Raw genomic sequence first — 144,179 nt, 5'->3', positions numbered from 1 at the left:
AGAAAAAACGGGTGCCTTATTATATGAACTAATATGGGTATATGATTATAAGATGGAATAAAAATGAGATTATATTCAAGTTTCAAATAAAAACTTTAAGGACAATTTACTTTGTAAACTCACCTCTTTTGATAAGTTTATAACATCTTAGCATTTATATACGATGAGCAATTGCTATTGATGCTAATGTTTGTTACCCAATCTTAATCTTGTTGATTAGTTATCTATTAAAAAAATTATATATACTAATCGATTAGCCATGGAATTTTCCTAACTCTATTATTTGCATTAATTTATTATTTTTTCTCACCTACTTTATCCAAAATCAAACATGTATTAACACCCCTAAATCATATTCAACCAATATTATATAAGGGAAAAGATCAAATAGGAAGTTAATTTTCGCTAGGAAGGATAGGAAGCCATAGGATTATGACATGTGGCAAATTTTAAAATAAAGAGAAAGGGTATTTTAGTCAATCCAACTCCTTCTTCTTCCTTTTTCAAAACCCAGTAAATTCAAAAACCCACCATTTTCAAAACCCACCATCTTCAACTATTTCTTCACTTTCTATCTCAATAATCACTACATTATAGTGCGATTTTCATCACCAATCAATGATTCAGAACCCGATCAACGTGTTCTTTAGCTTTTTTTGAAGAAAACCCAGTTTAATTTCATAAAAAAATCTCGTTTTTTCCGGTGATTTTGGAGATAATCACTCGATTCGTTCGATTCGAGCGTTGATAAGTGTTTCTATCATTCAAAATTTGTCAATTGATGAAGAAATCGGCTTCGATCCATGTAAGAAATTCTTTAATTTCATTTTCATGATCTGGGTTTTTGATTTAGTCATTGCGTTTTACAATCTTTGCGGGGGTCCGGGGGCGGCAGCCCCCGGTAGCGGGGTCCCAGGGGCGGCAGCCCCTGGCGGGGTCCAAGGGGCAGAGCCCCTGGCTGGGGTTGAATTGCTGTACTAAAAACGCATCAGAAAAATTAATTTTCCATAAATTGGCTCATTTCGAAGACAGTAATTCGTAGACAATTCAGACAGTTCACAGTGACACATTTTTTAGGTGTTTTCAGTCCATTGCGTTTTAGAATGAGTCATTTTTAAGTGTTTTCTGGCCATTGCGTTTTACATATAAGACATTTCTTTGTGTTTTTGGTGCATTGCGTTTTAGGTAAAACACATTTTTATGTGTTTTCTGGCCATTGCGTTTTACAAATAAGACATTTCTGTGTGTTTTCTGGCCATTGCGTTTTACAAATAAGTCATTTCTTTGTGTTTTTGGTGCATTGCGTTTTAGGTAGAACACATTTTTATGTGTTTTCTGGCCATTGCGTTTTACAAATAAGACATTTCTGTGTGTTTTCTGGCCATTGCGTTTTACAAATAAGTCATTTCTTTGTGTTTTTGGTGCATTGCGTTTTAGGTAGAACACATTTTTATGTGTTTTCTGGCCATTGCGTTTTACAAATAAGACATTTCTGTGTGTTTTCTGGCCATTGCGTTTTACAAATAAGTCATTTCTTTGTGTTTTTGGTGCATTGCGTTTTAGAAAAATGTCATTTTTTAGGTTTTTTTTTTCATTGCGTTTTACGTAACTGGTGGTTTTTCTATTGCGTTTTACGCAACTGGGTTTTAATTTTTTTTTTTTAAAATATAGCAATAGTATACTCGTTTTAAAGAAAAAAAAACGCTCGTTTTTTTGGTGCAATTTTTATAAAAAAATAATGTCGTATGAAAGAGTTATTAACGTTTAAAAAATGGGGGGGAATTGGAGGAGAGAGAAACTATTGGCTTGGATTGACTAGAATGCCCTTGAACAAACTCACGCGCCTCTTTTATTCTTTTCAATTTCCCTGATTTAATCTTAGCCCTTGATTAACTTAATGAATGGTCAAAATCACTTCCTATCCTTCCTAGCCAAATAAACTTCCTATTGTATCTCCACCCTATTATATAATTTCATACATAACAAAAGTTAACAATAGGTCTACTACTTAATTGCAGGCTCGTTGACTAAAAGCAAGGTGTCTACGTTAATACGTTATGGTCGTTTTGGGTATGCAATATCTAATTGCTCGATTCTAAAAAAACATGTTTTATAATTATAATATATAGTCATTGGAAATTTAATACACTAACGGTTTGAACGGGCCGGGAATACCGGTTGAAACAACTACCGTTTATTGTCCCGGTACGATTGAGCCCGGTATAAATTGGGTTCGGTATAGTCTTCAAACCGCCAATATATCTGGTAATCCAATGTTAAAATTTTGAGTTTAAATTAGCGATGATGGTGAATTTAATCTTTTATGCGATCATGAACTTTATGCATTTAAAACTCTAATGCCATAAACCTATTGTAGTCTTTTAGTTGATAAAACTGTGTTGAAATAATTGATTTTTGATTAAGGCATCATGTAGTTTTAGATTTTTTTTAGTTGAAATTTTATTTTTATGGACTTATAGGGTTAATTAGTCAACCGGTTGAACCGTTAGGTATAACCGAATTGTTAGGTACAACCGAATAAACTGTTTCTAAGCCTCACCCAGTACGATTAAAAAATCGATTTTAAAACATTGGTTTTGAGTACTTAAATTTTTTTAACAAGAACAATTCAAAGTGAAGCACATTTTACAAATTAAAAACATGAATAATACATAAATGTACGATAATTTTGAGAATGCACATGATTATTATATTATATTATTGTAAAATGACAAAGGATGATACAGTTACAAGGTTTGTGACATGTTTCTTTTTGTCTAGTGGTTTGACTGTTAAGAAAGTACATAAATTAGAGCATTAGCCATGTTCATATAACAAAAGAAAATATGTACAACTACGTTCTACAAAATGTGGATATAAATGATATTAGGCCTGCTGTTAGATACCCCCCCTCTTCCGGTGATGCGTTTAGAAACAACAAATTCCGTATTCACACAATCACGCTCATATTCGATATATATGTTGAATATGTTCTTTTACGAAAGAAAAAAAAAACATTTGTTCATATTTTGTATATCTTCATTTTATAAACGCTATATACAGATCTAAGATTAAGATTAGAATCTTCTCAAAGGTTTTCAGAGTTGAGTCAGCGTGAGAGGTTATGTCTCATATAAACTACTTATTGTATAAAACGAATTGAAGTACCCCTGTTATTAGCTAGAATAAAAAGATAAAACATTATTTTGAAACAACAAATTCCGCATTCACACAATCACGCTCATATTCAATGTATATGTTTTGAATATGTTCTTTTACGGAAAAAAAAATCGTTCATTATTTCTTTATTTTATGAACACTATATACAAATCTAAGATTAAGATTAGAATCCTCTCAGAGGTTTTCATAGTCGAGTTCGCATTAGAGGTTATGTCTCATATAAACTACTTATTGTATAAAAAGAAATGAAGCATCCCTGTTTTTAGCTAGAATAAAAAGATATATAAACGTGAACTTAAATATTGGTATTGACACGATATGGTTGTTCTCTTATATAAGCTCACTGACAACATTTTCAATGAATGTTTTAAAAAACAGATTCGTGAGACAGTCATTTAATATAAGTTTTATAAGAGTATCTTCATCGGATCCTTTTAAAAATAGATCCACGTCACTCAATGCAAGAGGTGCCACTCTCACAACCAAAAACACGTCCAAGAGTCTTCGTTCACACACGAAAGCCTCTCCACCTCTCATCCACATTAACCGTCATCTCTTTTTCTCTTTTTCACGTGAGCTAAAAAACGCCTTAAAAATAAACGTTGGATATGATTTGGCTTTAGGATGTTGACATGAATTTTTAAATTAACAAAGTCTAAAACGTTGATACTAGTGACAAAAAGGTTTGGCTAGGGTTGGAACTCTCCTCCCATTGGAAGAATAATTCTATCATTTTGTACAAGTCAATTATTTGTTTTCTAATAACTTGTTTGCATTATGCATATAGCTTAAAATTGTCTTACGTAGTTAAGAAACCTATTTGGCTTCATTAATTTTCTAAACCGCATTTGTTTTCTAGTTAAAGTTTATACAGTATTATTAAAATATACTAGGGGGAATACCCGTGCGATGCACGACATGCATAATAGTTATTGTTTTTTCCTGGAACGACGACTGATATAGATAGTGCGTGACACGGTACGAAAGTGCGAATATAGTATAGATTTTTAAAACAAAAACCGGGTTTTTTTAAAGTTAGCCGTTTGACCATGGTTATTTTGACCAAAGTCCACTCCTCATTTGGCGCTTTGTGGTAGCACCACCAGTCAAAAAAGGCCCAAAACACCCGAGGGTACAATGTTCCCCCACGTTTTTAAGACGCTTTGAGAGAGGTTTGCGCCCCACCACATGTGGTCTCACAAAACTTCAAATCTATAGACGTGTGGTTTCTCAATCCTCTTCAAAAGACGTCACAGTTTTCAAATTTTTTTATTTTTTCTTTTTCATTGTGTTTTAAATGGTGTAAAATAGATGTTATATATATATATATATATATATATATACATATATATATATATATATATACACATATTATACTACATACACATATACATATAAATTTAGTTTTAACATCTAAAAGTCAAATTGCAGGTTTTGTTCCCTTTTATAGATCAGAAAGCAGTTTATAAACCAACAAAATTAACAGATTCTAACAGTTCTTCAAGTATTTAGTTATATAATCTATATATTTATTTACTAAAATTTATTACAATTAACCCAATACTTAATAAATAGGGTATGCAGGACTTAAAAAGTGTTATCTGGACACGTATGTCACTCCAGCTTGCCAATCTTGTGTACCGACTCCAGGGTAACATTTTCAGATGCCTGCAACTTATCTGGTTATAAAAGTAAAAATAAACAAAAATGATGTTTTAGATTTTTACCCTGGTCTCAAATTAATGTAGTTGTTTAGTCCATTTAATTAAATTTTATTTTTAGTTGACGAATAGGTACAATGTAGTCCTCTATTTGTGACAATTGTCATTGTGCTTATAGTCATGTGATGTTGTTTTAATACCCGTTAACCAACTCGTTTCGCCTCTATTTCTCAGTTATTTAAAGAAGCAACATATACATCAGAAGTAAATTTCTAAAGATAATGGTGAACCGTCAATGGTACAATAAACTTACCTCAAGACTACCATTTGCTAAACTGGTAGTGTATCTCAGAGTCCAGAAATCCCGTGCTAGAGCTATTTCAATTAATATATGGAGAAAAGGAAGAGCCGCATTGATTAAACATGGTCATAAAGGCTCGTACTATTTCATTAAAGTTAATTGTAATATTAAGTATTAGTTATCTAATAACCAATCAATCCTTTAAGGTGAATTGTTATGAAAAGTCTATAAACCCTAACTTAAACATTAATATATGGAGAAAAGGAAGAGGCTCATTGATTAAACATGGTCATAACGGTTGGTACTATTTCATTAAAGTTAATTGTAATGCATTTAAAGCAACTATAAATTTTGATTTTAAATATAAGATATAGCTAAACTTAGAAATTGTTTACTGAAAGTTGAAGTTGAAATAAATCATATTCAGATAATTATTTTTTATATGCAAATTCAAACAGACCTATCAAAATATGTAGGAAAACTCCATGCAAGTCTAACTCCGTCACGCTTAAATTCATGTAACCTGAATGCGGTTCATTACTTATTTAACCCATTTATTTAAATAGGCAGGCGAGTAGTAATTGGGTTGGTGGGTTGTAAAACTGTGTTAATTTTACCAGCATGGTGGAAGTCAATATTCTACCAGCATCATTACATCCAACTTTTTAAAAGTAAACAAATGGTTTGATAATATGAAAACTATTTCAAATGAATATTAGTAATGTATAAATTTAAACGAACATTCAAATGAAAATAAAGAATGGTTACAAACGAACGCAAATAAGAGAGAGGACAGACATAAACGAAAGTCAATCATCGAACATAAATGAACGAAAATAAACGAACATAACATTGAACCTCCAATTCGTTTACGGGTTACACCTACTTCTGTTTAAAGCAAGATGTATAGATTATGCAACGTACCTTAACCACGCGCGTGTGTGTGTGTATGTGAATATATGTTTTTAACTTGATCCGCATAAATAGTTTTGAGCCAATAGAAAGCGAACCGGGGACTAAATAAAAAATGGAACCCAACTAAAAGCGAAAACCAAGGAAACTGAAACCAAACCTAAACGAACCAAAAAACAAAACCAGACCGAAATGAACCTATACAAACTGAATAATTTTATCGAAACAAATAAGCTGAGACAAATAATGTTGCTGAAATGAAAACCGAACCTGAACCAAAAACAAATAAAGCGAATCTAACCGGAAAGGAAACTAAATATACACAAAACTAAAAAAAACTGAAAACGGAACAAAAAAACGTAAAAGATCTTACCGAAACGAACTCAAAAAACTTAGATTGAAACAAAACAATTGCTGGGAAAAATCAAAACCAAAACGATGCAAAAAAAATAAAACAACCTAAAACCAAACCGAAACCAAAAACTGATAAAAGTAAACAAAATTGATTCAAAATCGACCCGACAATAAAAACGGTCACGTTAATAAAGTATTCACCTTCACACCTGGCAGGGGTGATTAGTATGTGGTAGCAAAACAATCAAATAGTTAACGAACAACAAAAAAAAAAAATGCAAGGAGTTCTTAGAGAAAAAATCCATGATCGCACATCACTAAAATGGCTTTTCTCTGGCTTCAAGGCGATTTCGGCGATTCTCTTTGAAACCCTAGTTCTTGTTCTTCAGTCCTAATTTTGATCAATCTGGGTTAGGTATTGGGGTGTTGTCGATCCTTCTGAGTAAGGTTCTAGACTTCAATCCTGGTTTCTAATCTTTTGCAGTCAGAGTTAGGGTTCTTTCGTTTCGTGTTTTAGCTAGGGTTTTTTTGCCGTATTGCCGTGTGTCTACGTTGCATGTTTCTGTTGTAGGGTTTTTTTCAGTTTCCTGTTACGTTGCATGGTTATTGCGTTGGGGTGTTATGGAGTATAGACAATCTAAGACATCTGATTTGGATCCAAAACATTCAAAGCCGCCGGATATAGGGAATATTTCATTAAACCCTAATATGGGTTCTGCTGTGGTTAATGAAAATGCTGATGCAACTCCTGTTTCAACCCCAGGTACTGCTCCGATCCGTGGTATTGGGTTACGGGTAACAAACATTGAAGGTAACACTTTGATGCCAAGGAGGGGGCTATATTCCACGAATAATTCATCGATCCTTGATGGGTTGGAGGCCATCTCTATACCTGTGGATAATTTGTTTGCTGCTGGAGGTTCGTCGTCAATGGCTACTACGGGTAAACCTGATGTTGTGCATGATGAGCCTTTCTCGGATACGTATAAGGCGGAAAAACCAGTTTCTTATGCTGAAAAAGTGCAGTCTAATCGGAGGAAAACAGAGGTAAATTTCAGACTTATGGAACCAGTTGAGACAAGAGAGGGTGCGGACGTTGTCATTCCTAAAGAAGTTGTCAAGCAGGTTCAAGATAAGTTTGAGAATGTGTTATATGGTTACTTTCTTGGAAATAGGTTACCGTTTCCTGTTGTTGAATACTATGCAAAGAATGTCTGGGCAAAGTACGGTTTTGTTAAACTTATGATGAACTCAGATGGATTCTTTTTCTTCAAATTTGATTCGAAAGATGGTATGATGAAAGTTTTGGAAGGAGGGCCATGGCTTATACGTAAAGTTCCTTTATTTTTGAATGTGTGGTCGCCTAAGGTTAGTCTTAAGAAAGATGGGATTAAATCTGTTCCTGTGTGGGTGAAATTGCACAATGTTCCAATTACAGTGTACACGGGAGATGGTTTGAGTCTGCTAGCATCCAAACTAGGGGTTCCAAAAAGATTGGATTCTTACACGGCTGATATGTGTGCTGAGAATTGGGGTAGGAGTAGTTATGCTCGAGCTATGATTGAAGTCAGTGCGGACAAAGAACTTAAAGACCATGTTGTGCTTGCTATTCCAAAGATGGATGAGGAGGGGTATATAACTGAACGTGTAAAGGTTGAATACGAATGGAAACCCCTTCGGTGTGCGACATGTTGTTTGTTTGGGCATGATGAGAATACGTGCAGTAAGGTGGATAGGGGTAAATCCAAGCAGGTAGTCGTTGATGATGAAGGTTTTGTTACGGATAGGAGGAGGGTAGCGAAGCATTCTTTCCCGCAAAAGAAACAAAAACCTAAAGTGATTTATCGACCGAAGCTGAATAAGAATGGGGCAAGTACTTCCGGAACAAAAAAAGATGACAGAAATGAGCCGCAAACGGTTAAGCTGGTGAATTCGTTTGAAGCGTTAGCAGATGAAGGTGATGGTAACGGGGTAAAGAGTGACAATACTCAACTTCCAGAGAATATTTATGATCATTTGGATGAGGTTTTAGAAGCCAACCCAACTGAGATGGCTGATTTCATGGGTAGAAATGTCACTAATGGTCGGTCTGAGGGGGCAAGCACTCCCGGTGATGCGGTTTTCAATGGATAGTGTGGCATCATGGAATATTAGGGGTTTGAATCGTCCCCTGAAACAAAATGAGGTCCGTGTTCTTATGTCTGAAAATCATTTGAAGGTTTGTGCCATTTTAGAGACGCATGTGAATATCAATAAGTTGGATAAAGTGTGTAAAAGTGTCTTCCGTAGCTGGAATTGGACGTCGAATGGGAACCTATGCCAGCGGGGTACCAGAATCATCTTGGGTTGGGACGCGGATGCGGTTAATCTTATGGTGTTAGCCCAATCGGATCAGGTAATCCATACGCAGATCCAATTAAAGGATAATTCTAAGACTTTTTTCTGCTCTTTTGTTTATGCTGAGAATAAATATCAAGACCGTAGAAGTCTGTGGGATGATCTTTGCAAGCATAAAACATTTGTTCATGATAAGTCGTGGGTAGTTTTGGGGGATTTTAATTCTGCGTTGAACATGGAGGATTGTTGTTATGGCCCTTCAAGTCATACCATTAGCATGAGAGAATTTTTTGACTGTGTTCAAGTTACGGAGCTATTGGATTTAAAAAGTCATGGGCTTCATTATACTTGGAGCCAGAAACCGCGAGAAGGTATTGGAGTAGTGAAGAAGATCGATCGGGTTATGGGTAATGTCAGGTTCTTGGACCTATTTCCGGATGCTTATGTGGAGTTCAAGCCAGCTAGAGTGTCAGACCACACTCCTTGTATTCTTAAGTTATCCATGGCTGCTCGATCCAAGCATAAGCCGTTTAAGTTCACGAATTTTTTGACGTCTAAAGAAGAGTTCAGGCAGGTTGTTGCGTTGGAGTGGGCCAAAAAGATTCAAGGTTTTACTATGTTCTCGGTTGTTCAGAAGATGAAAAATCTGAAACCGAGTTTTCGAAAGTTATTGCATCAACAAGGGAATCTCCATGAAAAAGTGTCTCGGTTACGTAAGGAACTAGATGAGGTTCAAAAACTTGTCGATTCTGAACCGTTAAACGTGGATATCCGAGAAAAAGCCGCAAAGTGCCTTCAGGAATTTCAGGTTGCAGCTTACGATGAGGAATGCTTTTTAAAGCAAAAATCCAAAGTTGAGTGGCTTTGTGCGGGTGATTCTAACACGTCCTATTTTCATAAATGTGTGAAAAGTAGGAATGCGAGGAGCAAAATTAGATGCATTCTTGATGTGCATGGTAATCGGTTTGAAGGTGAAAATGTTCCTCATGCCCTTGTTGATCATTATACGTCTTTCTTGGGCTCGGATCATACGAGGCCTGCTAGTGTTGATGGTGATTTGTTTCTGAATACACTTAGTCAGCAGTCGGCGGATCATATGGTTAGAAAGGTCACTCGTGAAGAGGTTAAGCAAGCTATGTTTAGTATTGGTGATAATAAGGCTCCAGGTCCAGATGGGTTCACATCGGCGTTCTTTAAAAAGGCTTGGGATATAGTGGGGGATGAGGTTACTAATGCTGTGCTAGATTTCTTTGAGAATGGTAAACTCTTAAAGCAGCTCAATCATACTATTCTTGCTTTAATTCCTAAGGTGGATACCCCTAACTCTGTGCTTGATTACCGGCCTATTTCTTGTTGTAATGTGCTGTATAAGTGCATTAGCAAGATTATCACGGATAGAATAAAAGGAAGTCTTGATAAGTTGGTTAGCATTAATCAGTCGGCGTTTGTTCCAGGCAGGAAAATAACTGATAATATTCTGCTTACCCGGGAGTTAATGCACAATTATCATCTTAATAGAGGTCAGCCAAGATGTGCTTTTAAGATTGATATTCAAAAGGCGTATGATACGGTTAGTTGGACTTTCCTGGAGTCAGTCTTGCATCAGTTTGGGTTTCATGTTAAAATGGTCAATTGGATTATGACATGTGTTTCTACGGTGTCATATTCGTTGAGCATCAATGGTGAGTTACATGGTTTTTTCCAAGGAAAACGGGTGCTTAGACAAGGGGATCCGATGTCCCCTTATCTTTTTACTTTAGTTATGGAGGTCTTAACTCTTATTCTTCAGCAAACTGCTTCCAACTCTTCGTTTAAGTTTCATGTCAATTGTGCTAAACAGAAGATAATTAATATTTCGTTTGCGGATGACTTGTTCTTGTTTTCTCATGGGGATTGTGTTTCGGTTAAAAAAATGAAAGAGGCTCTGGAGAAATTTACGGATTTATCGGGTCTTGTTCCAAGTGTCCCAAAAAGTACAGTTTTCTTCAGTAATGTTTCGGGTTCTTTGAAGGATCAGATTCTGCACATTATGCCCTTTCAAGAGGGCTCATTGCCGGTCCGTTACCTTGGAGTCCCGTTGATCTCAACGAGGTTGGCGGCTAGAGACTGTAAAATTTTGATGGAAAGCATGGAGAGAAGGATAAATAATTGGATGACAAAATCCCTTTCGTTTGCAGGGAGACTTCAATTAATCAACTCGGTCCTAGCTGCCATGTATGCTTACTGGGCCTCGGTGTTTATGCTTCCCACGAGTGTTATAAAGGATTTGGAGAAAAAGCTTCGTAGGTTTTTATGGAATGGTGGTAGCCAGGGGCCTGTTCGTGCTAAGGTCGCCTGGAAGGAGGTGTGTATGCCCAAGGAGGAGGGGGGTTTGGGCATTCGAAGAATCGTGGATGTCAATAAAACACGTTTGACATCGCATATCTGGAGTATTATTACTAAACGTCCGTCTCTTTGGGTTCAGTGGGTTCACGCTTACAAGTTGAAGGGTAAAAGCTTTTGGGAGGTTCAATGCCGGAACAGTATTACTTGGGGTTGGCGTAAGCTTCTCGCCATACGTCCTATAGTTCGTCCTTTTATATGGAAGTTTATCCAGAGCGGCCGCCAGACAAACGCTTGGAGTGATAACTGGTGTACATGCAGCCCCTTACGATCATTTATCACCCCGCGGTCTATAGCTAGAGCAGGTTTCTCAGTAAATGATTCGGTAGCGGATCTTCTTGATAACGATGGCCAATGGCGTTGGCCTCAGGAGTGGTATGACCTGTTTCCGGTTCTTATTACTATTGATTCTGTCCATATAGTGCCTGAGGTGGAGGATCGGTTTCGTTGGAAAGACTTAGAGGGTAACCTACGGGGCTTTGGTTCCTGGGAGGTTTGGGACACCCTGAGACATAGAGATAGTAAAGTTGAGTGGGCAAAGTCGGTTTGGTTCAGCCAGTGCATACCGAGGCATGCTTTCCATCTTTGGTTGGTCATAAAAAATAAATTGAAAACGCAAGATCGGATGGCAGTTTGGGAGGCGGGTAGTGCTACCAATCTTCGGCTCATGTGTTGCCCATTATGCAGCTACGACCGTGACTCCAGGGATCATTTATTTTTTAGTTGCACTTATTCATCGGAGGTATGGGGTTTGGTTAGGGATATGGCTGATATGGGTAATGTTGATAACTCTTGGTCCTCGATTATTCAGTGGATAGAAGGTCATGCTCAATCTAGATCTCTAGAAAGCATACTTTCCAACCTTCTGGTGGCGGCTTCAACGTATTTTTTATGGCAAGAAAGAAACTCCCGTTTGTTTTCTCGTGAACGGCGGAATGCTAGTGTGCTCTCGAAGATCATTATTGAGACAATTCGACTCAAGCTTATGGGATTCCGTTTTGGTGGTGACTTGAAGCAAAAGAGGTTGTTGGATAAATGGCTTGGCTGGAAGCAGAACGTGGATATAGACCCAGGCTAGAGAGTTTGTAGTATTCTAGTTTTCTGTTCGTTTTGGGTCGTGATGTTTTGATTTCTCGGGTTGTTTTTGTTGTTTTTTGGTTGTGTTTTGTTTGGGTTGTGTCTGGTTGTTTGGATTCCTAGCCTTGATATGCCAAGGCTTTTAGTGTGTATCAATGTCTTGATACGCCCTGTTTTTATTTGGTTGATATATAAAATTTACCGGGGTAACCCTTTACCCAAAAAAAAAAAAAAAACAAAAACAAAAATGCAGGTACCTTAACAACGGTAGTGACTCGGTTAGTGACTATCAATTGTTCGGAGATTACTTTGAATCAAGAGTTAGTATGCTAATGGGCTATTAAGCAGTTAGTAATAAATAACTGAGTCACTAACAGCTCTATTAACCAAAAATGTTGCACCAGTTCTACTAAAATTGTTAAATAACAATTGATAGTCCTTATTATTAACTCTAACAACATTAGCATACTAAAATTATTATTGACTATCAGCTAATTATTTATTACTAAAATGTTGTATTAACTTTATTCTGCAACATATTCTTTATAAACTATGCTTACCTTGACATAACCTAATAGCTATATTTCCTTCTTAGAAGTCAATGATAATTGAAAATTAGTACATATTATTACTTTGCTGGTGGACACATTTACTCTATGTTTAGGGCACAATTTGATTAGGTTGCTGATACTGAATTGAATATCACACCAAATTACAATAGCAGTTTATATTGCTACTATTCACCCAAATCAAGCACCTTAAATAAGTCAGTGTTTCTCTATATTCAAAAAACGAACTATAACTGACGATCATTAAATTGCAACAGTCAATTCAATCCAAATACTGCAATAGAAACATAAAATCTACCACAATTCGTTGGTTAATCACGTATAGTTCTTAATCGATTAGAATCAGAAAAAGGAAATTGACTCACTGTAACTTAAAATCAGGAAGAAGGCGAACAAAGAGGCGGAGTTTTTCGAAATCAATGACCCCTGTCTTTCATTGTTATTCCTTGAATGAGGTAAGCAAGACCCCATACTACACACTGCATACACATACATAAAAATTGGGTTCAATATTATTTGTATAAACACCGATTGGAAACCCTCACATTGCATTTGATGAAACCCTAATCAATATAATCACACACACTAACACTCACGAATCGAATTTATAAAAGGAAAAATTCGGGCTGTTTTTACCTCTTGCTGCTCCAAATCTTCATTACCATACCTTATCTTCATCTTAGAAATATATATATTGCACTTAAAGGTTGCTGGAGAGTCGGAGGATGATGTGTAATTAAAGGAGCAAGTAAATGACCCATTTTGATTCCATCTGAAGTTGCCGACTGATGGAGAGCCTGATGGAGAGCCTGTGCAGGAGATCAATCGAATATGTATGTCTGAGAATTGTGTGCCAAATCTATGAAGATCTTCAATTGGGGAGAAGTTAATTACGATTCCAATTGAGTTACCGACTGATGGAGATCCTGATGGCGAGCCTGTGCAGGAGATCAATCGAAGATATATGTCTGAGAGTTGTGTGCCTAATCGATGAAGATCTTCAATTAGGGAGAAGTTAATTATGGATTGGAGAGCATATATTGAGAGGCGAAGGATGAGTATCACGGACTCTAAAGTCCCCACAAATGCCAGTTAAACAACCCTTTCACTTCCGGAAGTCCTCTTCTCGCCGTTGCATCCGTCTCCGGCGACTCCTCCACTACCTCATGTTCTTCCTTTGCACATTCTTCAACTAATGAGATGTCGTACGGAGGCGAAACCGAAACCTCTGGCGGAGGATTTAAAGCTTTTCCGGCGAACCTCCGATGACTCGCGTTCTCTTTCTTCTGGTTAGGTTTACGGCCGCGACAGTTAACCTGTTCACTACTTGTAAAGTTTTCTTCAATAGCTTCAATTACTTGATGAATTAGCTCTCGGTTAACAGACGTGTCCCACCGGAACCAGTAGTTCGTGTAATAATCGAAGCAATCTCAGTCGAATACCGGAGATTTGTGTGCGGCCGGAGCTTTCTTCTTATTGTTATTATCAGATGATCTAGGGTTTGTGGAATTATTTTTATGGAATTATTTTTGACACAAATGATTAAAGTAATGTAACTTGTGATTATTAAACTGGAATTGTTTTTGACCCAAATGATTAAAGTAATGTAACTTGTGATTATTAAGTAAATTAAATGAAATTAATAGGATTCTTATAGGTTGGTGCATTTAAAAGGAATTTTTACATATATCCCCTTATTATAAGCCCTTATTACATATTTGTCCAATCTTTAAAATCAATTACATATTTCCCCCTTTCTTTATGAAATTACCCTTTTACCCTTTTTCTTAATTTCTTATCTCTTAACTTCAAAATCAATCTAGTCAATACTCTATATGTTGTGATAAAATCTTTAAAATATTTCTTTGAAAAAAAAAACGGTCATACCCATTTTATAAAAAAAGTGACCTTTTTACATATCTAGTTACTGGTTAAGTTTTAGATTACATATTTTTTACAACCGACCAATTATACATTTAAATTTTAGTTAACTACACTAACAATTTACGTTAAAATATTGATTATCTAAAATATCTTATATAAAAAACATATTGTTATACAATATACGTTTGTTTTTTTTTCAAGTCGTAATCAATTTTTCTTTAGCCTAAATCTTAGTTCGATCATCAACATTTTAATTGTTTTGAAGCAGGAGCTAAATTTCCATTTTTTTTTGTGTAATGCTATTTCAGAAATCTAATTGTCATGTTTTAAACATTCAAAATCATATTGAAGAAACTGTTTTACAACAAAAGTAAATTTTTAAACCATGGTCGCATGACTGTTTTCTTTAAAAAAAAATAATGCTTAAGAGCTATGACGTATTATATATAAGCAAAACTTTCAATTTTCACATAACAGAGGCAGAAGCTTATAAAAAAATAGGCAGGGCTTATAAAAAAATGAATTCATATCATTAGGTTAATATCTTATTTGCAAACAATTGTATTACACATTAAATCATAAAATATGTAAGTAATGGTGTTAGAAAGGGGGAAAATGTAATAATCATTTAATAAGTTCATTAAGGGTAAAATAGTAATTCAATAGGAGTGATTTTAATAAAATGGGTAAATATGTAATATGTATGGTTTAAAAGGGGGGAAATATGTAATTGATTTTATGGGTTGGGTATATATGTAATAAATGATCTTAGGAGGGGGATATATGTAAATGACCTCATTTAAAACAACCATAAATTTTGGTTTTAAAATATAACATATAACTAAACTTTAGAAAAGGGGGAAATATGTAATTGATTTTATGGGTTGGGTATATATGTAATAAATGATCTTAGGAGGGGGATATATGTAAATGACCTCATTTAAAACAACCATAAATTTTGGTTTTAAAATAGAACATATAACTAAACTTTAGAATATATATAGATATAAATTATGAATTACAGTTTATAATTAATTATCATATACAAGTTACAATACTTTATATATATATATATATATATATATATATATATAGGGGAAGGTTCATTTGAGAAGAAAAATTAATTGAGAAGAAAAAGAACAAAGGGTAATTTTGTAAAACATTAAATAGTTTTTCACTTATCTGATTTATTATCATTTTTGACTAATTAATTAGTCATAAAGACTATTATCCTCCACACTAATTTTTTTTGCCTACACACATCAAAAAGTTGTCCTACATATTTCGAAATTCATCCTACACGTTGAAATTTATCTTACACAACTCGTAATTTATCCTACACAACTTCTAATTTATCCTACATTTTAAATTATTTTATTTTATTTTTTAAAAAAAATATGTATTTTGAAGATAAGTTACAAAAAAATTAATGTATTAGCTATTAAAGAGGAAGACTACAAATTAATGACCTATGTAGATTTACCAATGTACCCTTATAGTAACATTAAATACTTATATTAAATGAAGTAAAATAAAGCATTCTTATTGGTTGAAATTTGTTCTTTTTTCTTCTTACAAAAAATTTCTTCTCATTTGAACTCTCCACTATATATATATATATATATATATATATATATATATATATATATATATATATATATGGTAATGCTAGACAAAAAACCCTTAAATTTTTAGAAAACTTTGGAAACTCAAATCTCCCCCCATTTTTACCCAACCTCCCGACATTTTTTTTTTGAAAAAAATAACACATGTAATATACATGTTTTAAAGTGTTTTGGGCAAAAAAAACAAAAAAGCACCGAAGGGATTTAAAAAAAAAAAAAAACAAATTTCAGCAATGTCCGGTTGCCTAACATGTGTTAGGCACAAAAGACAGAAATTGCTGAATTTTTTTTTTAAATCATCCTTTCGGCGCTTTTTTGATTTTTTTGGCCCCAAACTCTTAAAAACATGTACATTAAATGTGTTATTTTTTTCAAAAAAAATGTCGGGAGGTTGGGTTTTCTAGGGTTTTTTTTATATATATAGGGTTTTCTATATAGCCCTATCCTATATATATATATATCACCATCAATACTTTTTTTAACTGCCAACGAATATTTCAAATGTGCTACTGATGAAATTCACTACATTGGGATACACTCGCCTTCGAACTAGGGAAAACCCTCACCTAGGGCTGAAGCCCGTGAACACTTGCCCGAAGGCACGACAGCGCGGTGAGGTAAAATCCGCTCAGTTCAAGGATCGAACTAGCGATCTCCACCTATTCGCCTAGTCTCTCATCACCATCAATACTAACATTCTTTTATTATTATTATTACATCATCATCATCATACTCAGTAAATCCCACCAATAGCAAAGCTAAGGTAGGGTCTGAGATGGGTAAGATGTAGACAGCCTTACCTCTATCCGTTAAGAATAGAGAGACTGCTTCCAGTGTGACCGCTGGCTCGATTGTTATTATTATTACATGATACTGTTAAAAAAACCTTGCTATTATTACATAATATATGAAAGTAGAAGATATATTATCTAAAATGACTATTAGTTTAGAGTAAATTACTTTTATAAACAAGTAATAAAATGTATTTAATATTTGAGCTCATGTAAACCAGGAGGTCACACTACTTTTTAGAGTAAATTGCAATTTAAGTCCCTGAAAATGTTGGTGATGTCAAGTCGAGTCCCTAAGATGAAAATGATGTTGCCAGGGTCCTCAGTGTCGTAAAAGAGCTACATGTTGAGCCCCCCCCCCCCCCCAGTTTTCTATTTAACCTTAAACCGGGTTATGGGGGGACTCAACATGTAGCGCTTTTACAATACGTCTAAAATACGTTGTTGATGTTATTTAAGGTGTAACATTTTTTATGTCCTAATATCTTTCACGTGGATGAAGTGAAACGATACCATAAATGCTTAAGGTGTCAAAAACTAGTAAAAAAACACATGCTATTCTTTAAATTATTTTGCATTTAAGAAACAACTTTAAAAAAAATAAAAAAAAAAACACATCTCAAACTTGTTTGTCTAAAGATAATTTATTTTTCTCTAGAAAAATACAGACAGTATTCTTTAAATTATTTATCAAACATTATTTTTTAATCATTGACGTTTTACAAACATTATAGTCAAATAATGTTTCTTGATTTCCAATCTCAATCACCCTCTTCGAGATATCGCTGAATATCATTAAATTATTAGTATGTAAAATGACGTATTTTATTTTATTATATTATAAGTATATAAATATAAATATATCAACTGGAGCATGTATTTGCTTCACATGTAGGCAAATTTATTCATGAATGTAGGTCCCACGGTTCCCATATCCTGGCATGCCAAGTGTCCTTTCTTCTAAATTTATCAGGTGTGTTTTATGTGAACCAAGTAAAAATCAAAATCACAATACTCATATAGATACCATGACAAAATGAATGAATAAATAAAATAAATAAGTAGAGTGATATATATGATAGATGGACAATTGGACAGAGTATAAAATAAAAGGAAGAAACTTAGAAAAATATAGGAAAAATCTAAACTCTTAATCAAGTCAAAACAATCATAAGATGTTGTGACAAATTTATAACTATATGTGTTAGTGCCTAAATCCGCACCGGGAAGTGGCGAACTAGAGAAGCGCCAAGATCCGGTTCAGGTTCCTCCTCTTATTGCTATAATGTTGGTTCCTCTTGTTGGATCACGTATTGAAGGCTCCATCCACAAGAAAAGCTCGTTAAGGGCTCCCGGGGGATTTCCCTAAGGATCACGTATTGAAGGTTCCATCCACAAGAAAAGCTCGTTAAACACAATTATTGATTTTTTATATAGTTATCAATTTATAAACTCGAATGATTTTTATATATTTTAGAGCTAATTGCCCGGATGATCCCTATGGTTTTACGTTTTTTCACGTTTAGTCCCCACCTTTCGGAAATAGCAGGTATGCTCCATATGGTTTGTCATTTTGTTACTCGGATAGTCCCCTGACATTTACTTAGGGGACTATCCGAGTAACAAAATGACAAACCATAGGGAGCATACATGCTATTTCCAAACTAACTGACATCTACTCGGGGGACTATCCGAGTAACAAAATAACAAACCATAGGGAGTATACCTGCTATTTTCAAAAGGCGGGGACTAAACGTGAAAAAATGTGAAACCACAGGGACCATCCGGGCAATTAACTCTATATTTTATTATTTAAAAAACATACCAATAAATCGAAAAATATATTTTCTTTAGTTGAGTATAGTATTATTAAAAAAAGGATTTAAAAAGGGTTGACACGTATCATACAACGGTGTGTCTAACACAAGCATCCTTCTAGTATCCAGTGCGTCTAACATATGTGCCTTGGTCGTCAGAATTTTACGTTTTGTGTCGAACGCACTTATCGTTCCACCTGTGGTACACATGTCACGTCCAGATGACTCCTCATACGGCTTTAGATAATTTTATTCTTTTTAAAAACATACAATGACATCAACTCTTACTCTTATTTGTATGACATACAAAATGGAATAAAGTAAATAAAAATGCAAAGTTTTCGGAACAAATAGTACCATCACTTTAGTGGCATGGATATAAAACAATAGGGAAAATTTCAAAGGATTGGTTGAGTGTTGGCTTGGCCATGTGCAATAATACCACATGAATTCTCAGATCTGTTGATAGTCTTGACAAAATGGCTACAGAACACAGCATAAATGGGTCCAGAAAACTGAACCCATCTAATATAGTTCATGAACCATGGGTCCCATTTGAATCACTAGAATAGACCTGCCAGGCTACCCTAACCCAAACCATCACCCTGACCCATTCTAACCAACTGACCCATTTGTGTTTCTCATCTATATATGAATATTTCATGAATGGTCAGGACCAAAACACAACCTTTGGACCGGTCTAGTCAAAACCCAGCCCATAAAAGTACAAGTTGTGTGTCGGTATTTGAATTATTCATATTCATGGTGTGATCATTACAAAAACCAATTTAGTAAGGAATTGCTCTTAACAAGTATACGCACTTGTACGTTGTTGATCGGATGTAGTGGACGAGATAAAAGAGTGTTTGTTAAGCGGTTAGATAACCGTCTAATGTATCACATTTAAAGTAGGGATATTGGATTTAAATAACCCCAACTTTCACCAATTGGCCGATAACACTCCAAACTTTCGATTTGTACACCAGCACTTCCAACTTTCAATTTATTGGCCGATAACACACCTTAACTAGCTGAACCCTAACCCAATTAGTTTTTGATGATATGGCATCTGACGTGGCACGTGACATGGCAGTTGGTGTGGCATTTTTTGATGATGTAGCAACTGACATGACAGCTGACGTGGCATTTTTTTGATGATGTGGCAACTGATGTGCCAGCTACATGGCACTTTTGATGACGTGGCAACTGACATCAGCTAACTATGTTAGGGTTCAATTAGTTAGGAAGTGTTATCGGCCAATAAGTTGGAAGTTGGGAGTGCTGGTGTACAAATCGAAAGTTGGGAGTGTTATTGGCCAATTGATAAAAGTTGGGGTTATTTAAATCCAATATCCCTTTAAAGTATTAGGTACCAGTGCAACTTTCTATCTAAAATTGGTTATGCATTGATCGTCACTTTATATATATTCAGGGGCGAAGGATAAGAGGGGCGGGGAGGCCCCCCCCCCCCCCCCCCCCGAATTTTTCGCTCAGTAGTGTTATATATGTAGTTTTCGTATAGAAATTTGTGGGTATATACATTTTCGTCCCCCCGGTTCTATAGAATTTTTTGGGTATATACGTTTTCGCCCCCCGGCCGAAAAATTCAAGCTTCGCCACTGTATATGTTGGTGAGGGGGAATGAAATTTACAAACCAAAATACTAATTGTCCCCAAGGGGACATCCTGATGGTAAAGTGGTATGAGTTCAAATTCCGTAGAATGCAAGTTGTTGTGTATATATCGTATAAAATCTAGAAACTGTAGTTTAAAAATACTTAAAAAAGCACTTTAAGTAGAGAACCACAAGAAACGCATAATGCGTTTAGGATAATTAGTAGAGAGAGGAGACAGTTTTGCATAACTGTTTTGTGTATCGTATTCAAAGCAATAGTTACAACTGCATTGTCGGTTCTCATATTTCTATATGCAAAATTGGTTTTGTATCGAGTCAATTTATTTGCGTTTCAGCTGCATTAGTGGAATAGGCTACTTCTGATTAGAATCGTATGTATCAGGTACGAGGTCTAACCGAAGTTGAACACAACGGAGATTATCAGTGACGAAACGCATGAGAAATGGACCCGGAAAATAGTTCAGGCGTTGGTTAACGCCAAACCACTCAGACACCTTGTTTTCGAGCTTAGAATGAGCGTCAACCAACCAATTGCACCCAGTTGGGCGCTAATTAACGTTCGAATAGAGAAAAGTTCATTCTCTTACCGTTTAAACAAACATGTCAATCTTGTTTAAAGCAGAAAATGTAAAGAAACTCTCAATGTATTTCCACGGTGTTTAAATACACTATAATTATTATCATAATTATGGTTTAGCTAGCCGAAAACGCTAAAAACGAGAGGTTCAGATCACCGTAAAACGACATCCAATCAATCGGATAAGCGAGTTGTTTTCATTAGTACTTAACAACCTTGAAATCAACAGTCCCTAAACATAAATGGTTCGCTCTATTTTCTACAGATTAAAATTCAAACAAATCTTAAAAATCAGAAACCCTAATCCTCATACTCAGTCTCTTCATCATCTTCATAGTTATTAATATTTCCATAACCCCATTGAGCTTCACCATCATCGCGATCTTCTTCAGTTTCTTCACTATCTTCTTCCTCACGCAAATCTTTACCCACGGCCCACGGTTGCTTGTTAACCACGCTCGTTGAAACACGATTAACAAACGGGGTCTTTTGTTTTATAACTTTAGCTTGTGGTAGTTTATAATCCGGGTTGGGTCGGTTATGTTTATGTGATTTAACGTTGGCTCGTTTTACCACATGTACGTCATGATCACTACCTGCATCCATTTCGTTTTCGTGGGCATTTTTGGTATTTTCTTCTGGAAAATGGCCCGGATGTTCTCTTTTTAAATGAAGATTTAGTTTGTATTCATGAATGTAAGCTTTCTCACATCCTTCATATGGACAAGCGTATGGACGAACGGATGATGCAGAGGCGTACGATGTGGTCAAAGCTTTTGTTGACTTTTGGGGCTGTTTTTCTATGGGTTGAACGTGGTTATACTTGACGGGTGCCTCTACCATCGTGCTATTGTTGTACTGCTGAAATTTTTAAAGAGATATAGATCATGAATGTATACCATATCATATCATGACAAATATATGTATACATACTATGCAGTTAATGCGGTAAAATATCGGATATCGGTCAAGGACCGATATTTGAAATATAGGTTATCTTGGTGAGATATCGGTAATTTTAATATAATGCAGAATTTATATATATATATATAGAAAAAGTATATTGTAAATTATGGCTTAACGTACTTCACGTACAACAACGTGCGTGATTTGTTCTATAACATGCGTGATTAATGTTTTCAATATGCGTGATTATTGTGTTTCAACATGCGTGATTCTGGATTTTTGAATTATAACGTGCGTGATTTTAAAATGAACGTGCGTAATTACCTGTCGTACGTGATGTATGTTAAGCCGTAATGTACGTTAACCTTCCTCTCTCTCTCTCTCTCTCTATATATATATATATATATAAGTATATCGTACATTACGGCTTAACGTACTTCACGTACGAAATATGCGTGATTAATGTTTTCAATATGCGTGATTATTGTGTTTCAACATGCGTGATTTTGGATTTTTGAGTTATAACGTGCGTGATTTTAAAATGAACGTGCGTAATTACCTGTCGTACGTGATGTACGTTAAGCCGTAATGCACGTTAACCTTCCTCTCTCTCTCTCTCTCTATATATATATATAGCAATTTAACACCAATAATTCAGTGATATATCCGTTATATCGGTCAATATCGCCGATAATATCGATACCGATATTTTGACCGATATTTGACACTAATATATTACTAAGGGACCGATATATCACCGATATTAACTGCATAGTATATATATATATATGGTTTGACTAGTGGTGGTAAAAGAGTCGAAACATTGACCGACAGTCAAAATGCGGTGCTTGCTATAGAACATAGGGGACGCGCTGACCTTTTCATGGTGAGACGTCATGTGATTCTTTAGCTTGTATTCATGAGCATATCTCTTTCCACATCCAGGGTACGGACACATATGATAATTTTCTTGCGAATGAGTTTTCATGTGTGACCGTAAATTGAAATCCAGCGAGAATGCCTGAAAAAAAGCGTTAATTATAGTAATCAAAACGCCCAATCTAAAAATAGAAAAAAACGTTGCTAATGAGTGAGAGTTATCACCTTACCACAACCTTCATGAGGACAAACAAAATCTCGCTCACCCGTATGAATAAGAAAATGTCTCTTTAACTTTGAGCTATCCAAGAATTTCTACAACATAAGCAAATGAATATTGATGGTATCAATTTTCTATAACCAAAAGACAATATATAACTAAGAGTAAAATGTCATTTTCGTCCCTTAGGTTTGGTCCGTTTGGCGACTTTCGTCCAAAGGTTTGTTTTTCCGCATCTGGATCCAAAAGGTTTGAAATCTTGTCATTTTCATCCAGCTCGTTAACTCCATCCATTTTTCTCCGTTAAGTCAAGGGTATTTCCGTCTTTTTTGTTCACTTAAAGGGCAATTCAGTCTTTTTCACTTTATGTAAAAAGACCGAATACCCCTGAAAAAGATTGAATTACCCTTTAAGTTAACAAAAAGACAGAAATACCCCTGATTTAATAGAGAAAAATGGATGGAGATAATGAGCCATATGAAAATGGCAAGATTTCAAACCTTTTGGATCCAGATGCGGAAAAGCAAACCTTTGGACGAAAGTCGCAAAACTGGCCAAACCTCAGGGACGAAAATGGCATTTTACTCGAAACTCAATAACTAATAAAATATGAATGTATCCATTTTATTAGATAAATGAGTTACCTTTCCACAATTCTCATAATGACACACGTATTGTCTATCTCCATGAATGTGAGAATGCTTTCTTAGAGCCCCAGCATCAATAAACGTTTTTCCACACCCTTCATAGCTACACAAGAAAAGAACTTCGGTTGTTGGTTCGGGTTCGGATGATACAAAGTCGACCTCTACCTCTTTTGACTTTTCTTTCATGGCCTTCAGTTGACTCTCTATGGTTGTAAAAGACAAAAACCCTAATCTTAGAGAGGATAAATCATACAATAATAGCATAGACGTGCTAGACTAGATTGAATATACTGTTGGGATTGCTTATTTAAACAATTGATGGTTAAGAAGATAACACCTTCTTGAAAACAAATTATTTTACACCAACGATAAATCATACAATAATAGCATAGACGTGCTAAACTAGATTGAATAATATCAAAGTAAAAGCTTAACTTGCCGTAAATAACAACTAACCTGTGACCCATTTCAAAACCAAGCACTTGCCGCCTGTTGTCACTACATCTTGCGGCACCCTGAAGAAACAAAGATAATGTTAGCACCAAAGCTTTACAATATTTAAGATCTTTCTAAATTTTCAAGGATAAATACACCACAACATGCACCATGCAAGATTTGAACTCCCACTTAACCACCCGAATGTCCCCTTGAGAACATAAATTATATTCATTATGTACTTCATAGAGTGCTTGTTGTTGATTAAAAATTACCTTGGCATTTAAAGAAACACTTAGGTAGTGTTCGTTTCATAGAATGAAATGGAATCCGGATGAAATTGGATTTTAGATTTCATTCCTTGTGTTGTTCGTTTCAACAAAGGAAGGAATTGGAATCTCAATTCCATTCTTGATCGTGTTCGGTTAGCAAAGGAATTGGAATTGGAATTGGAATTGGAAATGAATTCCTTTAAATTCCTTAAAATAAAGGAATTCAAATTCCTTCCAAATTTTGAAGGAATTCAAGTAAAGTCATTGGAATATTTGACCGGTTACCAATGTGTATAATGTCTCAACCCAAACTCGTATGTCACCAACGCGCAATGCCTCGCCCAGACCTGACCCGCCGCCTACCCTCAAAAATTCGACCTGATCAGCCTGTTAACGACCCAAAACGTCTTGACCCGACCCGCCCGTTAACGACCCAAAACGTCTTGACCCAGTCTCGACCAAAGCCGTTAATGACCCAAAACGTATCGAACCGACCCCGCCGGTTAACGACTCGAAACGTCTCGACTCGACTTGGCCCCCGTTAACGACCCGAAACATCTCGACACAATCTGGCTCATTACCGATCTGAAACGTCTCGACCCAACCCGACCCATTATAGACCTGAATCGGCCCGTTGACTACCCAAACTGGCTCACCCCATTGGCGAGAAGAGATCGGTAGATTCCAATTCATTTGCCAAACACACACATCAAGAACGGAATGGAATTGAGATTCGAATTCCATCTCAGAAACCCTAGATACACAATCCAACCCGATAACAAGACCATACAGGCTCGAAAACGCAGCAACACCCTAATTCTACTGATCAAGGTACTCACAAGCATCAGATTATCTTTAATTCTTTATCAATAAATCAAACACTAACTTGGTAATTTCCAAAACCTAAAACTGTCATTACTATCAAAATTTATCGATTAGGGCTTGCGAAATCACTATGACACATACATACATATTATAGATACATTACATAGCTAAAGTTGTAAATAAGAAGAATGTTGTTACACTTACCATTCTTTGAACCACTTAACCGAAAGGGTTTTAGGGTTGGTGAATGTTCGTCGTTCGAAGGGGTTGGAGAATGAGTGATGATGATGGTCCATAACTGCACAAGACACTTGGTGGGTTTGGTTCTGCTAACTGAAGTTAACAGAATGGTTTAATTTGTGTATGAGACTAGAAATTAGGGTTTCAACACGTTAATGGTTATTAAGATTAGAGAAGATATCGGGAATTTGTCGGTGATTTGTGAGTGAAGGTTAACATGAGAGATGCGAGACTGAAGAGAAACAAGAAGACATTGCGTCATGTATTCGAATTAGGGCTGTATGTAAACGAATCGAATGAACATGGAAAGGTCGTGTTTGTCTGTTAATAAAATAAATATACGTGTTTATGAACGCTTACTGAACGAGATTTTATGTTCGTGTTTGTTTGTTTGTTAAGGAAATGAATCTGTTCGTGTTAGTTTGTGTTTGTTTGTTAATTTTAGATAATGAACGAAAACGAACGTTGATGAACACAATGAGCACAAACTAATGTTTATGAACATAAAATGATAACAAACAAACGTTCATAAACATAATATATAAAACACTGAGACTTGTTAAATATTTTATTTGTTGGAATTTTGTTGTATTTAAATAAGATATAAAAACTAAAAACACTAATAGACTATTGAACGCAAATGAACATGTTACCGAACGTTCACGAACATAAATGAATGAACACAATCTCTGTTATGTTCGTTCATTTAACTAAACGAACGAAATTTCTTGATTGTGTTCTTTTGTTTAATAAATGAACGAACACAAATGAATTTCACACCGAACGGTTCACAAATTGTTCGCCGGACGTCTGGGTCATTTGCAACCCTAATTCGGATCCATGTTCAAGTTTGTTGACCTCAATACTTCATAATAATCTTACGCTTACAAGAATTTCAACTCACGCCAAGGTGTATATCTACCAAACTTTTCATGTGTTGACAGTATCCATAACATTGGACCTGGTCTAATAGGCCTAGCTGCTTATTAGTCGACTCGTTTAGTTTAGCCTAACAACTTCCTTATAAACGAGATTTAACACATAATACCAGCCTAATGGGTGCCAATTTGGGTTTAACACGCCGGCACACCGCCCCCCGGGGCGTTTTTTTTTGAATTTTTTTTTTTGTTGAGCGTTTTGATTAAAACACCGGATTGTTCAAAAGTTTCAAACTTTGACCAATAACAAATTTCCAACTCATTTATTTGTTTTATTTTTCTAAAAAAAAATAATAATTTGGTAATCATTGTTGGGTAATTATACCACTACACCCCTTTTTAACAATTGCCCCTTTGCTGACTAGGCGACCATGTGTTGCTTCATGCCCAAGGGTGAAACATTTGTTTCACTCACCACTACACATGTCTAATAAAAGGTTTCTAATGGTTTATCCATATTTCATTTACATATACTTACTTAGCTCGTCCTTTCTTGAATACGTATACTAACTTCACCAAGTATTCACGCGGACTTCAGTCATTTGAACTTTCTAATAGAGTAAGGGCTTGTTTCGTTAGATTACAACTAGATATGCTTGTAGCTCGAGAAGACGAGAAATGGTCCAACACCACCACCACTAAGATGACTATAAACTAGATAAGCCTTTTCATATGCATTGTTGCTCATGTCATGGCATTAGATTCGCAGGTTTTTATAACAACAACATGAGCTTTAAGGTGTTAACTATTGAGGAGGCTATATAGGTAACTTTTGTTATATAATCTCTATTAGTGACGCTGACTATAACTGCATTAAATTTTACATATTTAAATATAAATTTATACCATCTTATATAACCAAAAAAAACTGCATATCATTATACACTTCGAATATTACTTCATCAAATATTGACTTCAGTAAAAAGTCATTTTAAAGAAGCTCACACAATCGTGTATATTACTACGTGTATACATGGGCGTAGCTTAGAAGGTGGCCGGGGGGCGCCCGACCCCCCGAACTTTTCGTTCGTTAGTTTTATATATGTAGCTTTTGTATAAATTTTTTTGGATATATACGTTTTCGACCCCCCGGTTCTATAGAACTCTTTTGGTATATACGTTTTCGGCCCCCCCGTTATTCGGGTCAAGCTTCGCCACTGCGTGTATACAGGAAAAATTAAGTGTAATTATTATTTTTTTCTTTCTTATATGTTGTTTTTTTTATAGCAACTCTTCTTACATGATCAGATTTTCATATACATTGTCAAAAACGTCAAAACTGGGCTTTGAACAGTCCAACCCGCTTCTCAACATGCCTTAAACTTCTCATTCGGTCCGTGTTGGGTCAAGCCCATTCATTCATTGTATTGTATAACTATAAAAAGAAGTAGAAATTTTACTTGCTCGTAATCAAGAAATTGGTAAGGGCATCGTCACTCCATTCTTCGCTAGGTACGTCTCTCTCAATCGTTCATTCTATCGGTTTCAACAATCGAATCGTAATCTAGTTATTACATGTATTTGAACAATCAATGTCCATTGACATAATAACATCTCCCTAAAATTCGAGCCTACTTCTTACATAAAACAGTTATTTCATCCACACTCATAACAATCTGTATATCTCATCCGTACGATCATGTAAACATTGTATAACTTTTGGTTACATATAATAGATTTTTTTTATCTCATACCTTCCTACACACAGGGCTCTAACCCTGACCAGACTATGTTGTCTTAATAATAGATATATGTAACATGTTAAACCCTAGTACCAGAAAAGACTAAAATAATAGATATATGTAACATGTTGTAAACCCTAGTACCAGAAAAGACTAAAATGTTTTATTTTAAGGTATTATCTAGTACCACACAAAACAATTAAGATAATTTGGAAAGTCGAATGATACACATAAAACCCCATATTCACTTCCATAAATAACATTTTTATTGTCACAACGTCTATTAATAGCTTAATAGTTAATTATTAATACTAACACAACCTCTTGTCATAAATCAGTTATGAAGACATTCATGGGATCCAAATCCAAGTCCAAAAAGATTGAATACCCTGCATTCACGGTTCTACAATACAGTGGCGGATCTAAGAACTTTTGGCGGATCTAAGAACTTTTTTCAGTGGGTTCCTTTTGGTAGATTCTCACTATTTTTTTTTTCCAAATCATACGAGGTTCTCACTAACTTTTCCCATTTTTTCTAAACCGAATGGATTCCTGGGAACCCACAAAAGTGGCCTAGATCCGCCCATGGTACAATAAGCTTAACATAAATTACCTATTTGTAGAATCATATGTTCTAATATGTTTTGTTTTTGTTGTTGTTTCAGAATTTTACCATTAAGGTGAATGTTAAAAAGTCATGGCAAGATACAGTGAAAAGTGTGTTAAAAAGTGTTAAAGGTATGTTTCTATTTAAGTTTTAAAGTTGTAAATAATATTATTTCTTTCTCAAGATATGATACTTTTGTTGGTTGTTAGGGGTAACTACTTTCAGAATGGGAGATGACGGGTCGGTTAATATTTCGGGTTACATTGATCCAACCCAATTGTTGAAATGTCTTAAGGAAGCTGGAAAAAGCGTAGAGATGGTGCATTGGCAATATGGAGAATGTTCAAACAATTTGTTTGCAAACGCTGAACCACCTGCGGTTGACAATGAGAACGGTCCAAACGGAGCGGGGGGCTATTACTTATATCCAGGTTTTGATGGGCTTGGAAATGGTTATGGGTATGGGAATGGGAATGGGAATGCGTATGGGTATGACTATGGTTATTCGAGACATGCAAGTAACCATGGCTACAAGCATCTAGAATGTTCTGGAATTGCCCAGGATTGTAGTGGACATCACGTAAAACAACCAATGGATTCGGAGAAACCGTCTACAGAACAGCCAAAGAATTCGGATAAATCCTCTTTTAGTATTCCGAAAAGGATTAGTAGTTCTGGGAAAGATCTAATACTAGGTGAAAATGCTCCAAAATGTTGCAGGATAATGTGATTAAATTTGTAGGACATAATGTCTTCAACAACTATTGATTGGTGTTTCTCGTATTTTCTCTTTTAAATACTACTAAACAAGGACACGGTTATATTTCTATGATCGAGTTAGGAGTTGATATGATCACTTTTGAAATACAAACATTTCTCTTTGATGTCTAATTTTGTGAACCATTTGTATCTTCCGTTATTATACGAATCTCTATTAGTCTATACTCTATAGCTTGAAATGTTGAAGTGGGTTTCATTCCCTACGTAGGGTCACTTGGTAGCCCAACAACCCTATGGGCCTTGGGCTTGATGGTTCACATAAGATATAGGTTTAGAGGAGAGGGCTTTTTTTTTTTTTTTTTTTTTTTTGTGAAGTAATAGGGCATTCACATCCCATCCCGATCCCCTTATCATATTATCTACTATAACAAAATACAGTGCCGGCAATAGTTATTCCATTGGATTGGTGGAGGTGGGCGGCCACCTGCCACCATTTGATTTTTTTTTCTAAATTACGATTTTTTCCCGTTATTATTTATAGTCATGCATGTCACTTCCCTATTGGCCCAACAAATTTACGTTTTTATCCCGTTTTAAAATTACGATTTTACCATCAGTTCAAAATTATGCTTTTACTCTCACTTAAAAATAAATTTACGATTTTGTTCCCAGCTAAAAATTTTCAATCTTTCCCTCGGTTCAACATTATGATTTTGCTCCGTTTAAATTTACAGTTTTGCCATTAGGTTTTTTTCCTTATAATAACGATTTTGCCATCTGTTCAAAATTATGTTTTTACCCCTATTTTAAAATAAATTTACGCTTTTTTCCCAGCGAAAAATTTCAATTTTGCCCTCGGTTCAAAATTACGATTTTGCCCCGTTTAAATTTACAGTTTTGCCATTAGTTTTTTCCTCACATAGCCAAGTTACGATTTTGCCCTCAACCCCATTGGTCCATTTGATTTACGATTTTATCCCTGAAACAAAATTATGACTTCCCCCTCAGTTCAAAGTTACGTTTTCCCCATCATTTTAATTTTTCTAGCAAAACTATAAAAGTTCTTTTTTTAATTGGTTGACTCGATTTAAATTTTTTTCGTCTAAAGGAGCTGCCTAACACTCGCTCATTAGTCCTGAAAAATTACAGTTTTGCCCTGAGCCCAAAATTACAGTCTTATCATCGTTTTAGTTTTTTTCCTAGCAAAATTATAGTAGTGTTTTTTTAATTGATTGATAACTATTCGGCCATCGCCCCGCAACGCGGGCGGGGCCTCAACTAGTTATTTACATATACTTAATTGTTCGTTCTTTCTTGAGAATATATATTAACTTGACCAAGTATTCATAGGGGCTTTAGTCTTCCGAACTTTCTAACGGGTAGTTTCGTTATATTACAACTATGCTATGGGACAGCCCAACCATTTTAGAGGCCTAGGCTAAAACACAATTTTGAGTCCCATTTCCACATGTCACTGTTTAAACTGTACTCCTTTATCCAGGCTTGAGTTATGCACACCTTGATGTTTTCATTTCATATTAGATTTATTATCATAACCTTCTCCTACAATACCATCTATATCAACCTCTTTTTATGTGATCCGTTTAAGGTTTCTAGTTTACTTTTTTTCCTTTCTATAAACAACATGATCCGTACTTTCGATTTGATATAAAACTTAATCATATTTCCACCAAGGGAAGAGCAATTGAATAGAACTATAGGAATACATATTACGATATTACATAACTAATTGATTTTAGGCCGATTAAACAATAGTGGTGGCTCTAGTGAGTCTAGTTCCTAGTAATCTTGTTAAATTAAAGTTTTATATTATTAAACTTCAAGTTTATAAACCCAAAAATGAAGTTGTAAACAAAAAAAACTACAAAGTTCATGTTTATACCCATCCGGGTTTTTTTTCATACCCGAACCTGAAAATATGGTATTTTAATACCCAGGTATAGAAAATCCAAACCCAAACCTAAACCAGGGTACACAGAGTATGAATTTTCTGGCCAATACCCGGAACCGAATCCGACCTTGGTTTTTGCCCCGCTTCAAAACGGCCTTAAATTTGCATATGGGCCAAGTTGGGTCAAGCCCACATTCGTTCTTCGCAACTATAAAGAAGCAGATATATTATACATTCGTCATCAACAAGTTGGTGCGAACAGCTGATCCACCATCGTCACTCATTTCGCTACCACCTGCACATCCGCTCGGTACGTCTCTCTCACTCGTTCATTCTACCGATTTCATCAATCGAATCGTAATCTCGTTATTATTACATGTATACGAACAATCGACGTTCATTATTCATTAACATATATCCATAATTCGAGTCTATTTCTTACGTGAAACAGTTATTTCATCCACACTCATAACAAGCCGTATATCTAACCTGTACGATCGTGTAAACATTTGAGAACGCTTGGTAACATAATAGTTCTATGTTGTAAACCCTAGGTTAGCGAAACAGGATCTGAGGATGTTGATATAGTTTTCTTAAATGTTAAATCCATACATGTAATGGTAAGTGCTCGTAATTTCATCGTCATCATACTCCGTAAATCCCATCAATAGCAAAGCTAAGGGAGGGTCTAAGGAGGGTAAGATGTAGACAACCTTACCTCTACCCCGTAGGAATAGAGAGGCTGTTTCCAGTGAGACCCTCGGCTTGATAGTAGTTTTGCATCAAGCCTTGGACATAAGGCACATAACACTCAGCAATCAGGACAAAGGCCAATTAGTGCATGGACCCTTTTGTCTTTCGGTTATCAACGCCACACATGATGCATGATTAACAGTCCGCCGCTTTTAACGTTATTTTCACAAAATTTAGTAAGATAACGTTTAAATTAGTGCACTTTCACTTTTGCCCCCCGAGGGCCCACACATATATACATTATATGCGCATGCCGTTACCGAACGTTCATGAACATAAATGAACGAACACAACCTTTGTTCATGTTCGTTTATTTAATAAACGAACGAACACAAACGAACTTCCTACCGAACGATTCACGGACTGTTCGCGAATGTTTGGTTCGTTTCACCCCTAATTAATACTCTAACTAGATTGAATAGATGTATTTCTGTGACCGTTTGTTTTGTTTGAAGTGTTCAGTATTTTTAATTTCGCATAGAAGTACTTATATTGGGCTGTAAACGAACCAAACCGTCCAGCGAGCCGTTTGTGGATTGTTTGGCGGGACGTTCGTTTATGTTCAGTCGTTTAATATATGAAAGAACATGAACAAGGAATATCGTTCGATTGCGTTTGTGAATGTTCGATAAAATGTTCGCTTACGTCCGTTCATGGTCGCTTGTTTTGTTTTGTTTAGCTTATGTTCATTCATTAGAAACTTAAATCTTTGAAGCATTATTTTGGGATAGTTACATTTATGCTTATTATGTCTAAATTGTGCCTTTATAATGGGATAAATATTTTATGATTATTATATCAAGTGCTTAACAAGGTGATTATGTCTAATGTTTGGTATTGTTATTTTTGGTTAAATGGTATATGGTCATTTGTGTTCGTAAATAAGTTCAATTCCTTAATGAATGAACACGAACAAGAATTATATTTTGATATGTGTTCATGAACAAGTTTAATAACGAACGGACATGAACAAGGCTCGGTTCAGTTACAATCTTACGTATGTGATTTGTATGATCGTACATATAGTTGTTTAAACTTTGATCACATGGATCTAATATATACTCTTAACTAGATTAAATAGTTTCATTGTTTTTATCTGTAATTGTTTAAGTGTTCTTAAATTCACATACACGTAATTATGTGAAATTTGTGTGATCTTACTGATTTTTTTTTTTTTTTTGATGATTCTTTGTTTCGTAAAACAGTAATTTTGTTAAACACTAATTAGGTGAAGAGACCATACGAGGATGGCATTATCAGAAGAAGAAATCAGGCGCTTATTTAGGATCAGGAGAACCGTTATGCAGATGCTGAGAGACAGAGGCTATTTGGTTGGTGAGTTTGAAATCAATATGGACATGAATGAACTGTTAAGGAAATATGGAGAGAACATGAAAAGAGAAGATCTCCTTATCAGCAAGGCCAAGACAAATGATAGCTCTGATCAGGTGAATAATAATATTATTTATTTATGGGAAAATCACCAAAATGACCTTTGACCAACCTACTTTACGAAAATAAACATGGATTGCGTTTGGGGTAGATGCAATCCCTGAAATCAATGCAACTTTCGCGCCTAAGGTAGAGTTTGCGTATGAGACTCAAAGTTTGCGTCTGAGACTTAAACCATGCATCTGAGGCTCAATGTTTGTGTCCGAGATTGTGCCATGGGTTTCCGCGCCAACTTTTTCTCCCTTTTCACCATGATTTTTAAACGAGCATAACTTTTTCATACGATAATATTTTTTTTATATAAAAAATACATCATTAAAGATAATAAAGTTCTCTCTAATTTGGTGTAAACTTTTTAAAAAATAACATATGAAAAAGTTATGCTCGTTTAAAAATCGTGGTGGAAAAGTAAATAGAAAACTAAGGATGATGATGACACGTGTCAACTCTCTATTGGCTTAAGAGTTTGAGTCTGACTAAGACGCGAAAATTGCATTGATTTTAGGGATTGCGTCTACCCAGACGCAATCCATGTTTATTTTCATAAAGCAAGTTGGTCAAAGCTCATTTTGGTGATTTTCCCTTTATTTATTAAGGTCAGTTCATTGGTGAATTTGACGATTATTTATGCTGTTTTGTGGATCAGATCTATGTCTTCTTCCCTGAGGAACCAAAGGTTGGTGTTAAAACCTTGAAGACTTACACTGAACGTATGAAATCAGAAAATGTTTTTCGAGCAGTTCTGGTTGTTCGAGAAAATTTGACGCCTTTTGCTCGAACCTGCATGAGTGAGATTGCTACAAAGTTCCATTTGGAAGTGTTTCAGGTAATCACTGTTCTCGCTATGTTTGGCTTGCATATTTTGTTCTCTAATAGTCATGGGCGCAGCTTCCTTGGGGCGGGACCCCCCCCCCCCCGAACTTTTCGACGCGTAGTGTTATGAACAGTAATATACCTTCGTATAGAAATTTTAGGTGGAATTGGGAAAAATCGACCACCCAAGCTTCGGCAATGCTAATAGTGATTAAGTAATATATAATCTGGTATAATAATAAGCGAATATGGGGGTGTTTTGGATTGCTTATTCTAAACAGCTTTAGCCAAACAGGCAAACACTCAAAAGTGCTTATCTGCACTTAGAACACACAAAGAAAATAAGCCAAACACCCTGTAAGATGGTTGTTTTTTAATCTTATATAATAAAGTTTTATTAAAATTGCATCTCTTTTGAATTCTGTTGCATCCTTTTTTGTTAAATCCTTGCTTATTTATTTTTACATAGACCCTGTGATATGTTTTTTTTTTTCTAATATATGGGCTTTTAAATTTTAGTTACTCCATAGGCCCTCATTTGCTGTAGGGCTTGTTTATATGGACCTTTTGTTAATAATGGGCCTCTGATCATTTCAGCCATTTTGCTCGATAATTAAGTTCATGTAAAGCTCTTAGTTTAGATAATCTGTATGCCAACACAAAAGAGGCATGATCCAAAACATGTAAAATGTAGTAATTAATAAAAATTAGGGTTATTGGATTTTATCAACCTTAACTATTGGCTATTAGCCGCTGTCACCCCCAACTATCACTTTGACGCCCGCCACCCCCAACTTAACACTTACTCTGTTCTGTCACCACGTCGTTAACTGATCACTAACTTTTGAGCTTGTTACTATACTTTTCGGGGTGTCCAAAGATCTCTAAAACCTTCCTAAAATCCCTATGACACCCCCAAATGTATAAAAACAACATCAAAATTTAGTGATCAGTTAACGACGTGGTAACAGAACACACTAAGTGTTAAGTTGGGGGTGACGGACGTCAAAATGATAGTTGAGGGTGACAGTGGCCAATAGCCAATAGTTGGGGGCGATTAAATCCAATAACCCTAAAAATTAAACCACAATTAACAATGTCACGTTCGTTATAACAGAACAAAAAAGGCAAAAGGTTCAAGATGTGTGTATTTTTAAAAAGTTTAACGACTTCAATAATCAAAATCCAGTCGAGGGACTTTTTCGTGAAAGAAAGTAAACGTATGTCAGTTTCTAATATCTCTTATATAATTTCCCTTAGAGAAATTATTTCATTTCCATAATAATCTGTTTTTTATAGTAAAATGATTAAGATGTTTCATGCTTTAAAATACACATCGCGTGACTCTTGACCCATTGGACTTGAGAAGTCTTAAGCAAGTATTTTTCCTACTTACTTGTTCGAGATAAAACATAAGCCGAATAAACCTGTTTATCAATAAATAAGTTGATATTGCCACTTTTTTAGCGATATTAGAGTTAAATGCCATTTTAGTCCCTGTGGTTTGGGCCATTTTGCCAATTTAGTCCAAAGGTTTCATTTTTAACCTGTGGGTCCAAAAAGGTTTCACAGTTGCCATTTTAGTCCACTTGGTTAACTTCATCCATTTTTTCTGTTAACGAGAAGGCCAAATTGGTCATTTTGTATGTAATTCTGTTAACTAAAAGGGCAATTCAGCCATATAAAATGACCGAATTGGCCTTCTCGTTAACAGAAAAAATGGATGAAGTTAACCCAGTGGACTAAAATGGCAACTGTGAAACCTTTTTGGACCCACAGGTTAAAAATGAAACTTTTGGACTAAACTGGCAAAATGGCCCAAACCACAGGGACTAAAATGGCATTTAACTCGCGATATTAATATAAGTTTAAGTACAGGAAGCTGAGCTGTTGGTGAATGTTAAAGATCATGTTTTAGTTCCTGAGCACCAAGTGCTTACAACCGAAGAAAAGAAAACTTTGCTCGAAAGATACACTGTCAAAGAAACACAGGTTTGTTTTCCATATGATAGTACCTGTTTGGCTTTTAGTCAAATATCTATAGTTCACATATTCTCATTTCCTGATATTTTATAATTGGATAGCTACCCGGTTTGACTCAAACCAAACTATACTTTTTAAACGACTTGTTTTGACCCGCACCCAGTTTGACTTGAACCCAATTTGACATGTTACCTGACTCACTAGCTAATTTACCACTTGTGGTCTAGTGGTAGGGAGGCTTGGGTTCTTCAATGGAGACTCAAGTTCAATCCTCACTTGTGTCACTTTGGTGGATTAGGCAATGATGGATAGAGCCTAGCCTCCCCCCAGAGGTTCTATCCTGAGCCCACTCGGGTTTTCGTCCCACCGTGTGTTACGCCAGAGAGTGTTGAGCTCTTGTGGTGGCACAACGTCTGTTAAGTGGCAGTTGGTGGTATGGTTTCCCAGGGGGAACGCCCAAACCAAACTGTTTGATATGTAATCAAGTATTTATGATTTGTTAGTTGTATATCAATGTGTGCTATGGCTAGGGCTGCAAAGGAACCGAACGTTCAGCGAACAACTCGTGAATCATTTGGTGGGAAGTTCGTGTGTGTTCGTTCGTTTATTCGTTTAGTAAACGAACGAACACGAACAAGAAATTTCATTCGTTTAGTTAAGTGAAAGGACATGTATAGAGACCTCGTTCCTTCATTTACATCCGTGAACGTTCGGTAACGTGTTTGTTTATGTTCGATAGTTCATCAGTGTGTTTAATTTTTATATTTTATTTAAATACCTCCAAATTCCGACAAATAAATTTTTTAATAAGTATTACTATAATATATATTATGTTTATGAACACTTGTCTGTGTTTGCTTGTTTTCATTTGTGTTCATGAACATTACTTTGTGTTAAGTTTTTCTGTGTTCATGAACATTACTTTGTGTTTGTCTGTATTCATGAACGTTCGTTTGCGTATGTTACCTAAAATTAACGAACGAACACGAATACGTTCATTTCCTTAACGAACGGACACGAAAACAAGATGTCGTTTGGTAAGTGTTCATGAACACATATATATTTCCTTAACAAACGAACACGAACAAGGTCTTGTTCGTATTCATTTGGTTCGTTTGCAGCCCTAGGCCTATTGGAATGGCATTAAGGTATTTACCCACTCATGTTACATGATATACATATTCTTATATCTTCGTATTTTTATGATTGAATGACAGCTACCTAGGATTCAGGTGTGTGATCCGATCGCGCGTTACTATGGGCTAAAGCGCGGCCAGGTTATGAAAATTATCAGACCAAGTGAGACAGCCGGCCGTTATGTCACCTATCGATATGTAGTTTGAGGTTTATCTGTTAATTACAGTTATTAAGCTCCTACCTGAAGAGTAAGAATATGATATATATATCTTACCATGTTTTTGTTGTTCCTAATGTTTAAAAAGACGCCAAATAGAATAGCTATGCTATGGGTGAGACTCCTAACGGGTACTTTTATTTCTTTGTATATGTAAAGAGGTAAAACCCAATTTTTTTTGTGGATTTCATTATAACTTTAGGTTATTTTCACTAATCTATATGTTGTACTTCCATAACAACAAGTTACAACTTGTGGTTAGGAGTTAAAAGACATGAATATGTTACTGTACAATAAACATAACCACGTCAGAATGGTTGGTGATTCATATTTTCACTAACTGATTATGATTAATGACGCATGTCGTTAGCTTTTGGTCATATCTATGAGTGTTTTATTTATTCATTCGGTTAAACCGAAACGAACTGATCCGTTTACACCCCTAGTTAATTAATCATTATGACTTATGAGAGATCTATAAAAATTCGATAATGATCGGTCATGAGGTAAGTTTTGTGTTAATCTCGGACAATTGGCGAACAAAATTATATATTAGACTTTATTTTACCTAAAATGTAGAATAGTGCAATTACTTCCGGTTTTAGATTTAGGGTGGGGATACAATAGAAAGTTTATTTGGCTAGCAAGGCTAGGAAGTGATCTTGACCATCCATTTAGTTAATCAAGAGCTAAGATTAAATCAGGGAAATTGAAGGGAAGAAAAGAGGCTTGAGTTTGTTTAGGGGCATTCGAGTCAATCGAAGCCAATAGTTTCTCTCTCCTCCAATTCCCCCCCCCCATTTTTTAAACGTTAATAACTTTTTCATACGACATTATTTTTTTATAAAAATTGCACCAAAAAACGAGCGTTTTTTTATCTTTAAAACAAGTATACTATTGCTATATTTATAAAAAAAATTTAAACTCAGTTGGGTAAAACGCAATAGAAAAAAACCCCAGTTACGTAAAACGCAATGAAAAAAAAATCTAAAAAATGACATTTTTCTAAAACGCAATGCACCAAAAACACAAAAAAATGACTTATTTGTAAAACGCAATGGCCAGAAAACACAAAGAAATGTCTTATTTGTAAAACGCAATAGCCTAAAAACACAAAAGAAAGTGTGCTTTCTAAAACGCAATGGACTGAAAACACATAAAAATGTGTTTTACCTAAAACGCAATGCACCAAAAACACAAAGAAATGTCTTATTTCTAAAACGCAATGGTTAGAAAACACTTAAAATGACTGTTTTCTAAAACGCAATAGACTGAAAAAGCATAAAAATGTCTTTTACCTAAAACGCAATAACTAAGAACACTTCAAAAATGTGTTTTACCCATGGTTGCAAAAATCGCAACTAGTCGGCGATTAATCGCTGACTAGTCGCTAGTCGCCCATCAACTGAGTAATTTTCAGCTAATCAGTAAAAAATCGCTAGTCGGCCTAGTCGGCCCTAATCGGCCCTAGTCGGGCCTAATCGCGACTAGTCGGTCGGGAAAAATCGGAAAAAATCAGAAAAAATCGGAAAAAATCAGAAAAATTCGGAAAAAAACACATATTCCAGCCAAAACCTCCCAGATTCCGGTCAAAACTTGTCAACTTAAAAAAATTACGTATAAAAATATATGTATATATGTATAAAAACTTAAAATTATATGTAAAAAGTCCGATCCGATTAATCCCGAGTAATCCCGAGTAGTCGCTAGTCCCTATCTCACCGACCCGCTAGCGACTAGCGAGTTCTCCAACCTTGGTTTTACCTAAAACGCAATAACTAAAAACACTTCAAAAATGTGTTTATCTAAAATGCAATAGCCAAAAAACACAAAAAAAATGTCTTATTTCTAAAACGCAATGGCCTAAAAACACAAAAGAAAGTGTATTTTTTAAAACGCAATGGACTGAAAACAGATAAAAATGTGTTTACCTAAAACGCAATGAACTAAAAACACTTCAAAAATGTGTTTTTTCTAAAACGCAATGGCCAGAAAACACATAAAACTCTCTTATTTCTATAACGCAATGGACACAAGCCGACCTGTCTGTGAATCTGTCTGAACCAGAGAGCAGCTCAACCCCAGCCAGGGGCTCTGCCCTTTGGACCGCCCCTGGGACCCTGCTACCAGGGGCTGCCGCCCCCCGGACCCCCACCAAGATCGTAAAACGCAATGACTAAATCAAAAACCCAGATAATAAAAATCAAATTAAAGAATTTCTTACATGGATCGAAGTCGGGTTCTTCAACGATTGATGAAATTTGAATGATTGAAACACTTATCAGAGATCGAATCGAACAAATCGAGTGATTATCTTCAAAATCACCAGAAAAAACGAGATTTTTATGAAATTAAACTGGGTTTTCTTCAAAAAAGCTGAAGAACACGTTGATCGGGTGTTTGAATCATTGATTGGTGACGAAAATCGCAGTATAATGTAGTGATTATTGAGATAGAAAGTGAAGAAATGGTTGAAGATGGTGGGTTTTGATGTTACTGGGAAGAAGAAGGAAGCAGAAAAGGATGGATATGATTGACTAAAATACCCTTCCTCTTTATTTTAAATTTTGCCACATGTCATAATTCTATTACTTCCTACACTTCCTAGCTAAAATAAACTTCTTATTTTATCTTTTCCCTTTAGATTTAATCACTGTATGAGATACAAATGTTTACTATGAGATAACTTGTAACGATTCAATGATCTATGCAAAACTACACTCATCATTTTATTTTTAACTAAGCTAGCTCCGTAGCTAGCACAATCTGGTAATCTACTATAGTCCATCTTTCAATTAACAGAAGAATCACACAAGACCACTCCAACTACATTCATATGCTTATGATCACAATCGTTCAAAGTTTATACAAACAAACGGATCCTAGTCACTTCACAAATATTTGTATCTTTCTACGCCTAACTTACCACATAAAACAAACACCCCTCCTACTAGGTTGTAAGAATCGCTAGGCGCTAGTCGGCTGGTGAGGTACCGACGATTGGGATTTTATATTTAATTTTCATTTTATATGTATATACACACATTTTTATATGTATTTTTTGAGTAGACATATTTTATCACTTTTTTTGACCCATATATTCATGTAGATATGATTTATTACCGGAATTTACAAGTTTTGATCAAGAATCTAGCAAGAATCACTAGACTGCCACTGAGTTTTGGCCAATTAGGACTGGATTTGACCAATGTTGACCGTCTACTGATTAATTTCCCGATTAGATAAAAATTACTCGGTGAACCTGGGACTAGCAATTAGCCAGTGGCTGGTGAGAATTTTTACAACCATGCAGTCCTACCTACCACATAGCAAAACAACTCAAAGCAACAAGTTCAAGTGTTTAGTTAATGTGTCTATGCACGACTATAAACCAATGTTTTAAAAACCGGTTTTTAAATTAAACCGGATTAGGCTAAAAAATGGTTCAACCGGTTGAACCAGGTTGTACCGAGCGGTTTAATCGGATTGATTAGTTATGTCACACCCCAACCAATGGCGGAAACATCGGGATGAGACGAAGTGTGAAGATTGCTAGAGACATCATAACGCTATTTGTGACAATATTTAGAAAATCCAAATTTCATTTCATTTCATAACTTCAAATAGTCAACATTACAAGAAATTCAAATACAACAAGTTTAACATAACAACATGATAACATAACAAAATTTGATACAACATATTAAACCCTAACGTCTATATGTGTATCTAGGCATCAACGCTACTTCTTTTCTTAGCATCATCCTCATCAACCTGTAACATGTTTAAAATAATTCAATGCAAAAGCAAAGGCGAGTATACAAGTTTGGTACGTACATAGCATAAGATAAAAATGTCAACAATCCCTCATAGCAAGCATGCGATTCAAGATAAACATTAAATATGGCATGTGTCTAACATATCAAACCAAGAAAACGCAACTTGCTCATGACATAACCAAAGTTTCAGTAGAGGCGGGTCGTTAATCCTATAGCGCTACATATGTCAAGGTTTGGCTCGTACGAAGTTAATGATAAGTTCTACACATAAGAATCACCCAAATTTAAAGTATCAAGCCATCACATATACAAGCATGTTATAGGAATGTTCATGTGTAAGTTTCAATAGGTAAACATGTTACACCCCAAAAGTGATAAAAGTAAAAAGGGGGAATACGAGTATACTCACAAAGTTTGCATATGTTTTCCGATTATCCAATTGTTGACGAGTAGAGATTTAGAGTCCGAATGTATAAGGGTTAAAGTTCAAGTATGTTTAGAGTCGAGATTCGGTGTTTAAAACAACGTAAAAATAAGATATGAGAATAACATGGAAAATAATCATTTAGTACATATGATGCTTGTTCTTGACACTAGGAAACTCGAAGGAGTTTAGATGTTTTCATGGAACAAGGTTCCATTAGAATCGTGACAAGTTATCATAGTCTAGGATGATGTAATCTAGTACCCCGACATATGAACACTAGTTCATCATCAAAGATTCGATTATTCGAATAATATATTTAGGTTATATAATATATGTCCAATAGTTCAAGCATGAGGTAGAAGATTAAAATCTTCATTTTGGTACCTCTAAATGTCATAGAAGTCATGTAGGAGGTAGGAAGATCAAGTCTTCCATTTAGGCACCTCTATGTGTTCACCACTACACTTGATGTAAAAAAAACAACCAAGGAGGGTCATGAACATACAATAAAGAATAAGAAATATACACACTAACTAAGAGAAATCATCAAATCATGTGAGGATTGTATGTTTGGACAACCCAAGTTGTTCCATAATCACTCATGTATCAAAGACAAAGTTTGACATGACTTGTGGGTTAAAAACCCTAAACAAAACACCAAGTTTATGAGGTTTAATCCTCTGATTTTAAATGTCTCAACCTTGTTTTTAAGCTTAACCAACCATGGGATAAGTTGTAAGCATTAGGACATAGGTATGAGATGTGTTGGACACAAGTTGCATAGGTTTAAACAAGTTTTTGATGAACATAAAAACAAACAGAAAGTTTATGGACTATTTCGGGGCATTTCCAGGTCTGATTTCTCCAAGGAGGAGTCTAGGAATCGAACCCCATGATTATACAAGCAAGTAGGAAAAAGAATCGAGTGAATCGGATAAGAATTGAGTGAGTTATGCTCATTTTCGTGAAGGGGTGTCAATCTACTCGAACCCTTGCTTTCAGCTACGGTTTGGTGGATGTTTTGTGAGTTTTTAGGGTTGCAAAAGTGGTAGGGAGGCTGGTTATAAGTGGTATTTATAGGGGGAAGGATTAGGGTTTCAATGGGTTGGGCTTTGGAAGTGTTTAGAAGGGGTTACACCTTGAAACTAGCCCACAAAACCCAACTATATGGGCTGAATTTTGCTGAATTGGGGCTGCCATATTTCTTTATTTTTTTATTTTTTTAAAACATTATAATGAGTAATTTTGTTAGTTAAGTTGTGTAATAATGTGCAACAATGTTTCCCCTAACTTGTAACAAGGTGAAATATGAAATAAAACATGATTTAACTAGGTAAAAAGTGTAATGTACAAGTTTTATTTACGAAGCAAGTTCCGTATTTTACAACGATTACAATGAAAGAATGGTTATAAGAACACAAGATTTCCAAAGTTAGAATTTCACGTAAGGTTTCTAAATGTAGGAAGTTTGAAAACGCAGGGCGTTACAAGTTAACTCTATAATTTCATAAATTAGAACATCAACTCAAAAGTTAATCCAAAAATGCATGATTACATATTAAAAAATAATCCAAAAGCTAACCATAATAAAAAAATAATCCAAAAGATAATTGAAAATCATTTAATTTTCCAACAAGATCTTTTAAATGAAAGTGTACAATATGTTTAAGCCATCTGAGTCGAATACATCAAGTTCATGATCACATAAAAGATAAAATTCACTATTATCGTTATCCTCATCAACTACAGGATAACTTTTTGGTGTCATACAATATTAAATAAGAAGTTTTAGTTACGAATAATTATAATATATAAAAATTACGTAAAATAAGTAACATATATAATAAATAAGGAACAACCCAAACTAAAATAACCTTGGGCCGGTACCGGTATGACTTTTCAAACCGGTATACCGGATTTTACCGCCGGTACAAACCTTATGCCGTTTCACTTATTTACCAGGGTGTTTCGTACCGGATTTACATCTGGAAACGGTAATACCGGTATAACCGGCCGGTATTTACCGGTTTTTAAAACGCTGCTATAAACCATCCCTAAGAAGTCAAGAACATGTATTTTAGCACATTTACAATTAAATGTGTATTGTAAGATATTGTTTTTAGTTTTTATGGCATAAATAGTTGACGTAGTTTTAAATTTGGTGGGTTAATTATGGAAAGAATCATAAGGCTATGGGGTGTGGGGGTCATGAATTGAAACATTATTTCCACATAGGATTATTAATTAAATGGTATACCATCCCTCACATTGATTGATGGTGGTTTCCATGGATTAAACCACGATTACCACGACCCTCCCATTTGATAATTTTAAGACAAAAACAAATTAACAAAAATAAAGGGGATAGTGGTTTGGGTCATGACCACACCCTTAGGGTAGTGGTTTTGAATAATGGATTAAAGATAGATGATGTGGTGCCTATATGGAGGGTCATGGTGGTCATGAGGGTCATGACCACACCCTATAGCCTAAGAAATGATAATGGATTTTAATTAGGAAATAAGTAAAACAAACAAGTAAACTAGACTTTGGAAAGTGAAAATCAAATCCTTTCTTATTAGCCAAAATGAATCCCGTAAGATCCGGATTTGATTTCAATCCAATCCAATCAAAGCCTCTTTTACAAACAAACCAACTTCATTTTTAAACCCTCAATCCTCCTGCCCGGTTTCATTCCGTTCCGCACACGAGTTCAAGCTGCATTTACTCGCATACCAGGTACACATGGTTTTTTGATATTCTTATGATATGTGAGCGTGTGTTTGTGCGTGCTGGGTGTAAATTATGTTTATGTGAGTGAGTGTGTGTTTGTGCGTGAAGGTACACGAACATTAAAAGTTTGGTTATATAATGATTGGGTTAAAACTCTTCATGTGATATCAGTGTTTTTGCAACTGACCATTTAATACTTAGAATTGTAAATTATGTTTGTATAAACTATAAAGATTAGATTTTGCTCGCCGAGAAACTTTAACGAACAAATCAATTAGTGTGATTAATCTATCATAAAACTAAGAGTAAAATGCACGGATAGTCCTTGTGGTTTGGTGAAATTTCACCTTTAGTCCCCAACTTTTCAAAATTACAATTTTAGTCCCTATGGTTTGACAAGTTGTTACTCGGATAGTCCCCAAAGCAGATGAAGGTTAGTTTTTCTGTTTAAATGGGTGTGAAATGACAAGGACTATCCGAGTAACAACTTGTCAAACCACAGGGACTATCCGAGTAATAACTTGTCAAACCACAGGGACTATCCGAGTAACAACTTGTCAAACCACAGGGACTATCCGAGTAACCTTCATCTGCTTTAGGGACTATTCGAGTAACCTTCATCTGCTTTAGGGACTATTCGAGTAACAACTTGTCAAACCACAGGGACGAAGAGTGTAATTCTGAAAAGTTAGGGACTAAAGGTGAAATTTCACCAAACCACAGGGACTATCCGTGCATTTTACTCTAAAACTAATTTGAAAAATAGCGGAATACTAACACAACCTCTTGTCATAAATCAGTTATGAAGACATTCATGGGATCCAAATCCAAATCCAAGTCCAAAAAGATTGAATACCCTGCATTCACGGTTCTACAATAAGTTTAACATAAACTTTAACTACCTATTTATTATGTTTCTACTATGTTTTGTTCTTCTTGTTGTTGTTGTTTCAGAATTTTACAATCAAGGTGAATGTTAAAAAATCATGGCAGGATACAGTGAAAAGTGTGTTGAAAAGTGTTCAAGGTATGTTTCTATTTAAACTTTAACTAGTAATAAGATCCGCGCGGGTACTTCGCAAATATCGAACGGATTAGTCCAAGCGTTATGTATGTGTTAACTATATGAAAACGCACGTTTTGACGTATTCGATTGAACTCAATGTATCCTATAGTTGCATTGCGATTGGATAAAAAACGTAACATAAATTGAACTTATATCGTACAATCATAATGTATTATACGCGACCCGACTAACTCCAATTTATATCGTCAAGCCAAAAACTCCCGAGGGGTCAAAGTGGCATTTACAAAGTTCATAAAAGGTTAAGTAGTTAAAAATTGCATTTCCTAAATTTAAGGGCTAAGAAAGGGTAAAAATAAAATTTGATAAAGTTTTGGGGTAAGAAGGAAACTATAACAAACTTGGGGTTGAAAAGGAAACTACCACAAAGTTGGGGTGTCAAAAGCAAACTATGTGTAAAATGGAGTAGTAGTATAGGGACTAAATTTGTCATTTATGAAACTTTGAAGATACCAAAGTCAAGGGGCTAAAATTGCAATATCGTGAAAGTATAGGGGGAGGGGGAGCCAAAGTCGGTGGGGTTTCCACCGACTTTGCCTTTTAAGTTATAGTATAATATAATATAATATAATGTTATAAATAATATCATCTTTCCCAAGATTTGATAAGCTTGTTGGTTGTTAGGAGTAACTACCTTCAGAATGGGGGACGACGGATCGGTTAATATTTCGGGTTACATTGATCCGACCCAACTATTGAAATGTCTAAAGAAAGCTGGAAAAGACGTAGAGATGGTGCACTGGCAATATGGAGAATGTTCAAACAACTTGTTTGAAAACACGGAACCACCTACGATTGACAATGGGAACGGTCCAAACGGAGTGGGGGACTATTACTTACATCCAAGTTATGATGTGTATGGAAACGGGTATGGGTATGGGTTTGGCTATGGCTATGGTTATCCAAGCTTTGCAAGGAACTATGGCTACAAGCATCTAGAATGTTCGGGGAATGCCGAAGATTGTAGTGGACATCACGCAGAACAACCAACGAATTCGGAGAAAGCGTCTACGGAACAGCCAAAGAATTCGGATAAATCCTCTTTCAGTATTCCGAAAAGGATTAGTGGTCATGGGGAAGACCTAATCCTAGGTGAAAATGCTCCAAAATATTGCAGGATAATGTAATTAAATTTGTAGGACATAATGTCCTCGATATAAAGTTTTGTAGGATTTACAACTAATGGACTGGTGTATCCTGTATTTTCACTTTTAAATAAAATATAAGGAGACAGTTATATTCCTATGATTGAGTCTAAGAATTGATATGATCACTTCTGATATAAAAGAATTTTTCTTTGAAGTCTGATTTTGTGAACCATTTGTATCTTCCATTATTATAGGAATGTCTATGTGTCTATACTCTATAACTTGAAATGTTGAAGTGTCGCGTTGTCCAAGTGATAATTTGATACACAAAAAGCTACAGGGTTACTTGGTAGCCCAACAACCCTAGAATTTGTTTTAACATCATGTAAGGCAATCTGTAAACATAAATCTCTTTGTGGGGCGTTATGCGACAAGTGACGTAACGCGTAAGAGAGGGACTTTATAGGGTTTTATATAACTTGAGTGTGTAGTAGGGATATATATGTAGGGTAAAGTTCTTGTACAAATAATCTTAACATACTAAACATACAAATTGAAGGAAAACTCAAAAAGACAAGGTGGCATTTTTGTAATTATCAATAACTATCAAAGTTACTCTACAAATATACCTAAAAAAACCTAACCACTCCCCCCACCCCCAAAAAAAACCTAAACCCCCCACCCCCCAAAAACCTAAAAAAACCTAACCCCCCCCCCCCCAAAAAAAAAACCTAAAAAAAACCTAACCCCCCCCCCCACACACCCCCAAAAACCTAAAAAAACCTAACCCCCCACCCCCCAAAAAACCTAAAAAAATAAAAAAAAACACACAAATTATTTTATTTTATTTTTTATTAAAAAATCGCTACTTTTAGTAGCAGCAAAAAAAAAAAAAAAATTTTTTTTTTTTTTTGCTAACGAAATGTAGCGATTTTTTAATAAAAAAATGTTAAAAAAAAATTTGTGTTTTTTTAGGTATTTTTGGTTGTAACTTTGATAGTTGGTGGTAATTACAAAAATGCCACCTTGTCTTTTTGGGTTTTCCTTCAATTTGTATGTTTAGTATGTTAAGATTATTTGTATTTGATCTTTTGCCTATATATGTATGGGGCTGTGTGTGTGAGTGGGGAAGAATGGGCAACGCCATGAGAATTTTCGCGAGGAGAGATTTTCAGCACATGGTGTCCCCCGTAATGGTGTTCAGGGGCGCCATGGGGCGGTATACTTGAGTAATTGTAAAAGTCGCTAGGCGCTCCCTAGTTGGTCGTCCGGGGAGTTGAGAGTACTCGGCCTAGGCGGAGAGTACACGGGGAGTACTCGGACATGCCAAATTATAAAGAAATTAGTTTTTGGAAATTAAATATGTGTCAAATAACATAAATTTACTAATATTTATAACAAAATACGTGAAATTGATATTCATTCCTTAATATGATAGTAATAGAAATTATGTTTTATTTTATTTTAAGTCAAACTCGGCCCAAGTTGACCTATTAGATCCGATTTTGGCCGATGCTGACCGCATTTGATCGATTCCGAGTAATTAGTCGGAGTTGAAGAAAGTCGCCTCGGCAGCCTACCTTGTAGCGACTACTCGGGGAGTAATCGACCTTGGAGGCCTTGTTTTACAACCAAGTTGAGTTTGGCGTGATGTAGCGCTGCACTACAGGTGGGCTAAGAACATGAATCTTTAGATCAGATACTTTTATAGGCTTCTTCACTTATATCCGTGTTTAACATGAATTAATACGAACACGCTTATTTTCTTAATAAACAATAGTTACAAGAAATAACAAAATTGCGTGTGTTTTTTTTTTTTCGTTCATTCAAGCTAAAACGAACATTCGTATACAAAATGAATAGTCGTTTACTTATAAAGAAGAATGCAATCACTTTCGGTTTTAGATTTGATCACTTAGATGCAAAACTTGGTATCTGATACAAATGTTCAATACAAAACAACTTTTATGGATAAAATGATCTATGCAAAACCACACTGGTCATCGTATCTTTAACTGAGATTGCGGCATAGCTAAAACAATCGAGTAATCTAACAGAGTAAATTACTCTATGTTTTAGTGGTTTTAGCCATTTGAGTCCAAAATCAAAAAATTTAACGACCTAAGTCCCTAACCACTCATTTTATAACATTTTGAGTCCAATTTTTAACACTTGTACTTTTGATTTTGGACTCAAGTGGTTAAAATCACTAAAACACAGGGACTCAAAACGTTATAAAATGAACGGTTAAGGACTCGGGGCGTTAAACGTTTTGATTTTGGACTCAAGTGGTTAAAACCACTAAAACGCAGAGACTCAAAAAGTAATTTACTCAATCCAATATAATCCATTTTTCAATTAATCAATCACACAAGACCAGTACAACCACATTCATACGCTACCCTAAATATAGGGTCGGTTCCAGTCCATAGGTCGAAGTCGGGTTTCACCATGAAAAGAACCGAGAACCGACCCGACCCTATTTTATATAAAAAATTGGAACCGATCTAAATACCTAGGTACTTGGGTTCGGGTCGGGTATATTTTCGGTTTGGTTCTCGGTTATTTTCGGTCCGGATCTAAACTTGCTCACCCTTAGTCACATCAAAGTTTACACAAACAAACGGATCCTTGTCACTTTACAATTTTCTTGATATTTTTGTATCTTTTTAGTTCTACGTCTAACCTAACGTGAGTAAAGTACATGGATGGTCCCTCTGGTTAATCAAATTTTGGATTTAGTTCCTAGCTTTACAAAAGTACATAGATGGTCACTGTGGTTTGTACTTTGTAACACATTTAGTCCCCAACCTTTGCCAAAAGTACATGGATGGTCCATGTGGTTTACACTATGTAACACATTAAGTCTCTAGCAATTGGGGACTAAATACATTACAAAGTGCAAACCATAAGGACCGCCCATGTACTTTTGGGTGTTATAAAGTGCATATAATGGGAACCATCTGTATACATTTGAAAAGCTAGAGAATACATCCACAATTTTGGTTAACCACAGGGACCATCATTTGTAAAGAAAAAGAGAAAAAAAAAAAAAAAAAAACTCAAAGCAACAACTTCAAGAGTTCAGTTCCTACTAACATCAATACAAAAGTTATACTACCCATGAGAGGCTTTGATGGTGTGCGGGGAGGCCCTCCGCACAAGGCCCACAATTTCGAGGGGCATGCGATTTAAAAAAATCCGATACGTATATGTTATTTTTTAAATAGTAAACACATACCACTTTCAATATAGGCCAATTTACAAATTATTTTTTATGGCTTACTCTTTAGCCCACTTGGAATTAGATTTATTAAACCCAATACTGATTTGGTCTTTTTTAAATAATAACAAAACATAACAGAAGGGCACATTTTTCAATCTCGAACAGGGTACGTGAATTCTAAGAGACGCTGTCAAAATAGTATGATCGATCGATATAAAAACACAAAGAACAACATAAAACACACGAGAAGCGACAAATCGTGACGTAAAACTTTATTATTTAACCCAAACCAAAAACACCCCCCAAACCCTCGATCTTACATGAACTAAGATCTGATGAACACAAGTTTAGATCGACTGATTTAATAAATCAGTTGATCTATGAATACAAAGATAGAAAGATAACAAGAACGAATACAACCTGACCTATACAGGATCAAGATCTCACAGGTGAGACTAACAACAAGCTGAACCGATAAATATCAACAGTATGAATAGCAAATCACAGCGGATCTCCACAGACAGATTATACTGAGAGCCTGAGAGCTGCGATGATTAAAGAAGGGTCTTGAAACCCTAATCGTCGATGTACTTGAGAGAAAATTGCCTGTGCACTTGATATAAACTGTGAGAGTGTCTTTTGGGGAGAATAATCAAATGAACCCTAGCAGCTATACTTCTCTTTTATACTAGAAATATCCCATGTTACACTAAGCCCCTGGAACTAACTCCAAAACCACAAATCAGCCAAAGTTGCAAATAGGCCCCTCAATTAGTTGCAACCTGATATAAAGACTAACAACTTAAACAAAAGAAAAGATCAGAATAATAAAAAATAACATATATGAAATATTTGAATGAATTTTATACTTATTCTTTTAACATTCCCCCTTCATTCAAATATGAAACCAGCTTAACAAATCCCACTTAAACAACCTGTTTGTTAACAACTGTAACAACTTAAAACCAACTCAGAAATCTCCCAAACCGCCCAAGATCTTACTAACTGTAAGATCAAAAATCAACCAATACAGAGTACTTAATCAACTGATAACGAACAGTTGACTAATCGAAATAACAACAACTAGAATGAAACGACACAACCTGAACAAAGACGATCTGCAAGATCTGGAACACAGCTGAAAACGAACAGTCTTCGATCTTCAACATCAGCTGAAGACGTCTCAGAACTGATCTACATCAGATCAGAACTTGAACGAGGATTGAAACAGGCTGATTGAAACAGGCTGATTTACAACTGGAACGAAGAAGATGAAAGAGTGCGAAACAATACATCTGAAGGTTCTAGAACCCTTACAAAAAATACTCTTATATCCTGCAAAAGTCTAAGTTACACTTCAAACCCACAAGAAATAGCACTTATGATCGCACCCCCTGAGAAGTTACAATTCCAACCCTTACAAATATAACAGCTGAACATATTTGTCTCAATCCAGTTACTACTGACTGAACAAACAAGTCCAACCCATTCAAGAGCCCAATCACAATATATGTATATGTATCACAGTTTATTATAAAGTCCCAGTAATAAGTTCAGCCATGTTGAATAACAAGTCCACTTGACATGTTTGTGTTTTGATCACTATTATTTTTAACATCCCCCCTTGATTTAAACAGCAAACATGTCAACTAGATCTAACTCAAAACAAACCAGACCATGCTGAACATAACTCAACCTTTTTTTTGTAACCAAGTCTGCCATTTTTCCAGGATTCATACAAACTGATCATATGGCATTTTTACAAGCTTTAACAAGATAAACAGTAGTAACGCCAAATATTTATACAACACAGACAAAATGTTACGATAAAAAATATCAGACAACAATGATAGCCAATACAGACTCTGGCTAAATATACAATCAAAACACATCTCTTACATAAGAGAAAAAACATACATGACTAACATCACAACAGGCAAGAATCACACGATTCATACAACACTGATATATGAGAAGTATACACTCCTATAACAGACAACAATTCTAGCCTCAACAAAAAAAACACAAAATCATATGATTTAATGTCCACACACAAGGCTAAGAATAAAGAGACATACGCAAGACAATAAGATGCAGCCAAACAAATCCTGATTAACCACAAAATTACACAATTTGTAACCAGAACAATATATCTCACACGAGACAATATACTAAGCTGTCACACATATACAAAATAGTCTTCACAAAAAAACATCGGTTAAACATGAACCACACAGTTCAGCTAACCATACAAATAAGACTATAGACAAACAGACATAGACATCAAGGACAACCTTGGCGAAACAATTGATTAGAGAACACTCAAACCACACAGTTTGACTAATCATACAGCAAAAGACATTAAGACATACGGACTACAACCAGAAGACACTTCTACAGTCCAAAAACAGAGTTGAATCACATGACCCAAGACAAAGATTCACACTACACAAATCAACAACATTTTTCAGGTCTAAACTTAACGAAAGCACAAGACTATATATCCACAAAATTAGAATATTACATGTGAATCAAACAATGAACATACATACTACACAGACAGTCTTTTACAAAGAAGATAAAAAACAAAAGCAATCTTCTAGACAAAGACGCTAGTTAGATAACAAGTCGATACACATACCAGAATACAACTTTTGAACAACTCAACCAAAATACAGAATCACAAGATTCAATGATCAAATACTTATTATCATAAAAGCATATGAAAACATAACATTATTAGACCACACATCTGATAAACATAGCATCATACGACTTCTAAGACAAGACAAGACTTGTAATCATGTGTATCAAACAACAACAACCCACTTTAAACTTCAAGAAACAAGAACCGATACTCAAATACAACAAATATCTAATCAAAATACAACATGAAACACCCACAAGACAACCCTATAGATTACCACACGATAATCAATACATAATCTACAAGAAACAAGCCCATTAGTACACAAACATTTCAAACTTCGTAAGAATAACAAGATTTTATTATACTAGTCTAATACCATACAATCACACTCAAGAAAGTACTAGAACAGACGGAAATATCACAGATTAGACCAACAAAAGAAGCAGATAAACAACCCTAATACAAACAGAAAACAACCCTAAGGCGAAGCTGAGTCAGGGACAAGATTCCAGGTTCATCACTCTAAGGTGCCTGGACATGCCTTTACTCAGGAGCCACAATCTAAGACACAGAACCAATACAACAACTGCGAACACAACCAAAAAACCACAGAAATAATACAGATGACAGACAGACACGAACATAGAACAAATGACCAACCAAGGAGATTCTGGTCCTCACTACCCAGACTTCAACTAATATAATCAACAAAAATAAAACGATACAAAATAGAAAGACCTTACAGAGAGTGCATAAAACTCTTAGAGAGACCAAATTTGTAGTTTTCAAGAACTACACAATCTGGCCACGTCACAATCAAGCACACCCGGTTAGTTTACCCTGAACCTTCTGGGGTTACAGAGACTAACACAGGTCTTCAAAAAAGAAGTCAGCAATCTCCCACCAAATTCCATCAAGCTCTACTTTAGGTTTGTGCCACATCAGAATTAAACAGATTTCACAAGATCTGACCTGTATGCTCTTCAACAAAAGATCAAAGCAGTACAGACACTAACAAAGTAACAAAAAATATGCAAAGACCAAAGAACCTAGTTAAAATAACATATTGGCAAAGACAATCAAACAAACCATAGTTGGCATAAATTGTCTAAAAAATTCCACTAGTCGTTCTATCAGGAATTGTAACATAGCTATGTGGTAATCATTAACACAAGCAACAGGTAATTTATCAAGGGAAACAATGCAAAGACAATGACCAGAACACTATACCACAATGATGACAATAACCAACAATCTTGCAAGCCAAATGATAAGTTGATAACCATACAAAACTTATACAGTTAAATCAATAATATCACATAGCACATTACAGATTCAAGAACACAATACCCAATCATATGAGATCGAACAATCATGTGACAGAATGAAGAAATACTCAAAACATCATACTAATGCGATATACAACAAGCAAATTATCACACAACAAAGCAATACACACTGATCCATCTAACTCAGTACAAAATAATGCCTAAACAACGATTTATGTGTGACAATAAAAATGAACAAAACTAGGGTATCTTCTTGACACACCAATCCTCCATCAATAACAACATCGAGATCATGTTAGTTAACCATGATAGCACTGAACTACCACACTAAGCAACCCACTAAACATACAGAACAATCAAAACAAGAATATGCTAGTTAACCATTCAAATGATGTTCTCTGGGAAAACCTTAACTGAACATCTAGACATAGGTTGTGTTTTTTTTTTTTTTTTTTTATATTTATGAAACTATATGTGTTTTCCAACAACATGATAATAGACTCCTAAAACAGAAGCAATTAATCAAGACATTATCTACGGTGAACAAAGCAAGCGCAAGAACAAAACAAAGTGCAGAGTATAAATCACCAATACTCCTAACCTGGTCATAGAAAGCCTAACAGAACCAATAATCGCGTAATAAAAAATACAAAATTAAGACAGAAAGACTTACAGCCTTTATAGACGCAAGAATACCAATCCATGGTTACAAATCCTATTCCTGATGTAAAGACTTCTACAAACATGTATGCAGAAAGACTGCCGTTCAAGAACAAAGACAGTTAGGGTTTTAATCAAAACCCTAACACCTTAAATCATGCCAGATATGTGATGAACCAAACACGCCCAAATCTCTGGCTTTCAAAACAAAAAAACCAAGTAGAAAAACGTACCAAAGCAGCGGAAGAACAATAATCTATTAATTGATGATAATCGATCAGAGCCTATTGCTCTGATACCATGTCAAAATAGTATGATCGATCGATATAAAAACACAAAGAACAACATAAAACACACGAGAAGCGACAAATCGTGACGTAAAACTTTATTATTTAACCCAAACCAAAAACACCCCCCAAACCCTCGATCTTACATGAACTAAGATCTGATGAACACAAGTTTAGATCGACTGATTTAATAAATCAGTTGATCTATGAATACAAAGATAGAAAGATAACAAGAACGAATACAACCTGACCTATACAGGATCAAGATCTCACAGGTGAGACTAACAACAAGCTGAACCGATAAATATCAACAGTATGAATAGCAAATCACAGCGGATCTCCACAGACAGATTATACTGAGAGCCTGAGAGCTGCGATGATTAAAGAAGGGTCTTGAAACCCTAATCGTCGATGTACTTGAGAGAAAATTGCCTGTGCACTTGATATAAACTGTGAGAGTGTCTTTTGGGGAGAATAATCAAATGAACCCTAGCAGCTATACTTCTCTTTTATACTAGAAATATCCCATGTTACACTAAGCCCCTGGAACTAACTCCAAAACCACAAATCAGCCAAAGTTGCAAATAGGCCCCTCAATTAGTTGCAACCTGATATAAAGACTAACAACTTAAACAAAAGAAAAGATCAGAATAATAAAAAATAACATATATGAAATATTTGAATGAATTTTATACTTATTCTTTTAACAGACGCCTCTGATACTACCTGTCTATGCACAACTATAAACCATCCCCAAGAACAAATATCTTTAGGAAATTTACAATTATACCCCCATGCCATCTAACTACTAGAGGATCAACCCGCCATCCGGCATCACATATTGCACCCGCAGTTGTTCAGGACGATTAAAAAACGCATCAATCCTGTTTCTCTCTATGGCAAACATATCTGCCGCCTTATTTGCCTTAAACACATCATCACTCAAAAGATTAAATAAATTTCATGATCTCAATAATCACATCTTTCAGTTTCTCCAATGCGCGTTTTCTGGCTGATGTCCGCAAAATTACAACTATACCCCCATGTCATCTAATTGCTCGAGGATTGACCTGTTAACCGCATCACATACTGCACACGCAGTTGCTCTGGAAGATTAAAAAACACATCAATCTTGTTTTTTTCTGTAGCAAATATATCGGCAGCCTTGAACACGTCATCACTCGAAAGATTAAGTTTCGTAATCTCAATAAGCACATCTTTCAGTTTCCTTAACGCGCGTTTTTCGCTGATGTCATCGTCTATCTTAGCGTTTTCCATATTTACAAATTTGGAATTAAAATTTCTAATCACATACGACACTCGCAGTTGTTCAGGAAGACTGAAAAACACATCAATCTTGTTTTTGTTCGCAGCAAATATTTCAGTGGCCTTGAACACATCATCACTCGAAAGGTTAAACTTCATGATCTCGTTAATCGCATTCTTTAGCTTTTCTGACGCGGTTTTTTGGCGAATGTTATCGTCTGTCACAATGCTCGTCACGAGATTTGCCATAGTTGCAAAACTAGCGTTAAATCCTTCTACAAAAGCCCGAAAACTACTATCGAATTCATCTAAACGGGCCACAATATCATCATGTGATGATGTTGTTTTTGTTTTCTTCGTAATCCCATCTTCGATATTTGGCGTTGTTTTTCGTTTTACAGACATTTTTCTTGCAGGCGTCGGTGTTGCTTGTGACGACGTTTTATTATCATTATTCGCGTCATCATCTTCTTCTTCTTCGCTTAGAGAATCATCCGATTCATTATGATTTTCATCTTCACTTTCGCTATTAACTAACTTACCGGTTGCTTCAACAACTGTAACTTCCAGTTTGGGGATGACATCATCATTCGCTTCAACAACTGCACCATTGGGTCTATCTCTTCCATATACTAATTCAAGTTGGTTGAAAAATGGGAATTTAAATTCCCATAATCCTTTTGCTTCTTTGTGACTCTTTCAAATATAAAAGATAACACAAAATCAGAAAATACAAAAATAAGACGCGTAAATATATAAATGAAAACTGCATGAAAAAGAAACGACCTTTTAACTTAAAAAAAAATATTAGTAACCACGGGAATCATAGAAACCTAACTTTTTTTTTTCGAATGGCCAACGAATCCTCCAAATGGGCTACTGGCGAAATTCACCACATCGGAATACACTCACCTCCGAACCGGGGAAAACCCTCACCTAGGCCCGAAGCCCGTGAACACTCGCCCGAAGGCACGACAGTGCGGTGAGGTAAAACCCGCTCAGTTCAAGGATCGAACTGGCGATCTCCACCTATTCGCCTAGTCTCCCATCATCACCAGGTGCCGCAAAATATAGTGGGGAGGGCAGGAATCGAACCTGAGTCCCTTAGAGCACCAAGTCTCTCCCTTACCACTCCACCACCACCTACTGATTTAACCACCATGCTAAATTTAATTGCCTATTGTAGCAACAAACGACCTGCAAATCATCTTTTGCAGAACTTACAAAGATTAATGACATGGCGTCTTATTTGTCATTTTAGTCATAGTTGTTGATAGCAAATAGCGGACGCTAACGACATACAACCTATACGCTACGTAGCAATAGCGATGAAATAGTGGGCGCTATTTCATGTTTAGCAATACAATAGAAAAAAAAATTAGAAATATTTTATATGTATATTTTACCCAAAAAATATAAAAAATTACAAAAATCTCGCTGTTTCCGCTATTTGTCGCTACCAACTATATAGCGACGCATGAGCACTACGCTACGCTATTCGCTATAGCGGGCGCTATGCTCGCTATTAACAACTATGATTTTAGTGTATATGCATAGCCACATGGCATGTGATTTGGCAATAAGAAAACATGTAATTTATGGTTCTTTTATTTTTTGAGTAGAATGACATTTCTATCCCTGAGGTTTGGCCACTTTTGCGACTTTCGTCCCTGAGGGCCAAATTTCGAGGGACGAAAGTTGCAATAAATTGTCAACCTCAAGGATGAAAATGGCAAAAAACCAAAGGTGAAGGACTCAAATGCACAAAAAAAGTCATTTTGGATAAAACTGACAAATACGCCCAAATCTCTTTTTTTTTGTAGATAAGCATTTTTGTATATGTGGCGGCTAGCTTGGCATTAACAGCGCCACGTCAGCAATTTACACGTGATATAAAATGTAAGTTAGTTTCTGTTCTACGCCTAATCTTATTTCATGCAGTTCGCTAATATATGAACACATAATAACATAGTTTACCTGGCAATAACTTTTGTACCATTGTTTTTCGCACGCTATCTTTTCTTCCACTTCATTCCATCGACACCCGTTTTGTTTGACCATGTCATTAATAACATGAAACTTTGACTTTAGCCATTTGACTTTTGACTCGATATGAGGTGAAACTCGTTTCGAAAAATGTGGCATTTTGGTAATGATCCTTCTATGCACCTCAACCATGTAATTGCTTCTAAACCCGCCATTTGCTTTCCACGATGGATCAGAAGCCATATCTTGAAGAACTTCGATTAATAACCGTGTCTCGTCTTCTTTCCAGTAGCATTTATTTTTTCCTCGACCTCGTAATTTCTCCATCCTAACATACAACATGATCCATCATGAAATTATTATATAAGGTTTCATACTCATTATGATACAGATGATACTGATGGGAATCAACTATGAGAGGGAAGTGACTTGTAGGTATTCTTAAGGGGCTAAAGTGTAATATAGGGGGTATTATAAGTAATAGGGAATAAGGCGTGTTAGGATAGGGATTGAGTCTGTTAGTTCGTTAGGGCTCCTGCATTTGTGCGTGGAGAGAGGGCGTAGCCCTGGATTATCTTTGTAATTGTTCCTTTACGTATTCAGCAATACAATCGGTTCTGTCCTTTGTTTCTATTATCTTCTCTATATTCAATTTATCACAATTATTTCATAACCGATCTCTATCATTGGTCCGACCTGCCTGTGACCTGCCGCTTTCTTCTGTTTATCATGGAAACCCTAGTTCATAATTTTCGATTAGATGCTCAGGAACAACGGATTAAACAACTTCAAGGTGATGTTGCTGAAATCAAAACCACTTTGAAGGCATTAGAAGAGCATCGGGCTGAATCCCGTGAGTTTAGAAAGGTGTTTCTCGCTTGGATTCAACATCAGGAGACGAGGTCTGATGATAGTTTGTCAGGATCTGGATCTCCGTCGTTTTTTCCAAATCCGTCTTCAGATCTGCAACTTGAGTATGTGGTGGATCGTCACTCTGATTCTCCTCCTAATCCTCCACCTTCATCTCTCTTAGAGCAATTGGAGTCTATCATCGCCAGGTCTGAAGAACGCCTGGGGAAATCGTTACTGCATACTGGATGTGGCTCCAAATCTAGGCCAGAGAGTGTTAATTGGGCCTTCTCAACTGCTGAAAACACGTTTGTTCATGACCAATTTGAAGAAGCTTCCGACGACCATGGCCATTTGCTGAGGAATATTCATTCGGATTCAAGTTTTTCAGGCGGTTCTGCAGATCCTTTGTTCAGATCTCCGTCTCTTCCTTCTTCTCCGTCATTATGCATTCAATTGAAGAATATAATGTCCCGATGTGAAGAAAACTTATGTAGCCATGGCCGTTTGATGTCGCATAGCGTGAATGGACTCCTATTGGACAACCTACAAGGGATGTTGGGCTCAGAACCACTGGTGGGCCACAATGGGGAGCTGAAAACAGTTGTGGATTTGGATTATCCAGATCCGGGCCAAGGTGTGGAGCAACAAATGGTTGTGAGCCTGATTTTTTCTGATTTGGACTTGTGTGAGAAGGGGAAAGCTCCATTTGACAGGGGAAAGCATTCATTGTCTCACCGTCCTCTCATTGGAACGCGATTGACATTTTCGGCTACATCGCATTTATGGGTCGTGCATGGGCAGCCTCGGCCACCGGACGTCGCAGTCGATCCCAGTCTTGAGGACAAGACTGTTTCGAAGGGGGGAGTAATGATGGGAATCAACTATGAGAGGGAAGTGACTTGTAGGTATTCTTAAGGGGCTAAAGTGTAATATAGGGGGTATTATAAGTAATAGGGAATAAGGCGTGTTAGGATAGGGATTGAGTCTGTTAGTTCGTTAGGGCTCCTGCATTTGTGCGTGGAGAGAGGGCGTAGCCCTGGATTATCTTTGTAATTGTTCCTTTACGTATTCAGCAATACAATCGGTTCTGTCCTTTGTTTCTATTATCTTCTCTATATTCAATTTATCACAATTATTTCATAACCGATCTCTATCAGATACATATATACAACAATAAGTGGTACCTAAGTGATAATTGCTATATTTGAATCAATGAAGTCAAGATCTGAGCAATTTGAGGTATCAATTGCTTCTACATAAAAGAAAGAAAAAAACTAAAAGAGTAAACAGCCAAAATGGTCCCTAAGGTTTGATCACTTTTACCATTTTAGTCCAAAACTCAAACCTTTTGAATCTCGGTCCTTGTGGTTTCAATTTTGTTGCCATTTTCATCCAAAAATAAAATCTGGTCAGATTTTTCAGTTAACATCCAGTTTTTTTTGTCTTTTTCCTCCCTTTTAATGAAGGGCAAAATGGTCATATTTTTTTAATAATAAAACGTTAAAAGGCCATTTTGCCCTTCATTAAAAGGGAAGAAAAAGACAAAAAACTGGATGTTAACTGAAAAATCTAACCAGATTTTGATTTTGGATGAAAATGGCAACAAAATTGAAACCACAGGGGTCCAGATTCAAAAGATTTGAGTTTTGGACTAAAGTGGCAAAAATGACATTTGACCGATATAACTGATATATCACCGTTATTTGACCGATATAACCGATATATCACTAAACTGTTAGTGTTAAATTGCTATATATATAAATTCTGTATGATACTAAAATTACCGAGATCCCACCGATATCTCACCGATATAACCTATATCTCAAATATCGGTCCTTGACCAATATCCGATATTTTACCGCATTAACTGCATAGGTTGTGATATCTAACCTGGTTAATAACGGGTCATGTTCGAGTTGACTCGTTTAACTTATCTAATTACACAGCTCGGGCCACCAACTCGTTTAACCAACTTATTAAAACTCTCCAACCCGTTTAACATGTTCACAACTTGATTAGTGATTTAGTGGCGGATCCAGCCCTGTTTTGTGGGTTCACATGAACCCACTCGGTTTGGAAAAAATTAGTAAGACCTTTGTATGATTTAGAAAAAATAGTGAGAATCTCTGAAAGAAGTTCCTGAATCCGCCACTGCTTGATTACAACATGGCAACCCATTTTACTCGTTTAGTTTGTTTGGGTTATACGGGTCGTGTTCAGGTTACACAACTTTAATAAATTCCGCGTTATGGTTGATATCTATGACACAAACGGATATACGGGTCCTTTTCGGGGTTCGCCAACTCAACCCACCAGCCCGACACTATCGACACCCCTAGGAATGATCTCGCGGGACCACGGCATGGTATGTATTAACTGCTGCTAACAGGGCTACCTTATACAAACAAAATTCGTAAAAATTAAATAGTTAACTAATCAAATTAATGAACTTTTTTTTAGTTTTACAGAACCCTAATTTCCCTAAGGCATAATTTCGATCAAAACCCATATATATTAACAATTATTGAAATAGTATATATGAAAATAATTAACTTACGATACCGAATTCTTGTGGAGGGTTTGCAGGAATCAAAGAATGATAGAAAAAGCGTTTTGCAGGCAATTTGGGAATGGGTTTTCTATTCCCAAACACAGACTGGTATCAAAGTATTTGGGCTTAAAGGTGTCTTATTTATTCTTAATAGCCCAATAAGTATTGTTGATGGGACCCGTTTTCGGGTTACCAGGATTAACGAACCAAACGTTCAGCGAATAGTTCCTGAACTGTTCGGCGGGAAGTTCGTTTATGTTTGTTTGTTTAGTAAATGAACCAGAAATTTTGTTCAATAAATTAAACAAACATGAACAGAGGCTTCGTTCGTTTATGTTCGTGAACGTTGGGTAACATATTCATTTATGTTCATTTATATGTTGTTTTATATTATATTTTTAGTTCTCATTTGTTTTAGTTTTTTTTTTTAATAATTTATGGTCGTGAACGTTTGTTTGTGTTCGTTTACGCTCTGTAAGTGTTGATAAATAATTTATGAACATGTTCATTTCCTTAATGAACGAACACGAACAAGAAATCACGTTTGGTAAGCATTCAGTAACCGTTCGTGAACATGTTCATTTCTTGATAAACGAACACGAACAAGGCCATGTTCTTGTTCGTTCGGTTTGTTTACTGCCCTACGGGTTACTATTTTTTAAAATTGAATACGAACCAAATCGAAGTAGAATTTTAAGTGGTTCTTTTATGATTTAAAGCAACATGTTCATTATCCAGTTTTAACGAGAATTAAATTAATTTGTGAGGCACTGTTAGTAACAGTTCTCGACCTTTGCAAATCAAAAGAAGGCAGTTGGAAATTTAAACCGAATCAATCCAAATTGCTATCTTTGGCTTGGTTTCACGGTGTGAGCTTATGGTTCTTTATAAGAAAAAACACATAAAATGCGATCAAAATGAAAAATTGATGGTGTTTCACTCGTTGTTAATTAAAGCTAATAGTTTTGGTTACTGTTTAAGCTTATATTTATTTATAACTTGAGTAAATTGCCATTTTAGTCCCTGTGGTTTGGGCCATTTTGCCAGTTTAGTCCAAAGGTTTCATTTTTAACATTTGGATCCAAAAAGGTTTCATCGTTGCCATTTTGGTCCAACTGACTTAACTCCATCCATATCTGTTAAAGCTGCCAAGGGCATTTTTGTCATTTCATTTTGGTCCAACTGACTTAACTCCATCCATATCTGACAAAAATGCCCTTGGCAGCTTTAACAGATATGGACGGAGTTAAGTCAGTTGGACCAAAATGGCAACAATGAAACCTTTTTGGATCCAGATGTTAAAAATGAAACCTTTGGACTAAACTGGCAAAATGGCCTAAACCACATGGACTAAAATGGTAATTAACTCTTATAACTTAAAACACTGACACCGTATAGTATGTTATATTGTTAATCAAAGCTGATTATATGTGGGTTAGGATCAAATACAAAAGATAAAATAAATAAGAAGGGTAAGAAGAATTATAGTCCATTGATCTTAGATTTGGATGGTTGAGATTAGTTGCAGGGAAAAGAAGATAATAGAATGGCATAAAGGGAATTCTATATTTATGGATTTTCTCTCTCCACATGCAAGGCACATGCCAATTCCCCCATCGATTTAAAACGTCCATAACTTTTTCATACGACATTTTTTTTAAAAAAAATCACCATAATAACGATCGTTTTTTTATCTTTAATATGAGTACCATATTATCATATAAAAATAAAATAAAGAATTTCATTTTCACTGGGTTTTTTTTTTGGATTGTGTTAAAGATTCAGGTTATTGTGTCTTTTAACTGGGTTTTGTTCAGTAGAGTTTCTATACCTTGTGTTATTGTCAAAACGTATAACACGATGTTAATTTGGGTTCTATCCATTGCGTTTTTATAAGAACTTATAACACAATAAATGACACAATGAAGATGGTGTTATATCTGGGTTTTCTATAAATTGTGTTATTAGTTCAGGTCATTGTGTTTAATATGTTATTCATTGTGTTTTAATATGTTGTCCATTGTGTTTTAATAATTTGTTCAATTTTTTTATTATCTTTGTTCATTGTGTTTTAGTTTGTTGTGTATTGTGTTTTTAGTTTGTTTTCTATTGTGTCTTCATCTGCTCTCCATTGTGTCTTTTATCTGTTGTCATTAATTGTGTCTTTTATCTGTTGTCATCAATTGTGTTTTTATTTAGTCTGATACTTATTGTGTTATATGTTATCGCCATTGTATTATACGTTATGGTCATTGTGTTTTAGTATGTTGTTCATTGTGTCTTTATCTGTTGTCATTGATTGTGTTTTGATCTACTTTACATTGTGTTTTACATCATGTCCATTGTGTTATTATCAAAACCTATAACACAATGTTAATTTGGGTTCTATCCATTGCGTTTTTATAAGAACCTATAACACAATATATTACACAATGAAGATGGTGTTATATCTGGGTTTTCTATAAATTGTGTTATTAGTTCAGGTCATTGTGTTTAATATGTTATTTATTGTGTTTTAATATATTGTCCATTGTGTTTTAATAATTTGTTCAATTTTTTTTATTATCTTTGTTCATTGTGTTTTAGTTTGTTGGTGTATTGTTTTTTTAGTTTGTTTTTCATTGTGTCTTCATCTGCTCTCTATTGTGTCTTTTATCTGTTGTCATTAATTGTGTCTTTTATCTGTTGTCATCAATTGTGTTTTTATTTAGTCTGTTACTTATTGTGTTATATGTTATCGCTATTGTGTTATACGTTATGGTCATTGTGTTTTAGTATGTTGTCCATTGTGTCTTTATCTGTTGTCATTGATTGTGTTTTTGATCTACTTTACATTGTGTTTTACATCATGTCCATTGTGTAATATGCAACTGGGTTTTTGAATTTGTTTTTGAAAAATATAACAATATGGTACTCATATTAAAGATAAAAAAACGCTCAATTTTATGGTATAATTTTTTTTAAAAACAAATGATGTATAAAAAAGTTACGGACGTTTAAAAATTGAGGGGGAAATAACATGTGACTTGCATGTGCATATTCTCTTTCCTCTTATAGACAAAATTACCTTTTTCATTTAATTCCTCCTAGGACACTTGTCACTCTCTGGTGGGTTCTTACCCTTCTTATTTTTAAATACTTTGTATTATAACTCAACCCGATTATATGTATAGTTAAACTTTATACCGTATAGTATACTTTTTAAACTGCCATTTTGGTCCCTATGGTTTGGTCACTTTTGCCACTTTAGTCCAAAACTCAAACTTTTTTGTAACACCTCGAAAAATTCCGTCCAATAATGTCTTGACACGTGTCATAAAGTTCCGGTATGTGAAAATGAACTTTAGAGGGACTAAAAGTGACAAACAGTGAAAACTATGGAACGTAAGGGTCCAAAGTGTCAACAATGGATAAATAGACTCTATGATAACCCTACATAATGTTTATAACCTTAAACGGATGGTTCATGGATCATACGACGCGGAAATTGCACAAAAGTGAGGAATTGCAAACTATAGGGGCCAAAAGTGTCAACATGTTTAATATATACCTCTGAGTGAACTTTTGGCAGACCCGAAGCTTTGAGAAGCTAAAATATACTCACTAGAATATGTGGTTAAAATTTCGTGAAGTTTCGTCAACGTATGAGAAAGTTATGGCCAAAACCGTACTTGAAGGACTAAAAGCGTCAACGTCGAATTTCATGGCATTTCGGTTGAGCGCAAAGTTATCCGAGGACATTACCATGTAGGTAAATGTCCTAAGGTTCTTAGAAACCAAGTTTGGGGGTTTACGGGTCGAGAAAAGTAGCCGAAACATCGCATACAAGTTCAGGGACCAAAGCTGTCAATGTTTGAAAGTTGTTGGCTGATCAGCAGGTCAGGCGACCCGCCTGGACTGACCCAAGCGGGCCGCGTGAGACCCCCAGTAACATAAATTCGCGAATTTTGCATTTCTGGTCCGAATTTGAAGTTGGTAACAGCTGTGGCCACCTCCTTTTGCACCAATAATATGTCTTGCATGCCTATAGCAACAGTAACCTCTTCAAGACATCTGATTTCAGCTTTAAATCAGATCAAAGAGCTCATCTCTTGGCACTTGCAATTGTAAACAAAATCTCTCAACTCTCAAGAACCTTCAAGGCAGACTTCTGGAGCTAATCTGAACATCAAGGCCGATCCTAGTGTTCACTAAGCATCTATAGGACCTTTGTAAGCTCTTAATTCAATCTCTAATTCGTTCTTACATCGATTATTAGTAAAAGTCAAACTGATTGTTCATAAACTTTGACTTTCTGATTAAACGAGATTTACTCAGTCATTTCTCGAATTGAAACCAGATATATGTTGGTATTTATGTGGGAAACAAACCCTCAAAAGGGTATTATCTGAATCCCACTATATGCATGCTAATTGTCGAGTCAAACGTGTTTCTAAAAAGTCAACAGAAGTGATTTTTGCAAAAATAAGCTTTAATGGTAATGTAAATGACATGCAATCTGTTTGATCATCATAGATAGCTTTATAATGAATATAAGAATGTGTTTTACCACGATCAACTCGACAACCTTTAGTATAGATACGAATCGGAACCGAAAGTCCTATAAAACGACTATTTCGTAGACTATCGATTCGGATTCGTACATGCATGTTTGAAATCTGTATTGGAAAGTATTTTTGACCATTTATATTTTGGTAAAACTTTCTGGAATTTTTGTTGATTGAGTCTATGCTTAGCCGATTCAAATGCATGTTTCCGATTATGCTTAAAAGTTGACTATTTTGCCCTTTTTGATATAAAACGTGATTTTTGGAAAAGTGAAAGGATAGAAATCTTTATTTCTAATATATAAACTTGCACCGAAAATTTCGGATCAGTTGGTGGTCCAGATTTTGAGTTATGGCCATTAGCGTAAAACTATATTATAAAGTTACATAAACGGTCCTTTTCGCGTAGAACCCATTTCTGGCCACGATTTGATACAAAACTTTTTACCAACTGATGATATATAATATTTTGGGATTTTAGATGATTTTTATTTAATTTTTGGCTGATCGTATCTTAGATCGCTTAGTTATTTCGGCTTATGTCGGTTTTGACCGTTTTAGCCATAAAATGAGTTTTATACATCCTTTTGACCCGAAACCTTTTTCTACTGATTTTATATGTTAAATAAATTATTTTGAGCCTTCTGGAAATATAAAAATCTCAGCTTTCATATATAAACCCGGAAACGGCTCTAAATCGCATTTTTAGCGTTTTAAGCGCATAGTAAGCGTTATACTCGTTTTAAACATATAAGACTTATACCTACTGATGTAATTAGCATATTTTCATATGATAACAGTAAGTATAATATGTTGAACTCAGATTTCCAGTTTTGGCATTTTTAGCCCTTGTGAAATTACTAAAATACCCCTACGGTGCATAGTTTGGTTTTAAATGATAAATTTGATATATGGGTCATACCCTACTGTTATAACATGTTAAACTAAGTATATTTACTGTATGAACCAGACCCGAAACTCAGATTTCTAATTTTACTCTTTTATAATCTTTTAAATGACCAAAATGCCCTTCTAAGGCATAAATTGAGTTTAAAATTATTCCGGGCAATATAGAACATAACTTACTGATGTTATATCATATTTAAAGCATATTATATCAGGAAACTTGCATTTGACTCTTTTGGCTACCCGTAACACCCTTTTTGCGTTCGGTTCGTTTACGTAACTAGTTTGCGTAAATTGACCGAAACGGGTCAAACGATATCATTTTTATTTCAAAATCCAGAATGTATTTAGTATACCCATATTATACAAGTATTCAAACTTGTCGGGTCTAAATCACATTCTATCCGGTCTCTCGCTCAATCGTGCGTAAACCGTATCATTCTTAAAACTAACCGGTCAAAGCTTAGGCTTAAATAAAAGACCCGTTAGAAATCTAATAGGTTATTATAAACCTTTGTTCCAGATTAGGAGGCCCAGTAAAAGCTACCACACTTACCGTTTGTGTTACATACTTGCTCAGGTAAATACATTTTGACTTATTTTCCCTATACGGGCTTGGGGTACGGTATTTAAAATACCGCTTGATCGGGCGCACAAGTCCTGCGCCTTATGGGTGTACAGTCTTGAATAGCTTGTGCGACTCGTTTAAACAGTCTTGTCTTACTTTAGGCTTTGGGGGGTTATTGACCGTGTCCCGGATATCCTTGGCATTATCTTACGAGATGGCCACGACCAGAGCACGGGGTGTAGGCGTACACTCGGCGTGTATAACTCTTTAATGTGGTGTGTCATTTAATCTTTAGCCCGGACAGCAGATCCCGAGCCACCAAAGATACGAGTGCATGTAATTCGTTCACAAGTTTATATTGCATAATTATCCCAAGTTAATAAAAATATTTATGCCTTGTGCATTTAAATCAATTTTCAATCATTTTCAAAATGAGTCGGTTGATTTGTATTTACCAGTGTAAACTGACGTATTTTCCCCAAAAGGTTAAGTGCAGGTACTATACGAACTAGGCTGGCTGTTTCCTAAGAGCGTCCACTATAGTCTCGCAAGCTCGGACGACAAATAAACTGTTGAACAAATTTTATCTTATTTTTATTTGATCCGCCTGTGGATCCGTTTCAACTACTGTGATATTATTATTGCACTTTATTTAAAAGTTGAAATGTATCTATTCTGCTTCCGCTGTGCATTATTATATTGTGTTGATTGTCTATGACGATGCCAACTACGTCACTGTACCCCACACCGGGCCCACCGGTGACACGTGGAAATCGGGGTGTGACAGGTTGGTATCAGAGCCAACGCTGAGTGAATTAAACACTAGTCTTTTGTGTTTGATCTCAGTTACACAATTGCACATTCCTCGATTTTCGAGTCTAGACAAAGAACTTAGGAAATGGTCGACATTTCGTTTATTTTATCATTATTTTTATTATTAGCTTTGTCTTATATATTTTGTTGTGCAACTTGTTTAAATTTTGACAAGATCATTATGCCGCCACGTATGAGAGGTCGAAGAGGATTCGCCACATCGCACGACCATGAGGCAGGACCATCACACAGGCGAGCCCCGTCAGCTATGCACAACACTGCAGCCAATGATCTTTGGGGATCATTCGCCGAGCCGGCTAGACACTCGGTGTCTATGAGCACTTCGCCATCACTACCCCAATCATTTGGGCCCCACTCGGAGAATGGGCCCCATGGTTCCCATGGATCTTATATACCGCTCCATCAGTCGCCTCACCTATACCCAGCACCAGTTTACCAGGGTCTGTATAACCCTGATGCTTTTGTGGATGAGCCAGTGGGTCATAACCCACTAGGACCGGAGGACCACTTTCCTGGTGATCACGAGATGGAAGTTGATGAAGACACGGACCCTTCACTGCCACCGTCAGGTACGCCCAACCATCCCATCGAGATATCGGATGGGTCACCATTTAGGGGATCACCCTACAATGGTGTTGATAGCTTTCAGGAGAGGTTTCGGCAGCACGATTGGTATTACACCCCCAGCCGCCACAACTCTCCGATGCTCCAGTCTCACCATGGATCGCCGGTGCACTCGCAGCACCACTCTCAGCAGCAGCAGCTTCAGCAGCCGCCCTTGCAGCAGGACCTATCTGAGGCCCTCTGGCGCGACGTGATCACTCCATCGCCACCGCCGCCACCAGTTTTACCTCCTCCGCCTCAGAGGCCAAGGAGGAATGCGCGTATGTCTACGCGCGGAGGGATTCGCATAGGCACCCCTCCACACGTTGGTAGCAGTCGCTACACGCCTCTTCACGAGGAGTCCGAGACGGGAGAGTCTCCGCATCCCGTATCGGAGGTCACTTCAGTACCGATCCCGCCTCTGCCGCCGCAGAATTATGGAGAGCCGATTCCGGCTTACGCTAGCGCAGCCCAGTTTAACCCGTTCGAGCAGGTTTTCCCTCAGGGTTACGATTACACAGGAGACCCTTATTGGCAAGCTGTAAACTACAGCTCGCTCCCACCTAGTGGTCCATTTGGAGATACTTGGGCTGCTGGGCAGTCTACTTTTGGTTATCCTCCGGGTTACCAGCAGCCACAGCCACCGCAGCCGCAGCAGTACCAGCCACCGCCACCGGCGCCTATGATGTCGCCGCCGCAGGTTCAAGAAATCCTGCATGGGATTAACAGCATGCGACGTGAGTTGCAACACGAGATGCGAGCTGATCGCCGACGCAACAGTGGTATGTTCAAGAAGGTGTTTGACTTACTCAAGGGTAAGAGTAAGAAGGATCATTGAATCCTTTGATTGTTATCTCATTTACTCATGTCCCTGCGTGGACATCTATTCCCGTACTCTACCCCTGCGTGGGTATATTTCCCTTATTCTACCCCTGCGAGGGTATGTTGTTCTGTTAACCCCTGCGTGGGTTTGTTTTATTTTATTTTATTTGTTGTTGCTGTTATTTGTTTAGCCCCTGCGCGGGCATGTTATTCATGTTATTTGAATTAAAGTCCCGTTTAGGGCAAAGATGTACTAGTTACCTTATTTGAAATTTGAAATGGTTAATTGGAATTTCTCATTTTTATTTATGTGCATGAATTTAATATTTAAATAATGGAAAATATCAATTTTTATTTGATTTGCCATTTATAAGAATCTTAGTAAGGTATAACCTAGCCTGAATGCCTTATTAACAGGCCTAGCCATGATGGTAAAACCTGGTTGAAAGGATTCAACTCCCTGTTAACATCTGAAAACATGTTAACATTCCTGGCTAAGCGTGATCGGTAGAATCACACAAGCCACCCTTTTTAATAAATTATCTACAGATTTTATCTGTATACAAGTCTATTAATGACTTGATACATACGGGTTATGACTATGTCATATAGTGGCAGTTGTGGTTTATGACTCTCTGTCTAGAAAAGGATTATTTGTTTAATTATACAAATTATAATCCTATAAAAATCTAAATTTATAATTTAGTAATTGTCCAAAGTGACTAGGCCTATGGTGCCAATATATATATTTTCATTCCTTGATTGCTAATAAGAGCCTGAATGAAATTTATCAAATTAACTGTTAAGGTTCTTGATACCATGGTTAATAAATCGTCTAGAACGATAATACTGTTAGGTTCTAAATTAGACCTTGTCCTTTATTGTAGCTTAAAGCTACAATGGCCAAATCGGAGGAGACCAATAGTCATTCTGGGGAACACTCAGATAATGCAAAGATTCACGTCACCGGTGCAGAGTTGCAAGCACTGATAGATAACGCTGTTGCCAAAGCTATGGATAGGCAATTCAGGGAATCTAGTGGTACTCGGAGTAGGACCCGAACAGTAACGCACGTAAAGCCCAAGACTCATTCTGAGGCTCATAGTAAGCCACCTTCTAAAAAGAGTGAGCCGAAGAAGGATGAGGATGATAACCACTCCTCCAACCACAGCAGCATCCCAAAGCAAGAAGTTAAGATGAAGCATGATACGTACAGCAGGTCCTGTACGTACAAGTATTTCGTATCTTGCAAGCCCAGAGATTTCACTGGGGAAAAGGGAGCCGTCGATTGTATGACGTGGATTGATGAGATGGATACTGTAGTTGATATCAGCGGGTGTGCTGATAGGGATGTTGTGAAGTACGCGTCCCAGTCGTTCAAAGGAGACGCGTTAGCATGGTGGAAGTCGCTTCTACAAGCTACTGGAAAGACCGCTCTGTATAGCATGACATGGGATCAGTTTGTAGCACTGATCAAGGAGAATTTCTGTCCGCAGCATGAGGTTGAAAGAATTGAATCGGATTTTGTGTCACTAGTTATGAAGAATCTCGATTGTCAAGCGTATCTTACTACGTTCAACACCTTATCCCGGTTAGTGCCTTATCTAGTGACCCCGGAGCCGCGTAGGATTGCTCGATTTATTGGGGGTCTGGCACCGGAGATAAAGGCAAGCGTCAAGGCTTCAAGGCCTACTACATTTAGATCAGTAGCTGATCTATCCCTCTCCCTCACTCAAGATGTTGTCAGATTGAGAGCTATGAAGAGCTCAGAGGAGAACAAAAGGAAACGTGAGGATGACACCTCACGAAGATCTGAGAAACGACACAAGGGAAACAACGACCATAGGAAAGGGTCGGGGTTCAAGAAAGGAGATCAGTCGGGTGAGAAACCCAGATGCAAGGTTTGTGTAACACCCTAGTCTTTATTCAACGGTTTTATATGTAAATGCCAAGATTTGATGTATAGTTAAGACTACACATACTATAAAATGCGGGTTTATTAAAACTTTTACATTTCATGAGTTATTCTACACAACGTGGTTGTTTAAAATTTACGATGTGTCAAAGTGCGGAAGCGTGCGTCTTTATCGTGTTCGGTTCTTCGATGATGCTTGGTCGTCTTCCGGCATCCAAAATGTACCTACATTTCATAAACATGAAATGCTTTAGTCATACGGGACTTAAAACGCGTCTAAACGAGTTCGAGAAACAATTGATAACAAAACAAAGTTTTCAACCTGACCTCCACCGTAAATTACGGTGGCACCGTAATTTACGGTGGCCACTGGTAGTACAGGCCCCCACCGTAAACCAGGAGGGAACCACCGTAACACTTTTCAATTCCACCGTAAATTACGGTGGACACCGTAATTTACGGTGGCCCCTGCATCAGCAGGTCTGCAGCTAAATTCAGCTATGCCTGTTTTTACGGAAACGGCCGTAACTCCTTCGTTATTGATCCGTTTTACCCGATTTCTTTTCCTACGTGTCCGTAATTTAATCCCCCATCTCATGAGGTTACAATCCGACATTCGACTTAACAAATTTTAAGACTTCTAAGTCTTCGGCTTATTACCCCTTTTTACCGAATTTTGACCCGTTCGTGATTTTATCAAACAACATGATTGTTTGATCCCGATTTCACATGAACCTTATAATTTCAATGTCGTCTATCATATTAGCTTTAATCCACAAGTTTAGGTATGATCTTAAACCCGATTATACTCCAAAGATTGTTTTGACCCGTTAAGGATATTTTAAGCACTTTTAAGCTCAGTATCGCTTTCATTCAAATCTAGCGTTGCAACCTATATCCCTTACCTAGTACTCTTCCATCACAACTAAATGTGTGTTGGATTTAAAGTAGATATCCATGTGTTCCGAATTCATACCTCTTGAACTATCGTTTTACGGCAAAGACTCATATGGAGTCTTTTGGCCCAAGAATTACATCTTACACTACCCGTACTCGTTCTAAACTTTTGTTTAATCATAAACTCCTTTCCAAACAACCTCTAAGAGTTGTTTGTTCAATTTAGCCTACAAGGGCGTTTTGGTCAACTTTGGTCCTTCTTTTACAATGAAGGGCTATCGCCAATTATTCGACCAAATTAGCACTTTCACATGCATCATAAATAAGCGTACCTGGCGCGGATCGACAAATAGACCCGATTTTAATACCTTGCTTTATATTCGCTAATTAAGAGCGATGCGGATGTCCTTTCGATGTCTATTCCTACAAGCATATGACTCGACAAAAGAATCATTAGTCTATATAGTCATAAGGTGTTGTCTACACCTTTTGACCCGTTTGACCGAATTGGTCAAATTATCTTTGCGAAATGATATTTATTATCATTTCCTCTACATGACTCTTCCCGTTTAACACCGTACGGAAATTTTAAATATAAACCGTGTATTTCTTTCGACATAACATGACTAATTTATCGATTTACTTCTCTTTAACCATTATCATGGTTTCTATCATCTTTGATTTTCTCGTTCCGTTCGACTACACGACGGAACATCATATTTCAATTGTTTAGGTATCTCGTTCATAATTTATATGATAGGAAAACATTCCACAATTTAAGACTAGTGTAAGCTATACTTACCTTGCATCCGAATTAAGCTTTTCCGCCATTCTTGCTTCGTTTGACCCGCTTCCTTTCCAAGCCTCCACCTAGCTTGTCAAGCGTCAAACTATCATCATAATTCGTAAGACGGTTTTATTAGTCATCATTAAGTATGACTATTCCACCTTACATATTTTCTATCACAATTACCATTCGATCTTATTAATGGTTGGTTTGACTATTTAAAAGTCAAATCACCAATTAACACTCATGATTGCACTATTAAGTTCACAAGACTCAATTAGGCACATTATCAACACTTAATTCTCATTTAGGCATTTTAACAAACACCTAGTGTGCATGATTTTACATATTTACTAACTAGTCCATAACTAGTTATCTTTACCAAGATTTACATCAAAAAAAATCAAACCTCTATGTCTAGTGTTCATGGACTATATCAAGAACTTATTTCAAAACAATCAATATTCATCAAATTAACACTCTAATTCAAGTGTTCTTCATATTGTCAATAAACCCATTTACCACACATGTAGGTAATCACCAAATCATTCAAGTCATAGCATCATATGTATGATTTTCACTTAGGGTTTCGTTCCTAAGCAAGTATTCATCACTAATCTAGCCATAGCTTCTCTAATTCATGCCTAATTCGCGATTAGGATGATTATCAATTTTTACAACTTCACGAATGTTAGAATTTCAACATACCTTGTGATCCCCACGACTAGGTGATCATTAATATGTGTTCATGCATCCGATTTGGGCTAGATTTGACCTTCAATTTGATGGATTTGGTTGAGTTAGGGTTCTTGCTCCTTGGAGCCCCTTCCTGGTCGAACCAGAACACGCACCACACACTCTTGTGTGTGTGTGTTGTGTTATTTTATTTAGTTTATTAAAACCATTTTCAAGTTATCCCATTTTGGCCCCTCGTGTTTGGTTAGTTATTAATTAGGTCACAACCTACTTATTTTCAACAATACTCTCACTTATTAACTAGGTTTAATATTCCTAGTTAACTTAGCGGGTTCGGGAATATTTATGACTAAGTTTATTTTAGGTCCCGTTAACTCGGGCCTTTTATCCATCTTATTCCCTTAAAAGCTTTTATTCACTTCTTACTTAATATTAGGATTAATTATTTAAATCCTAATATTTACCGGGTAGGTTTTACCACTAACGGTATTTTACCCATTTCTTAGTCCCCCCTTAAAGAGGTTTCGTCCTCGAAACCTGGCTTACATAGTTCATTGAGTTCTAAACTCAATGCGTTTGACTTGAGTAATCTCTTAAGCATTACTCATACTTTAACCAAGTGTCAGTATTACCAGAAAAAAAATTATGGTAACAGAACCTCTACGTACCTCATACGACATAATGTGGATTGAAATAACGTAATTCCGTTATTTCCACTAGTTTAGTTACTTAGCGCTATTCATCACTTCCATATATTATCGAATTCTTTATGGATCCGTTACTTTGACCCATTTAAAGGTTGTAGGTCCCTTTTGTCGGAGGATGACGAACCTAAACCTTGTTATACAAACCCACTAGCGAGTGCGGAATCCAAGCTAGCAAGCAAACCGGGATGAGACAAGTATAAACACAAACACACAAGGGTTCACCGATTAACACCACTGTATTAATACGAATGAAGGTTCCGGTTACAAGCACAATGTTTACAAATCTAACTTGCAAACTCTCTAGTGTGTGTGTGTGTGTTTGGATAGAATGCTCTCCAACTCTCTCTATGTGTGCATCTATCTCACAAGCCTCTCAAGTCTCTTTGAAACAACACACTTCATGGGTATTTATACCCATACACAGCAGGTCTGACCGAAGGATTAGACAGATTGTCCGAAGGACCATCTGTCGACTACAATGGCCATCGAAGGATCCATATATACTTCGAAGGATAGCATATCCTTCGAAGTCCATCAGTATCCTTCGTGGTTTATCTTTCGAGCCAATCGAAGGATAGACATAATCCTTCGATTGCTCATCCTTCGACTCAGACACTTCACAAACATTTTTCTAACTGTTGGGCCAAGTCAAACCAGGAGGACGGTTGACTTGGTCAACTTACAAGACTGACAAGGACATCGTTTACATATAGACCGAATACAGACAAAGTACAGACACAAGTGCATCAACAAACTCCCCCTTGGCTGTAGCTTTGTCTTTATCTTCTATAGTTGTAGACTCGTCTCGAACTTCGATGGTCTTTGGTCTTCGAGTTCTCAAAACTCTGATGTCCTTTCAAGTCTTCAATGTCGGAGGATCTTCAAAGTCTTCACGTATTGAAAGCAGAGAGTGTATCAACAAACTACCCGTATCATGTAGGAAGTGTGTTAACAAACTCCCCCTTAACATAAGCTCCCCCTTGAGTTATGCTCGTGAAAAACTTGATCTTTATGAAGTGAGATCCTTGTGGTGTTGATGATGGTCAGCGGCAACTCGATCATCTTCATCTTTTGAGTGCCTTCATGTCGTGTCTTCATTCCGAAGCTTTGTCATCGACCATGTTCTCCTAGCCTTTAGAATCTGCACATGCAAGAAATCTAAACGCGTAATGAGAACAACTGCTTGGAATATAGTTAGCATAAACAAATGACACACGTATGACCATGTCACAATCAAACACCGTCCGACAGTTTGAAAGTTTTACAAATTTATCAATTTTAGTTTTTAACTTTCAAAACATGCAAATTTCGACCGTTTATGAAGATTTAGTCAATTCGGTTTTCGTTCAGGTTTCAGGCAACGAAGACTCGAGTTCCAACATCGTACGATCGAAAATAAATTGGAAATAAAATCTTTTTGGCTTTTATAAAGTTTATATTAAAACACACCTAAAATCTTTTTGGTATTTTTGACTTTTCTAAAAGTAAGTACTGAAAGCAGTAAATAAATATATACATACATTCTTTTTGCGAGTTTCGAGGGTAAGAGAATCATATCAGTGTACGGTCATGCCAAAACGCTCTTGTTGTTCAGTTAGTTAACATTAAGATAAGCATCCTATAACAATTATCGGTATTGTTGTCCACTTAAGCTCAACTTATCAGATGTAATCATGTTTAGAGGATACGTTAATGTATGATTTATACTTACCGACCGGTGTTCATCCACATCACGACACATTCCCGTATCAAGGTATGCACGAGGGTTCATCTTACCGGTGAGTATACCGATTATCATCTGTTTGACCGTATATGATGTGAGATTCTCACTTATTTTGATTTGAAAACAAGTCCTTTGTGATATAATCACTTATTGATGAGGAACTTGATTTTCATATGCATGAGGGCACAGGAGCAAGTCCGTGAACAGGTCAGTACTTCCGTACAGCAGAGAGACGAACTTGACTCCCGGATAAATGTGATATTTTATCACTTATTTTGATGGACATGTGATTGTTTATCACTTATTGAGGTCGAATGCAGTATGTAATATGTACACGTATGTATAGTATCATGGAAGATCTAGACTTGCGTCCCCGTTATTTTTCGGTAAAAGATACAACCATGATACCCAGATGATAAGCAGCATAAAGACCGAATATCTCAGAACCTCGGCAATCTATCAAACGAAATTTCGGTACTAAGACCATATGCCAATGAATGGTTCCCACCTGGTCTTCAGTCGATTAAGATTTATATCACCCTGCACACTTTAAAATGATTGTGAGCCTACCGATACATCTTATATGGAGCTGCTTATCGTTTTTCATTTAAGGTTTAAAGAGGTTTGGATAGACCACTGATGTACTATCATTTTCTCTTTTGCTCGCCAGGAAACTCATTTTTGTTTTTCTATTGTTTTTGTGTTTTTGAAATTTTTCGATGTTTTTGGATTTTCAGATTTTTGGATTTACTCCCCCTAAAATCAATAAACTAAGATAAATTTAAAACACAAAAATATTTACAAAAATGATTTTCCGATGTTGGTTTTAACTCGTGTTTTACCTCAATGCCGTTTACCAAAATTAATTTTAATCAGAAATGATTTATCAAATTTTGGAAAAATGAGTTGGCACGTCGGTAAGCGGTGCGGACCATGACAACATTGACAAGTTTCATAGAGAAACAATCACGTGTGAGACGATATTCTAGATCAATCTGTCAGGTCAAAGAGTGCCGTATGAGATGATAATTCATAAAGCAGCTTAAATATCGACAAGCATAGGAGAGATTTAGAAATTCAAAACCGTATCCTGCAACTGTTTCATGCATTGCAAGGAATCTGAGTGCTCTCCCAAACTTGATATCCACCCGGTGTGGACTTCAAGGTCGAATCTGCAGCTACTGAGAAATCTCTTGACAGCAACAAGATCATAAACCTCCGGTTCCGGCTGGTCTTCCATATTGCACCAGCGAAGGTCTTTGACTTTCTCTTTCAGAAATGGTGTGCGGATGTTCAATCCATGCCAAGGCTTCTGCACACATTTCCTTGTATTCTTTCTTGAAGACCCGATCAAAAACCATAACAACCAACTTTTGGCATGTTCTTCATTTGGTCGAATTCTGCAACTTCATACAACCACATTCTTTCACCAACATCTCCTTCTTCTTTTCTTTTTCTTTCCTCTCTCTCCATCAATGGCAACAACATTCTCCTAGATATATCAATATTTCGGATCCTTATGTCGCCAAACTTGTGCATGGACGCTCCACTATCAACAATCCTAAGACTATCAATAGTTCCTCCTGGAACATCCTGCACACTCGTTCAGAGATTAGTTGGAGAGGGGGACCCAAGCCTTCACAGACTTGGGTCGTCCGTCATCATCGAGAATTGTAACATCCATTTCCCGATGATTCGGAATTGATGTAGCTCCCCCTGAAACAGTTACCGGTTTTGGTATCCAAATCTGTTTCTGTTTTTCATGTTTAACATCCGATTTAACAGATTTTGTTTGGATGACCTCCGGTTTTAAAACTTTTTCAACTTCTTTTCTTTGTTTCTTTTTCTGTTTCTTTTCTCGTTGTTTAACAAAACGAGGGTCCTGTTTTGGTGAAACAGGTCTTTTATGGTAATTGTTACCATGGGGGGCATCAACTTTTGACTTTCTCTTGGTGAGATATGGACAATTCTTAATGATGTGTCCATACTCACAGCATTCAAAGCATGATCTCCGCTCAACAAACCTCGGAGTATCATAACTGTAACAGCTGGATGATGAACTTCGTGATCTTGAGGTACTTGGTCCTACATCACAACCGTTTGTTTGTTGTGTATAGTTGTTTTGACTGTTTCTTTTCAAAATTTTACTTTGTTTAACAAAATCCTTATTGGATTTGCTTTTGAAAGTATCAATTTTATCAGTTCCTCTTGATTTCACGAAGTTTATCTTCCGATCCTTTTTCTTGTTTTCGCCCTGTTTGCCTTTTCTATTCTCTTGGGCGGCATGATTTTGTTCACGGGGATCATCAACCTTTGCTTTCAACTTATGAAGATATGGACAATTTCGAATTATATGTCCAATTGTACCACATTCAAAACACATTCTCCGCTCTACAAACCTCGGAGAAACGTGTTGATGACCAGACGAAGAACCAGATACTGAACTTTGTGATCTAGATGTGCTTGGACCTAAGTCACATCCATTGGTGTGTTGGGTATAATTGTTCTGATCATTTCGTTTTAAAATTCTAACTTGTTTTACAAAATCAATGTTAGATTTATTTTGAAATGTTTCAAGTTTGTCCGTACCCGTTGATTCAACAAACTTCACTATCGGTTTTTGTTTCTTAACAGGGGCTTTCCTGTTTTGCACCTTTTGAACCTTAGGTTGCTCAACCTTAGATTGTGGAACTTTAGGTTGTGCAACCTTAGGTTGTGGAGCCTTAGACTGTTCAACTTTAGGTTGTTGAACCCTTGGTTGTTCAGTCTTAGGCGACTGAGCTTTTGGTGCTTGAACATTCTTGTTCTGAGCCCTCTTTTCTTGTACCTGGCTCTTGCCTTTTCCAGAATTCACTTGTTGTTTTCGCTCAACTGGCAGTTTTTGGTTCCCATGTTGTTTTCTAATTTGTTCACGTGGAACTGGTTCACATTGAGTGACAGTGACTTTGTTACCTTTGTTTCCCAAAAACTTATCAGTACGTCCTTCAAAAACTTTCTCAATTAAATCTTGATTTACATTTTTAATTGGAAAATCTCTGTCAGAATAGATTTTGCTGTCTCCCTTGAGCGTATACAACAAGTTATTCCCTTTAATGCTAGGTAAACTGCGCTTCATTGCCTTTGGTGTTTCAGTCTTACTCGGTTTCACTGGTGGATCACACAAGATGTAATTCTCAATTGGAATGTCTGGTGTAACCGAGTTAGACTGTGGCTTCACAATTTCTTCAGATTCATCGTCTGAAGAGTCAGCATCCTCAATGATGGGAGGACTCTGTTCCTTTTCACACGATGAATTTTCCACATTCTCAGAAGCTGATTGTCCCGAGGAAGATGTACCAGTTTTGAACCCGAGGCCTGCAGCAAAGTCATCTCGCGCAAGTGGCACAGTAGGTTCAAAACGGGGCATGTCCTCGTCATCAGGTAATTTCGAGTAATTGTGACTCATTGGGGGAGGACATTTTTTGTATCCAATACACTTGACGTCCCCCTTTTTCTTTTGAACATTTATGATGTGATCCAAAACAAAGCGGGAATTGGAATAACTGTCCAATTTCTGCTTAATTGCATCACATTCGCATCGAGCTGTAGCTAACTCCACCATTTGTTTCTCAATTGTGTCAATTAAGTTATTATTAGCATGTTGTTTTCTCAAAACAGCCTTTTGTAATTCAGAAACATCATGTTTTAATGACTTAATTGTTTCTTTAAACTCCTTTTCATTTTTGGCTAAAAAGAAGTTAGCTTCAGATGCTTTAGCAAGATCAACAATCAATTTTTGATTGTGTTGCAGTGTAATTTCAAGCTCACTTTCCTTTTCTGCATAATCTAAACATTTCGCACATTCAACAACAGCAGAAATAGAATCAGGTTTAGAATCACATACCTGACTGGAATCACTCTCAGGTGTTGGCCTTTCTGCATCAGAATTAATAACCTCCCTTGATGATTCACATTTAGATCCATCCTCGCTCGAACTTGAACTTGAAGTTGTATCACCCTCAACTGAAGTTGAAACATCTTCATCTGAACTTCTGTCATGTTCAGAACTGTCATCATTTCCCGAGGATTCACCATTGCTTGCATCTTTGACAATTTCAGCATACAACGCCGATTTTGTCTGACTACTGTTCTTTGGATCAAGAGATGATGGTTCTACAGTAGAACGATGGTGTTGTAAACCAACTGGGGTTAATGGATTTCCAGACAAGTCTGTGGTTGGAGCCAGCTTTACAGGAACTTGTATTGGATTGCCAAACCAATCTGTTGTTATTTTCGATTCACTTTGCCTTTGATTTGTAACTGATGCCCACTGATTTGCAGATATCATGGCAGCTTGAGTTGGGGCAATAGCCTGCATCCATGCAGTTTTGTTGAACTCTGGCGCAGATTGCGTGGTTGATGATTGCGTAGATGTTGACTGTGGAGTCAAAGTTGTCGTAGTCCACGCAGAAGGATCCCATTGACCATTTGTTCCCATTTTATAATTAATATATTAGGTGAAAATAAATTTAGAAAATTGATTTTCACAAACTATATTAAAACTTGAAAAATGACAACAGCCGAAGGATAAGGATCGAAAGACCTGAAATCACACACTGTTTAAATTCAAACAGATAAGACTCGAAAGATGGCCCGAAAGATAACACTGTTCGAAAGATCAACAGTATTCGAAAGACTACTGTTGAGTTTTCGAACAAAAACTTCGAAAGATTCCCCTACTCGAAGGATCCTTATCTTTCGAAGACAAACAGTAACTCGAATGATGGATCTTTCGAGAAGATTCCTTGACTCGAAAGATGGTACACTGACTTCGAAGGATTGTTCGAAGGATAGTTATCTTTCGAATCTCCTGAATCGAAAGATGATCTGTCGAGCTCGAAAGATATCTTTCGAACACACTCTGACACACTGACACAAGGTTGACTGAAAAGTGACAGGTTGATGTGGTTGGTGAACCACCTTTCGGCAGAAAGGATGTTCTGCACAAACTTTTCACCAACTTTCACCAACTTTGAAAATTTTGCCAAAAAGGGAAGCTTCTTATCCACACCTAGCAACCGGAATATGACCGGAATATTTGCCGGAAAATAGCAAACCTTTCAAGACAAAATTTTAAGTTACCCAATCCTTCCCACACAACACCCGGTTAGTTTAAAACACGTTTTTAAGGCTAGAAAGTCCAGAAACACACTAAAAACGGGAGTTAAACCAAGAAAACTTTTGTCCAAAACACAAACCAAAGTCTTGCACAAACCCGGTTTTAACAAGGAAAAGAGCCACGGCTCTGATACCACTTGTAGGTCCCTTTTGTCGGAGGATGACGAACCTAAACCTTGTTATACAAACCCACTAGCGAGTGCGGAATCCAAGCTAGCAAGCAAACCGGGATGAGACAAGTATAAACACAAACACACAAGGGTTCACCGATTAACACCACTGTATTAATACGAATGAAGGTTCCGGTTACAAGCACAATGTTTACAAATCTAACTTGCAAACTCTCTAGTGTGTGTGTGTGTGTTTGGATAGAATGCTCTCCAACTCTCTCTATGTGTGCATCTATCTCACAAGCCTCTCAAGTCTCTTTGAAACAACACACTTCATGGGTATTTATACCCATACACAGCAGGTCTGACCGAAGGATTAGACAGATTGTCCGAAGGACCATCTGTCGACTACAATGGCCATCGAAGGATCCATATATACTTCGAAGGATAGCATATCCTTCGAAGTCCATCAGTATCCTTCGTGGTTTATCTTTCGAGCCAATCGAAGGATAGACATAATCCTTCGATTGCTCATCCTTCGACTCAGACACTTCACAAACATTTTTCTAACTGTTGGGCCAAGTCAAACCAGGAGGACGGTTGACTTGGTCAACTTACAAGACTGACAAGGACATCGTTTACATATAGACCGAATACAGACAAAGTACAGACACAAGTGCATCAACAAAGGTCTTTAGTGAAATCTTTCACTTTTAGCAACAATTTCTTTTGTTTTAAAATTCATTTATTCGGTTCAGTTATACCGAATCCACCGCTTACAAGCAACCAAATTGCTTAAGGACCTCAACCGGTCTCACTAACTAGACTTATTAGTCCAGTTACTTTTTACCCTTATTATTTGCTATGGTTTACCTTATAAGGTAACCATTTAAAAACTCGTTATCTTTTAGTTAAAAGTTTTCATGTATACTGACGCGTACGTCTTTCATGTGTAAGGCCTCGCGGGCCTTTACTTACTGCTTTTAACCCTTAATCTTTATTGACTGAGTTGTAACTTGACCACTCAGTCTCGCTAGTCTTTTAACAGGTTTATCACGCACTTGTCTTATATTAACAAGCGTTTTGTATTCTTCACGACATTTTCTTAACCTTGAATAGTTTTGCGGCTAGCCTAATTTGACGTCGTCACTTCGTACCCCGTCACACGGGTATGCTAATTTGCCATCTCCGGCCTTATGTGTGTCTAAGATTTTCTAAACCATCTCTTACTACTTATGTTTGTTAAAACATTGCTTTTAACTAAAAACTAAATTTTTAGTTTACCTTTTTCTCCTTGTCTTATATCTTTTTCTCATGTCTAGGAATTTCCGCTTTGAGTTTTATTCCTGACCATTATTATTTTACACGGAGAATTGTAACCAGTTCCCCTTGCTTTACAATATTGACCCGTAGGTTTCTTCGCTTAGCCTTATGGGCTATTTTTGATTAGACATTCACCTCTTTAAGGCGAAGTCCTTATAACTTCTTTCTAATCATGACCCGTGGGTCGTTTTATCTTATACTCACCATTATCCAGTTTTCATACATTCGTGTTTGATTATGTCCCATTGTCGGGCTCATTATTCTCTTGCATTTAACACTACCTTTATCTGGCTAGTGCTTATTTGTGCCATTCGGCGTTGTATTGTATTCAACATGTTTGACCTATTAATGTGAAATCCATCACTTATAACAATCAACTTTATTCTTTATTCGACCCATTCGACTTCGAATAGTTGAACATATTTACTCACAATTTCTATATACGAGATTTTATAATCATAACTCGAAATCCACGTTACTTTGATCTTTCAACCCGCGTTCACGTCTCTTGGTTTACGCATGTGTTTAATTCTTACCCATCCACCGGGTGTTTTACCGAAATTGTTATTATTGCAACCTTCCCGGTATGCATTAAGACCTCGCTTCGGTTTTTATATTCTGACTTTATCTTAAAGTTCGACGTTTTACAAAAATGACCCGTTAAGAAACATATTTGCATTTTCCGGGTTCGAGTGTAAGTATCACTCCCTCTCAATATTTGTCTAAATCGTTTTACATGCTTGATGTTCTCTGGGTTCGAGTGTAAGTACACTCCCTCCCAATACTTGATGTTTTCTGGGTTCGAGTGTAAGTACACTCCCTCCCAATACTTGATGTTTTCTGGGTTCGAGTGCAAGTACACTCCCTCCCAATACTTGATGTTTTCTGGGTTCGAGTGTAAGTACACTCCCTCCCAATACTTGATGTTTTCTGGGTTCGAGTGTAAGTACACTCCTTCCCAATACTTGATGTTTTCTGGGTTCGAGTGTAAGTACACTCCCTCCCAATACTTGATGTTTTCTGGGTTCGAGTGTAAGTACACTCCCTCCCAATACTTGTCTAAATCATTTTACATGCTTGTTTGTCCCTTCACTCGGGCTCATTATCCTAATGTAATACGCTCCCGTCACTTGGTTGTGCGTTTACATTATTATCAAATATTTTGCTTATCTGATTCATTTGGGTACTTTTTAATTAGTCCCATTCACCCTGCCCTTACTACATCGGATGTAAACGTGTCCGCCATAAGAAGTTCATGGTATCATATGCCGCTACTTACTTGGCCAGAGTAAGTGATTAACACATGACACGCATGACCTTTTTACAGTTTTCACATCACGCCCTATGTAAGTAATACTTCTATCTGTTTTTCTTGGAAACAATATCCCGGATAGGTTTTCTATTCAGGTCTTTCCAAGTTTTCAATCTACATATGCAACTTTCAATCTCTACTTATCTGTTGCATATTACTACTTATGCAATGATTTAAAACGTGCACCTGATAATGCTTGCCCTAACGGGCTTCTCTTGCCATTAGCCTTGTTCGCGGTCGTTACGCAATTTAGTCCTTGATGGGCATGTTCCTCTTGTCATGCCTCGGACTGTTCCTCTATCACATCTTGCATTTGTTTAACCTTTGCCATCTTTAAATGTAAGTGTCCTTCAATCAAGACATTCACAAGGTTAGTAATGTCAACTTTACTAAATGCCCGTATCATAGTACAAGGCTCTTGCACTATATGCGTCAACGCACGAAATGTTGTTAACCACATCTATCATTTAATTTGGGGTAACGTGTATCACACGATAACCCTATGTGTTGTTTACAACACTTAACACACTAAACTATTAACATACATGTACTTACCGGATTTGCGATCAAGCCTCGAACCGAACACCAATCTTTGTTAAGAGCATAAGGTTTAAGTCCAAGCACGGTTTTCCCCACCATACTTGAATCTCTTAAACCAAGGCTCTGATACCAACTTGTAACACCCTAGTCTTTATTCAACGGTTTTATATGTAAATGCCAAGATTTGATGTATAGTTAAGACTACACATACTATAAAATGCGGGTTTATTAAAACTTTTACATTTCATGAGTTATTCTACACAACGTGGTTGTTTAAAATTTACGATGTGTCAAAGTGCGGAAGCGTGCGTCTTTATCGTGTTCGGTTCTTCGATGATGCTTGATCGTCTTCCGGCATCCAAAATGTACCTACATTTCATAAACATGAAATGCTTTAGTCATACGGGACTTAAAACGCGTCTAAACGAGTTCGAGAAACAATTGATAACAAAACAAAGTTTTCAACCTGACCTCCACCGTAAATTACGGTGGCACCGTAATTTACGGTGGCCACTGGTAGTACAGGCCCCCACCGTAAACCAGGAGGGAACCACCGTAACACTTTTCAATTCCACCGTAAATTACGGTGGACACCGTAATTTACGGTGGCCCCTGCATCAGCAGGTCTGCAGCTAAATTCAGCTATGCCTGTTTTTACGGAAACGGCCGTAACTCCTTCGTTATTGATCCGTTTTACCCGATTTCTTTTCCTACGTGTCCGTAATTTAATCCCCCATCTCATGAGGTTACAATCCGACATTCGACTTAACAAATTTTAAGACTTCTAAGTCTTCGGCTTATTACCCCTTTTTACCGAATTTTGACCCGTTCGTGATTTTATCAAACAACATGATTGTTTGATCCCGATTTCACATGAACCTTATAATTTCAATGTCGTCTATCATATTAGCTTTAATCCACAAGTTTAGGTATGATCTTAAACCCGATTATACTCCAAAGATTGTTTTGACCCGTTAAGGATATTTTAAGCACTTTTAAGCTCAGTATCGCTTTCATTCAAATCTAGCGTTGCAACCTATATCCCTTACCTAGTACTCTTCCATCACAACTAAATGTGTGTTGGATTTAAAGTAGATATCCATGTGTTCCGAATTCATACCTCTTGAACTATCGTTTTACGGCAAAGACTCATATGGAGTCTTTTGGCCCAAGAATTACATCTTACACTACCCGTACTCGTTCTAAACTTTTGTTTAATCATAAACTCCTTTCCAAACAACCTCTAAGAGTTGTTTGTTCAATTTAGCCTACAAGGGCGTTTTGGTCAACTTTGGTCCTTCTTTTACAATGAAGGGCTATCGCCAATTATTCGACCAAATTAGCACTTTCACATGCATCATAAATAAGCGTACCTGGCGCGGATCGACAAATAGACCCGATTTTAATACCTTGCTTTATATTCGCTAATTAAGAGCGATGCGGATGTCCTTTCGATGTCTATTCCTACAAGCATATGACTCGACAAAAGAATCATTAGTCTATATAGTCATAAGGTGTTGTCTACACCTTTTGACCCGTTTGACCGAATTGGTCAAATTATCTTTGCGAAATGATATTTATTATCATTTCCTCTACATGACTCTTCCCGTTTAACACCGTACGGAAATTTTAAATATAAACCGTGTATTTCTTTCGACATAACATGACTAATTTATCGATTTACTTCTCTTTAACCATTATCATGGTTTCTATCATCTTTGATTTTCTCGTTCCGTTCGACTACACGACGGAACATCATATTTCAATTGTTTAGGTATCTCGTTCATAATTTATATGATAGGAAAACATTCCACAATTTAAGACTAGTGTAAGCTATACTTACCTTGCATCCGAATTAAGCTTTTCCGCCATTCTTGCTTCGTTTGACCCGCTTCCTTTCCAAGCCTCCACCTAGCTTGTCAAGCGTCAAACTATCATCATAATTCGTAAGACGGTTTTATTAGTCATCATTAAGTATGACTATTCCACCTTACATATTTTCTATCACAATTACCATTCGATCTTATTAATGGTTGGTTTGACTATTTAAAAGTCAAATCACCAATTAACACTCATGATTGCACTATTAAGTTCACAAGACTCAATTAGGCACATTATCAACACTTAATTCTCATTTAGGCATTTTAACAAACACCTAGTGTGCATGATTTTACATATTTACTAACTAGTCCATAACTAGTTATCTTTACCAAGATTTACATCAAAAAAAATCAAACCTCTATGTCTAGTGTTCATGGACTATATCAAGAACTTATTTCAAAACAATCAATATTCATCAAATTAACACTCTAATTCAAGTGTTCTTCATATTGTCAATAAACCCATTTACCACACATGTAGGTAATCACCAAATCATTCAAGTCATAGCATCATATGTATGATTTTCACTTAGGGTTTCGTTCCTAAGCAAGTATTCATCACTAATCTAGCCATAGCTTCTCTAATTCATGCCTAATTCGCGATTAGGATGATTATCAATTTTTACAACTTCACGAATGTTAGAATTTCAACATACCTTGTGATCCCCACGACTAGGTGATCATTAATATGTGTTCATGCATCCGATTTGGGCTAGATTTGACCTTCAATTTGATGGATTTGGTTGAGTTAGGGTTCTTGCTCCTTGGAGCCCCTTCCTGGTCGAACCAGAACACGCACCACACACTCTTGTGTGTGTGTGTTGTGTTATTTTATTTAGTTTATTAAAACCATTTTCAAGTTATCCCATTTTGGCCCCTCGTGTTTGGTTAGTTATTAATTAGGTCACAACCTACTTATTTTCAACAATACTCTCACTTATTAACTAGGTTTAATATTCCTAGTTAACTTAGCGGGTTCGGGAATATTTATGACTAAGTTTATTTTAGGTCCCGTTAACTCGGGCCTTTTATCCATCTTATTCCCTTAAAAGCTTTTATTCACTTCTTACTTAATATTAGGATTAATTATTTAAATCCTAATATTTACGGGTAGGTTTTACCACTAACGGTATTTTACCCATTTCTTAGTGCTAATGTGGTTTGATCACCAAACCCATTTTCGGGGTGTTACAGTTTGTAAGAGGCATCATTTTGGGAGATGCAGGCAGGAGTCTAAATCCCAGTCTTTCGAGAAACGTTGTGGGATCTGCAAGTCCACAGATCATAAAGCTGTGGATTGCAAGAAAATGAAGGATGCAACCTGTTTTGGTTGCAACGAGAAAGGGCACATTCGGCCCAACTGCCCAAAGAATGCGAAGAAGGTTGATGATGGGAAGAAGACTAATGCGAGAGTCTTCAGAATGGATGCCAAGGAAGCAGTTCTTGACGACAACGTCATTACAGGTACGTTTCTTGTAAATGATGTTTTTGCTAGAGTCTTGTTTGATTCAGGAGCTGATAAGTCGTTTGTAGATGATAAGTTTTGTAAATTGTTGAACCTTCCTGTTAAAACCTTAAGCGTGAAATATGAGGTGGAATTAGCCGATGGAACCATAGAAACCGCCTCGACTGTTTTAGATGGATGTGTTATATCCATTAGGAATCATTCTTTCTCGTTATCCTTGCTTCCCTTTAAGCTAGCTGGATTCGACATAGTGATAGGCATGGATTGGTTATCGAGTAACCAAGCCCAGATTCTGTGCAATAGAAAGCAAGTGATAGTGAAGACTCCGTCTGGTGAGTCACTTACTATTCAAGGAGATACCCAGCATGGATTGCCTGAGCAAGTGTCCATGCTCAAAGCATCCAGATGCATGCAGAAAGGATGTGTCATTTATATGGCACAAGTTACCATTGATGAGCCGAAGCCGAAGGTTGAGGATATCCCTGTTATCTCAGAATATCCTGAGGTATTCCCTGAAGAGCTACCTGGTTTGCCACCGGATAGGCAAGTAGAGTTTCGGATAGACATCATTCCAGGCGCTGCACCTGTAGCAAGAGCACCATACAGATTGGCACCAACGGAGATGAAGGAGTTGAGGACGCAGTTGGATGATTTATTAGCTAAAGGTTTTATTAGACCTAGCTCATCTCCTTGGGGAGCGCCAATCTTGTTCGTTAAACAGAAGGATGGATCGATGCGTCTGTGCATCGATTACCGTGAGCTTAACAAGGTCACTATCAAGAATAGGTATCCGTTACCCAGGATCGACGATCTGTTCGATCAGTTGCAAGGAGCAAGCTATTTCTCCAAGATTGACCTGAGGTCGGGTTATCATCAGTTAAAGGTCAAGGATGAAGACGTACACAAGACCGCGTTTAGGACTCGTTATGGACATTACGAGTTCCTAGTGATGCCGTTTGGGCTCACCAATGCACCAGCCGCATTCATGGATCTCATGAATCGTGTCTGCAAACCCTATTTAGATAAATTCGTTATCGTCTTTATTGACGACATCCTTATCTACTCGAAGAGTCAAGCTGACCATGAGAAACACCTTCGTTGTATTCTCAAACTTCTGCATCAAGAGAAGCTTTATGCCAAATTTTCGAAGTGTGAATTTTGGCTTCGAGAAGTCCAATTCCTTGGACATGTAGTAAGCGAGCGAGGTATCCAAGTAGATCCCGCTAAAGTAGAAGCAGTCATGAACTGGCAAGAGCCGAAGACTCCTACCGAGATTCGCAGTTTCCTCGGATTGGCAGGATACTATAGGCGATTTATTGAGAACTTTTCAAGAATTGCTGCGCCCCTAACTTCGTTGACTCGCAAGAAGATTAAGTTTGATTGGGGCCCTAAGCAGCAGGAATCCTTCGATATTTTGAAGAAGAAATTGAGCAATGCTCCAGTGTTGACATTGCCCGATGGCATAGAGGAATTTGTGGTGTATTGTGATGCATCACATACTGGCATGGGCTGTGTACTCATGCAGAAAGGCAAAGTCATTGCCTACGCTTCTCGCCAGCTAAAGGTGCATGAGAAGAACTACACCACCCACGACTTGGAATTGGGTGCAGTTGTGTTTGCTTTGAAGTTATGGAGACATTACTTGTATGGAACCAAGTGTATAATTTATTCGGATCACAAGAGTCTTCAACACTTGTTCAATCAGAAGGAATTGAACATGCGTCAGAGGCGATGGATGGAAACTTTAAATGATTATGACTGCGAGATAAGATACCATCCAGGCAAGGCAAATGTGGTTGCCGACGCCTTAAGCAGAAAGGAAAGGGTGAAACCAATCAGAATCAATGCCAAGCGCATTGAAATAAGAAATAATTTGAATGAAAGGGTGTTAGCTGCACAGAAGGAAGCTGTGTTGGAAGCTAACTATCCTGAAGAGAAGTTAGGAGTAACTGAGGAGCAGTTATCCTACGACAAGGATGGAATGCTACGACTAAACGGACGAATATGGGTTCCAGTCTATGGAGGACTTCGGGATGTTATCCTCCAGGAAGCCCACAGCTCTAAATATTCCGTTCATCCTGGAGCTGATAAGATGTACCAGGATTTGAAAGCAAACTACTAGTGGATTGGTTTGAAAAAGTCAGTAGCTGAGCATGTAGCTAAATGTTTGACTTGTGCGCAAGTCAAGGCTGAGCATCAGAAGCCGTCAGGTTTGCTTCAACAACCTGAAATTCCCAAGTGGAAATGGGAAATGGTGACAATGGATTTCATCACCAAGTTGCCGAAGACGAAAAAGGGAAATGATACCATATGGGTCATTGTAGATAGACTGACTAAGTCAGCTCATTTTCTACCCATCAAGGAGACGTATAGCTCCGATATGTTAGCTCAATTATACGTCGATAAGATTGTAGCATTACATGGTATACCTATATCTATTATCTCTGATAGAGATACTAGATATACGTCACATTTTTGGAAGAGTTTCCAACAATCGTTGGGCACTCGGTTGAATTTTAGTACGGCTTACCATCCTCAGACTGATGGTCAGAGTGAGCGTACTATTCAAACTTTGGAAGACATGCTTCGTGCATGTGCGATCGACTTGGGTGGTAGTTGGGATAAGAACCTACCACTGATTGAATTCTCCTACAACAATAGCTACCATTCCAGCATAAAGGCTGCGCCTTTTGAGGCCCTATACGGTAGAAAGTGTAGATCGCCCATTTGTTGGGCAGAAGTTGGAGAAGTCCAGTTGTCTGGACCAGATATCGTCTTTGAGACGACAGACAAGATCGTTCAGATTCGCGATCGTTTGAAAGCTGCCAGGGATAGGCAGAAAAGTTATGCGGATCCTAAGCGCAAAGATTTTCACTTCGATGTAGGTGATAAGGTATTGCTTAAAGTATCGCCCTGGAAGGGTGTGATGCGATTTGGAAAGAAAGGCAAGCTGAGCCCGAGATATATAGGACCTTTCGAGATTATCGAGCGTGTCGGGTCAGTCGCTTACAAGTTAAACTTGCCTGAAGAGCTTAGTGCTATCCATAACGTGTTCCACATCTGTAATTTGAAGAAGTGTTTCGCTGACGATTCGCTGGTTATACCGCATACAGATATACACATAGATGAAAGTTTGAAGTTCGTAGAAAAACCTTTGTCGATTGAGGATCGACAGGTGAAAAAGCTTCGAAGGAATCACGTGCCTATTGTAAAGGTCAAATGGGATGCCCGTAGAGGTCCCGAATACACGTGGGAAGTGGAATCCACGATGCAAGAGAAATATCCCCATTTGTTTCAGTAAATCTCGAGGTCGAGATTTCTTTTAAGGGGGTGAGGATGTAACACCTCGAAAAATTCCGTCCAATAATGTCTTGACACGTGTCATAAGGTTCCGGTATGTGAAAATGAACTTTAGAGGGACTAAAAGTGACAAACAGTGAAAACTATGGAACGTAAGGGTCCAAAGTGTCAACAATGGATAAATAGACTCTATGATAACCCTACATAATGTTTATAACCTTAAACGGATGGTTCATGGATCATACGACGCGGAAATTGCACAAAAGTGAGGAATTGCAAACTATAGGGGCCAAAAGTGTCAACATGTTTAATATATACCTCTGAGTGAACTTTTGGCAGACCCGAAGCTTTGAGAAGCTAAAATATACTCACTAGAATATGTGGTTAAAATTTCGTGAAGTTTCGTCAACGTATGAGAAAGTTATGGCCAAAACCGTACTTGAAGGACTAAAAGCGTCAACGTCGAATTTCATGGCGTTTCGGTTGAGCGCAAAGTTATCCGAGGACATTACCATGTAGGTAAATGTCCTAAGGTTCTTAGAAACCAAGTTTGGGGGTTTACGGGTCGAGAAAAGTAGCCGAAACATCGCATACAAGTTCAGGGACCAAAGCTGTCAATGTTTGAAAGTTGTTGGCTGATCAGCAGGTCAGGCGACCCGCCTGGACTGACCCAAGCGGGCCGCGTGAGACCCCCAGTAACATAAATTCGCGAATTTTGCATTTCTGGTCCGAATTTGAAGTTGGTAACAGCTGTGGCCACCTCCTTTTGCACCAATAATATGTCTTGCATGCCTATAGCAACAGTAACCTCTTCAAGACATCTGATTTCAGCTTTAAATCAGATCAAAGAGCTCATTCTTGGCACTTGCAATTGTAAACAAAAGCTCTCAACTCTCAAGAACCTTCAAGGCAGACTTCTGGAGCTAATCTGAACATCAAGGCCGATCCTAGTGTTCACTAAGCATCTATAGGACCTTTGTAAGCTCTTAATTCAATCTCTAATTCGTTCTTACATCGATTATTAGTAAAAGTCAAACTGATTGTTCATAAACTTTGACTTTCTGATTAAACGAGATTTACTCAGTCATTTCTCGAATTGAAACCAGATATATGTTGGTATTTATGTGGGAAACAAACCCTCAAAAGGGTATTATCTGAATCCCACTATATGCATGCTAATTGTCGAGTCAAACGTGTTTCTAAAAAGTCAACAGAAGTGATTTTTGCAAAAATAAGCTTGAATGGTAATGTAAATGACATGCAATCTGTTTGATCATCATAGATAGCTTTATAATGAATATAAGAATGTGTTTTACCACGATCAACTCGACAACCTTTAGTATAGATACGAATCGGAACCGAAAGTCCTATAAAACGACTATTTCGTAGACTATCGATTCGGATTCGTACATGCATGTTTGAAATCTGTATTGGAAAGTATTTTTGACCATTTATATTTTGGTAAAACTTTCTGGAATTTTTGTTGATTGAGTCTATGCTTAGCCGATTCAAATGCATGTTTCCGATTATGCTTAAAAGTTGACTATTTTGCCCTTTTTGATATAAAACGTGATTTTTGGAAAAGTGAAAGGATAGAAATCTTTATTTCTAATATATAAACTTGCACCGAAAATTTCGGATCAGTTGGTGGTCCAGATTTTGAGTTATGGCCATTAGCGTAAAACTATATTATAAAGTTACATAAACGGTCCTTTTCGCGTAGAACCCATTTCTGGCCACGATTTGATACAAAACTTTTTACCAACTGATGATATATAATATTTTGGGATTTTAGATGATTTTTATTTAATTTTTGGCTGATCGTATCTTAGATCGCTTAGTTATTTCGGCTTATGTCGGTTTTGACCGTTTTAGCCATAAAATGAGTTTTATACATCCTTTTGACCCGAAACCTTTTTCTACTGATTTTATATGTTAAATAAATTATTTTGAGCCTTCTGGAAATATAAAAATCTCAGCTTTCATATATAAACCCGGAAACGGCTCTAAATCGCATTTTTAGCGTTTTAAGCGCATAGTAAGCGTTATACTCGTTTTAAACATATAAGACTTATACCTACTGATGTAATTAGCATATTTTCATATGATAACAGTAAGTATAATATGTTGAACTCAGATTTCCAGTTTTGGCATTTTTAGCCCTTGTGAAATTACTAAAATACCCCTACGGTGCATAGTTTGGTTTTAAATGATAAATTTGATATATGGGTCATACCCTACTGTTATAACATGTTAAACTAAGTATATTTACTGTATGAACCAGACCCGAAACTCAGATTTCTAATTTTACTCTTTTATAATCTTTTAAATGACCAAAATGCCCTTCTAAGGCATAAATTGAGTTTAAAATTATTCCGGGCAATATAGAACATAACTTACTGATGTTATATCATATTTAAAGCATATTATATCAGGAAACTTTCATTTGACTCTTTTGGCTACCCGTAACACCCTTTTTGCGTTCGGTTCGTTTACGTAACTAGTTTGCGTAAATTGACCGAAACGGGTCAAACGATATCATTTTTATTTCAAAATCCAGAATGTATTTAGTATACCCATATTATACAAGTATTCAAACTTGTCGGGTCTAAATCACATTCTATCCGGTCTCTCGCTCAATCGTGCGTAAACCGTATCATTCTTAAAACTAACCGGTCAAAGCTTAGGCTTAAATAAAAGACCCGTTAGAAATCTAATAGGTTATTATAAACCTTTGTTCCAGATTAGGAGGCCCAGTAAAAGCTACCACACTTACCGTTTGTGTTACATACTTGCTCAGGTAAATACATTTTGACTTATTTTCCCTATACGGGCTTGGGGTACGGTATTTAAAATACCGCTTGATCGGGCGCACAAGTCCTGCGCCTTATGGGTGTACAGTCTTGAATAGCTTGTGCGACTCGTTTAAACAGTCTTGTCTTACTTTAGGCTTTGGGGGGTTATTGACCGTGTCCCGGATATCCTTGGCATTATCTTACGAGATGGCCACGACCAGAGCACGGGGTGTAGGCGTACACTCGGCGTGTATAACTCTTTAATGTGGTGTGTCATTTAATCTTTAGCCCGGACAGCAGATCCCGGGCCACCAAAGATACGAGTGCATGTAATTCGTTCACAAGTTTATATTGCATAATTATCCCAAGTTAATAAAAATATTTATGCCTTGTGCATTTAAATCAATTTTCAATCATTTTCAAAATGAGTCGGTTGATTTGTATTTACCAGTGTAAACTGACGTATTTTCCCCAAAAGGTTAAGTGCAGGTACTATACGAACTAGGCTGGCTGTTTCCTAAGAGCGTCCACTATAGTCTCGCAAGCTCGGACGACAAATAAACTGTTGAACAAATTTTATCTTATTTTTATTTGATCCGCCTGTGGATCCGTTTCAACTACTGTGATATTATTATTGCACTTTATTTAAAAGTTGAAATGTATCTATTCTGCTTCCGCTGTGCATTATTATATTGTGTTGATTGTCTATGACGATGCCAACTACGTCACTGTACCCCACACCGGGCCCACCGGTGACACGTGGAAATCGGGGTGTGACATTTTTGCATCTGGGTCCCTGTGGTTTCAGTTTTATTGTCATTTTGGTCCAAAAATGAAATCAGATCATATTTGTCTTATAAAATCCTGCAATTTTGTCATTTTTATCAAGGGCAAATTAGGTCATATTTGTCTTATAAAATATGGTATTTATTTATAAAAAAGAAATGATCATTTTACCCCTGCGGAAAATTGACAAGATAGCCGGATTTTATAAGATAACATGATTTCATTTTGGACCAAAATGGCAATAAAACTGAAACCACAGGGACGCAGATGCAAAAGGTTTGAGTTTTGGACTAAAGTGGCAAAAGTGACCAAACCATAGGGACCAAAATGGCAGTTTACTCTTATTATTATTATATGTATAATTTTACAACACCCTAGCTACAAGTAACTTTTGATTTTTTGTTCTGGCCACCGTTTCTATATGTTTTAGTTTGAACATCAAATTCTATTAGCTACATTTATCTTTGGAAAAATTACAAGTTTTGTCCTTTATCTTTATACCACTGTTCAGGCGGAGTCCTTTTTAACGAATGTTGACAGGCGGTGTCCTTTACTAGGTATTTTGTTGCAAGTTTAGTCCTTTACACACAACCCAGTTAAAAAACCCTGTTAATTGTTGAAAGGCGGTGTCCTTTACTAGGTATTTTGTTGCAAGTTTAGTTAATGGTAATGTTAATGGTAATTTTGTTGCAATGTTAAAAAACCATATACCAACTGTTTTATCTACCTGACTTAACTCTCTGATAGTATTGGTAATGTTAATGGTGTGTAAAGCTAATCAATACTGATGTGGGTCGGCGCAGCTTCCTTGGGGCGGGAGCCCCCCCCCCCCAACTTTTCGACGCGTAGTGTTATGAATAGTACCTTCGTATAGAAACTTTTAGGTATATACGTTTTCTCCGCCCAGAATTAGGAAAAATCGACCCCCCAAGCTTCGCCAATCATGTGGCATTCAATTAATTTTGCTAAGGATATCAGTTTCAAACTTCATTGTACAGTGAATGTTAGTGGTCTTGTTTGATATAATTAGTTTCAAACTCCCTTTGCAAATCGACATTTGTGGCAACTACTGTATAACTGATAATATCTAATAGTATTATCTCACTTCTAAATACATGACATGTATTAGATATTATTACAAGTATTTGTATGAGTATCTGCATCCTTTTGACTGTACCAAAAACAAGACAGCCTACTTGACAAACATGATCCGGGCCCACACAACTATTTGCTTTTGGCCCAACTCCCAAATGCAGCCGATACACCCCATATAAAGCGACATGGCATGGATGGGAGGAAGGAAGGACTGATCCGACTATCACCACATCAATAACAATTTTAGCTCAGAAACCCAGACCAAGTTCTTGTAGCTCATTTTAGATAAGTGCGAACCTTGTATCTCATTTTTGTGGCATGACTACCTCTCAATCGATCTCCAAATCACTAAAAACTGAAATCACACACTCAGTTGTAAATATGCCAAAAAATAAACTAAATTTTCCAACATCTAGAATTCGAACGACAATTATGCCAACTGTCTATTTACTAAAAGCTCAAACAAAAAAAATGATACGATCATCCTTGATGGACTCAAGAACAATTACGAGCCTCCCGTTCAATCTCTATAAATGTTAAAAGTAAAAAACTTTGAAGTGTTACACATTTGATCGACTTTCGACCCATTTGACCCGTTCAATCTCTATAAATGTTTTTTTTATTCATTTGACCCATTTGACATATCTATCGAATCACACAACCTATCTATCGAATCAAATTGCAAGAATTAAATTCAAACACTTTCTACATATCAAACACAACACCTATTAACTATGCATCTTTTTTCTTCAACTCCTCAACTACAACCTTGAGCTCTTTAACCTCCTCGATTAGCATCTCCAATTTGTTGTTCACAACCTACCAACAAGCAGCGTCCTATCAGCATGTGGCCTCTCGAAAGCATCGAAGAACTCAGCCTTTCCTGGTCGCTGAAACCTATTCTTGATATAGTTCACAGAAGCCATAGCGCACATCAATCCAAACGCCCAAAATGCGCTTAGCACCTTCTTCAGCACGTTCTTTGTGATGTCTCCGATTACCTGCTCAGCGATTTTTTAGGCTTGCTCCTGAGAATCTTGATTGCAGAATCTGCACTGAAAAGCTCAGAAACAGAAAAGTCTTCATTTCCGCCTTCATCATTCTGAACGATCACCACTTGAGTTTCCGTGCCATCGATTTGAATTTCTTCCGCCATTGTTGGAGAACCTTGAATCGCCATTGTTGGAGAACCCTGAATCGCCATTGTTGGAGAACCTTGAGTCGCCATTGTTGTTAGTTACTACTGTTGTTATTCAATTGAGATAATTTGTTTAGGGAGTCGTGTTTATTCAATCGAAGAACACATGTTATGGAGGTAATAACGCAAGTTGACCATTAAATTTCTCTTGTCTACTGTTACCTCTAGCAATCCTTCACCGTGGGCTTTGAAATCTTTCACATATATCTTTAGAAGCTCACCCTTGATTTTAGTCTCCATAAGAAGACACCCATCAGTAGTTGCATATAACTCTACCTGTTGATCATAAAAGATGGACCTCGTGTATATTTTAGTAGAATCATCTTCTAAGGTAGATTTAGTCCAGTTATTTGCGGTTGTATGTCTACAAATATGGTCATTTTTTCGATGGTTGAACCTTTGCACGTCCTGCTCCATTAAAATGGTTAAAAACTCAACAAAAGTGAGTTGGGAATTCGCCACCTGACAAAAAAAATGGTTTTCGCTCTCTGATCTAGAGGTGGTTCGCATGAGCCCAGACATAGGCTCATGACGATAGTAAGCAGGCATCCACAAAGATCTCATGACAAACATATCGTCAATCCATTTATTTTTTGTTAGACCAAATTCAATCATTATCAGTTTCTAATCTCTCTCAAACATTTATGGCGCAATCGAATCAGTCCACACAATTATAGCTATGTATCCTAGCTTTAAAATTCTTGCAATCGTCAACAATAACGCCAACATTTTCAAAACCTCCATATATTATTCTCATTATATGGAATGCTTTCGCTCGCCCAAGATTTAGAGTACCAAGCTCCCGTATCATTTCTTCTTGTACTTCAGAAAGATTCCTACTGCCCACTAACAGACTTTAAGAAACAGAGATCTTGACCACATAGATACACAGTTACACACTCCCTCCTTAAACTCCATGCCCAAAAACAAAGAATACCAAGAAATCAAACTCGCCTTTCAGGTCAAACACAAACCAAGCACATTCCAAAAACATAATTAAATATAAGCTCTCATGTGGCACAAATTCACCTTTCATAAAACACACAGACCACCAAATGCCTTGCCAAAGCTTGAAAACGTACACAACCAGCAATCTTGATTTGGGTTTTTTTTGGGCTTTTCACGGTGTGGAGAAATTAAAAAGAATGTACAACTTGCAATGCACAATATAAAAATGATTACTCTTAAGGTTTGTTGAGAAATATATAGTGGGTCTTTGGGATTCCTTATCAAAAGGACTTTTGGAGCAAATTTTGACTTATTAACTTATTAAAAGTTAAAAGGAATCCCAAACACCATTTTAGAAGGACTTATCAGCTTAAAAGGAATCCCAAACACCTTTGAAAATGACTTTTATGTCTTCTTTTGCCTTCAAGAAGGAGAAATGAATAAGTAAGAAATTCTTACTTATTGCTTTTGATAAAGACTTTTGAGAAGGAGAAGTCAATAAGGAATCCCAAACACCCCCATAATTTACCTAACAATAAAATACACAATGTGGATAGCATACTAAACCACAAATTCTCAAATTTTGAGATAGAGCTTTCATGTGGTGGTCTACCTTTTAGTGAAATCTCCACCACACTGTTCAATCTTGTGTAAACATCGGGCCTAATGCAATGCACTGGGGCGGTGGTACTTGTTGGATGAGGGGTGAGGCAGGGGCTGCGGCGTGGAGGTTGTGAGGTGAGATAGGGGGGGGGGGGAAGGGTGGTGGTGGTGGGGTGAGGAAGGGCGGCAGTGGTGGTTGTGGGGTGAGGAAGGGGCGGTGGTGGTGATTGTGGGGACATTTGATCATGAAGATGAAGATAATATGATGATGAAGATGAAAAGAGCTTGGGAGAAGATGAAGATATATATGCTTTTATAGGGTGAAAGGATATTTATTTTAATTAATTTAATTAATAATATGTTATAATAAATTCAAATTGACCATTTTGCTCTGAGTAAAAAGACAAAATAACCAGATTTTATTAACCAAATATCAGGTGATTTAATTTTTGAACAAAAATGACAATAAAAGTGAAACCACAAAGATCCAGATTTAAAAAGTTTAAGTTTTGAACCAAAATGACAAAAGTGACCAAATCTCAGGGACCAAAATGGCAATTTACTCTAAATAAAAAAAACAATGAGATTAATAATAAACACAAGTCAAGCATTAAATATTACACAATGTAACTAATCACGAAAGTTATAATTCTAAAAAAAAACCAACATGCTGCTTCCTCTCATCAAAATAAGTAATGTTGAATTTATAAATATAAACTCCTGTTAAATTTATAAAATATACAACATGTGGTATTATGCACGAAATATATCAACTATACTTGCTCTTCAAAATAAACGCCTGTTATATATATGATATAAAACTTGCGGTATGAAGCAAATATCCATTTCACATTTTGATCAAATATACTGCTTCAATTACACTCCTAATGATACGTATTAACATCAAAACACGACAATTAAGTTGAATTGTTAACAATCAAAAGTTTAATTGATAACTTACTGGTCAGATCATCTAATAGAACGTTTACATATGTCGGATTTCGTACTTGTTCAGTCGCATCATGAACGCCATGGACTTCAGCATCTTCAATTTTAATATCCTCTATGCTTCGTGCAGTACTGCTCTGTGGATCCATGGACACACAACTTTAACCACAAATTTGATAGTTTAAAAAATGTGAATATTTGAAACTGATACGAATCGTAATTACCGGGATAATGGGTATACCGAACTCACAATCTCCTCCTGATGATTGTATATGTCTAATTTACCCTACTGATGATTATAAATGTCTAATTTGCCCTTATGAGAAAAAAAAATCTGCCACGCGTCCTCATCTGAGTGTCGCGTACAGAATGTAGGATAAAGAGAAATGTGTTCTACACTTCCCTTTTGATAACTTTATCTTAAACAAAACTATATTTTGAGTAAATTACTTTTTAAATCCTTGTGTTTTAGTGGTTTTAATCATTTGAGTCTAAAATCAAAATGTTTAATGCCCTGAGTCTCTATACACTTTTTTTTATAACCATTTGAGTTATTTTGAGTCCAAATTTTAACCTTTTGAGTTCAATTTTTTTTAACAAAATTGGACTCAAACCGTTATTAAATGAACAAAATTAGACTCAAAACGTTATAAAATAAAGAGCTAGGGACGCTAAACTTTTTGATTTTAGAATCAAATAGTTAAAGAGTAAAATGTACGGATAGTCCCTGTGGTTTGGTGAAATTTCACCTTTAGTCCCAAACTTTTTAAAATTACACTCTTAGTCCTTGTGGTTTGACAAGTTGTTACTCGGATAGTCCCCAAAGCGGATGAAGGTTAGTTTTTCTGGTTAAGTGAGTGTGAAATGACAAGGACTATCCGAGTAACAACTTATCAAACCACAAGGACTATCCGAGTAACAACTTGTCAAACCACAGGGACTATCCGAGTAACCTTCATCCGCTTTGGGGACTATCCGGGTAACAACTTGTCAAACCACAGAGACTAAGAGTGTAATTTTGAAAAGTTAAGGACTAGATGTGAAATTTCACTAAACCACAAAGACTATCCGTATATTTTACTCATAGTTAAAACCATAAAACACAGAATTAAAAAAATACTTTACTCCAATACTTTTAACAAATTGCGGACTCAGTTGTGTAATCGTATCGAAACATGTACCGTTTAAAAAGTAACAGACAAACGGTGTCGTTTAATGCCCAATTTCTCCAAATCGGACGGTTCAAAACGCACGATACGTTTCTCGTAACCGTAGACACCTAAAACACTCGATCATTCCTCGTGCTTGCAGAAAAAGTAACTACAATTCGAACCTATTGGAAGCTTCATTTCACTAATTTCCACAATTTTCCTGTACTAATTTTCCACAATTTTCCTGTACTATTGAACCATTGATCGATTAATATTGTAAATGTGTATGAACAAATGATGATGATGAAGATGATGAAGTTACGGAGCGGTTTATCGACGGCGAGAATGTCGATTTTCCGACGTTTTGTGACGTCACCACCGGCGAAATTTCATGCGATGCGGTTTGGTGATGTTTCGCGCGGTTTAGCGGCGGAGGATCTGGTTTTTGATGAGGAATCTGCTCCGGCAACCGCTGTGAAGGCTGATATGTTGCCGACGCTTCTTCAGCCGCGAGTTGTGGTATACGACGGCGTTTGTCGTCTCTGTCACGGAGGTTTGTCGTTAATTTTGTGTCTAATACGGTTTGTTATCTTTTGATTGAAGTTACTAGATATGATTTTAGTTTGAAATGTATGTTTTGGACCGTCGGAATTTGCTGTTGAACTGTGTGTGCATTTGATTAGTTAATGCTCGATTTTAGGTCATTGATACAGTTCGTAATGTTGCCATTGAAGTTGTTTGATCTGAGTCTAGTTAGAAATCTGTTCAGGAATGTTGTAATTTGCTGTTGAACTATTTGTGCATTTGATTGAATGATGTTTGAATTTTAGGTCACTGATGCAGTTTGTAATCTTCCGATTGAAGTTGTTTGATATATGCTAGTTAGAAATGTGTTTTGGAATGCTGTGATTTGCTGTTGAACTGTTTGTGCATTTGATTGAATGATGTTTGAATTTTAGGTCGCTGATGCAGTTTTTAATCTTCCGATTGAAGTTGTTTGATATGATGCTAGTTAGAAATGTGTTTTGGAATGTTGTGATTTGGTGTTGAACTGTTTGTGCATTTGATTGAATGATGTTTGAATTTTAGGTCATTGATGCAGTTTGTAATCTTCTGATCGAAGTTGTTTGATATGATGCTAGTTAGAAATGTGTTTTGGAATGTTGTGATTTGCTGTTGAACTGTTTGTGCGTTTGATTGAGTGATGTATGAATTTTAGGTCACTGATGCAGTTTGTAATCTTTCGATTGAAGTTGTTTGATATGATGCTAGTTAGAAATGTGTTTTGGAATGTTGTAATTTGCTGTTGAACTGTTTGTGCGTTTGAGTGAATGATGCTCGAATTTTAGGTCATTGAATAATTGATGATTAGAGAACAGTAGGTTATAGGTCCATTTTACCGAGGTTAGTTATATTTGTTTATGTAGTTATCCTGTTAAAAACTGTGATGTTAAACTTCTGACGTTGAAAGTTTCCAATTTGTCGTTGAACTGTTTGAGCATTTGATTTAATCATGCTCAAATTTTAGGTCATTGATGATTAGTGATTATTACATTATAGGTCCAATTTACTGAGCTTGTTAGGTTTGTTTGGATTATCCTGTTGAAAACTGTGATGTTTTTCTTCTGCCATTCAGCAATTACACATGGACGGCTAATTGAGATGTGTATTGTAGTAACCTAAGACTAAAATAGCTACGATGTAACTAAAGCGTTTGTGAACAATTATCTGTAGCAACTAGCAAGTTACTATGGAACTCTAAGGAAGAGTAAAGATTTGCACTCAAATTCTCTGTATATTATACCTTCTTTTATGAATTCCGGTGCATTTGATCAAGCAATACTCAAATTTAGTGCTATTGACTATAAGAGATGATAGTTATAGTTGGGGGTCTTCAAGACCGAACTGGCCAAGCCAAAACAAGCAGGTCAGTTTGATATCCAAAACGGTTCTGTTCACGGTTTGGATTTCGTCTCCTGAAACTGTAGCTTGTCAAAACCGGCCTAACCGGACTGTGAACGTCTTTAGTTCTAGTTTGTTGAGTAATGAGTCTAGCTATTTTCATCTCTGGTTGTGCTGTTGAAAACTGGATTGGGTTTCCTTCTATGTTGTACTACCCTAAGTCCATAATAATCTACAAGTTACATTAACTGTTTGTGAAAAATGGTTTGTAGCCATCTATGATCATACTCACCATTGTTAAGGGATCTCAAATTTATAGTTACATCTATGATTCATCAACATTGGACTTTATTCATTTACAAGAAACTTATGTGCAACCTTTATCTTTTTTATGTAGGGGTGAAATTTGTGATTAATGCAGACAAAGATAAGAGAATCAAGTTTTGCTGTCTTCAATCCAAGGCTGCTGAACCATACATGAGGATATGTGGTGTGGATCGTGAGGATGTTCTTCGTCGCTTTTTGTTCATTGAAGGACCCTATGAATACCATCAAGGATCTACTGGTTAGCACTCTTTGTTTACTAATATAATTCTTGCTAAATTATATTTTCAACCTATTTCACCATTAAAGAGGCTTAAGGGTGCAGTCCCTGAAAAAGTTAGGCATCACAATTCACAAGGCAGTTTAGTTTGATGTGCATGAGTTTTTACTGCAAAGTGCCATTCTAGATCCATATATTGTAATACGAACAAATTCTTGATGATATTTATAGTTTAGTGATATACGTTATTTAAGCATTATACTTGATGTTTAGCTGTCAAAAAACTCTTGTTGGAGGAATCCTAGACAAGAATTGATGACAGCCTGAACATTTTTCTCTTGGTTTTAAAAAGCGTGCCTTGGGTGCTGTGAGGCGATGGGGGTGACAACTAGAGCGTTTTAGGGTCTTGTGGTGGCGCTTCAGGCGCGTGTCGGTCAAAGGCAGGACCGTTGCTTTGGAAATTTTCAAAATTACCACCTTTAGGAGTCTGATGTGTAAAAATGCCAAAAGGGTGAAGAGGTATGATTGGCATGCTGATGATGGTTGATATCTAAAATGGCAAAAGGGTGGAGAGTTATGATTGGCATGATGAAGATGGTTGATATGTAAAATGCCAAATGGGTGAAGAGTTATAATTGGCATGATGAAGATGGTTAGATATGTAAAATGCCAAAAGTGTGAAGGGTTTATGAATGGCATGATGAAGATGGTTAGATATGTAAAATGCCAAAAGGGTGAATGGTTTATGAATGGCGTGGTGAAGACGGCTAACATGTAAAAAATATTAGAGAGATGGAGTTTTGGTTGTACATAAAAATGTCAAAAGGGTGAAGGGTTTATGAATGGCATGATGAAGATGTCTGACATGTAAAAAAGATGACAGAGATGCAGCTTTTGATTGTACATAAAGCTTAGTTGGCAATAGTGTAGTAGTAGTACATAGAGCAACGGCTTGCGTACGTGAAGCTCTCGTCTCACACGTCGGCTTTCGGGACATAAACACCTCGTAGCACCTCACGCTTTTTAAAACTATGTTTTTGTCTAACAACCGCTGTGGTTTAAAAGCCAAAACCAATCACAATAGTTACAAAGCTTCATCTCTCTTTTACAATAGTAGTGGGCTGTATAATGGCATTCGATAATGGATCTAGAGTTCAGACTTCATAGCAGGTTAACATTTTTGATACTTCATACCATGAAAGTGCAATGCTAGTATTTTTAAATATGTTTTTTACAAACAGTTTTTTAGTTGCAATTGCTGATATTTTTCCAACTGTAACGTTTGGATTCATATACTTTAACAGCTGCTTTGAAAGTGCTATCTTACTTGCCATTGCCGTACTCTGTATTGAGCACACTCATGATCATACCAACTCCCATACGAGATCTTGCATACGACTACATTGCCAAAAGACGTTATGACTGGTTTGGTAAAGATACAAATTGCTTAGTTTTGAAGGAGAAAGAATTGCTTGAACGGTTCATTGATAGGGACGAAATGGTCCAGAAAAAATGGTCAGACGAGTAGTTATCGGTGCATCAATCTGTTTTTATAAGAGTAAGTTCTCTTAATCTTTGTTTACCGTATTTTACAAGAAGTTTAGTTATGAGTTTAGTAAATGATAACATGATTAGCAAGTTTAGTTAAAAGAGATTGTAGTTTAGACGTTTAGTCAAGTAAAGAGTAGAAGTTTAAACGTATTATAGCTTTTTATGCCTTTTGTGTATAACTCTTCCTGATGCTAATGTCTTTAACTCTTTATATATCAACAATATATAAATCTCTTTCCCAATGATCTATCCCTAAATGTTAATTAGGTAAACATAATTCTTTGAAGTTAATTCTTTTTCTATTCAGTAACTTAGGATGACAAATTATAGATATATGTTATTAAAATTTATTACGAAAAGGAACCACTTTTTTCTTTTACAAAAAGGCCAAAACCAAAGTTTTCATTCAGTTTATAGATTTATGAATAGATCATGAAATTCTGCTACACAGTTTGGATCACAAATCTTTTTTTTTTTTTGAAAAAAAAATAGAAAGTAAGGTTTTGCTTCAAAAATTGATTAAAAAAATATATTCAACGGTTCTTTCTCCTAACAAAGTATGAGACTAATAAATTTGCTTCAAATTTATGGGTGTATTAAAAAAAGTTCATTCGACAATTTGTATTTTGTAAAGGTCTGAAACTAAGTAGGTCCGACCATATGTGAGTTTTTTGTGGTATTCGACTGGATCTAAAAATAAGTCGGTTACTTGGGAAGATTGGTGTAATTATGTAAATTTGTAGTTTGTTTTCCGGCTGCCTCGGTTTGAGGCGGTTCGTGTTTTAATGAAGTTTACCTTTCAAAAAAAAAAAAAACAGGTAGGTCCAACCGTCAGTTTCAGTATGTTCGATGTTTTTGTTAAAAAATCTGGATAAACGCGTCCCATAAAACTACTGGGTCATATCATATCACACAAAAGTGTCTTTCACAAATAAATATTTAAATTTACATCATGTCTTGTGATACTTGAGAAACAAAATTGAACTGAGAAGTAACATATCAATAACAAATTTACAGACAGTAATAAATTTTCTAGGCTCTACATGAACCATATTACTCGTTCAAGAGCATAAAATAACTTGTAGAATCGTAATCGAAACGAAGCAAAATGTACAATCACAATGCAATGCAATAGATTGCTTTCTTACCAACGGGATATTCTAATTTAGCGTTTTGTGATCTTCACGAAATGCTTAAAAGTATTCAGCAAGGTTTCCTCTTGTCAACCTTTACATGAATGTTAAACCATTTCTTTTTCTTTACCCTATCCCCTGATGACGGCTTTTGGTGGCCATCTTCTTTTGACTGCTTTGACACACCTCGCCTCCTGATTTTGTGACCGCTGCTACCGCTACGCTTTGTTGGTGGGGCCGTTGTGTACGAGGCGTGTATCTCATTTCTTTGTTTAAGAAGGTCATCAATCTACAAAACACGAAGTGTTGACCAAGAATTGCAAATTAAAGGCTCTTGTCAATTAGATAACAAAAATATAAGTTGGTTCGGAACATTGTAATTGTACTAGTAGGGTGTATGCATCGAGGTGTGATTGAATCGAATTGAGCTTAAACTACACGAAGCCTACTTGAAAAATTAGTGCTGAGCTATACTTGAGAGTCGAGCTTAAGTAACAATTTTCATTTTTCACTCAAAAAATACCATCTAATCGACTTGACTTAGCTAGATTGACACAAATCTAACTAAACATGTTTGCAAGTTCAGCCCAAAACTGATTTGAAACCGTTTTAGACTAAACCCATACACGAACACAAAACTTGTCGATTTATTGTTTACTATTTATATTATTATTATTAACTATTATTATTTATTATTAACAATTGAGTCGATCTAAGTCTGGGTGTTAAAAAGCGCGCCTCAACGCCTCATGCGGCATGCCACCAAGGCGCGCTTTTTCCACAAAGCGCAAGAAAATCGCCTTGTACTTTGGGTGTTTTTATGCATCAAAGTGTTGTACAATAGGTTTTTTGGCTTGTACATGTAGGTAAAATCATATTTAAAGCTATATTTTGGATATGGGATGCTAAAAACTAATGGGACATATAAAATTAATAAAATAATCTTGCGCCTCAGGTACGAAAGCCCGCCGCTTTTGTGCGTCTCTCGCTTTTTAAAACCAAGATGTAAGTTCAAATTTTGAGCTTTAATGACTACACGGTGTCAAGTCGGCTCGATTACACCTCTAGGCCGTCAAGATATGGAAAATGTATGTTGGTCAACAAAGTCGTAAAGCAAATCTCAAATACCCCCCAAGACTAACATGTCGGAACAATTCTGAACTTACCTCTTGCATTTCCTGAGCATATCTACCCGTCATTTCTGTGAATTGTGCAAGAACCTGCAAGTATACAACATCTAATACAAATGAAAACAACATATAACATCCTAAATTACAGACTAATGAACCTAATTACTAAATTAACCAACCTCTTTATATTCAGATTCAAACTTTGAGAGCTCCAACCGTTTTGACAAAATTTGACCTTCAACATCTCTTAGACTCTCCTTCTCTTCTACAAAAGAAGCTGTGCAGATAACTTCTATTGTGTAGCTTACACTTTTAAAAAAATTGTCACCTACAAAAGTAAGTCATATAGCCAAAGTCAGATGTGTTAAAACTCGCATTGGGTTTGTTACGGGTCAAACAAGTCATTGTCTGATAGGTAAAAGTGGTCAGCTTTACAATTCATAATTAAGTCGGTTATAGGGGTGTTAAAAAACTTGTAGCTCGCGGCTCGCTCGAAAAGAGCTCGGTTGTAAATGAGCTGGCTAGGCTCGTGAGCCAGCTCGAATTATTATATTTCATATAGGTTATCTTAATTTTAAACGTATTAAAATACAAAATATGTAGGAGAGAATTGAAATGTTAACATTTTATGTTTAATTAATCAACAATATATAACATATAGGGAAATAAACAAAAATTATACATAATGGTATTTTTATCTTAATTTTAAACGTATTAAAATACAAAATATGTAGGAGAGAATTGAAATGTTAACATTTTAAGTTTAATTAATCAATAATATATAAAATATAGGGAAATAAACCAAAAATTATACATATGGTATTTTTAATATGTCTTTCGGTCTTTAGAATATTAAAAAAAATAATAATACATATAGATATATGTGTAATTTTTTTTTATGTTATTATTTGTAAAAAATAACAAAAAAAATTAACAAGCCGAGCTGGCTCGTTTTAAGTAAGAGCTCGAGCTCATCCTGGCTTGGCTCTATTACAGCCCTAGTCGGTTAAAACATTTTCATTAAAAAATAGGATCGTCATTTTGGGGTTTACAAAAACATAAGCTAAATTTAACTTTAGGCAAACATTTAGAGGGTGTTTGGGGTTCCTTATTTTGAGGGTAAAAGGACTTTTGAAAAGTGTTTGGCTTTCCTTTTGAAGGGCAAAAGTCTTTTGGATTTGCCAAAAGTCAGGTTTTCCTGACTTATTTTGGGCAAAAGTCCTTTTGCAAAAGTTGAAAATAAGCTAAGCCAAACATGCCCTTAAACAGACAAATAGTATGAATCTAACCATAAACCGCAAATGTGTGCACGCCGGCTTTTATTTCGTTTATTTCACATGGCTGAAATCCATCTAGTTTTTTGAAGAAGGCAGCATCCGGATCCTTCGCAGACGCCACCTGACACCAAATGGACATAAAGTTAAAAGAATAAGGTTATGAACATTAAAGCACACGTTTAATTGTCACAATCACGTTTATGATGATTATATCCACTCACTGAATTAGATGGTCGATCCAGTCGATAAACTGGGAAACCAAGAAAATACATTCCCGCAGCCGTCACCTTCCCTGTTTTTACACTATCTTCCTGCAATAGGAGGTAATCTTATATATACAAATTCGGTCAATGTTAGAACTAATATGACGAAAATTCTAGCGGTCCCGTACAATATCTAATTTTTTTCTTTGACATTCATAATATGGCATATTTGTACAAATTGCACGAAATTTAAATGATACATTTAGCAACCGGTTTTAAATTTAACAACCAAGTTACATTTTATTACTGGTTGTAGGAATGAATGAAATGTGTAACCAGTAGCATGCCAGTGTTTTTGCTGATTTTAAAAATTGTGGCATGTCACGGAATGTCTTATATTACGGTTATTGATAACTTATATATATATGATTAAAACGTGTAAAGATATACTTTTGTGCCCTTTGCCATGCCAGCGAATAATGATTGATTTTCGAGTTTCTATAGTTCTGTTATTGCACAAAACAATTCTATATTAATACTTTTATCATGGATATCACTATACCTGCAGGGCGAGATTCAATCCACCATTGTCTTCTTGATCAAAATACAAAAGCTGCACAAAGTTGAAGACTTTGGGTAAATACAGGACAAAACGTACACCTATACAACAACTTAACACTAACATTGGATTATATTCGGAAAGATTTTGTGTTTAACAAGAAATAAACTAAATACAAACCTTAAACTTGCTCTTGTCTGCTGATTGCACTCGGCAAACTAATCCACCTTGCGCTTCTTGCTCTGATATTGTAACAGAATAGAAATGAGCAGATTGCTTCTCGACCTATACAATATGCAAAAGATTTCATATGAATGTAATTTATTTTAGTATGGGCCCAACCGTCACCTTTTTGTCTACTTTTTTGAACTTAATAAATAATTGTTGTTTGTATACGATTATAATATAATAATTTAACTATGAAATTACAAAATCCAAAATAAATAAATTAATTTACTAAACCAGCTTTAGGGGTTGTAACTTGTGACTTATGAGCATTAGGATACAGATCATTCGGTTTATTTGACTCACCGCACGAAAAGGAAGAGGGGTGTGGATCATAATGTAGATACATAAACTCTAAAGTGTAAAAGGTTAAATCATTCAAACCTTGTCACTTGCAAGAGTTTTTTTTTCTAGAGTAAATTACAAAAATCATCCTTTATGTATGCCACTTATTGCAAACTGTGTCCTTTATCTTCAATAATTACAGAAAACGTACTCTAGTTTGCAAACCCTTGCAAATTATGTTCTTTAGCCCTAACTCTGTTATTTTTTTGTGGTTAAATCTGACCTAATGGATCCCACATGAGGGTATTTTGGTCATTTCACTCTCATGTGGGGTCCATTTGATCAGATTTAACCACAAAAATACCCTCATGTGGGGTCCGTTTGGTCAGATTTAACCACAAAAATTAACTGAGTTAGGGCTAAAGGACATAACTTGCAAGAGTTTGCAAACATCGAGTACGTTTTCTAAAATTATTGAAGATAAAGGACACAGTTTGCAAGGACGATTTTTGTAATTTACTCTTTTTTCTATATTCATGCATTATTAGTTAGTCTTTGACATTTCATGTATATCTTTATAAATTTCATAAACACATTTAACCATTTATACAAGTAAAATAAAATTTATCATGTTTATCAAACTAATAGTATCAAAAGGGATAACGCCACCCGACTATTGAAGTTTTTCACTTTCACCACCTAAGGCACCTATCTATTGGAACTGTTTAATAGGCCACCCAAGTATATATCTACTTTTGTACTTCTGTTTATGCTAAATCTAAAAATAACATTAAATAACAAAAATCTCTTTTCTTTTTTGACCCCTGGATAATTATTTTAATTTACAAGATATACAAAGTAACGAATGGCTATCTTTGTGTGTTGTTTAAACATTACGTTATAGACGTCATCCATTTTAGTTTTATGTTGGATTTGGTACAAACGAAACTGGATACATACTTGTGGGGGCCTATAATGTAGTTTCAATAGTTGGGTGGCTTAATGAAAAAGCTAAAAACTTGGGTAGGCACGTCATACATTATCCCTGAATAAAATATAACCCGTTACTTAAATCAATGCGTTTTCATGTACTTAACAAAGGGAATTCACACATACTAGAAAACAACAATAGCCTACCTTTCGAACAATAGGTTGGCCTAAAGAAATTGGCTCAACAGTAACTGAACCATTCAGTGCCTCCTCCAACAAAGTGGCAGATACGGTAGTTTTTATGGGCACCCCAAGTTTGCTGCAATAATATATGCATTTTATAGAAATACTAACTTCAAATAGACAGTTGCAAGCTAAGCAGTTAATGCGGTGATATATATCGGTTATCAGTCCCCATGTAAAATATCGGTACCGATATCATCGGCGATATTTACTGATATATCACTGATTTTGCCGATATCAGTACCTTTCTTTGTAGTTCTACCATTCTTCTTTCTTCTTATTGTTGCTATTAGTATTTTGAGTCTTAATTGTTAATTGTTAGTGTTAAATGTTAATGTTTTAAGTCTTAATCAGTTCTTACTTGCTACAATTGTTAGTGTTTTGCAAGTTGCACAAGGTTAATTTGTTAATGGTAGGAGAGTATATTGAATTGTTAGTGTTAAATTGCTATATATATAAATTCTGCATAATATTAAAATTACCGATATGCCACCGCGAAAACCTATATCTCAAATATTGGTCCTTGACCGATATCCAATATTTTACCGCATTAACTACTTAGGATGCAAGCATACATATTTTAATAAAAAAGTAGAGGCGGCAAGATGGATGGGCTGGGTAATTGGTCAACTCTGATAATTCTTAATATGGGTCAAACTGGAACGGGTTGGTCGGCAACCATTTTTTTTGTCTGTTTAAATATATTGATGAATATAGAATGTGTCCGTTGCTATCATAAGAAGTGTATAACTACAACAATGGGTGTTTGGGGTTGCTTTTAAAATTGCTTATTCGCTTATTATAGTCTTTGGGTGACTTTTGACCTATTTGGACAGTCTACCTTTCAGCTAATTTTTTATTCAGCACCCCATTCATAAGTAATTGGGCTATAAAGACCACCGCTAAAAGGAAGAAACAATTTATTTTAAGAGTGTTTTGATGTAACAAAAAACCTGAAAATTGCAGCGAACATGGTATTCATAGCACCCAAACTTGAAAGATCTAGCTCCAAATCTTGACCGTCTTTTTCAACAGCCTGCACCGATGACAAATGTGTCAACAAAAGCTAAGAAAATAAAAAAATTGTAAAGATTTATTTTATAAAATATCATTGGTTATGGTGAATTCAACCTCAAAACCAGCAGTGTCATATTGATGCCTTTTATCTGGATCAGATAATATATTATAGGAAAAAGTTATTTCGGTAAACATATCACTCGCTTTAGGGTCATTTGCATTCTTGTCAGGATGGTACCTGTGATACAGTAGCAACATAAATTTATCAGAAAATGTCAATAAATAAAGTAGCACATGAATTTATTGCAGATTAATATTAAATATGGCCACAATATAATGGCTTAACTTGCGAAGTGTGGCTGTTTTTATATTCTTAGGGACATGAAAATATATAAGATGAAACAAAGAAGGCCTCTTGAGATTAAGATATAACCGTAAATGAAACATTAAAACAATTACTTTTAAAAAAAAATCCTTCATTTAACCAACTTATAGTCATTTATGTAACTTGCTTCATGCTTGGTAAGTATATAGCAACAAGCTGGTTATATATACAACTTTTCTTACAAAAATAACTCAACCATAACTACTAAATAACAAAAACAAATAGTACATCTACAACGCCTCCTAGAGAGATGTTCAACACGTATCCGCGTTTAACTAGAAGACTGCAAAAACCACAAAAACACATGTATCTTTTACTTTAATATAAATCTACACAATCACCCCTCTTTCTCTCTACCACTATATCTGAAGCGTTTAACCGATTTTCGCAGTTCTACAATTAAATTTGCTTCTGTATTGACCACACATAGGGGTGCAAACGAGCCGAGCCCGAGCTCGAGCTCGATTAACTTATGAGAGTACGGGCTCGAGCTCGGCTCGATTCGAGCTTTGTTTTCATAGCTCAAGCTCAGCTCGTTGGTATTTTCTCAAGCTCGAGCTTGGCTCGGGCTATTAATTAATATATAAAATAAAAATAATATAAATAATAGACGTTTTAGGCTCGCGAGCTCTATAAAATAAAAATAATATAAATAATAGACGTTTAGGCTCGCGAGCTCGATAAGTGAAGCTCGGGCCTGGGCTCGTTTACTCAATAAGCTTATTTTTAGATTCGAGGTCGACTTGTAAACAAGTTAAAATAAGCTCGGCTCGACTTGGCTCGTTTACACTAAGGCTCGATAAGGCTCAACGAGCCTAACGAGCTTCACATGCGAGGCTCGAGCTCTGGCTCGATAAACAAACGAGCTTTATTTTAGGCTCAAGCTCGATTGGGGCTCGATAAGGCTCGGCTCGTTTCGAGCTTTTTCTCGAGCCGATCTCGAGTCGCTCGCGAGCCGCTCGCTCGTTTGCACCCCTAGGTCCACACACCACACCTCCTACCCCCAAAATAACATTCCTTAAACCACATAACCACCTAATCCTTCCTCAAATCTCTACCGACACAAACAACCAAATGTAGTAATTACACAAATCCTTTCAGCTACAACAAATGAGCCAAAATCAACACACACATCATTACTCAAATACCAAATCTGCCTTCAACTATCCATACAACACTAAATTCAACATAAATAAGCAATTAAAGTGTATAAAACACAATTAAACCTAATTTCAAACAAAATTAGCGGTAATTTAATAGAAAAAAAAATAAAAAATCAGCTAGATAACGTACTTCAGAGCCAATTTACGGTAAGCACTTTTAATCTCCTGATCTGTAGAGTTACGAGCAACACCGAGAACCTCGTACGGATCTCTTAGAGACGGTTTTTCCGCATCTTTCTTCTCCGATTTCGACTTATTCACCGGCATATTTCGATAATTTCAAACTATCGAAACCTCGAAGCCAACAAAAACCTAAAACATCCAACAAAACACTCACGGAGGTTGCGTGTAAAGAGGTTTTGTGAAAATGGAGGTGAGTGGTTACTGGAATTTGTTGATGTTTGAAGATGAGGTTCAGATTGTTTGTTTGTTGTCAACTTGTGACGGAGAAGAAGAAGAAGAAGATGCTGCGTACAGTTAGAAAACCCTTGCGTGTGTAGAGAATCGTAGCTCCCTCTTTGAAGGAGTAAAGAGTGTGTTGCCGATACAAGTTTTGTCTTCGTTTGAAAATGTTTTCAAAGAAGGCCTTATGCTTTTGGAAAGTTTTAGTTTAGTCCTTGTGTTTTTAGTATGACATAACCGGTTTATAACCCGACCTACTTTATCGAAAAACCGGTATCAGGGGTGTCTTTCGGGGGGGGGGGGGGGTCATGTTGAATTTTTTGGGTATATACATTTTCAACCCCCGGTTTTATAAAAAAAAAATTACTTATATAGAATTTTTAGGTGCGGTGACTTCCGACCCCCCGGTGGAAATTTTTAAGCTTCGCCACTGACCGGTATGACGAATCAGTTTGGACCCGATCCAACCTACCAGTTTGTATAACAGTTTATAGTCTCGTTCTTTGAAGTCGGTTTGGACCTGACCTAATTTGAAAAACATGTCGAAAAATTGGGTTTCTTTTTTGTCCTCAACTGGTTTGAGCCTAACCTGAATCAATTCGATGGGTTCGGACATTTTCCCTCCTAAGTCAGTTTATAACTCGAACCTGCTTTTATTTTTTGTTCACCAACTCGGTTCGGTTTGTGCCCGCTCCACTTTTTCAAAAAAGAGAAACTTGGATTTGTACACTTCTACCTTATGAGAATGAGATTACTACTAGATTGATTCAATGGGGAAAGTTTATGTGCTTGTATCTAGGTTCGGATACTAACGCTAGCAAGATAAATAAGTGTTGCCATGGTAGACGATATACGGTTGACATATGATGAAGGTACCACTAGACATGATGGCAGGAGCGGACCTAGGTGAAGCCCAGGGTGGGCGGGTGCACTTTTTGAAAAAAATTTAGTGTATTTTTTAGGCAAAAAAAACCCGACCGCACCCTTTGAAAATATGCTTAAACCATTTATCCGTACCCCCAATAAATAATTTCTAGATCCGCCACTGCATGATAATGGTTCAACTACCACCAGACGTCAAGACATCCCCTGCAATGTTAAAGCAACAATGTTGAAATAGAACAAAAAAAAAGGTCATCTAGTTCAAAGTATTAATGACTCTCATCTACCCCTTGGCTTTACTATAAGACCCCCCGTAACGGGGCGTTTTTTTAAAAAAAAATTGCCAAAAAACGCTGCATAACGCCGGAACCTCCATTACATGGGGCGTTTCCGGGCGTTTTTTTTGAAAAAAAATGGCTCCGGCGTGATTTTAAAAACGCTGTGAATTCGAAAGATGCCAAAAATTCGACCGTTTGGCAACGGTCAAAAACTTATTTTTTTTTTTTTAATTCTAAATTTTACCCACTATATATATATCATTCCATTTTCTCCAATTTTTTATAAAATTTCTACTACTTTCTCACCCACTCTCTTCTATTACTTTATAAAAAAACCTCCACTTTCTCCTATTTTTTTACAAACATGCATCCATACCGACCCCCGTTTGGTGGCCCCGCAAGACCCACGAACCCGAACACAACCCAACCGCAAACCCCGTACAACCTACAAGACATGGACCCGAGCTTTTTAAGTTACGCGGCTTACTTGAGTGGCGCCCCTCCTTTTGTTTCTCCCACCTACGGCTTTGGTCAAGCCGGCGGGTCGCAACCGTCACAACCCGAACCCGAATCCGAACCCGATGTCGAGGTCGTGCCGGAGTCGCAACCCGAACCGGTGCAAGACAAATCGAAACGCGGCAGAAGGTCGCATAAAAAGAAGGAAAAGGATGAGCCTCGACGTGCAAAAACAACCATTAAATGGACGAAGGACGAGGAATACACGTTGACTCGGGCGTGGCTCGATATTTCGGAGGACGAAGATACCGGTAAGTTATTTTTTTTTTTATTTTTTTTTTCTGTTTTTTTATATTCTGTTTTTTTTTCTGTTTTTTTTTTTCTATTTCATATATTCTGTTTTTTTTTTCTGTTTTTTATATTTTAAATTTCAACTTATATTTTTATTTTTTGTTTTTAAATTTGTAGCAAACTTTCAAACGGGCCCCGTTTTTTGGGATAGGGTGCGTGCACTCTTTTATAGCTCGTGGGGTCAAGGCGAACATCGGGACAAGGATTCAATTTCTAGCAAATGGACCGACATCAACAACAAATGTCACGCGTTTCAAGAAGTTTACCAACGAAACTACGATAATCGCCCGAGCGGTGAAAGTGACGTCGGGGTTTTAACAAAGACTTTGGAGGAGTTCGATAGGACGAAAAGCCCTTTCACGTACTATAAGTGTTGGGAGCTACTACGAAAAAGTCCAAAGTGGGCGCTTGTTAATCCAATGACGACAAGTAGTAGACGCCGGGCTAAAAGGTCAAAAACATCATCCTCCGCCGACCCGTCAACTCCGACATCCGATGCCCGTAATGTTGATTTAAATGAAACGTTGGACGTTGACGAGCAATTTCAAGACGAGTTGGCCCGACCCACCGGTAGAAGAAAGGGAACCGGGAAAAAAACGGTCGAGTCGTCTTCCGATCTCGGCCTAAAGGATGATTTCGAGGAGATGAACCGTCGTCTCCAAGATATTCACGACCTCGGCCACAAACGTTGGGAGATTATGAAAGACCGAGTAGTTGAAACCAAAAAGTTCAACGAGTTGCAAGAGGCGCGACAAATGGAAAAGGACATTGAGTTTTTGTCCAAACCGATCGACCACCTCCAAGGCGACGCGTTGATCTTGGCTCAAATGCGTCGCCAAAAAATACGTGAAAAATATGGACTTTAGATCATCTAGTTTTTTTTTTTTCTGTTTTTTTTTCTGTTTTTTTTTTCGGTTTTTTTAATTTTCTGTTTTTTTTTTTGTATTTTTTTTCAAGTATTGTAATTTATATTTTAAATTAATGAAGACTTTATCTTTTATATTTAAAAAAAAAATAATTGTCAAATGATTGAGTGGGCATTATTGGGATAATGCCCCACTACACCTTTTTTTCTATAATGCCCAAAGTATGACTAGGCGACACGTGGCGCATAATGCCCCATGTTGGGGGCATTATTCTTGTTTACCATTACGCATGGTCTAAATAAATACATCATCATTCATCACCAAATATGCTCACACATTCAATACTTATTTATCATAAGCTATGTAACGAACTTTTATTTAACCTTTTTAATATATGCATTATTCACTCTATAATTTACATTATAATCTACACATCATTAAATAACTGGACATTTATCTTTATCATCATGGTTAATCACAAATAAAATGTCACACATACTATTACTGAACTTATGCTTTTGTTTGTATATTTTGTTCAAAAACACCAAACATGATTACAAAACTAACTGTAGCAAATTGTTTGGTTGGATTCGCGATGATGTTGATCGAGCAGTTATGTTAAAATTTTTAGAACTAAAACCAGTTGATTTAATTTAACTGAGTCACGTACTTTTTTTCTACAAAATAGAGTAGTTTTCTGGTATCGTAGGTTATACGAGTGCAATGAAACTGAACAAGATCGGTACTGGTATTATAGAAAATGGTACCGGTGTTTATTTTTATAGTTTTTTTAGTTTATAGATATTCTTATGGGCATATCACGAGTTTATCCTTTTGGTTTTCTCTTTTGGTTGTTATATTGAGCGTTGGTGCCATAACGAACCCAACTGATATCGACCAAAGTCTAGCCTCGAAGCGCTTGAAAATTCCACCAGTTATATGATTAATTAGCTGATTTTATCGTGCCTAATAGTTGTTTTGTTTACCAGGGATGTAAAATGTAACCTTCGGGTGTCAAGGGGGTGGAAGTGATGGGAGCAAATTTAAATAAATAAAAATTCATATAAAACATAATTATTGGTATTATAGAAATTGAGAATATGTCATCATGTTATATCATTATTCAATTGAGAGTCCCATTATCAAAATACGCAATAAGGGTGTAAGGAGTGCTCACCTAAGAGGTGAGTCCCCTCTCTTACGCCCAACCAATCCTCGTGTGCCACGTCAACTCCCCTCTTAAACTCCCCTAACACCCTAAATTGATGGCGGCACTCCCCTCTTAGGTGAATTGTTTTTTTTTTTTTAAAAAAAAAAAGCATTGATTGGACAAGGCCTCTCTCTCTCCTCCCTCTCTCTTCGGTGAGCCGCCACCGTTCCTCTCTCCTCTCTCTTGGTCACCGCATGGTTGGCGGTGTATACCCGCTCGGCGAAACACCTCCCCGATGGGGTTTTCGGTGTGCACCCCGACCCCCCTAATACCCATATCTCACTAAATAATTAGTGTTTTTCATTGGTTGGATGCTAAATATATAAAAAGTATTGTATATAACTTTTATAATTACCTTTTTATTTTGATTAAATAAATATTAATTACACTCCTTGTATTTGACAATTATATTGATTTTTAAATACTGATATCTTATAATGGTTATAAAAACTTATTATTAACATAATTTACCTATTTAAACTATTTTTAAACCGTAACATATATTTATATTGTTATAAAACTTGTTTTCTCTCTTTTTATGCTAAAATGTTAAATATTATCCACTTGTATATAAAATATTCATTACCTTCTTAAAGAGTTAACCAATCACTATTTAAGATAACTAAAAAATCAAGTCTAATAGTCTTCGATCCACTTGAAGATCACCTATCAAGATAATCGAGATTTTATCTTATTTCATTGGTTAATACTGTATTGATAGTGTCATGTAAATTTTCTAATAACGATTTTTTACAGTTAAGAAAGTAAAAATATTTGGTTTCAAAAATGATGATTTTTTTTTTTACTTAAAGGGACATCTAAAAATACGTCAAAAACATTTTAATTCCTAAGATATCAATTTCATAGTATTTTCAGATAGTGAAAAGAAAGTTTTAACAATATTAGCAATGGCATCTTCTTTGAATTTTACTTGTAGGAAAAAAGAATTTGCTATAGATAATAAAGAAGAGAATTCAATGAAGTCAGTATGACAGTATTTCTTAAAAATTAAGTTATAGAAAAAGGAGGTTGATTTGTTACCTAATTGAAGATGGAGATGCCCCTCCTTAATTTGCCTTTGTTCATTCTAAAAGTCTCAAAAGAGTCAAAGTCAACTTGACTATTAAAATAGTTAATATAAAGATACCCAAAAAGTAGTTATCCCATCACGAATATATCTATGTAATCACAATTGTATTACCGTTATATAGTGTCTAAGAATATCTCTATGTAATAACAGTTGGATTACCGTTATATAGTGTCTAAGAGGGAGTCTGTATTCGTTAACGTGTAAAACTTACGAACTATCCGGTGACAAGCATTTTTGGGCGAAAGTAGTGATATTCACTAAGCTTCAAGTGGTTTACTCACACCATCATATGATTGTAGTTCATTCATACGTCAAAATTTAACAACTTAGCTTTGTGCGTGAGACAAATTGTTTTAATTGGTTTGAACGCCACTAATAAACAATGCATTAACTTAAAAACTTTATGTAAAAGGAATGATACATATAAAAATTTACTATATTAAAGTTAAAAAGTAATATTCACTATATTAATTTGTTTTAAAGATATTCGTTTAAAGTAAGTTTTGAAGAAATTTTATTTAAACAACCAACTACAAATAACAAATCTTGAGAATACGTACTAAAAACGCTTTTACAAATAAGAACAAATCCTTGATAATATGGTCCTATATATATGGTCCTAATTCTGTAATGAACTTTAGGAGATTCCAGAAAGAAGTTTGGTCACATGTTACTTCTTACATCTGATTTATTGCAAAGTGATATGCATAGAAAAATTAATACTACTTATGGACAAGTATGTCAAAGCTAGCTTTTAATTTTATTTTAGAAAGTACATTTACTGAATATTTTTATGTATACGCCATGTTTTAGGAACCTTAACTAATTCACACAATTGATCACTAGGTCTTAAAGACCATTTGGATAGTAAAGGAAGTTGGTTCCTACCAGTTTTTACTCGTATGATTTGATTCATTTAGAATCACTAGTAGGCTGGTTGTTTTAGCTCTTAATGGGCTCTTAATGGCTTAGACATCTTACGGGTTCAGCATTTAATCATTCAGACTGTTTGTTTCGCGAGCAAATGTTTGAATGGTTCAGACATTTGTCTCTAAATGGTTAAGCTGAATGATTAAGACCTCTCATCCGAATTGATCAAACATTTGCCTCTGAACAATTAAGTATTATACTCGCTCTTAATGATTCAGACATCTTACTGATTCAGCACTTAATGGTTCAGACCTCCTCTTACTGATTCAACACTTAATGGTTCAGACCTCTTACTGGTTCATCACTTACTTATTCAGAAGTTGCCAAACATGCCCTCAAATCACTTTACATGGTGATATAGCTGGTAACTAAAAATAAGGCATTGACCGATAAAATGTTAATAAACTTTTGAGTGTTAGAACATCATTGTAAAAGTTTAATTTCTGTATGTAGAAAAATAATCATGGTCTAATGACTAAAAGTGGCTGAACATAACTAATTTTAAAGCATATTAAAATTTAGTAAAAACTAAAATCAGTTCTAAAAGAAGCGAAAACAATCCTAGACCAATGTCTAAATCAAGGTTATGCGATCAACTATGATAAAATGGGTGAAGAATGAAGATACAAAAACTAGAAAGAATATAAAGGTTGATTAATTAGTGTGTGGGTATATATACATACCGTTCTTGGCTTTTGTCTTTTGATAAGGCAAATTGAAAGAACGCCACAAATAGATTTATAACAACTTTTTATGGGTATAGTGTACCGGTTCTTGGTCTATTTTAGCGTGCTCCGGACCACACTAGACGGGTCCTTTTGGGTTTGGTCAACATTCGAAGTGTCATCGGGGCTTTGGCGTCGAAACCCTCTTAACGGATTGTTGATGTTTGTAATTTGATTTCTCGTCCTTGAAGACGAGTTACACAAGTTTTTGTAGCGACAAGAACAATCATTATTTATGAGTTAGGTACACTATAATAACAAAATGTATCGGACCGGCAGTAAACCACTGCTACATCACCTCAATGGGGAGCTTAGAGTGTTACCCCGTTAATGAGCGCCAAAGCTTATTTTCTGATGAATGGTGGTGGTTTCGAGGAAGGGGGCGTCAAGCACGATTACATATTTTTATGGTTTAGTTACTAAGAGCCTCATTGGCTAAATGAGAGTGACGTGACACTCACTTTTTCACTTGATAACTTTATCACTACAAGTAGTTTTACATTTCGCCGTGAATACAATTCTACAAAAGGTTCATTTTAGTTTCTTGGAACTGTTTCATAAATAAAAGTTGGCCTAAATCTTTTTGAGATATAGGTAGTGTTCGTTTCTTGGATTATAATGGAATTGGAATGGGAATTCACACAAAAATTGAAATTTGATTTGTAATTTAGGTGTGTTTGTTTTGAAAAATGTAATGAATTTTGGATGAAATTGGAATGTGGATTCCCCCTTATGTTGTTTAATTCCAATTCATTTTCTTGTTGAAACCCACAAAATAAAGAGTGAAATCAACATTTCAATTCCATCAAGATTCCATTCAATTATGTGAAACGAAACTACATAAGTTTCTATGGTTCATGAATTTTTGGCTACTGCCAAGTCAAAGTTTAACTCATTAGAAGACTATTAAAAGTTCTTGACTGGACCACATTGATTAGAAGACCATCTATTCTAAATTCTAATTCAACCATTTCATGTACAAATTGATTATTAACAATTGTATAATAAAACTGACTAAACTTTTTTAATCTTGTATGGTGGAAAATCATTGGTTTGAGCTAAAAATAGACTGACTTGGCCAAACAATGACCAAGAACTTAATTACTAGACTATCGGTCCTAAAAACCCACAAGAAATGAAAAGGCATGTGAGTCTTTAGAATACGAACTGATGATTTCCACCATGTCAAGGTGACACTCTACGCTGAGTTATATCACTTCCCTTCCCTTCCCCCATCGAGAAATAGAACTGACTACAATAATGTTTTTCTTTTATTTGTAAATAAATTGTTTGACACGTGACCAAAAACTATATTAAACCGGTCCTTAACCATCTCTACGGTCCATATTGTTAATTTTGGGGATTATTTACCTTTTGTGTATTCCCCCTTATGTTGTTTAATTCCAATTCATTTTCTTGTTGAAAACCCACAAAATAAGGAGTGAAATCAACATTTCAATTTCATCAAGATTCCATTCAATTATGTGAAATGTCAATTATGTGAAACGTAACTACGTAAGTTTCTATGGTTCATAGATTTTAGGCAACATTTCAATTCCATCAAGATTCCATTCAATTATGTGAAACGAAACTACATAAGTTTCTATGATTCATGGATTTTAGGCTACTGCCAAGTCAAAGTTTAACCCATTAGAGGACTATTAAAAGTTCTTGACTGGACCACATATTAGAAGACCATCAATTCTAAATTCTAAGTCAACCATTTCATGTACAAATTATTTTATTATTACTATAGGAATTGAAATGAACAGTGGTTTTAATATTATAATAATATATAGTTCTTTTAATACTTTTATTATTTTAATTTAATACTATAATATTAGTTATTTTCTTTATTTTTTAACTTTAATCCTTTTTTAATATCAGGGGTTGGGATAAGCTTGGTGTCAACCGGTATCGAACCAGTACTGATATCGAAAATACCGGTACGGTCCTGTTCGATATCAGTACATGTAGGTAAAAACCGGCACTTATACAGAAAACGCCAAAAGTTGGTGCCGAATTGATATTGGAAATCTTTTGGTTCGGGAAATTCATTGCGGCTACCCGGTACCATTTGCTCATCCTTGATCACGGTTACCGTACGAACAATGGTATCGTACAACTTTTTTTGTTGATTTTCTTCAACTTTTATTTTTCTTTTTTACTTTCAAGGGTAGGGATGAGCTCGGTGCCAACCGATACAGAATCGGTACTGATACCGAAAATACTGGTTACGGTACCGGTATATGAAGGTAAAAAACGGTAGTGAACCGGTAACAGGAACGCCAAAAGTCGGTACCGAATTGGTATTTAAGATCTTTCGGTTCGGCAAATTTAGTACCGATAATTAATAAACCAATGAAATGAACGGTGTTTTTAATATATTATAATAATATATATTTTTTAATACCTTTAATCTTTTAATATAATAAAGATAATTATTATTTTCTTATATATTAATAAACCAATGAAATAAACAGTGTTTTTAATATATTATAATAGGGTGAGGTTCGGCTAGAAAGTCCAAGTTTCCTAAAAAGTGTAAAAAGTTATAAAACACGATAATTTCAGGCATAAAACACACCTAAAACTCACAAATAATAGAATGAATATTACTAAAACACTATATTCAAACTCTAATAGTCCATAAAAACTTCAAACGCACCATCGTATAACTATGAATATAAAACACAACATGCTAAACAACATAAAACACAATAATATTAGTCATTCCATAATCAGAGCCTTAACATCTAAAACACAACACAAAAACCACATACATGATGTTTTAGTAATCTTCATCATATTATTTGTGGGTTTTTGGTGTGTTTTATGGTTGACATTACGGTGTTTTATGACTTTCTACACTTTTTAGGAAATTTGGACTTTCTGGCCAACTCCTAGCCTATTATAATAATATATATTTTTAATACCGTATAATAATAATAATTTTTATTTTCTAAGTTGTGTTTTTAATATATTATTATGATAATATATATTTTTTAATACCTTTACTATTTTAATATAGTAATAATAATTATTATTTTCTTTACTTAATAAGCTTGGTGTCAACCAATACTAGTATCGAAAATACCTGTACAGTCCGGTTCATTATCAGTACATGAAGGTAAAAATCGGCACCAACCTGATACAGAAAACGCCAAAAGTCGGTACCGGATTGAGTTTGAAAATCTTTTAGTTCGGGAAATTCGGTACTGCTACACGGTACCATTTGCTCACTCCGATACCGAAAATACCGGTTACGGGTGCCGTACAAACAACAACGGTATCGTACAACTTTTTCTTGTTGATTTTCTTCAACTTTTAACAATTTCCTTTTTTTTAGTTTCAGGGGGAGAGATGAGATCGGTGGCAACCGATACCGAAAATATCGGTTACGGTATCGGTATATGAAGGTAAAAATAGGTAGCGAACCGGTACCAGGAATGCCAAAAGTCGGTACCGAATTGGGGATCCTTCGGTTCGAGAAATTCGGTACCGGTACCCAGTACTATTTTCCCATCTTTGACCACGGGTTTCATACTAATAAAATCATTAACATACAACTTTTTTGGTTGATTTTCTTTCGATTATTTTTTACTGTTTTTTACATTTTCTTTTTATTCTTGTTAGTGGTTCCGTGTGCAACGAGCTCGTAGTGATTTCAAAACACATGTAAACACAGACTAAATAACAAAAGAAGTTCGCCGCAACGCGGCAAGGATGATAAATTATAAACAAATGTATAATAAAACTGATTAAACTTTTTTAGTCTTGTATGGTGGAAAATCATCGGTTTGAGATGAAATAGACTGACTTGGCCAAACAATGACCAAGCAAGAACTTAATTGCCAGACTACCAGTCTTAAAAAACCCACAAGAAATGAAAAGGCATGTGAGTCTTGAGAATACGAACTGATGATTTCCACCATCTCAAGGTGACACTCTACGCTGAGTTATATCCCTTCCCTTCACCCATCGAGAAATAGAACGGGCTACAATAATGTTTTTCTTTTATTTGTAAATAAATTGTTTGACACGTAACCAAAAACTGTATTAAACCGATCCTTAACCATCTCTACGGTCTATATTGTTAATTTTGGGGATTATTTACCTTTCTGTGATAATCAAACATATAACTTGAACCAAAACAATAAATGAAGTTCGATCGTACCTAATAGCGTTTGAAATCTGGAAAAAGGTCTTGGGTTTAGGCAGATGCCCATTACAGTTGTCCCGAATGGAAGTTTTGTTTGCCTTATTACAATTCCAGATAAACCAGTTAACAGTAGAATAACTGTCACCTGAATAGCCTATACCTATCTTCGATCCACCACAATCATCATCGCATCCATCCTCTTATGGAAGAAAAAAAATACATATTACTTAAATTCTTGTGGTATACAAGGCAGATTATGTAGGAGAAGACGAATATATGAAAATCCATGTTAGGATTTAAGCCAATTAGGCCACCTCAATCTAGTTCATCACAGTGCATCTAAATTTAGTCTGTTAGCAACATTAGCCCATTACTTTTACAATCAAAACATTATCCATTTAAAAAGAAATAATGTGTTTTTTTTATATTAATTTTGAATTTGATTTCATTAACATAAAGAAAATTACAAAAAAATGACATGTAAACGGGAAACAAGATGCGCTGCAACCCCATTTTAAATAACAAATCCAATTCTACCGAAAATAAAACCCTGGCTCCTCGACGTCGAGAGATTTGTATTTGGTCTTATTATATGTATATACTATACACTGTCAAAAATTGATTTAGCTTATTATGTCATCTCCTCGACGTCGAGAGATTGCTATTTGGTCTTATTATATGTATACTATACACAGTCAAAGATTGAATTAGCTTATTATGTCATCGCTGAGATACATTTTAGATATCTAACAACCATGGGGGGGTTAGCTTAAGTGGTAGAGACACTAGTTTCTTAGAAAGGAGGTCACAGGTTCAAATCCCGAAGGGTGTAATTTAGGTGTTGAGTTCCATTTAGCTGGTAAAAAGAACTAATACGAATAACACTCTCATGATGAAGAATATGATATCCCATATGGCTTCATATCCACCCGTAACTAGAAAGAAATGCATAAATATTCCCATCTTAGTACGAATTGAAACTACTTCATGCCTACAAAGCTTTACAATTAAATAAGAATATGATATAAAAAAGTATTATTACAATAATTTAAACATGATGTGCCTACAACACTTTAAGCGATCTTCATTTGAAACGTTGGACATGTTTCATTATAGTTATATTAAACTTAATTGTCACATAAGATTGATAAAACATAATCTAATGTGTTTCCAAGTTTCATTAAACAAGAGGAAAAAAAGAAAATGAAATGAAAGGAAAGTGAAAAAAATGTGTTTGAGGAAAAAAAAAGAAAATGAAATGAAAGGAACGTGAAAAAAAAATGTGTTTCATAGTTTGTTTGAAGCAATAAACGTGAGGGAAGTTGAAGGAAATAAAATGATGATTTTTTATAGTTTTTCTCTCCTAACTTTTCTTTCTAATATGGAAGAAAGTTGAAAAGAGTAGAATAAAATATTTTGTTATTTAATATCTCACCCTGTATAGCCTACTATTTTACTGAATAAGGGTATAATCATAAAGTTGTAATTTTCTTTCTTTCCAACTCAGAAACACAAAATTAAGTTATGTCCCTTTCGCTTTCTTTCTTTTCTTTTCTCTTCTTTTCTTTTGTTTATAGTAATAAGATTAGGCGTGTCACTCGTGACGGGTTTGTAGGTTCAAATCGTTCAACTCAATAATTATATATTTTCATTTGACACATAAAAAACAACAACCTTAACCCACAAACACTTAAAACTACGTAACCTGAACATGACCCATTTAATCCATCTATCTAAACTTGTCAAACGGGTTTATGAGTGATAATAAAGTAGTAACATGTTGATTGGATTGGTGATTCATAAAAAAAAGGAGTTGAACGTGGTAGCGCGTTCACTTAATTTATTAAACGGGTTAAACAAGTTAAATCATACATAACCGGTTTATTATTCAGGTTAGATATAACAATCTGAAACACGAATATATTTTGTGTCATGTCCGCCAATGGTACAAACTTCATTAGTGATTAGTGGGAGAAAGGTGTTTAGATTTGTGTGTGTAGAAGAATTCAAATTTTGGGTATGAATGAGTTGACGTGGAAACTAGGGGTGCAAATGAGCTGAGCGGCTCGCGAGCTACTCGAGATCGGCTCGAGAAAAAGCTCGAAACGAGCCGAGCCTTATCGAGCCCGAGCCAAGCTTGAACCTAAAATAAAGCTCGTCTGTTTATCGAGCCCGAGCTCGAGCCTCGCATGTGAAGCTCGTTAGGCTCGTCGAGCCTTATCGAGCCTTAGTGTAAACGAGCCGAGCTTATTCAAACTTGTTTACAAGCCGACCTCGAACCTAAAAATAAGCTTATTTAGTAAACGAGCTCGAGCCCGAGCTTCACTTATCGAGCTCACGAGCCTAAAAAGTCTATTATTTATATTATTCTTATTTAATATATTAATTAATACATAATAAACGAGCCGGGCTTGAGCTTGAGAAAATACAAACGAGCCGAGCTCGAGCCTTGAAAACAAAGCTCGAATCAAGCCAAGCTCGAGCCCGAGCTCACATAAAGTTAATCGAGCTTGAGCTCGAGCCTGGTCAAGCTCGGGCTCGGCTCGGCTCATTTGCACCCCTAGTGGAAATTGGATTTTATAGTACAAACTGTATATAGGTGTATGCATCGACAAGTACATGCCTTTTGTCATGTCATTATCTATATAATAAATTGATAATAAAAAACAAACAATTAAAAATCAATATAGTACACGCCTCAAAACGTCTTAAAAACAAATTCAGTGTGTGACAATGTGAGTATTATCGCTTTTTATAGTACTCCATGTTAACGATTCAAGTGTGCTAACCTTTTTTGTTATAACAAAGAAATTAGTGATTGAAAGCTTATATTTTCACATATTATAATCTTATGATCGAGTGACTAGTTTATAACGTAATTGACTTTGGTGAAGACGTAGCTGTACATTAATAGTATTTGGGCATCCTCAGGCCCATATCTTTGAGACCCCCGGATTGTGTTTACTGGGCCATAAGTTGTGGCTCAACACCTCCTCTATGTAAGTAAAGGCGGAACAACCCCCTTTAACCATACCTAGTTCTCATTTTATCCTAGGTGGCCATACAAACTCGGTTGTGCTTATTGTGTACGTGGGTTTTGCGTCTTTTGCACAAAAACGCTTAAAACCACACACACACACACATATATATATATATTACGGAGAAAGAATGTGGGGCTCTCCGCACTGAAGAATCCGTGGAATGATAACTGAGAAGGGTTATTTCAAAACTACATTGCCATTAAACCAAACTTTTGTTTCCATGAAACTTTGGCTCATGTTAAGGAACACCACAACCGTATGTCATGAAACAAAGGTGCATAACTATAGTATGATTGAAGCTGACCTTGATCCTAAGTAGCTATGATGTTTTAGTATAAACGATCTTATAGGTCTCCTCCTTAGCTAACATATGTCACCAATAAGTAGAATCATGTAGTGGTCGCTTACCTACTTCAACACTAATTATAAAGTAGCGATACTTTGTTTCTCCTTATGAGACCAATGTTTCATACAAAAATTCAACTTAGCCTGCTCATAACACCCACCTCCTCTTCCGTATAGATGTGCATACATGCATCCTTATCAAGAAGAGAAAAAAAGCTACCATCCTCCATCGAAATCTCCCACTCCATATACCCAAGTTATCTTCCTTCAAAATGAAAAAACAACAACCGAATCCACTAAACTCCACAAATAGCAAATCTATTGATAGAGTTTAGGGAGCGTGGGATGTAGACAATCTTACCACTATTTGTGAGGGTAGAGAGACTTCTTCTAGAGAGACCCTCGACTCAAAACACACAGACAAATATACAACACATGAGGTGTATAGTGATACGTATAATAACATAGGTGGTGAACGGGGGCAAGGTAAAAATAGATAAATATAACATAAAAAAACAACTTATAAACATGGGCACAAGAAAACAATCACATATAAATTCCGCTTAACGTGCAAACAAAACTAAGTCTTTACAACACACCCCAAACACATTTGTACCCTCCCCTAAAGGTCCTTAACCTTAACCCTACGTATCCACGAACCCATATCATGGATCATGTCCTCAGAGATGTGCAAACCTAGTAAATGTGCCTAATTCGCTCGTCTCAAGTTAATTTGGGTCTACCTCTACTTCTCCTGCCCTCCACAATGAGGGTTTCTACCACTCTAACTGGCTCAGTTGCTTACCTTCTCTTCACATGCCCAAACCATCTAAATCTCCTCTCTTTTATCTTATTCGAAAAACTAGTTACTCCCAACTATTCCCTATACCTCATTTCTTATCTGGTCAAACCTTGTGTGCCCATACGTCCACCTTACCATCCTCATTTCAGCTAGCTCCATCTTGCGTGCTTACGTTTTCTTGATGGCCCAACAGTTGGTCCCATATAACATAGTAGGTATAATTGCTACCCTATAAAATTCCCCTTTAGTTTAGTTGGAAACCTTCTGTCGCACAAAACCCTAATGGCTGCTCTCCACTTACACCATCCAACCTGGATGCCGTGGGCTACGTTTATCTATCTCCCCATCCCTTTGTATGAAAGATCCTAAATACTTAAACTTAATCACCTATGGAACCACTTATCCCTCAATGGTGTTCTGGGTATCCTCGTCATAGCCCACACACTAAGTCATAGTACATGTACTTGGTCTTAGATCGCCTAATCTTTAAACCTTTTCCGTCTAGAGCTAATCGTCACTCCTCTAGCCTCTCATTTAGGCTTTGTGTACTCTTCACAAGTAAAAAATATCATCCAGAAAAAGCAAGCACCACAGAGTCGTCTGCTGAATTAACTTTGAAAACTCATCTAGGACAACCACAAACAAGAAAGGGCTCAAGGTAGACCCTTGGTGAAGTCCTACCTCCACGGGAAAAAAGTTAGTATCCCCTATTGGTACCTGAACACTAGTCTCAATCTTAACATACGCATCCCTATTATGTCTATATACTTCCCGGAAACCTATACTCTCTAAACTGTTCCAAATCAGTCTATGAGGTACACTATCGTATGCCTTCTCAAGATTTATGACCACTATATGTAGATCTCGCTTCTTCTCCCTGTATTTCTCCGTCAATCCCCTTAAATATGTATTGCTTCCGTAATTGACCGTGATGGCATGAAACCAAATTGATCTTCAAAATGTATAAACTTCAGTGTTGATTGCTTTCATTCCTCAAATGAATAACGAAGGGTGAGGGAGAAGAATCAAATGATAAAGGAGCAAAATGGTATATAAGATTGCGAGTCAGTTTAATAAGTAAACATGAATATATCTGAAATTAAATATATGAAGTTCTGTTTCGTATTAGCAAACATGCATTTTGAGTTACGAGTTTCTTGTCATTCTGTTTCTAATTCCAGTCAAATTTATATTACCCAATGCAACTCTTTTTTAATCATGCACAGTAAAAAAAACTTAAACAAGTAATTGACCAAAATTAAGAGACAAAGAGAAAAAGGGACAATCATTTGAAATGAGAATTACATACCAAAAAAGCTAAACCTCATCATACCAAAAAGACATGGTTGGGTTTATCTCATCATTTCCAGACTTTTGCTCTTTGTTTTACAGTTCCGAAATTTCATACTTTAAGCAACAAATCTTGTTAAATAATTATTTAAAGAGTTAAAAATACTTTTAATAATAATTATGTTCATTTTTTAAAATAGAATTTTAATAATGACATGGATAGCAGCCACATGATTTGAAAAAGATAAGTTTTAAAAACTTCTAAATAAATATACATTAGCTTTATCTGATGAATAACAGACATAATTTTTTCTTGATAAAAACAAATAAACTAACTTATTACATAGCGATAATCACAATAAAATAATAATTAATATCCTAAGTGGCTAGGTAAGTTATTGTGTCAATAAAAAGGAATGATAAATCTATAAAATCTATGAAAAAAAAGTATTATTGTTTTATGTTTGTTGTTGCTAAAATAGACTTAGGTTATGTGGTGTGGTCTTGACCCAAATAATCACTACCCTTTACGTCAACGTCATGTTACCCAACTCTTATCCACCAACCTAAGCCACCAGCCCATATGGTGTGGTCTGTGTGGAGTTGTGAACCACGACCCCTGCTATCATCCACTATCCTCTCCCATCAATCAAAATCCCTAATTAATTGAAAGAGAGTTATAGTTGACATGGATTAAACCATGTGAAACACTATGGTTTAGGCATGAGGTGGTGTACCATAAGAATCATGTCCCGCATGACAATCCATGATTCAATCCACCACCCATACCCATAGACTTGTGTGCACAATTACTAATTTAGTTTAACATAGGAGTTAAATTATCATAAATTAAAATTCCTTAGTAATCATTTAAAATAGTACGTGGAGTCTTTTCATAATTATAGAGATGATTATCGTATGTATTAAACAGATAAATAAAAATATTTATGATAAATATTGAATTTCACTCTTTTTATAATAAATAAATTAAAAAACAAGACCCAAATCATGCTCACTCAATATCTACGATCTTTTACATCATCATTATGCCAAGTGAGAAACTGAGAATATATATGTTTCCCCACCCTTTAATTAGTGCCTAATTTGACTTTTTAAAATTTTACACATTTCAAATTTTAGAACAATACTTTTACCTGTTTTTCTCATGAATTTATTGATTATTTTGGATAATTCTATTATAAGCTTAATCGGAATATCATATACAGATTTTTTCAATTAATACTATAAGCTTAACCAGAATAAATCATAGAAGGAAAAACAATATATAATAGTCATGAAGCTCAAAATATTATACAAGTTTAACAATCAATATGAAACGACCAAATTGAAGGAAGATCGATCTCTAAATATGCAAAGGGTTTTGAAATTTAATATAAATTTGTTTTGTATGTTTAAATATCAATACAAAACAAAACCCTAGCTAGATTAGTTTAAACAACACATGTACGTAAACAAAGATGTCATCGAGACATGTTTCAGTAAATGTTTGTTCAGTTTACATGCAATATTCTTCACAAAAACAAAATCACAATGATGAAAATACAGCAAAAAATAATAATATCTTCTTACATGAATATAGAAACATCATACACATGATCTAACATCTTACCTCTTTCTTTGTTTCACCTTTCACAACAGCAACACATCATGAACACTTTTATTAGATTCCTCACCAGTCAACAAGATCCTTATTAAACAAAATTAAAACAAAAACAAAATCGAAAACCGGATTAACAAGAACATACACGAAGCAAGACAGTTATATAGACCGGAAACTGTTGTAGGAAATCTCCAGTTTTCTAGTAGCGTATACAACGATACGATAAGATAAGTAGGGTTTGTTTGATCTAAGCAAACAATCGGACCGATATGCTTTCATTCCCCATGAGATCCAGATTCAGAAGAAAGTTAGAGAGAGAGGATTATAGATGAGAGAGAGAAAGGAGATTTCAAGAAAGAGAAAAGAGTTGACCTTTAACCTAGCAAGCTAGGGTTTCTTTTCTTTTTCTTCTTCAATGAACCCATATTTTTATTCACTTCTTCTTGATCTTCTTCTTCTTCTTCTTCTTCAGATGAAAGACCTAATATTATCTTCTTTCTAACTCTCTTTAGCAATCTTTTTCCTTTGGGTTTTGTTGTTTTGATCGATCTTTGAGGAGCAACTAATGATGAGAGAGAGGGGTCAGCAGACATGATCATTGCTGCAGTTTCACCTGCTGGAGAGAGAGAGAGAGAGAGATGAAGAGAATTTGAATGATGTACCAAGGTATAATACTGTAGATGAACAAAGTTTTTTTGTTCTTTTTTTACTTGGTGTCCCAAGGGCCAAGGCATTACAACAATGGTTGCCCCCTCACATGAAATCTAGTTATGATGAAACCCACGAGACAAGTTAAACACCCATATATTTTTCACTAGAGTTCTCTCTCTCTCTCTATTAACACAAACAACTAAATCACCGAATAAACATTCTGGGATGCCCTTAATCAAGCAAATGAATTCCCCTCCTCCATAACGGTCAGAGTTGGATGCATACCCAAGCCACCAGTTCCGGGGAAAACCTGCCCGCCCGAAGGCCCACTGTGGTAAAACCTAGTTCGGCTCGGTTTCGAATTGACGACTTTTAGAGAGACCTAGTTCTAAACTTCATTGTCACCACCAGTGTCCCTCAAAGTGATGCTAGTGGGAGTTGAACTTGAGACTTCAAGGAGAGAAACCGAATGACTAACCATTACGGTGTGTTCCCGAGTTAAAAATTCCTCCCCTTCCCTCCCCTCCCCTCCCCTCCATGTCTTTCCAAATTGGAAAGACTATTTTCAGGCAAAAAAAACCCCATTTTCCCTCCCCTCCCCCTGTTAAGTGGATCTCTGGAACACCATTTTCCCTCCCCTCCCCCTGTTAAGTAGATCTCTGGAACACAGTGTTAGACCAACTTGTTAAGACTTTTCACTAGAGTTCTACTTTTAAGGAATTACAACCATATTTTTCTAATCTTAAATGATAACAACATTATATATATATATATATATATATATATATATATATATATATATATATATATATATATATATAAAAGTATATTGACATTTCATGAAGCTTAACGCGCGACACTATATATGTTACAAAATTTTTTTCTTCAATTTACTATGTAATTGGTTTGAATAGTTATCTTCTTGATGTTCACAATGTTCGTGTTTATTTATCATCAACGGATACTTACCCATGTTTAGTTCGAAACTTTTCTACTTCGTCTCCTAACAACTTCTTCATAACTTATAGGCGCCTTGCTTCGCTTTAGAGCTAGGCTTTATATATATATAACGTATATCGTACATTACGGCTTAACGTACTTCACGTACAACAACGTGCATAATTTGTTATATAACATGCGTGATTAATGTTTTCAATATGCGTGATTATTGTTTTTCAACATGCGTGAGTTTAAAATGAATGTGCGTAATTACCTGTCGTACGTGATGTACGTATGTTCGACTAATGCTCTTGGTATTCTAATAGAAAAGATTTAGATATATTTATTTCTGTTTAACTATTTAGTAAATGCATTAATATTAGCCATAAGAAAATTGCTTGTTGAAGTGAAGTGGAAAAATAAACTAGAATTCAATGAAGAAGCTTGATGGACGAAAATATTATAATATTCAGAGAGGCACAAGTTCATCTTGATGAGTCCAGTTAGGCTAGATGGGGATGCAAACTAAATGTTAAATGCTATGGCGACCACCAATGGAAATGACAAGCGGGCAAGGGAGTCTTGGTAGTGGAACGAGGATGTGTAGGAAAGAATAGGAATAAGCAACAAAGTTTTCGAGAGATATTAAGGTGCACTAATGAGGGGAGCAATTAAGATTAAGATAGATACATAAAAAAGACAAGGAGAGCATGAGATATTCAAGATTGTCATAACTAGGGAGCGTAGGAGGTAGGATCTAGGAGTCATGAAATTTACAAAGGGAGAAGATGTATTGGTGTTTGTAAAGAGGTATGACATCATGTTGAGAGGGTAAACTTGTTTTCACAATCTTTTCAACAATCAATAGGTCCAACCAAAAAGAAAGCAAAGACCTCACTACCCAACGACGACAACAATATATCTGTTTTCGTTGTAATATCACATAGGAAGAGGTAGAACCCTTCGGAAGATGAGAAGGGCTAAAGTGGTTGAACAAGACAATATACCCATCGAGGCGTGGAAGTGTTTGGAGGACGAAGGAATTCATTGGCTAAGTTTTTTTTCTATAATATCTTTAAAACTGGAAAGGTTACAAATACGTGTAGGAGTTTTGTCTTTGTTCCTCTCTACAAGAAAAAAAAGTAGACGCCCGATGTTGTGTTAGAAATAACCCGTTGATGTGGCCTTACGGATCATTTTGTAACATTACCAATATGACATAACTAATCCCTGACAATTACTTGATGGTAGTAATTGTAATTATTGATTAGTTTAAGGGGCAATTATGATTTCCCTTTAGGTACCTTTAATAGAGAATGTAAAGAGTTTCGTAACCGATGATTATTCATGATCATGATTCATTGATCTTTAATGTTGAATATATAAAGATGAAAAACTCCTTAAGAACACAAACCCTAAAATTCTCTCTAAGGTGATCCATCAACCCAAGGTACCATAACGGGAATCATGACCTTATCTTCGTCTTCAAAGATGACCACTCCCACAAGTAAGTGTCTCTAACTTGGTATCTATATTTACGTTATGATTGAATAAACATGATTAGGTTCTATATTTTGACCCATGTTTATAGATATAATCAACATGTGGTATCAGAGCAATGTCAATTATATCAAAATTCAATCACTTGAATCGATGTATTCCTTTGAGTTCGATCAATCTGTTTGATGGATATTATATATAAAATTGATTTGTTTCTTTGTTTTAATAATTTATATCAGAATGAGATAAAGCAAATCAATTTTATACAAACTAAATTTTGATGAATTGTTTTAGATTATTTTGGTTATTCATAATTCATAATCAAGATTGTAAAGTTGAACTAACGTTTCATCAGTATCAATATGTCATTTAATATTTGTCAAATGTTCAAAAGGCTTTTCATTCTTTGAAAATATTAAAATACCATCGAACAGTTTATTGGATTATGGAATTTAATTAATTCTTTTTGACATTAATTTGATATCTATTAGAGAAAGGAATTTGTTTCCTACTGTATTATGTTTGAAGAGGTGGATAATTGATTGACACATCTTTTAGGTTCCACAATACTCTATTGCATTTCTTTATTCAATGTGATTAATTAGTGAATTAATGGTATATTAATTTTATATTAATGGTATATTAATTATTGCAATTCTTTATTCAATGTGATTAATTAGTGAATTAATGGTATATTAATTTTATATTAATGGTATATTAATTTTTAACTTTACGTAAATTTCCATGCCAACAAGAATCCATCAATTGGATTATTTCTTTGATTGGATTTAGTTTTGCAAAAAGGATTTAATCAATTGAGATATTTTATTTTGCAATCGATTTAATTTTTTTATTTTTTTTTGCATACCGTTTATATGACAATCGGTTTTCATGAATATTAAAAAGGCATAATTTGCAAATTACTAAATTAGCATTATTTTTTATAAATCTATTGATGATCGATTAAATCAATTTATTCTAAATGTTGGTGACTTATTTCAATCACACACCAACAAACCTATTAATGGTGATTTAATTTGGTATAGATGAAAAGTATTGAAATCGGCTAATTAGTTAATTATTTTGGCAAAATTATCTTGCAAATTATGAAATCGTTTTGCAAAGATGTCAAAATCTGTTTGCAAGCCTTATTTATTTATTTACTTATTTTGCTCTAATATGGGACAAACTTGTGAATGGTCCAACTTAAGTATGCAAGTTAAATGGCGAACTTTAATGATCGATGATTGAACCAACGGGATATCATTTGATTAAATATTGAAGCTTTAGTTATGCCATCTTATGTAATTATCTGTATTAGCATAATTTACATAAATATTTCATTTCTGGCCCAAAGGTGTTATGTTATATTTATGTGTTTTACCTTATTGTGTATGTATGTTCATCATGATACATGAATTTTGGTCAAAGCCAGAGTTCATGTAAAACACTAAAGAGGTCTATTATTTTATATCATTCATTATGCGTGAATTTTGGTCAAAGCCAAAGCGAAGCCAAAATTCAGGCAGAACATTAAGTTGGTTTTATTTATTTATGTTCATAATACATGAAATTTGGTCAAAGCCAAAGTTCATGTAGAACAATAAGTCAGTCTATATTGTATGTTCATAATGCATAAATTTTGGTCAAAGCCAAAGCGAAGCCAAATTTATTTAGAACATCAAGACAATCTGTTATTTGTGTACGTTCATAATGTCTGAATTTTGGTCAAAGCCAAAGCGAAGCCAAAATTCAGGTAGAACCTTATATTAGTCTGTTATTTTGGTGTTATAGTAGACTATATCTTCAATATAATAATTTGTGTCTACCTTACTTGATTACCCCATAATGTAAATCACTCCAAGTTTCTTCCTAAGTTTGTATCTCATCTGTTTTATCCACTCTATTTTCAAAACCTAAAATGTTTTGCTTACTAAAGAGTTTCTACAAAATTTCCTCTTGTTGGATTGTTGATTATTTCTTAAGATATGATAATTCTACTGCTCTTTTCTGATAAAAGTTTTACAGAAGAAAACTAGAGCATGACTAGTGGGATAAGTCAAACATTATATCTCTTATGATAATCAAGAACCCACTTAATTATTGCTATCATGTGAGCTATTCTACATTCTAAATTTCCTAAGACTAATTTATTTTCTTTGGAAGAATCAAAATAACTCCTAAGACGCACGCATTACTCTAGATTCTTACTATAAAATTAGTGGCATATGTGAATACATCATCATGTACAATACCATGACCCATAATTTAAAGGTTTACACATGGAAATCAGTACACTTTTCCGGTGCATTACATATAACTTTTCCACTAATATCATAAGTTGCCTTAAGAATCATCTATACCACTCAAGAGTACCAAAGGAAATTGAGTGTGTTGATTAGCAACATATATACAGGAAAAGGAATGCATGAAACTGGAAAATTAGATGTTGTTCATCTCACCGCCGCTAAACCTAAAAGGAGGATACTTTTAAGATTTGGAGACAGTGTACAAGTTCTACTTCCAGCTATAAGTTTCTTCAAAGGAAAGTCTCACTGCAGACTTATGTCTCCTTCACAACTTTTCTCTTTAAGAATATACTGCTACTCTAACAAAAGTTTCATTGTTGCTTAAATGTGGGCACACTCAGATTTCTTGCCAAACTTGTAATCCTCAAACAGAGAAACTACAATGAGTAACTTCTTTAATTTGTTTCTCTATTAGAATTTATTGGTCTTCTAATGTTGACCATAGTCATGCTAAATTGTTAAAGATTTCTAAGTCAGTGGGAGCAATAAAAGTCCTTATCAGGACTTGCCAGAAGTGCAAGAGGCCGGGTGAAGAGACCTATTAAATTTTACTCCGATTACACCTCTTGCACACCATACTGCACCAACTCTTACACACTTAGAATCTTGAAAGTGATAGCAACTTAATCAAGAGTTAATCCATAAAACTGAAACTCATAATACAACCCAATAATCAACTACAGAGGTCATCTAGGTTTAACTTTGATGATTATGTATCAGGTCATCTAGGTTTAACTTTGATGATTATGTATCCTCCTTGGTTGAAGTTGAAATGGATATTGGAAAGTTTACTGGTCCTACTTCCTCTAATTAAGCCATTAGCATCAATCAATTTTCTAAATGGAGTAAGAATTGTTATTAGCAAATTTGATTTTAACGTTTGGGATTTGGTTGAATTACCTAAGGGCGTTCATCACTAAACAAAATCTGAATGCAAACGTTAAGACGCTAAAAAAAAAAAAAAAAAAAAAAAAAAATATGATTGATTGTTAAAGGTTATGCTCAGAAGAGAATTATTTATCAAAGAATCACCTTATCTTTCTTACAAGATGTTTCTTTGAGGACCATTGTTGTTCTAGTGGCTCATAATCATTTAGAGCTACATTATATGAACATTAAAACAACTTTCCTTAAACAAAGACTTACATGTTCATAAAACAACCTGAAAGTTCTAAACTGTAGGTCAAGAACACTTACTTTGTATGTCAATTAATTCCATGTATGGGTTTAAGGCAAACATCAAAATGTTATGAAATCTTAATGCATTATATTCATCAAGAATTAAGTGGATTTATGTACCTACCTCAAGATGAGTGGGAGCAACTAATGTAAACTTATCCTTATATAGATAGCACTTTGTGGATAAGTATATGTTACACAAGTCAAATAATTTCTCACATATATTTTGATATAATGAATCTCGGAAATACCACTTACGTGAGAGATATCAAAATATACCGAGATAGACCCAATGGGACATTAGTTTCATCCCATAAGCCTTACTCTAAAGCGTGCTCTTACATGTGTAACAAACAATATAGCTCTCCTTTAGAGGATAAAATAATAAATGAGATTATTTTCTTATGCTTCATTAATTAGAAGCTTTACGAAGGTTCAAGTCTATACTCGTGTAGATATTGCTCACATTGATGAACATTAGACCACTCTAGATTTTGTGAAGCATCTTACGATATCTTTAAGAAACGAGAAAGACTATAAAGAAGAGGTTGATTATTCTTACCTTAATTTTGTAATATTCAAAAGAACCTAAAAGTCAATTTGGGGTAATCCTTATGTTTGCAGACAAATTTATCTTATGGAGGAGTCATAAGAAACTGTTAACAACAACTTAAATTATAATGACATAATATGTTGTTAATTAACAACGCGATTGTCACTAAATGTTGTTGAAATTTTATCAGTAGACTCATAAACTTATTAACTCCATATAAATACTATATTGAAGACTTACTGTGAAAAGTCAGCTACCTTATTTCCTCGAACAGTAACAGTTCGAGAGGTGCTGCATTAAACTTCGATACAAAATTATTGTTCGTTTATGAACAAGAAGAGGAAACTAATTATTTGTATCGAATACATTACATTCATGATATGCTTGCGGATCCGATAACTAAGGTCTACACCCAAAGTCTTTTTAAGAGCTCATAATAAAGACGGGTTTTACTAAAGGCCTTACATAATAGCATATCGTACATATGAATGATTAGTTATTATTTTTCCTCAATTATACAATTTGTTTGTCTATAAATACGTATGTGCACCTAATGACGTATAGACAAGAATTATACAAATTAATTTTAAAGGGCTTACCTTAGTCATTTTGGTCTTAAATTTACGTATGTTTTGATTTGGGGTTGTAACATGATTAATGGGGGTCTTGAGTTGAGAATAACTCAATGACTGTATTTTTCTTTTGCAATTTCAATTTGAAACATTGATTAATGTTTTAACTTGGCCAAACTTACTTATACTTATCACAAATGATCACTCGGCCAAGTGGGAGAATGTTAGAAATAACCCGTTGATGTGGCCTTACGGATCATTTTGTAACATTACCAATATGACATAACTAATCCCTGACAATTACTTGATGGTAGTAATTGTAATTATTGATTAGTTTAAGGGGCAATTATGATTTCCCTTTAGGTACCTTTAATAGAGAATGTAAAGAGTTTCGTAACCGATGATTATTCATGATCATGATTCATTGATCTTTAATGTTGAATATATAAAGATGAAAAACTCCTTAAGAACACAAACCCTAAAATTCTCTCTAAGGTGATCCATCAACCCAAGGTACCATAACGGGAATCATGGCCTTATCTTCGTCTTCAAAGATGACCACTCCCACAAGTAAGTGTCTCTAACTTGGTATCTATATTTACGTTATGATTGAATAAACATGATTAGGTTCTATATTTTGACCCATGTTTATAGATATAATCAACATGTTGCACTAACTATAAGGGGATTAAGATCAATGCCATACTTTAAATTGTATGAATGGATAATTTAGACAAGAATTAGACGAGAAACTTAGTTCATGGGGAAGTAATTTGGGTTTATCCCAGGGCAATCTACTTTAGAGGTGTTATACATTTTATGGAGATAAATGGAGATGTATAAAAAGAAGAAACATAATTTACATATGGTGTTGTTGATCTTGAAAATGATTACAATAGTATAGCCCATAGAATGATTTGCAATACTTTTAAGGGAATAGGATATTGTGCGCCAATTGGGATAGACTTCTTTCCTATGGAAATGGGCCTTCATCAAGGATCCACGTTGAGCATGTTTCTTTTTAGTTATCCAAGTCAGTCTCGCAGTGCATGTTTTTCATTAATGATATTGTCTTAGCAGTGGAGTTCGAGTAAACTAGGTCTGAATGAGAGTTAGAGGAGTGGTGATTAGCCTCAGTGTGCAGAGGTTAAGGATAAGTCTCTCTAAACTAGGTATCTTTATTGTAAGTTTAGTGGTGTACATGATGAAGAGGACACTCAAGTAAGTATTGAAGGCCAAGTTGTCTTGCTAACAACCAAGTTCACGTATTTTGCGTCATTTGTCTAAATGACGACAACATAGGCAATGATGTAGTTAACGACGTTCAAGCGGTTTGGTGCAAGTGGGGAGAAGCCACATGAGTAGTGTGTGAAAAAAGTTCCAACAAAAATAAAGAGGAAATTTTATAGGGTTTCAGTTCACCTGACTATGTTATATGGATCTGACTACAAGGCTATCAAGAAAACACAAGGCAAAAGATAGAGGTCGTCAAGATGAGGATTCTGGGGAGGATGTGTTATCACACAAGGATGGATCAGATAATTAATAATTCTTTTTTAGAGAAATTGGGGGTGGCATGTATACAAAATAAGCCAATGTTGGGGTAGCCTATTAGGTAGAGGCACATGTCTCTTAGAGGTGAGGTCCTAGGTTCAAATCTAGGCAAATGATGTAATTTAGGATAATTATTGGTTTAAAGTAGGAGAAACATTTGTCATAAAAATGTATACAAGATGTGACAACCCTCACTAAACCAGGTATCCGTACGATTTAATTAATAATTAATTGCTGCTCAATTACTGTGCTTAACTGAAATTGCTGACAAACTGCTACTTGATTTCTAGTACTTGTATATTCCTGCATCATACTTTGATTTCCGTCACTACATTATTTACAAGTTGAACCTTAGTGACAAACATGATGCACTAAAGCACAGTAGCATTAGAACGGATAACCTATTGAACATGCTGATAAAGCCAGCATCAGGCAGACACTGCCTCTAAGGGCCTGTATGAGCCAGAAATATTTTACTACACCCATAGTGAGTGTAGGGATACAAGGGTTGTAGAACTGCGTCTCTAGGAATAAGATATAATGATTGGATGTGCCTAAAACATACTCTAAGCACAAGCCACAGCACTTTTAATAACATACTAGCTTCTGGCTAACTAATAAAGTGCCAAAATATGAGGAGAATATTCCTGACACTTTGCAGAATGAGTTGTGTCACTAAAAATATTATTTACGACACTTAAAAGCTTACTTAAGCACTTTAACGGATTACTATCCAACCGAACAACCGGACTATACCCGGAACATAAAAATATTGACAATAATATTATTGGTCTTTTTCTGAGCCAGTTAGGGTCCCTGAATACCCTAACACCCGCGTTAAAGCACAACATGTGACTAACTAAGTTAACCCCTAATCTAACTTGGTTTAACGTAACTAAACTCCAACTATCTACTTGAAATCGAACTAGACCCCCCCCCCCTTTGGGCCGATCGGTCACATTGTGACCAAGACTTGTACCATTTTGAATTTTTAATTCATATGTGTCCCATATCAAGGTGACACAAGGACTTGTGGTCATTAGCACATAATTTTACCTATAAGTATCATCATCTACACATGAGTTCATTCACTTAACACAACACCACTCAAGCACACCCTCTCCCTCTCCCTTGGCTCTCGGCCGAGATCCACAACCACCATCCATCCATCATTCGACTTCCATCCTCAAGATCCAAGATCATTCAAGTGTTCAAGGTCACGCATAAGGAGTCTTGGAGCTAACGGAAGGTGAAGGACCTCGTTATCTTGCTTTTATCCACCACCTTTTCGCATAGATTCTTCCCTAGCCCCGAGCTAGAGGTATAACACTTAAAACTCATACACGAATCATTCTAAGGTGGTTAATAAGATTTGTAACGGTTAAAACTCGGAAACTTGTGTTTTGAATCTTTAAAGTCTACTAAATACATGAATCTTGTTGGTTAAAAACTTAATACTTGTGTAAAAGTCGTAGTATTTGAAAGTTGTGAATATTGAGGCCCGATCTACGTTGTGGTAGCTCGGATCACCATTTAACCCGGTTTGGTTAAGACCATGGATCTTGACATAAGCTTGTTTCGGACGGTACAAGGGTTAAAAGGTGAAACTCTACCACACGAGAAACATGAACTTGTGTAAAAGTATTTTTACTTGTAAAATAGTGTTTAAAACTAGCGGATCTACGTATCTGCAAGTGGTATTTTCAAAGGACCAAGTGTCGAGAAAATCATGTTTTCTAAAAGACGGATAACACACTAACAAGTGTGATTTTTACAAACCACAAGCGTATAAACACTTGTGAAATGAAAGATCCGACAAAATAACAATCTTTGTGAAAGATGACGGGAAGTTGTAAAGATGGATTTATTCTAAAAACGAGGTTTTTACAAGATTAAGTTACTTTACACATAGATCCACAAACTATAACGGGATCTACACTATAGTTTTCGGAAAAACTACAAGTTCATGCGATTATGCAATTTACATACTTGTCGACTAGTTTGATGTGTCAGAAATTGTTTGGTTGAATCAAGAAGTTGTTGAAATGATTTTTGTAAAAGAAAATGATACGCTTGAAAGCGTGGCCACCTCCAGTTACAGGGGAAACTCTGGCGAAATTTTTCTAAAAATATAACACTTAGAATTATTTACAAGTGTTAGAATTATTTTTGATATGTTTTCAAAATATATTTCGCCATGACTTTATTTACAAATATTTGGAGGTGGGATTTTCACAAAATTAAACGTGATAAATATATATTTGGTAAATATATTTTTCACAACACTGTTTATGATTATTTTGTGAAAATACACAAATATTATTTTTAGGGTAAAAATAATATTTGCAAACGTTGACGAATCCAAAATAATACAAACGCTTTCACGATAAACATATAAGTTACAACGGTAATTATTATTACCACACGATTACTAAAACGTAACTTACGCATTATACGGAAATGATTATGAACGAATCTTTTATCAACGTATTATTTTCGGGGAAAAATTATGTGAAATGAAAATATAATATTTTTGAGAAAAATATTTGTATTTGGAATGAAGATATATTAAGTGAGACTTAATATTATAAGTTGAACGCACATGTATTAAATCTCCCATCCTTGGGAAGGAGATTAACTACCAAGTACATGCAAAATATAAACACGAAATAGTTGTCTAACTATTTCC

The 144,179-nt window shown here is 35.9% G+C and overlaps 7 protein-coding genes and 1 long non-coding RNA gene across 20 annotated transcripts; 4 read left to right on the top strand and 4 right to left on the bottom strand.

Moving 5' to 3' along the window:
* Positions 1-13,021: 13,021 nt before the first annotated feature.
* Positions 13,022-13,440, bottom strand: LOC118484674. The gene is made up of 2 exons (XR_004873930.1): positions 13,410-13,440; positions 13,022-13,252 (listed from the first exon to the last, which is right to left on the bottom strand). It is a non-coding gene; the product is annotated as an uncharacterized LOC118484674 (long non-coding RNA).
* A 7,816-nt stretch (positions 13,441-21,256) lies between these two features.
* Positions 21,257-25,806, bottom strand: LOC110936149 (zinc finger transcription factor YY1). Of its 2 annotated transcripts, none has more exons than XM_022178486.2 (6): positions 25,492-25,806; positions 24,212-24,270; positions 23,753-23,958; positions 23,114-23,203; positions 22,887-23,030; positions 21,257-21,964 (listed from the first exon to the last, which is right to left on the bottom strand). In XM_022178486.2, exons 1-6 carry the CDS (start codon positions 25,581-25,583, stop codon positions 21,404-21,406), a joined length of 1,152 nt encoding a protein of 383 aa, XP_022034178.1. In that variant the 5' UTR covers positions 25,584-25,806; the 3' UTR covers positions 21,257-21,403. The 2 variants fall into 2 exon arrangements, with proteins under 2 accessions (XP_022034178.1, XP_022034179.1); XM_022178487.2 differs by having other exon boundaries at positions 21,257-21,961.
* Positions 25,807-31,578: 5,772 nt separating this feature from the next.
* Positions 31,579-37,929, top strand: LOC110936148 (DNA-directed RNA polymerases II and IV subunit 5A). 3 transcript variants are annotated; one of them, XM_022178483.2, is made up of 5 exons: positions 31,579-31,696; positions 33,345-33,587; positions 34,238-34,417; positions 36,283-36,396; positions 37,605-37,929. In XM_022178483.2, exons 2-5 carry the CDS (start codon positions 33,387-33,389, stop codon positions 37,728-37,730), a joined length of 621 nt encoding a protein of 206 aa, XP_022034175.1. In that variant the 5' UTR covers positions 31,579-31,696; positions 33,345-33,386; the 3' UTR covers positions 37,731-37,929. The 3 variants fall into 3 exon arrangements, with proteins under 3 accessions (XP_022034175.1, XP_022034177.1, XP_022034176.1); XM_022178484.2 differs by having other exon boundaries at positions 31,595-31,696; positions 33,368-33,587; XM_022178485.2 differs by lacking the exon at positions 36,283-36,396.
* Positions 37,930-44,495: 6,566 nt separating this feature from the next.
* On the top strand, positions 44,496-46,992 carry LOC110934548. 3 transcript variants are annotated; one of them, XM_035980473.1, is made up of 5 exons: positions 44,496-44,686; positions 45,344-45,381; positions 45,481-45,548; positions 45,635-45,707; positions 46,389-46,992. In XM_035980473.1, exons 3-5 carry the CDS (start codon positions 45,483-45,485, stop codon positions 46,889-46,891), a joined length of 642 nt encoding a protein of 213 aa, XP_035836366.1. In that variant the 5' UTR covers positions 44,496-44,686; positions 45,344-45,381; positions 45,481-45,482; the 3' UTR covers positions 46,892-46,992. The 3 variants fall into 3 exon arrangements, with proteins under 3 accessions (XP_035836366.1, XP_035836365.1, XP_022033211.1); XM_035980472.1 differs by having other exon boundaries at positions 45,249-45,381; XM_022177519.2 differs by lacking the exon at positions 45,344-45,381.
* Positions 46,993-50,326: 3,334 nt separating this feature from the next.
* LOC110936146 lies at positions 50,327-100,580 on the bottom strand. Of its 5 annotated transcripts, XM_022178480.2 has the most exons (4): positions 100,309-100,580; positions 100,098-100,221; positions 58,208-58,544; positions 50,327-56,926 (listed from the first exon to the last, which is right to left on the bottom strand). In XM_022178480.2, exons 3-4 carry the CDS (start codon positions 58,541-58,543, stop codon positions 56,015-56,017), a joined length of 1,248 nt encoding a protein of 415 aa, XP_022034172.1. In that variant the 5' UTR covers position 58,544; positions 100,098-100,221; positions 100,309-100,580; the 3' UTR covers positions 50,327-56,014. The 5 variants fall into 5 exon arrangements, with proteins under 5 accessions (XP_022034172.1, XP_022034173.1, XP_022034171.1 ...); XM_022178481.2 differs by having other exon boundaries at positions 100,098-100,580; XM_022178479.2 differs by lacking the exons at positions 100,098-100,221; positions 100,309-100,580 and adding an exon at positions 61,626-61,738.
* A 641-nt stretch (positions 100,581-101,221) lies between these two features.
* On the top strand, positions 101,222-109,723 carry LOC110936145 (uncharacterized protein YuxK). Of its 2 annotated transcripts, none has more exons than XM_022178478.2 (4): positions 101,222-101,788; positions 103,535-103,702; positions 104,986-105,239; positions 107,321-107,799. In XM_022178478.2, the coding sequence occupies exons 1-3, from the start codon at positions 101,530-101,532 to the stop codon at positions 105,207-105,209; spliced, it is 651 nt and encodes a 216-aa protein (XP_022034170.1). In that variant the 5' UTR covers positions 101,222-101,529; the 3' UTR covers positions 105,210-105,239; positions 107,321-107,799. The 2 variants fall into 2 exon arrangements, with proteins under 2 accessions (XP_022034170.1, XP_022034169.1); XM_022178477.2 differs by lacking the exon at positions 107,321-107,799 and adding an exon at positions 109,544-109,723 and having other exon boundaries at positions 101,226-101,788.
* On the bottom strand, positions 106,139-114,314 carry LOC110936144 (chaperone protein dnaJ 16). Of its 2 annotated transcripts, none has more exons than XM_022178476.2 (11): positions 113,913-114,314; positions 112,349-112,472; positions 112,171-112,253; positions 111,182-111,293; positions 109,715-109,819; positions 109,538-109,588; positions 108,994-109,083; positions 108,785-108,893; positions 107,675-107,823; positions 107,532-107,602; positions 106,139-106,654 (listed from the first exon to the last, which is right to left on the bottom strand). In XM_022178476.2, exons 1-10 carry the CDS (start codon positions 114,047-114,049, stop codon positions 107,561-107,563), a joined length of 1,002 nt encoding a protein of 333 aa, XP_022034168.1. In that variant the 5' UTR covers positions 114,050-114,314; the 3' UTR covers positions 106,139-106,654; positions 107,532-107,560. The 2 variants fall into 2 exon arrangements, with proteins under 2 accessions (XP_022034168.1, XP_022034167.1); XM_022178475.2 differs by having other exon boundaries at positions 107,532-107,585; positions 113,913-114,312.
* Positions 114,315-115,431: 1,117 nt separating this feature from the next.
* On the top strand, positions 115,432-117,032 carry LOC110936143 (glutathione S-transferase T3-like). 2 transcript variants are annotated; one of them, XM_022178474.2, is made up of 3 exons: positions 115,436-115,944; positions 115,990-116,111; positions 116,269-117,032. In XM_022178474.2, exons 1-3 carry the CDS (start codon positions 115,709-115,711, stop codon positions 117,015-117,017), a joined length of 1,107 nt encoding a protein of 368 aa, XP_022034166.1. In that variant the 5' UTR covers positions 115,436-115,708; the 3' UTR covers positions 117,018-117,032. The 2 variants fall into 2 exon arrangements, with proteins under 2 accessions (XP_022034165.1, XP_022034166.1); XM_022178473.2 differs by having other exon boundaries at positions 115,432-116,111.
* Positions 117,033-144,179: the final 27,147 nt, after the last annotated feature.

The sequence above is a fragment of the Helianthus annuus genome, chromosome 12, assembly GCF_002127325.2.
Source record: "Helianthus annuus cultivar XRQ/B chromosome 12, HanXRQr2.0-SUNRISE, whole genome shotgun sequence".
Classification (NCBI taxonomy): Eukaryota; Viridiplantae; Streptophyta; class Magnoliopsida; order Asterales; family Asteraceae; genus Helianthus; species Helianthus annuus.
This window is presented reverse-complemented; position numbering and strand designations above follow the sequence as displayed.

Coding starts and splice junctions, on each gene's coding strand:
- LOC110936149 (XM_022178486.2), bottom strand. CDS start 25,583: ATGGACCATCATCATCACTCATTCTCCAACCCCTTCGAACGACGAACA. Junction 23,959..24,211: donor GGTTTTGAAATGGGTCACAG/GTTAGTTGTTAT, acceptor TTACAACCATAG/AGAGTCAACTGAAGGCCATG. Junction 21,965..22,886: donor TGACGTCTCACCATGAAAAG/GTCAGCGCGTCC, acceptor TAAAAATTTCAG/CAGTACAACAATAGCACGAT.
- LOC110936148 (XM_022178483.2), top strand. CDS start 33,387: ATGGCATTATCAGAAGAAGAAATCAGGCGCTTATTTAGGATCAGGAGA. Junction 34,418..36,282: donor TCCATTTGGAAGTGTTTCAG/GTAATCACTGTT, acceptor GTTTAAGTACAG/GAAGCTGAGCTGTTGGTGAA. Junction 36,397..37,604: donor ACACTGTCAAAGAAACACAG/GTTTGTTTTCCA, acceptor ATTGAATGACAG/CTACCTAGGATTCAGGTGTG.
- LOC110934548 (XM_022177519.2), top strand. CDS start 45,483: ATGAAGACATTCATGGGATCCAAATCCAAATCCAAGTCCAAAAAGATT. Junction 45,549..45,634: donor TTGAATACCCTGCATTCACG/GTTCTACAATAA, acceptor TTGTTGTTTCAG/AATTTTACAATCAAGGTGAA. Junction 45,708..46,388: donor TGTGTTGAAAAGTGTTCAAG/GTATGTTTCTAT, acceptor GTTGGTTGTTAG/GAGTAACTACCTTCAGAATG.
- LOC110936146 (XM_022178481.2), bottom strand. CDS start 58,543: ATGGAGAAATTACGAGGTCGAGGAAAAAATAAATGCTACTGGAAAGAA. Junction 56,927..58,207: donor GGTACAAAAGTTATTGCCAG/GTAAACTATGTT, acceptor TATATTTGAAAG/AGTCACAAAGAAGCAAAAGG.
- LOC110936145 (XM_022178477.2), top strand. CDS start 101,530: ATGATGATGATGAAGATGATGAAGTTACGGAGCGGTTTATCGACGGCG. Junction 101,789..103,534: donor TTGTCGTCTCTGTCACGGAG/GTTTGTCGTTAA, acceptor TTTTTTATGTAG/GGGTGAAATTTGTGATTAAT. Junction 103,703..104,985: donor ATACCATCAAGGATCTACTG/GTTAGCACTCTT, acceptor ATACTTTAACAG/CTGCTTTGAAAGTGCTATCT.
- LOC110936144 (XM_022178475.2), bottom strand. CDS start 114,049: ATGCCGGTGAATAAGTCGAAATCGGAGAAGAAAGATGCGGAAAAACCG. Junction 112,473..113,912: donor TACCGTAAATTGGCTCTGAA/GTACGTTATCTA, acceptor ACTGTATCACAG/GTACCATCCTGACAAGAATG. Junction 111,294..112,170: donor ATGTTCGCTGCAATTTTCAG/GTTTTTTGTTAC, acceptor ATATTATTGCAG/CAAACTTGGGGTGCCCATAA.
- LOC110936143 (XM_022178473.2), top strand. CDS start 115,709: ATGCATCCATACCGACCCCCGTTTGGTGGCCCCGCAAGACCCACGAAC. Junction 116,112..116,268: donor TTCGGAGGACGAAGATACCG/GTAAGTTATTTT, acceptor TTAAATTTGTAG/CAAACTTTCAAACGGGCCCC.